This window comes from Leptodactylus fuscus, chromosome 6 (assembly GCF_031893055.1).
Source record: "Leptodactylus fuscus isolate aLepFus1 chromosome 6, aLepFus1.hap2, whole genome shotgun sequence".
NCBI classification, from domain to species: Eukaryota; Metazoa; Chordata; class Amphibia; order Anura; family Leptodactylidae; genus Leptodactylus; species Leptodactylus fuscus.
The window spans coordinates 164,440,592-164,562,289 of record NC_134270.1 but is presented as its reverse complement, the minus strand read 5'-3'; the positions used below and the strand labels follow the sequence as shown (position 1 = coordinate 164,562,289).

Below are 121,698 nucleotides of genomic sequence, written 5' to 3'. Positions count from 1 at the left end.
ACCAGTATACAGGACAAGAGAAGTGGTACTGTGCAGTGTCCATATATACAGGACAAGAGAAGTGGTACTGTGCAGTGTCCATATATACAGAATAAGAGCAGATACTGAGAATTACACCAGTATACAGGACAGGAGAAGTGGTACTGTGCAGTGTCCATATACACAGAATAAGAGCAGATACTGAGAATTACACCAGTATACAGGACAAGAGAAGTGGTACTGTGCAGTGTCCATATATACAGAATAAGAGCAGATACTGAGAATTACACCAGTATACAGGACAAGAGAAGTGGTACTGTGCAGTGTCCATATATACAGAATAAGAGCAGATACTGAGAATTACACCAGTATACAGGACAGGAGAAGTGGTACTGTGCAGTGTCCATATATACAGAATAAGAGCAGATACTGAGAATTACACCAGTATACAGGACAAGAGAAGTGGTACTGTGCAGTGTCCATATATACAGAATAAGAGCAGATACTGAGAATTACACCAGTATACAGGACAAGAGAAGTGGTACTGTGCAGTGTCCATATATACAGAATAAGAGCAGATACTGAGAATTACACCAGTATACAGGACAAGAGAAGTGGTACTGTGCAGTGTCCATATACACAGAATAAGAGCAGATACTGAGAATTACACCAGTATACAGGACAAGAGAAGTGGTACTGTGCAGTGTCCATATATACAGAATAAGAGCAGATACTGAGAATTACACCAGTATACAGGACAGGAGAAGTGGTACTGTGCAGTGTCCATATACACAGAATAAGAGCAGATACTGAGAATTACACCAGTATACAGGACAAGAGAAGTGGTACTGTGCAGTGTCCATATACACAGAATAAGAGCAGATACTGAGAATTACACCAGTATACAGGACAGGAGAAGTGGTACTGTGCAGTGTCCATACATACACAATAAGAGCAGACACTGAGAATTACACCCAGTATACAGAATAAGAGAAGTGGTACTGTGCAGTGTCCATATATACAGAATAAGAGCAGATACTGAGAATTACACCAGTATACAGGACAAGAGAAGTGGTACTGTGCAGTGTCCATATATACAGAATAAGAGCAGAAACTGAGAATTACACCAGTATACAGGACAAGAGAAGTGGTACTGTGCAGTGTCCATATATACAGGACAAGAGAAGTGGTACTGTGCAGTGTCCATATATACAGGACAAGAGAAGTGGTACTGTGCAGTGTCCATATATACAGAATAAGAGAAGTGGTACTGTGCAGTGTCCATATATACAGAATAAGAGAAGTGGTACTGTGCAGTGTCCATATATACAGAATAAGAGCAGATACTGAGAATTACACCAGTATACAGGACAAGAGAAGTGGTACTTTTTAGCATCCAGAATTAGAAAATCTGTCCCACACAGATGTCATTCTGCACATAGTAAATTCTGCAGTCGTGGCTCATGGCCTTGTAGTCACTGACTCCGACTCTGATTCTCTTTCATACTTTATACTGAAGCTCTACTTTTTCAGTTTGGCTGCTATACACAAGCTCACCATCATCTCACCTCAGCATAGCGTAAGGATACTGATTTAGCAGAGTGAGAGACTATAGACCAGGGTATGGGGACACTCGTCCACATTAGGGAGAGCGTGTGCCTACATAGGCAGTACGGAGACTTACAAGTCATTCCTGCTCCGCTAGGGATTATAGGTAAAAAATATGCAAATCTATTCTCCTATAGTCTCTCACTCTGCTAAATCAGTATCCCTACGCTATGCTGAGCATGGCCCAATAGGCCGAAACAGCGCTGTCCATAGCTGGGAATCTGTTCCTTTTGGGACAGAAATACTGATTTGGCAATTAAATCCACATTATGATTAAAAGACTTTATAACTGAGTCTTTCATGATGTTAAGGATGCTGCCCTCTATAGGGTGGTGCACAGAGTGCACTCTGCTCTCCTAATTACATCCTGGAGAATAGATTTGCATATTTTTTACCCATCATCTCACAAGGAAGTCTGTGGAGATTTAATGTTAGTTACAGCAACTAACTTCTAATAAAACCTGTCAAACACGTATTTAACCCTTTACTCCAAGTCCCCAGACACTAAACTTTAAGAACAAACATTAAGCTTTATTTATAATACAACACAAAGACGTAACAACCACCATGATGGAAGTGAGCCGGCTTCATGAAACAATCCGTTCTCAGCCGTAGTCAGAGTTGCTTGTACAAGGGGCAGTATAAGAAACGTTATGTGATCAATTTACATGCAAAAAAAAAAAGAAATTAAAAAAACCTAGAAAAAAAAAAAAAACGAAAATAACAAACACAAGTGAATCAAGCAACCCTTATAATAAAATGGCAGCCACAGGAGTCTGGAATGTTATCCGTACATAGCTAATGGACAATAATACTACAACATGGCATCACCCACTGAGCTAACTCCACGATGATGGAAGAACCAGTTATGAACTGCAATTCGCAGGCAATGAATGAGTCCCATTTACTTCATGGAGGTTTCATGACCCAAATCCCTTTGGTAATCCCCTTGGTGTCTTGTTGCTGCGATATCTGGATCCAGCGGCTCACATGGTAAAGTAATGATACATCGTCACAAACATGACCAGCATCTACGGAGAGATGAGGGCGGTTATAGGGCGGCAGATGGCCAGGGAAACGTACACGAATTTTCACAGAGAGGAGATTAACATGGGATTGAATTGCTAGGCCAAAGGCATCTGATACTACCATTAAAGAGCAAGTAACACTAATATTGGACGCCAAAAACTTCATAAAAAATACAATTTAAAGATATTATGAAATAAGCAAATCAAACGATGTATAAAAATTATTTGATAGAAGTTTACGACAGGCTGTAAAGCAAGTTTGCCAATTTAGAACGAGTATTTATCACGCTGACATCTAGTGGCCAATATAAAAATTGAAAGTCTAGGAGTTAAAAAAAATCCGTTTCCAGATCTTTAAATCATCCAAATTCCAATTCACAATTCAACTTACCGTCCACATAAGAATAGCAAATCCAAACCAGGAGATTCCCCACGTATAGCTGTCTATCGCGTGGCCGATGTGCTGGAAACACCCCTGAAATATTAAATGCACCACCATTACATAAAACCAAGCTCACTGAGACACATAAGTATATGGAGATCACATTTGATGGCCCAGTGACAAAAGGCATCAGACTTCTGTCGCATTCATAGTCCTGCCGTCCCGCTGTACTCGGTGAAGGACTTGGCCAACGTCTTAAGATGCATGATGTGGGTCATGTTGTGTACTGCAGTTTAGCTCTATTGAAGTGAATGGTTATCTGCCCATACCTCCCAAGCGTCCCAGATTCCGTGGGACATTCACGGATTCGGTGTCCTGTCCCGCGTTCCCAGTCGGGGTGAGGTACGTCCCGGTTTCAACTCATCTGTGTCTGGAGGATGCAGATGAGTTGAATACATACGCGAGTAAAGCAGGAGCTGTCACAGCTCAGCACCTGCTTTACCGCTGCGCTCCAGCTCCTTCATGTGTAGGCGCAATGTCATGATGTCATATCACGCCTACAACTCTGTGAGCGAGACTGCGGAGAGAGCGGCGGGGGAGCGTTGGAAGGTGAATATAAGTGGTTTTTTTGTGTTAAATATTGAGGTGGAACATAATATAGGGGGCCCATGAAACTGGGGGCAAAGATGGAGGGGGTCATAATTCACGAGTGACTGTAGGAGGGTTATACTGTGTGGGGGCAAATAAAATATTAATGAGAATGGGCGGAGTCAACATAAGTGGGTGGAGCTAAATGTGCCCTCTTTCTGTTCTTCAAAAGTTGGGAGATATGGCAATACCACATATAACCTGAGGAAAGCTGTGGCGCTGTTTTGAGAAACTAGAAACTTGCTAGAATCCCGTCCACGTGGTGTTTCAGCCTAAAAAAAAAGGACATCTAGGCCCTTTACAGTCCTGCAAACCCCCTGACCATTAACATTCGTTCATTACCTCAGTAAACACGTACGGCGAGAGTCCCACGCGGCAGCCGTCCACGTTCAGGATCTCAAAGTTGTCGTTCCTCGCACAGCACCAGAACGGCCATGGGGCTTCAGACTCCATGTGTGAGGTGCGAAAAGTAGAGGCATAGTTAACCCAGTCTTGGGGTCCGTCCACGCCGCAGCACTTCCTCTGCCAAACACAAAGGGAAGCAGAGTCATTTCAAGAATCTGGTTACGCTTGAATTCACACACAGTTTTTTCTTTGGGGTGGGGAAAAAAAAAAATACACAGGTGTTATTGAACGGCTTGTATCTGGTTTTACACCTTCGCTCCAGGATGAGATGCAATACCAACCATAGCCAGTAGACATGTGTGGCACTGTTTTTGACAGAAGGTTCACAAAAGGTTGTCTCTATTGGCCATAGTTCACATTGGGTCTCCTGCAAGCTTTCAATACGGGCAACTAAGTTAGATGGTTGATATCTTCAGGGAATATAAAGCAGAGGACCCCTTTAAGAAAGAACTGCTGAGCACTTACTTCCAACATGATCCTTTTCCAGAAGTTGGTGACCTCTATGCTTGTGGAGGAGGAGTTATCACTAAAACGGGTCAACATTTGTGCCTTGATGATATTGGTATTTACCATCTACGTAGAAGGGGAAAAAAAATACATCGGAAATTGAAGGCGAAAATTTTATATTCACTAGTACAAAAAATAAAGTCACAGCCCATGGGATTCCATCAACTTACATAATCACGATGTGTGAACGACGTGATACAAGAAGCGCATTCGAAAATGTAGACGATCATCATCAACACCAGGTACTGCGGGGGAAGGGTATAAGAACGGGTCAAGTCAATAGCATGCTGAGATGTAAGGGGCCTGTGACTACAACCAAAGCCTGAGGCTGCACTACTGAGACGTTCTGTGGTGCACGACTGTCATGGAAACAATAAGAGCCCTGAAGTTAGGGGCAACACGGTGGCCTAGTGTTTAGCCTTGCAGCGCTGGAGTCCCGAGTTCAAATCCCGCCAGGAACAACATCTGCAAGGAGTTTGTATGTTCTCCCCGTGTTTGCATGGATTTCCTCCCATTCTACAGACGGCCCCAAAATTCCTTTCCCATACTGTTACAATTTTTGGCCATGTAAAGTGTACAGATTAGGGTCAAAGTGTTTTCCCCTTGTGAATCTGAGTTTGTTTTTTTTTCAGTATGCAAATAATCTCTTTGGAGCAACGAGGGCGTCGTCATTGCTCCAAATAACTCATTTGCATATTGGCTACAGGCAACAATTCACAAGAGGAAAACACGGTTTGATTCAGGTGACCCTAACCTATCTGTGGGCTAATAAGGAGTTCAGGCGACAGACTCTCTTTAAAATGAACTCTATCCCTTTAAGTTTAAGTTCCCCTCCTGAGATGAAGATCATGGACTGCCCCCTTGTCGTATAATATCCCTTTGAGCCCCGTGGAATACGTGGCAGTTTTTCGTTCACGCTGGGTTTTGCGTAGTCGCGCGGCCCCGTGGTTGGTTGCACCCGACTTATGATAAGGCCGATCCTACAGCACAGCAGGGATCATCACCATACAGTGAACATCCGACTTGATGAATCCCAACCCCCTTCCCAAATGTCTTATGGCAGCATACAACAAAGTGGTCAACTTGAGAAGGTTTCTATATTTGTCTGGTTCTATTACTAAACAGGGTGCTAACTCCCGAATCCCCACATCTAGTATAGTATATATGTATATATTAGTCCTGCAGTCTGTTTCTTTTACTGTGGTTTGTACAACTAGCGCTCTGTATTCAATGGTATACTGCCATTCCAGCACACCTAGCAGCCTGGCTACCTCACTGTGCGCTCATGTTTCTTTAAATAGTCGTGTTTCCACCTGCTAAACATCCTCCCGCCAATGCCTGCATGCCCTTAATGTCTCCTGGTGAATGGAGTGCCAGTGGGCTGTACATTACAGTCCTAGCGTTATAGTCCACTTCTACTACTGCAATACGTGTAGCCTCTGGCTAAATACTGGCATATATGTCATGACATGTTACCCCTATTGTCCCTTACACACACAATAATGTGAATACAAGTTCCAGCCCCCTTAGCTGTCACAAGATGGAAAAATCTTTGGGCTAGGTGTTAGTATTTCCTACACTTAGGCACCTTGAAGACGAACATAGGCTGGCACCTGGCCATGGTAGAAGGCATGGATGGCACACGTATGTCATCTGCGTGCCAACCGTGCACCGGCCGTGCTTTCATGGCTCCATTCATTCAATGAATAGGACCTGCGGAAGCATGGCCGCAAAACCAGACAGGAATAGGACCTGTCCTGAGCTTTGCAGCAACAATGACCTAGTCCATGGTCGTCTGCAGGGGACCTTAGAGCCAGAGTGGTGGACAGGCTGAGGGAAGTGCAAGTGACTAGGCCTCAGGCCTAAAGTGAGGCCTGGTACAGCAAGTCCTGAGGTGAAGCCTGTTCCCAGCCACTCTCACGGGGCCCACAGCTCTGACTTGGGTTCAGCGCCTGTATGCCTACAAGGACTGAGCCAAAGTCAGAGCTGGGGCCTAGTGAGAGTGCCTGGGAATGCTGGGTACTGCCATATTAATAAGTTGTCACTGCCCCACCCCTTAACCAATACTAGAGGGTGCGGCGTGATGGACAAGAGTCACCTCTCCCCCTTCCAGTTTGTATTCCCTCCACTTCCATGGACCATCAGCTTACCACCATCAACATTGTCCGACTGCCCTTTATCGCAGCCACAATCCCATAAATTCCAAGAAGGAAGAAGGAGAATCCGCAGAATATTCCGATCCAGCCTCCAGCAAAGACGTCATCTTTTCCTGTCGCCCCCAAAACTGGGTAAACGTAGTAGGGATCAGTGACGGCCCAAATGGTTTCAGCAAATAAGGCCAAGCCACAGAGCTGCGTACAAAATACGAGACAAGGTCAAGATACACAAAGTGAGACAAAGACTGATTTATTCACTTATAGATACACTGTAGAAGTTGCTGGACTTCAATGGGGCAGCGATGGAGTAACGAAACACTACTGCTACAGATTGTACGGCGAGTGTGCAGTACGGCTTCTAGATTGTACAAAATACAGAGAACCGCAGTCTCAGTACAGCTGATCAGCGGAGGTCCCGGGTGTCAGACCGCCACAGATCAAATAGTATCATAAAGATAGAACATCAATAGTAGAAACTGTATAAAACCTTTAAAGCAAATGTCTGATCAGTATAGTAGTTATATTCTTGTACATTTGAGTAGTATTATAGGAGTTATATTCTTGTACATAGGTGCAGTATTATAGTAGTTATATTCTTGTACATAGGAGGCAGTATTATAGTAGTTATATTCTTGTACATAGGGGCAGTATTATAGTAGTTATATTCTTGTACATAGGAGGCAGTATTATAGTAGTTATATTCTTGTACATAGGGGCAGTATTATAGTAGTTAGTAGCTAGTTTCACTATGAGTAAGGGACGCCTCAATAGTCCCGAAACGCGTCAGTTTTCTAGCGGTTTTTAACTCACCATGTCCAGTGTCTACCTTGTCTACACTATGTTTTTTTGTGTTTAAATGTATACTTCAGCCTATGGTGGCAAACAGAAATTTTAAAAGGATGAAATAAAAAGAAAAGTTTTTACAAGCTGTGAGTCGCGGACCCTTATATCGAACCTTCGGTTTGACAAGATTATACTTCTAGTTATATTCTTGTACATAGGAGGTAGTATTATAGTAGTTATATTCTTGTACATAGGAGCAGTATTATAGTAGTTATATTCTTGTACATTGGTGCAGTATTATAGTAGTTATATTCTTGTACATTGGTGCAGTATTATAGTAGTTATATTCTTGTACATAGGGGCAGTATTATAGTAGTTATATTCTTGTACATAGGAGGCAGTATTATAGTAGTTATATTCTTGTACATAGGAGGTAGTATTATAGTAGTTATATTCTTGTACATAGGAGCAGTATTATAGTAGTTATATTCTTGTACATCTGAGTAGTATTATAGTAGTTATATTCTTGTACATAGGAGCAGTATTATAGTAGTTATATTCTTGTACATAGGAGCAGTATTATAGTAGTTATATTCTTGTACATCTGAGAAGTATTATAGTAGTTATATTCTTGTACATAGGTGCAGTATTATAGTAGTTATATTCTTGTACATAGGAGCAGTATTATAGTAGTTATATTCTTGTACATAGGAGCAGTATTATAGTAGTTATATGCTTGTACATAGGAGCAGTATTATAGTAGTTATATTCTTGTACATAGGAGCAGTATTATAGTAGTTATATTCTTGTACATCTGAGAAGTATTATAGTAGTTAGATTCTTGTACATAGGGGCAGTATTATAGTAGTTATATTCTTGTCCATAGGAGCAGTATTATAGTAGTTATATTCTTGTCCATAGGAGCAGTATTATAGTAGTTATATTCTTGTACATAGGAGTAGTATTATAGTAGTTATATTCTTGTACATAGGAGCAGTATTATAGTAGTTATATTCTTGTACATAGGTGCAGTATTATAGTAGTTATATTCTTGTACATAGGAGTAGTATTATAGTAGTTATATTCTTGTACATAGGAGCAGTATTATAGTAGTTATATGCTTGTACATAGGAGTAGTATTATAGTAGTTATATTCTTGTACATAGGAGTAGTATTATAGTAGTTATATTCTTGTACATAGGAGTAGTATTATAGTAGTTATATTCTTGTACATAGGAGCAGTATTATAGTAGTTATATTCTTTTACATAGGAGACAGTATTATAGTAGTTATATTCTAGTACATAGTGGCAGTATTATAGTAGCTATAATATGATATGCGGGTGATATACAGTAACAGGTGACATTTTAGCCATTTCCCATCTTATATACATTCCTGTCTGGCCGCTCCCCTGAATTTCCAGAATTTCTTCATGAGTTTTAACTGACCTGTAAGACAACATTCCTCACATCTTCCTGGGGCCACGGAATGAGGAGGGGGCTGGGTATTTGTAACAAGATAACAGATAGATATCTCATGTATAGATATCAAGGGAGGACACTGCCATAAGGGCCAAGTCTCTATAGCTGAACATAATGATCTTACAGTGTAGAGATGATCGCCCCCAACAGTCTTGTCTATAACGGTAGTAATGCTACTAGTGGGGTAGAATGACTGTCCCATATATACTCTATACACACGTCCTCTACTCACCAAAATCACGGCATTGCCAAATACAACCATTGCGATGAGGCCAGCGTTCCCTTTATCCGCCATCTTGGCACGTCACCTGTAATAGAGGTAACTAAATTAATTTGCGTTTTCTAGGGAAGGTTAGAGGTCACCTCCACACCCTGCTCAAACCCCCAGAACAGGAGATCTGCATACATGTGTTATAATAATGGCTCCTGCAGCCACCATTAAGGGGATCCTAGTACAGTAGGCAGTAAGCTCCAGAGCCCCCTCTAGTGGTGGTCGCAGGCAGGATTTTATCACTTTTGGTCTATATTGAGGATTTGAAGCTTTGTGGGTACAAGAAACCCCCATTGGTGGGGGGTGCCATAGGTCAGACCATTATTAACCCCTTCTGCAACTTTTTAAAAGTCTTCGTATTTCACTTGGTCACCAACAAGTGAAAGCGGATGAGATGACCTGTTACAGCTTCATAAAAATCGTAGCGAAACCTGGCATATGATCGCAACGTGTGAATATATTTGTGAATGTGGCTTAAAATATTTCTTACATATGTGACATTACCCTGCAAAAGGTGCAACAGGTACAATACCGGGACAGATACACACAAGCTGCACCCGGGTGTGGCCCCTGCTTATCAAGTGTACAAAACACGCTGCGGGATAAAACCAATATATCCCCATATAGGTACAAATGTAGCAGAGCTGAGCGCATCAGCAAGGACATCACCATCATGGTTACATAGGACTGCAGGTGACATCTACTACATTATCTGTACTCAGAGAGTTATCACTGTGTTATCTGTGCTGTTACATAGGACTGCAGGTGACATCTACTACATTATCTGTACTCAGAGAGTTATCACTGTGTTATCTGTAGTGTTACATAGGACTGCAGGTGACATCTACTACATTACCTGTACTCAGAGAGTTATCACTGTGTTATCTGTGGTGTTACATAGGACTGCCGGTGACATCTACTACATTATCTGTACTCAGAGAGTTATCACTGTGTTATCTGTGGTGTTACATAGGACTGCAGGTGACATCTACTACATTACCTGTACTCAGAGAGTTATCACTGTGTTATCTGTGCTGTTACATAGGACTGCAGGTGACATCTACTACATTATCTGTACTCAGAGAGTTATCACTGTGTTATCTGTGCTGTTACATAGGACTGCAGGTGACATCTACTACATTATCTGTACTCAGAGAGTTATCACGGTGTTACATAGGACTGCAGGTCATAGTATAATGCCACATTAGTGCCCCCTCACCAGTGATTACCATTGCCTCCTCCACTCTGCAGGACCACCAGGGAAGCGCGGACCCTTACAAGTAGATGAGTACCCCTGCTATAGGGCATTGGGGCCCAGGAACTACAACTTACACCTTTGTTTCCGACCACATCAGAACCTCATATAATAAACAGGGCTCTTGTGGACTACAACCCCCAGCATAACCTAACAATTTCATCCCACTATATGCTGAATCCACAAAGAGACAACCATTCAGATCCAACAGTAATCTCCTCATGTAAACGAGAGAGACGACTGACAAAACTGCGGCGAGCAATAAGAACAGAACATGGCTCCCTGGCAGTCTCCTTGTATCACTCGGCTTCTGCCGGACACAGATCATAAAAAATTCTAGGAAAACTGAGATAAATATTCTGATTACAGCAAATAAATAGTATCAGTTCTTATGGTTTTCAAGATCACTGCTGGAACCGCCATTGTTTACTTCCATGCTGGATATAGACACACGGCTGTAACCATACTGTACCGAACCATGCACCGGTGTGTCCATCACCACAACCACCATCATCTAATCATGCCATACACCAATATGCAAAACCATACCATGCCGTGCCAAAAAGCCTTACTTGTATCTGGTCTGCACCTGGCAGCACATGATGAGAGTTGCCGTTTTGCAACCATCCATGCTCCTCAGATCATCCATCGGGAGTTGTAGTCCAACCACAATGAAAATGGTAAGTTTTTTTTTTTTTTTAATTTGGTATTGTATATGTATTAGACCCCCTATGTGATGGGTGTGAGCAGCGCCATGCACCAGTACTCACCTGCAGCCACAGCCCAGTGTCAGGTGTGTGGAGGAGTTCAGCTCTGGAGTCCAGAAAGCTCTACCTACATTTGAGGTGGGGTTAACTCAGGTCCTGTATCTTATGGGGTGGAGAAGATTCTGGGAGGAGGAGACAGGACCTTCTGCTCCCCTCCCCATTACTCCGCTTTTGTACCAGTTCCCTGGGCTCGTTTGACTCTGTTGTTGGGGTCAGAGATGTTTACACCGAGGACGTGAAGTCAAACTGGTTTGTAGGAACAAAAGAGCCTTGTCAGGTCCTAAAATTCTGTTTAGATAAGGATGAAACTCAACCAGACTGGCAGGCGGTTTGCAAAATTATTCAATCCTTTGGAGACTAGGGCTGGACTGATTGGTTGGACCCCTTGCCCTTTCTGTCCATTGTAAATGGCGTTGTCCAGGAGTTGACCATTGGTGATGTGACTGGTACTAATTTTGAGATCCCGGGGTCTATTGATTAACATTAATGTTGGCGAACCCAGGGTCAGACCGGCCCTCCAGAGTACCAGAGGATCCTTCGGTGGGCCCAAGCTATAACACCATAGGTACTCAGGTCAGACCAGAAGATCCTCCGGTGGGCCCAGGTTCTAACACAATAAGGGTAAGTTCACACTGAGTTTTTTGGTCAGGATCAATGGGAACCGTTCAGGCGTTTTTTTCCGGGAGCCGGCTTGTTCTGGCTTCCAGAAACAGAGGCGACATGCTCATTCTTCAGGCGTTTCGCCTCGCAATTCGGCCTGCAGACACTCCCGACTAGGCCCATTCATTGGGCCTAATCCGTAGCGGAGTGTGCAAATGGATGTCGGTGCAGTGCACCAGCAATCAGTTTCGGCTACCCGTTTTTTGGACCGGAACCTGAGGCGGCCTCTGCCTCAGGTTCCGGTCCAAAAAAAACCCATGTAAATTTACCCTATTGGTCGTCACAGGTCCAGCAGAAGACAACCCAACTTGGAAACAATTAGGGTTTCCTTCCTAGAGGTAGACACCAGGCCCAAGGAACCCCAGTCCAGGACTGGCTGAACCCATCAATTTTGGTGGAATTGGTTGACAATCTAATGTGGATGGTGGCAATATTGGACTGGCCCACCAGTGACACCAGACTCAATAATGGTCCAGCAGGAGTTACCCAAATTCCAGGGGAATTGTGATTTATTTTCTGGGGGGTTTTGGTAAGTGATCCCCCATAATTATTTGATTGGGCCCTCCCAACTCTTCCTCCATGGCAAATTTTGGGGAAGGTAAGGATCAGGTTGACATGTATGTGACACCAGGGATGTCTGGCAAGGGATCAGTGCTGTGTCCCCATTCAGAAAACATGCATGCTGGCCCAATCCAAGGAGCACGAGGAACAGTAAGGAACATCAGCCTTGCCCCCCCTCTGCCATCTTCCAGGAGCTTTGCTTATATTTGAAGTATCAGCCATAGCACAGAGGAGGGCGCCCACCGCGCATCGCCCTGACTCATACCTTATAATTGGTCTTAGTCAGTGAGCGCCGGGGGTGGTTTCCCCTTCTGGTGATTTTTTGGGGGGCTGTCGCTTTACCGTCCAAATCTTTATGTTTCTGAATAAATCTACATAAAAAACATTCCTGTTCAGTCACGAAGATGAAATCAGTTAAAATATCGGCTGCACCCACCATAAAATGGAAGGGGGGCTTGTGTTTGAGAGACTGTCACTCCTATCAAAATCTCTGCTTGCTGTCAGTGGATGGATACGTTCATGTCCACATCCAGAGGCTGAACACTTTAGTTCTGCTCACAGCTTCCATTTGTTGCAGTGTATCAGTGCAGAAGATCTCGTCTTGTCTTAGACTAGATAACCCTTATAGTGCTGGAATGCATAATCCTTCCTTCCTCTGAGGTTCTTTTTCTTTGGAATCCCTGTTTGTTTTTTTTTGGACCGTTTCTTACTCAGGGTCACGTGATCAGAACCAACACCGGGCACTCAAATTGCTCCATTTCTTCCCTCCTCTCCCTAGCTCACTGGCATTCCCTGTACTATGGGGCAAGTTTACTATAGTGAAACTTTTATGGGATCCTCAGGGGACGGAGTCTACCTGATTTGACTCCACCCACTTCCTCATAAGTGGTATAAACTTGTCAAGGATTCCCCCTTTTTAGAGGGGTTATCAGGGGACTTTCTAAAACTTCCTTTCTTCAGGGTTCTTTCCCTTCAGAGCCCTCCGGTTCCCATGATGGTTCCAACTCAAGGTCACATGAGCGGAACCAGCACCTGACACTCGAGTCATTCCCCTCCATCCTCCTTTCCTGTGTTCACTAGCATTACTTGTACTATGGGGGCAATGATCCAGACTTCAAGCCCCATAATACACGAGTAAAACAGGAGCAAAGAGGAGACAGAGAAACTCAGGTGTCGAATCTGATCATGTGACCCTGAGTCGGAAGAAAAAGAACCCTGAAGGAAATTTTAGAAAGTCCCTTGATAACCCCTTCTAAAGAGGAGGGAGCCTGGGCGATTTGATGGCAAACATAAGGAACTGGGAGGAGTCAAATAAGTCCCACCCCCGAGGATTCAATCAAAGATAAAGGTGGTTTTTTGTGGTGGGAACACAATTATCCGTCACGGTGTGGTCCCCTTGATACATTTCTATATCATCTCTGTTACGGCCTCATCTCAAGAAAGTTTTCTAAAGGTTTACATGAGGCAATGCCCAGCACAGCAGGGGTTAACACATACTTCAACTTTACAGATGGAATCCCCTCCGACCGGTTGGACAGATTCTAGAAGGTTATCAGTGTGTTCTGCATGTTGCAGAATGATAACAATGTGGTTGGGTATCCGGCCTGACCTGGGGTGGAGGGTTCCGTGTGTCCTCCATACCCCCACCCCTCTGGTTCAGAGGTGCACCAGAGCTATAGGACATGGACAACTCCTAGAAGTGCAGTCACGAGTTACATTCTCATATATACAGCATTATAGGACATTCTCCAGTCCCTGTCATGCTAAGCGTCAATCAGAATCTATAACCTTGGGGTCTCACAGATGGCGCCATCTATGGGAGGCACCTATAAAGGAAATACAACACCACCAGACTGTGATACATTGTATCAGTGTGTTTTGATGAGGATTGTGGAGATCCTAGCTCACCCTCTTGTGTACAACCAGTCTCATATAAAAAAGCAAAATGCCTTGAGAAGCAGAAAAACTGGTTCAGTGTGAATACTGTCATACCGCACATATTTGCTACATACCAAAGAATGGCGAGGAATGGCCCCATAACTGGGTTTACTGGTACATGGGCCCCTGTTAGAATTGGGGGACACTGGAGGCATCATGTGTAGCTTTCTCCATGCTTGTCGTATCCAGGTAAGGTTATATACCACCATGGCCACCATTTGGGGTTTGCATCTGACAGTTCCCAGAAGTCCTTACATGACTTCGGTTTGGGCACTAAATTGATTCATGAATAGCATGCCAGCCATCAGTGAAGACCGACACACCAACAGATCTGCGAGGCAAGTAACTGCGCATTATAAAAGGTGATTTCTATGCCATTCAGGGTCTGTGAAAAAGTTGAGTGACACCTGGATCTCTTATTACCTGGTTGTAAATTACCAGAGGTAGCAAGAAGGTCATGACTGCAGCAGATACATGCAAAATATGTACTTTTTAGGCAAAAAGTCTGAATTTATGAAGAATGAGGTCAGGTGACATTCCAGGAGTGCCCGGAATGGGAGAACTGAAACTGGGGGAGGGAGCAGCAAGTAGCGGCCAGGGGGCGGTATACAATCCCACGTACTAATGTATAAGAGGACTGAGCGGGAACTACAAGCCCCATCGGATAACTCAAGAATCAAAATTGCTGTATTCCCCCCCCAAAAAAAAAAAATGTTTTGACCATTTTCACACAGCTTTTCCCATTCTGGATGACAACCCTTGACCACCCAGCTTTCCCGGAGACAGATGACAATAGACTTGTATTCTTTTCATAACACAGCTTTATTGAGTTGTACAAGGGACGAGTGTTATCACATCGCGTGTTAATCATTCCCCACATTACATCGGAATTATAAATATACCCTAAAAACAGCCCCTCCCCCACAATGAGCGGTTATTATGTACATATAAAATACAATATACAGTGCAGGTGACTCGGGGAGCGGAAGGCGCGTCCATAGTGGTCAGGAGGACATAGGCCTAAGTAGATCCCACCAAGAATCGGATAAGATGGCGACTGCTTATATGTATCTATCTCCTATGTTTAAAGAGCCATCAGGCGAGCTGGGTGACTACCAAAATGGACAGTTTTTGCTCATTCATTCCCACCTCTTATGTGGCCCCATATTCGTTGTCTCCCAAATTTTCCAGAAACGAATAAAACCAAGAAAGGCCTGAATAGAATTTTATATGACGGAGCAGAAGAGGGCGACTCATCTCTATATGTACTGGAAAGGGATGGGTTAATCTACTAAAAAAACATTGCATGTGTGAATTGAGGCATCTCCTCCATATAATGGATCAGTATAGGGTAACAGAGGTCACATCTTACGTCCCAGTGACATCATTATCATGCTAGGTTCACCATGATAGTTCCGCAGGGGCGGGGCTTGGTTACACTGTCACAAGATTATTTACATATATACAATGATGAGTGCTGGGTCCTTCTTTAAGGTCTGGGTGCCTGAGGCTACAACTCACAGTCATTGTAGATAAATTATCACCAAGAGGTGGTTATATAAATCTGTACAGTTCATACAACCAGTGAATGAATCCAGCCATGAGTCGGCTACATGTTTGCGTCAGCATGTACAAAACTCACAATAGGGCAGGCATCTCCCCCGACACTGAAAGTGAGCATAAAACACTAATAACCATATTATATGTCCCAATGAAAAAGTCTGAAATACAACTAGGCTCCTCCTTCCTAAGCCCCACCCATGACCACGCCCTGGAAGAGCCACTTTGCTTGGAGTGTGTACTGCCAATGAAATACTACGTAAATAAAATTGTGTAAGCGTGCAGAAGACAATGATGGCCATATTGTATGATCCAGCTCCTCTCCCCCCCATGATGGAGAGATCTTTTTGGGTACAGATAGAAGTAGGGCCACAGCACAGTTATACCGTAAATAGTTAATACCACTTGCAAAAATGTGCAAAAAATAATTATGTGAAATGTCATCCATGTCCATTCAGTGTTCAGACGCATTAAAGCCCCTACTTGTGTCTGTACGCTTTATGACATGCAGCAGGAGCCTCTCCCCCTTCAAAAAGATGTTCTTGGGGCAGTTACTGTATAGGGTATAAATGGCCGCTGATCGTCATAATACTGGACACTGGAGTGGGGAAGAATGAATATAAAATAGGATCAGAATAGATGGATTACATTTATTAAATTACAATTAAAAAATAATTTACTTTGATGATTATTTTAAAAAAAAAGTGCCAAGGTTTCAATATGCTAATAGTATAGCTTGGAGGTAAAATTTCTATACTCCAAAATAAAGTTTTCACTGACTGTCAAGATGAACAAAAAAAAAAAAAAAAAAGAAAAAAAGAAAAAAAATTACAAATGACAGCCAAAAAAATTCCAAAAATATTACAGCCACGTAACCAGTTAGAATCACAAAAACTTAGAAAAAAAAAAAAACACAAAAAGAAAAAAATAGAACCAATAAATTAAAAAATAAAAATTAGAACCACAAATTTTTTTTAAAAAAACCACAAAAAATTTCCCCAAATTTAAACCTACCAAATAAAAATAAAAAAATTTCTCAGGCCCATGCAGTGTGGTGTGCGGAGGATGCTGCAACTCGGCTTATTGTCTAGTATCTCATCTCCCTCCTCCCTCATTATTACATAGCCCATTAATCGCGGCTCACAGTATAAGCCAGTCACCTCTCCCTCATTAGAGAAGAGAACGGCGTTCCGCTGCCAGCAGAAGCAATTACACCAAATGTATTTATTCTGAGAGAAACTGTAATCACAGCAAAGAGTCAACAGAAAAGGAAGGCAAAGAAAAAACTTGCAACTTGATTTTGCAAACTTGATTTTATATACTGTATCAATGCAATGGCGCCCCTAATGGCTGAGATCAGGATCAATAATTCTGATCATACTGGAGCCAAAAACAACATTCAAAAAGAACTTCATATTCCCCTACCAGCAAACATATGGCAACCCAAAAATTCCACAGACGCCTGACCCGAACCTTGCGTGTATATCTGGCCATATCACCGCTATACAGCGTGTATAGGACCATCCATAGGACCATCCTGTGACACTGGACTGCCCATAGGTCCAGATTTCAAAAATGTTACCATTCATGTCAATAAAAGTGGCCATACTCCATAGACACACAAGCCAGGCAATGTTATTGGTAGTCGGGAGGAACAGCCATCGGCCCCTGCTAGCTCATGTATATGGGTGGCTTAAAGGCCTTAAATAAAGATGGCCGCTTTCTTTCCAACTCGTTGCCAGACCTGTCTTTTGGTTGTGTGCAGTATTGCAGTTCAGAGCCATTTCTTTCAATGGAGCCAAGCTGCAATACCACTCACAACCTACGGAGAGACATGGCGCTGTTTGTGGAAGAAAACTGAATTTTTTTAATTTTTTTTTTACGTTCTGGAAAATTAGTCACTTTTTTTATGTGGGACAAAATAACTAGAATTGTCACAAGGCAAAAGCAAGAACAAACTTGCTAACTGTCACTTAAGGGAGTAGCCCCACTGGGGAAATAAAATAAAATAAAATATAAAAAATTTAAACCTAGCAAATTTCTATTGTATAAAATACAAATTTAAAAAAATCTAATTTTGGTGCTTCCAGTTACCTTGCCACCTTTTGCACCATGATCTGTTGACATAGCACATGTGACCACTGAAGATTAGTCACTGGCTGCAGAGGGTCACTTCCGCGACCAGTGATTGGCTTCCTCGAACACAACCCCTTTTAACAAGACCAGGAGGCAAAACTGGAGTGGTGGGAGATCGGTGAGATGGCATTACACAGACAAATATTTGGAAAATAGGGCTATACTCATTGGTCTAGGGGTATGATTCTCGCTTAGGGTGCGAGAGTTCCTGGGTTCAAATCCCGGACGAGACCCCTTTTTTGGGGCAACACAGTGGCTCAGTGGTTAGCACTGTAGCCTTGCAGCATTGTAGCCCTGGGTTTGAATCTCGCCAGGAGTTTGTATGTTCTCCCCGTGTTTCTGTGGATTTCCTCCCATACTACAAAGACATACTGATAGGGAAAAATGTACATTGTGATCCCTATATGGGGCTCACAATCTACATTAAAAAAAAAAATTAAAAAAATTTGGAAATTTTGGAGGTTTTTTTTAAAAATCTCAATTTAATTTGTAATTTATTTAGACAAAGGTGTATTCATGCAAGTCCTTTATTCCATTAATAAAAAATTTTAAATTTTTGAAAAAAAAAAAGTTCTCTGAGCCATAAGAATTACATACAGCTTTGTTCACCCTGACTTACTACTAAACCGTGATGACGCTAAAAATCATAAGCTGTGCTACTTACTATCCAGGCAAAGCGTTGCGGTGCATTCTGGGAGAAGACAGGGGCCTTTTAGTGAGTCACCGAGATTGAGCAGAGCACTCTACAAGTAATGAGTTTCTACAGGAGGGTAATAGTCATTAACCTTCATTACCAGCCTCATAAGTGGATGCCTATTAGCTCTTCAGCTTTACATTACCGTTGGCCCAGACAAACATAGTCCACCGCCCACACTGATCAATGGCACTAAGCCCTGCACAAAGGCTCAAAAAAAAAAAAAAGATATATTTTAACCTAAAAAGTTGGTTATCCCAATCGGAGGTTACTTCATAAATCCCATTTTATAGGGGAATGGATAAAAAAAAAGTCAATGAGTTATTAAGTATTCTTAATAAAAAAAAAAAAAAAAAAAAAAAAAAAAAAAAAAGTGAGAAATCAAATTTTAACTATAAATATTATTTACGATTAATCGTCTTTTCAGTTTTTCCCAAAAAATAAATTAAAAGAACAAAAACAATTTTTAATAAAAGTAAGGATTAATCATCATTTTTATTCATCTGGATTATCGGCAAACAAAATGATAATGGAGACTCAGCGGCGAGAGGAATCAATGACAGTAGCGATTCGGTTTTTTATGAAGTTGTGAAATTTAAAAAAAAAAAAAAACAGCTTCACAAAGAGTTTTTGTCTTAAAAACAAAAAATTGCTGATATTTTTACGGTGTTAGGGATTTTTTTCGGTTCACACTTTTTTTACGCAAATTTTTTCTTACCATAAATAAAAAAAAATAAAAGCAAAACAAAAACAAAAAACACCATCCTTAGCATTTTGGTAAAAAAACCAAAAACAAAAAAAAATTTTGAAAAAAAAAATTAAACTAAAAAACCAAAACTGCGTGTGAAACTACCCTGTAATGGCCAATAATTCAGTTCTTCTGGATTTCCACGACACAGCAACTGCAAATGACTGATACCCCACCCACCTCAATGTTGCCTCAAATTTGTACCAAATTACAAAATTTACTTGCAAATTTCTGCTAATATTAGCCACCATGGGTAGGGCAGGTTTTAGCCGTATGCAGTTGCCACTTAATGGAAACGCAAACTTAGGGTAAGTTCACACGGGTTTTTTTGTACCGGAACCTGAGGCAGAAGACGCCTCAGGTTCGGGTCCAAAATAGGGTAGTGGCAACTGGATTTCAGTGCAGTGCAACGGCATCCAGTCGCGCACTCTGCTCCAGATTAGGTCCAAATGAATAGGCCTAGTCAGGAGGAGGGAGTGTCTTCAGGTGACTCCGCCTGAAAGAATCATCATGTCGCTTCTTTTTCCAGGAGCCGGAACAAACCGGCTCCCGAAAAAAAGAACTGACCGGTTCCCATTGATTTCAATGGAAGGGCCCACTCCCACAATGTAACGCACCATTCATTCTGACACGTAAACACGTGTCACAGTGAGCGTTTCAAAACAGATCCCATTGACTTCAATGGGTGCCGTCTTACACGCGCTACTCATTGAAATCAGTGGGAGACTTTTTAACCCATTGATTTCAATGTGTAGCGCACGTAAGACGGCCCCCATTGAAGTCAATGGGATCTGTTTTGAAGCGCTCACTCTGACACGTGTTTACGTTTCAGAATGAGTGGCGTGTTACATCGTGGGAACGGGCCCGAAGCCATCTTTTTGGTCAGGATTTTGAGGTGGATACGTGTGAACTAACCCTTAAACCTTCACCACTTGTATTTCTCTACTTTGGGGGGTCTCGCTCTCATTGAAGAGACAAAGTATTGTAGGGAGACTAATTTTTCGGGCAATGCTCCATGGGAAAAAAATATGCAAATTAACAAACTCAAACCAGAGACCCCCATCTACACACAGCGCTGCCTCAAGGTCTAAACATGGACGTCTCTGGATTGTTTGCCAATTTATAGTTCTTTCTGCTTGATTTGTTTTTTAGTAAAAATTTATAAAATAATTAAAATTTCAGAAATATTTCAGATTTTCTTTTCTCCAAAGTACCAACAACGTCCGGTGAAATCGGGAGAAAGCATAAACTAAAAATAAATTAAATATATTAGCTATCTCGCTCTAACGTTACCCTTTGTCTATGTTAAAAAGGGAAAATAAAATTTGACAAATTTTTTTTTTTTCATTTTTAAAATTTCCCCAAAAAATTTTTTGTAGGGATTTACGGCACGAGCCGATAGAGGAGACATGAAGAAAAAAAAAGTGCCAAGAAGTGCCCGTTCAAGTCAGGAGTAAATCTATAGGATGACATCATAACGCAACGATAATGACCTCTGCACTTAGCGCAGCCTCCTGCATGGCAGAAGGAAGAGCGAATGAAAAGCGAACGATCCCAACGTGTCTAAGTGCAATTCTTCATACTACCGAATGAAATAAATAATCACAGTCCAGAGAGGTGATTTAATACTGGGTACAATCCAAGTTTTTAATTTGCTTTTTTTGCCCACTTCCTGCCCATCTCATGCAACACTCGACGTAGTCGTGGACATGGATAATTGTAGGAGAAGCTGGAGGAGGTGGGGGAGGGCTGTCCACTGTGATCTTTTATCTTTAACCCGTGCATGGCAGTGCTTTGGACAAACCGAGTACAAGACTGTCTTCTAAGTGTTAAATTGGGGGGGGGGGATTAAATATTTTTACTATTTTTCTGTAAATTGACATGAAAGTTGTTCCCCACACAGAATTGTAACACACAACAGGGTAAGAGTTTCAGCACAATTGATTTTTTGTTTGGTTTCTGGCTCCTCGTGGGCGTGTCTTAAAAGTGGCCAAGTATTAATAGGTAAAATCTACAAGAACACAAGTTGTTCTAAGTTCCCATCTCAGCAGTAACTCCTCGTCTGCCCCTCTGTATGAACTGTCCAGGGCGAACCCATGAATCCTGCGGGGGTGGATGACCTATGTGGGGGTCCCCTTTGCTCCAGGTTTCCATACAGAGTCCCTCCCTCTGACAGTATACAGTGCGGAGGCGCGTAGCCCATTCTCTGGCCGCCTCCTCCTCCAGGATTTTCATAGGTTATAATTGGAGGTTCTCTACCCTCTTGGTATTTGGGTTGTGTGCCCCACATTGCGGTGTGAGGATGTGGAGGTGGACGAAAAAAGCTAAGAGACCCCTCCCTTCTTAATGGTTGAGGGTTGTGCTGTTTTGTCGGTGGAGGATCTCCAAAACTTTCATGCCTTCCAATACCAGGGGGTTGGCCAGGACGCTGTTTGTGTGGCAGGTCTGGTTTTGGATCGGCAGTGTCCCTATTGCCCTGAAAGTGACCCCCTAGATCTGATTTTGGGGGGAGATTGACATAAATTGGTTCCTCCCTTCTTCCTTGTTGGAGATGTCGGGAAGAAGGTTGGCCTCCTCCTTCAGCGGTCCCTATATACGAATATGGGACACTCCCCCCTACAATATATGGGCGCAAATGTGCAGCAGGCGTCCTGTCCCAACGCTGATAACTCAAAAGCTCTGGCTCAGGTGGAGGAGGTCGCCCATACCAGCCAGGAGGAGGAACAGAATGAGGGTGAGATGGGGGTGATGCCATGTAGGGCCAAGGTGTTTGGATTAATCCATATGAAGCATTAAGGGGTGCCATATGAGGAGGGTCTCCCAATATCTCATAATAGAGGCCCTCTGGTTCTGGCCAGGGAGGAGCAGAGCGGTGTGGAGGCATCCGAGGTCCTTCCTCTGGGAATCTGTATGGGGGTGGACGAGTGCGTGGAGGAAAAACACTTGGAGGAGCAGGAAGGCTACCAGACCTGGTGTGTAGACGAGGAGCTCGGGAAGGAGGGGCAGCTGATGGGGCCATTTTTCTGAGGTCTGCAGGGGTGGAGCTTTGTGCCTATAAAATCAAAGAAGCAAGGAGTGAAAATAAATAAATGCAAACTATTCTGCAACAATATACTGCACACAATGACCTCTACCACCATATACCGCCCATTGTTACTTCTCCCACCATATACTGCACACAATGACCTCTACCACCATATACTGCACATTGTTGCTTCTCCCACCATATACTGCACACGATGACCTCTACCACCATATTCTGCCCATTGTTGCTTCTCCCACCATATTCTGCACACGATGACCTCTACCACCATATACCGCCCATTGTTACTTCTCCCACCATATACTGCACACAATGACCTCTACCACCATATACTACACACAATGACCTCTACCACCATATACTGCACACAATGACCTCTCCCACCATATACTGCACACGATGACCTCTCCCACCATATACTGCACACGATGACCTCTCCCACCATATACTGCACATGATGACCTCTACCACCATATACTGCACATGATGACCTCTACCACCATATACTGCCCATTGTTGCTTCTCCCACCATATACAGCACACGATGACCTCTACCACCATATACTGCCCATTGTTGCTTCTCCCACCATATACTGCACACGATGACCTCTACCACCATATACTGCCCATGATTACTTCTGCCACCATATACTGTGTATGATAAGTTAGGTAGAGTCTTCATTACAGATCTGACCATGAAGTATAGTGGTATGTTATATGCAACAGAGTGACCCTTGGGGTCTAGGGCCCAGTAGCGACTGCTACCTCCGAATCCTCTATAGCTTTTCTCCAGCTGAAAACCTCTATTGCTCTATACTGTTCTTTAAAGATCCCGGACTCCATATACTGGTTTGTGAAAACCTCCTGTGTCATGTACCAGTCCATGAAGACCGCTGTCACCCTGAGACGGTCCCTGAAGACTGCTGTGGCCCCGTGATGGTCCGTGAAGACTGTTGTGGCCCCGTGACGGTCCCTGAAGACCGCTGTGGCCCAGTGACGGTCTGTGAAGATCTCTTCCACTTTATACCATTCTGCCCAGTTACTAATCTGTGTTATATAGGATGCTCGGCAATCCGCTCTTACCATTGTATTGTGCATCGGGGGTCTTAGTGGCCGATGCTGGGTGGCAGCTCTCTCATTGGGGCCGATGACAGATGGTCGCAGCTCAGAGTACAAGGGCCCCTCCTTTGGTGCTGAGCTCTCACTACACTCCATGGACAGGGAACGTCTGAAGACTGAGGTGGAGGGGTGCGGGGGCGCCGATCTCTGTGATATCTTTGCAGGGACAGTCCCGGTGGATATTGAAGACTGAAGGGCTCGCTGGGCACTCTCTGCCAATTTCAAAGCCATAAGCCGAGCAGGATCCTTTGGGGGTGGAGGAGGTGGGAGTTGTCGTATGACCGACATTGGTGGAGGATGGGAGGTTTGCTGTGGAGAGAGCGTCACTCCTGTGAGAAAGGGGTTAAAACAGGTGTTCAGTACTTTGCAGAGGCTTCTGGATTTACAATGTGTGGAGCTTAAACTGCAGCTACATCAAGTCTTATACTCCAGTTACAACCAGAGCTGCATTCAAATGGTACCAACTGTCTGCCAACATTCTAGATGCAGCTTTTGCAGTGAGTGGAGCACGAGACACAAAGTAGCCCTGCATGTCTGACACTTGACATCTGCACTGGGTAAATGGACACCGACAGAGCCCAGCGAGACCCCATGGACTATAATGGGGTTCACCAGGTGGGCGGGACCTGGCACACAAATGGAGTTATAGGGCAGGACAACATCTGTACTTTTAATGATTGAATGCGTTTCTCAACATTAATAGGTCAACATGGCTACTAACCCTTTGGAGGTTCTTCTTGGCTGGGGGCCGCAGCGACCTTCGCCTTCACCTCCTTCTGGCAGGTCTCATTAAGACGCAGTTGACAGGACTGAAGCAACAAATTCAACATCTGCGGAGGAGGAGACAGACTGCGGGGACCCTGGTTCTCCCCATCTGTGACCAGGCGCTCAGGAGGGCTGTGAGACGGGGACGGGGAACAGCCACCGGTCGGAGAAAGACTCAGCCGCCGCGGGAGTGAATGGCCTTGGCTGGTCACTTCTGCTCTGACGATCGTCGGAGACTTCACTTCTTCATGGTCAGAGAACGAGAGCCGGAAAGATAAGGGGTCAAAACCAAGACCGTCCATCTCCGGGAGCGGCGGCGAAAGGTCCAAATCTTCCTCAATCCAAGCCGACTGGGGGCGCCCCGATGTAGGAGGAGGAGATGGCACCCCGGGAGGAGAAGGGGACGACTGGGCCAGGCTTTCTGCAGAGCGGCAATGAGGCAACCGGGAGGTAAGACCGTCACTTGTTGAGCGTGGCCGACGGAGACGTGAGGTCCGGTGAAACCCTGTAACGGAATTAAAGTCATTGCAGTGATCGCAAACGTAGCCGGAAAATTGGCGTAGTTGTCCATATTAATCGAGTGTTGTACTAGCTCTTTTTCACCAATTTGTACATTTGGGAATCCTCGGACACCACTGGTCATTACCCTACTCATAGAACAAAAGAAATTTTCCACAGGTCATGAGCTCCCCCTGCTGGACTATCCAGGTATTGTTTCCTGACTGACATACCAGAGGGGTGCGATGGGTGAACCAGAAATATAGAGGGAGCCAAGATATCCTCCTGCCCAATAATGGTGGACAATGGATACCAGACAGAACGATAAGACTTACCGGTGCCGCTAGTGTGAGAGCACAGAGACTCCTCGCTCTTAGCCGACCGCAATGTCACCGTTTCCAAGACTGCAGGGAGCGAAGAGAGAGATGTAATGATACAGCCCGCAAAATGCACAACCGAAACGCAGAGAATATTATATGGTCACCTCTCTGGTGGGCTGCTGTGTCCCGGAGACCTCCAGATCGAGATTTCTTCTGCTGGGATGAATTTTTACCTATAGCAAAGAATGTTCTCCAACTACTACCACCGCCAGATTTCTTCCTGCCACGTGGACCTTTTCTGTAAAAGAAGGAAGTATTATAATAGTTATATTCTTGTACATAGGGGCAGTATTATAGTAGTTATATTCTTGTACATAGGGGCAGTATTATAATAGTTATATTCTTGTACATAGGGGCAGTATTATAGTAGTTACATTCTTGTACATAGGAGGTAGTATTACAGTAGTTATATTCTTGTACATAGGAGTAGTATTATAGTAGTTATATTCTTGTACATAGGAGGTAGTATTATAGTAGTTATATTCTTGTACATAGGAGCAGTATTATAGTAGTTATATTCTTGTACATAGGAGTAGTATTATAGTAGTTATATTCTTGTGTATAGGAGGTAGTATTATAGTAGTTATATTCTTGTGTATAGGAGGTAGTATTATAGTAGTTATATTCTTGTACATAGGAGCAGTATTATAGTAGTTATATTCTTGTACATAGGAGCAGTATTATAGTAGTTATATTCTTGTACATAGGAGCAGTATTATAGTAGTTATATTCTTGTACATAGGAGCAGTATTATAGTAGTTATATTCTTGTACATAGGAGCAGTATTATAGTAGTTATATTCTTGTACATAGGAGCAGTATTATAGTAGTTATATTCTTGTACATAGGAGCAGTATTATAGTAGTTATATTCAAGTACATAGGAGGTAGTATTATAGTAGTTATATTCTTGTACATAGGAGCAGTATTATAGTAGTTATATTCTTGTACATAGGAGGTAGTATTATAGTAGTTATATTCTTGTACATAGGAGTAGTATTATAGTAGTTATATTCTTGTACATAGGAGCAGTATTATAGTAGTTATATTCTTGTACATAGGAGTAGTATTATAGTAGTTATATTCTTGTACATAGGAGGTAGTATTATAGTAGTTATATTCTTGTACATAGGAGCTGTATTATAGTAGTTATATTCTTGTACATAGGAGCAGTATTATAGTAGTTATATTCTTGTACATAGGAGTAGTATTATAGTAGTTATATTCTTGTACATAGGAGCAGTATTATAGTAGTTATATTCTTGTACATAGGAGCTGTATTATAGTAGTTATATTCTTGTACATAGGAGCAGTATTATAGTAGTTATATTCTTGTACATAGGAGTAGTATTATAGTAGTTATATTCTTGTACATAGGAGCAGTATTATAGTAGTTATATTCTTGTACATAGGAGTAGTATTATAGTAGTTATATTCTTGTACATAGGAGCAGTATTATAGTAGTTATATTCTTGTACATAGGAGTAGTATTATAGTAGTTATATTCTTGTACATAGGAGCAGTATTATAGTAGTTATATTCTTGTACATAGGAGTAGTATTATAGTAGTTATATTCTTGTACATAGGAGCAGTATTATAGTAGTTATATTCTTGTACATAGCAGTAGTATTATAGTAGTTATATTCTTGTACATAGGAGCAGTATTATAGTAGTTATATTCTTGTACATAGTGGCAGTATTATAGTAGTTATATTCTTGTACATAGGAGCAGTATTATAGTAGTTATATTCTTGTACATAGGAGCAGTATTATAGTAGTTATATTCTTGTACATAGGAGCAGTATTATAGTAGTTATATTCTTGTACATAGGAGTAGTATTATAGTAGTTATATTCTTGTACATAGTAGCAGTATTATAGTAGTTCTATTCCAGTATATAGGGGGCATTATTATATCAGTTACATTCTTGCAGACAGGATGCAGTATTATGTTGGTACCTCACAGGAAATTACTCAGCAGGGGATGCAGTGAACACAGGAAAGTTTTCATAAGATGTTAATATAATATGTAATGTGTGCTGTATTCTCAGTCTGTGCACAGTAAGTTCTCAACTGCCCTTGGCATGGCCATGTAATACCTTTCTTCACTGCTCTCTAGCGCCCTCTCATGCTTGTTGGGTGACGTCTTGTCCGCTCCCAGTTTCTCCGCTGCCTCCCTTTGACTCTGACTTCGTGCCTGAGCCTCCTGAAGACTCACAAGTCGGCCTGATGGACAACCACCCATCAGAGAGCGGGGTCTTATTGGTCCGCAGCGACCTGCATGGACAGAAGAAAACGAACGATTATAAAGTTTACTGTTGCCCATTGGAAATCACCAGACAACGCTCTAAATAACAGACCAATAAAACCAATGAAGCTTTCCTTAGATGTCAGATATTTATAGAAGAGGTGGTTCAGGGATTCAGTGGCCCCTTACTTCATGACAAGTCATATTGGCTGGATTTCCCCTTTAGGGTATGAGTAATGAAGGTGCGGCCGATGCTCGAAGGAGGAACTTATATACAAAATTCTTCCGGCCACCTCGAATATCTTCCTGATGGCAACACATACACGTTGACAACCATGCATGACTACTACAGTGATGGGATGGGATTGATAGGAGTGCGAAATATTTGCATATAGAGGAATCCGTGCAAAAAACTAAATGTTACAAAACACAATATAATACAAGGAAGAAAGTTGCTGGTGGAAACATATTAAAATAATTTGTGACACATTCCCTTTTTATTCTATTTTATGATTGCAGATTTTTTTTTTAATTCTATTTTCAGTACGTTTATGGGGCGGCCATCTTGCCTGATCTATTCCTCTGCTCTATTAACAGCATTTAACGATCTGCTTTACAGCACAGTCACGTCCATAGGGAGCAATAGTCTGGAGCCGATGCATTGAGGTCAATGGGAGAGTTACCGAGACATGCTCTGCGCAAGGAGATAAGCTGTGACATCTATTGTCGGTAGTGACTGCAATGATGGGTCAGTGATCTTCTCTATAGAGGTAGTGGCGTAACTAACACCATAGTGGCTGCTATGTGGCCCGTGGCTGGGGAAACGTGGGCCCCTGCTGACTTTTTATAGGCCATTACTTGCTGTAGTAACCAGCAGGAAACGGGGCCCATTTACTTGCCGATCCTCGTTCCTGCTCACAACAGCCTCTTAATCCCCTTCTGCCCTCCAGGGAGCCCTGTGCTTTGTGACGTGATAGGTGATGCACGGGGCCCCCTGGAGGGCTGAAGGGGAAGCGGAGATAGCAGTGAGCAGAAACTAGGAGAAGTAAAGTAAGGCCACAGGAAGCTGAAATTATTATACCCAGGCATCTCTTAAGACTCCAGAGTATAATAATCGGAAGGTCCAGAGGAGGTGAGCGAACATAAAAACCACTGTTACTATCCTCTCCAGGGCCCCGACACTCCCAAGTGTCTTCGGCCTCGTTAGTGACGTCACAGATGTCCAGTGGGTCAGGCCGGGATCACGATGCATAATGACTAGAGATGAGCGAGTACTGTTCGGATCAGCCGATCCGAACAGCACGCACGCATTGAAATGAATGGACGTAGCCGGCACGCGAGGGGTTAAGCGGCCGGCCGGCGTCAAAGCGGAAGTACCAGGTGCTTCCATTCATTTCAATGCGTGCGTGCTGTTCGGATCGGCTGATCCGAACAGTACTCGCTCATCTCTAATAATGACACCAGGGTAACCCATGTCTGTGCCATCACTGAAAAGGAGTCGTGCCGAGCCCAAGAGCAGTGAGTAACACTGGCTTTTATATTTGTCATCTCCCCTGGGCCTTTGAGCATTTATACTCTGGGGTCTGAAAACACCCCAGAGTATAATAGCTTGAGGGTGGTGTACCCCAAAAATTTCAGGTTCTGCCAAATTAGAAATGTTTGCAATATCTGTAACGAACACCATGGGGGCCACTACGGGTCATTATACTGTGTGGAGGGCCACTATGGGGCATTATACTGTGTGAAGAGGCCACTATGGGACATTATACTGTATACAGGGACCGCTATGGGACATAATATTGTGTGCAGGAGCCACTATGGGGCATTATACTGTATACAGGGACCGCTATGGGACATTATACTGTGTGGAGGGGCCACTATGGGGCATATTACTGTGTGCAGGGGCCACTATGGGACATTATACTGTGTGGAGGGGCTGCTGTGGAACATTATAGTGGATGTAAATGGGACATTAAACTGCATGGAGGTTATAGAGGTTCTTTAAAATAACTTCAAAAATTCCTAAAAATATATGTTTAACATGAAAACTTGGTTTACAAAATAGATAATATTCTGGTGACACATTCCCTTTAAATAAGGAAACAATGTACAGGATATGATCACTCGTAAATCAAAAAACACATTTAATATGTTGTTGTGCCTGTCCGTCATTCACAAATACATGAAATATGGTAAAAACATCTGTGCCAGGGTTTTTCTGTTTAAAAAATAAATTAATTTGACATTTTTAATTACGGTTTATACCCCTATGTACATACTAGAAGCGACATTTATCTAATAAAAAAAAAAAAAAATTCCCAAAACTAGTTCTAGTAGGGAACAGCCAAAAACAGTCATTTCCAAAAAAAACAAAAACAAAAAACCACTGAGGCATCGGCCTCTGTCTTGCCAAAATAAAATCCATCCACGTCAGTTGTGAGTTCTACCACTAGGTGTCAGTCTCGAGCTCTCTAATTCCGTGTGGGGGTATCTCAGACGGGCCTGTCCTCTTCTTCGCCTGGCACCGGGCTTCAGGTAATGTTAACAGGTGAATCTTTACGGACATGCAAGAGGCTCGACGGAGGCCGCTCTGTTTCGCTGGTGGTAAGAAGGTGGTATAAAGAAAAAAAAAAAAAAAAAAAAGGGAATACAAAGTAGACAGAAATGGATTTAGGTACGAAACCTTGGAGGCCAAATCTAATTTTCTAAGTGAAGCGCTGCCAAGGCATAGAACGATGCAAGAAGACAAGATCAGCCCAAGGGCAATGCTGGCAAAAGCTGATGCTGCAGAAAAAGACATGGCAGCACATTCTCCTGTAGCAGCCGAAGCAAGAAGTGCAGAGGATTTCAGCCGGTGCCGTCCAAAAGAGGAAACTGAGTGTTTAAAAAAAAGGTCTCGGAAGAAAGGGTGCAGGTCACGGTTTCCTAAATCAACCTGGGGTATTACAGGGCAGGATAGGGGTGGTGTGCGTGCCCATTACGGTTCCCAATATTTTCTAGATCCTGTTACAACTAACCTATCCAGTAACACTAACAAGTGCTCAGTCACTAGATCCTGATCCACAAGCTGTCCTCACAGGGATAGAGAGGTAGCAGAGTCAGTAAACCACATGCAGGAGAAGAAGAGAGCAGCAGCTGAGGCACAGTGCGGGGGAAGAAGAGAGTAAAGTTCTTACCAATCGACGTAAATGTGTCACTAAAGAGAGTCTCTACATTACACAGCAGGAACTCCACCAGCACGGACTGCACCCGCACCTCCCGAAACGCGTCAGCTCCTGGTGTCCCTACAGACTCCATTTCACGTGACCTGAAGGGCAAGAGAAAAAATTGAGTCCTACTGAATGTAAGTGAAAGCTCATGTTCCGTTTCTGGAGGGCAAGTAGTCCACATGTAACATGTCCGATACTGACCAGCTGCAAAACAGCTTACAGATTGTGTATCTTAAGATACTGGGTGTGGTAGGCTGTATCTAAGCTTATCTTATGTGATAATGTCAGCTGTATCTAAGCTTCACAAGTGTCATACTGTCCACAGATCAGGCATTTCCAAGCCTGCCCACGGAGCGGAGAGGATGTATCTAATCCCATCACATGTAGTACTGTCTGCGGAGCTGATGTATCTAATCCCATTGTGTGTGATTATGTCTGCAGAGCTGAGGTGCTGAGATGGTGCTAATGAGATAGTGTATCTAAGCCAATTATGTGACACCGTACTCCATTCCCTATCACACCGTGTTACCATCTCCATGACTGTGCTGCTCACCGCAGAAGGTTAGGAGCCCAAATAATCGCCAGGTTCCGTGCGTGCATGCCGGTGCGGTCACTGTGTGCGCTTAGACGTGACAGATGCCTCATCAGGTATTCGAGGGTCCTGCGGGGGAAGTAAGGGGTTAAACGTGACATCTGTGCATCCAACAACATAACCACATTACACCCATAACCACATATCAGTAGCCCTATAGTTAACCCATTCCTTTCCGAGATGCTGGGATTACCTGTAGTGAGGAGGAGGAAGCTGCTGGATGAGGTCGTGGACACGAATAAGCTTCTCTTCTTCAGCAGGGGCGGACATGGCTTCCTAATGGAGGCAACACAGCAGAACGGGTCACCAATGATCAGTCCAATGTAGTCCCAAGGAGATCTCCACACACCTGGGGGCCCCCATAACTACTACACAATCTACTCACAGTGAAGGGGTGATAGAGCCGGTACGTCAGCAGGGGGTTAGGGAGCTCCCGAAAGTAAAGTTTACACAGAGAACTGACACAGTGCACGTCCTGGAGATATGTATCCCGAGATAAGTCCGGGATCCGCTCACTATCAAACTCATGTCTGCAAAGAGAAATAAAGTTACATCTTATTACTGTACATAGGTGGTAGTATTATAGTAGTTATATTCTTGTACATAGTAGCAGTATTATAGTAGTTATATTCTTGTACATAGTAGCAGTATTATAGTAGTTATATTCTTGTACATAGGTGGTAGTATTATAGTAGTTATATTCTTGTACATAGGAGCAGTATTATAGTAGTTATATTCTTGTACATAGGAGGTAGTATTACAGTAGTTATATTCTTGTACATAGGTGGTAGTATTATAGTAGTTATATTCTTGTACATAGGTGGTAGTATTATAGTAGTTATATTCTTGTACATAGGAGCAGTATTATAGTAGTTATATTCTTGTACATAGGAGGTAGTATTATAGTAGTTATATTCTTGTACATAGGAGGTAGTATTATAGTAGTTATATTCTTGTACATAGGAGCAGTATTATAGTAGTTATATTCTTGTGAATAGCAGTAGTATTATAGTAGTTATATTCTTGTACATAGGAGGTAGTATTATAGTAGTTATATTCTTGTACATAGGAGCAGTATTATAGTAGTTATATTCTTGTGAATAGCAGTAGTATTATAGTAGTTATATTCTTGTACATAGGAGCAGTATTATAGTAGTTATATTCTTGTACATAGGAGCAGTATTATAGTAGTTATATTCTTGTAAATAGGGGCAGTATTATAGTAGTTATATTCTTGTACATAGGAGTAGTATTATAGTAGTTAAATTCTTGTACATAGGAGTAGTATTATAGTAGTTATATTCTTGTACATAGGAGCAGTATTATAGTAGTTATATTCTTGTACATAGGAGTAGTATTATAGTAGTTATATTCTTGTACATATGGGGCAGTATTATAGTAGTTATATTCTTGTACATAGGAGTAGTATTATAGTAGTTATATTCTTGAAGCATATAGAAAAGGATAGTAGGATCCGCTCGACCAGGTAAGTTAAAAAATAACTTTTAATCCGACATGGTTAAAAAACACACAAAAGAAAATAGATGTGAAATGACAAAAAAGAAGAAAAATGGTGATTAAAACCACATTCTGATAGCTCTAGCTGACGCGTTTCAAGACACAAGGTCTCTTACTCATAGCTTTGCTTCTAGATACTGAGGTTGACACTTCCGTTTAAATGCTGAATAACTGGTATACCACACCTATTAACCACATGTTCTTAATTATATCTGTCAACAAAGGGAAAAACAGCACATTTCTATAATATGTAACAATTCACACTCCTATGATTACATTACAATGACGATAACAATCACAAACCCATTAGACTTAGGATACAAAAAGCTATCTTGCTTATAATCAAAAAACAACAAATAGTTGTGACTTTGCATCCCCACAACTGGTCAGTATGGTGTTTATTTAGTCGGCTGAACCAGCCTAATTGCGTCTGTGGGTATTAGCATAACAGTGTATGTCTCAAGGGTTAATGTATTTATGTGTCCTGTAAAGCTATTCATACATACGATCTAGTCTGCAAATACATGATAAAGGGAATTGTATTCACTCCTTTAGAACACACTCGATTTGCCTGCTATTAACCCTAGGTGTCACTTTATGCAAGATAAAACAAAGCACCGCAAACAACCCTCAGGCTCAATTCACAAGGTGGGTGTAACTGAGAACCGGATTAAAAATACCATCTTAATCTTAGGATACTGATGTTGGTTAGTAGTTATATTCTTGTACATAGGGGGCAGTATTATAGTAGTTATATTCTTGTACATAGGGGGCAGTATTATAGTAGTTATATTCTTGTACATAGGGGCAGTATTATAGTAGTTATATTCTTGTACATAGGAGTAGTATTATAGTAGTTATATTCTTGTACATAGGGGGCAGTATTATAGTAGTTATATTCTTGTACATAGAGACAGAATTATAGTAGTTATATTCTTGTACATAGGAGTAGTATTATAGTAGTTATATTCTTGTACATAGGAGGTAGTATTATAGTAGTTATATTCTTGTACATAGGAGCAGTATTATAGTAGTTATATTCTTGTACATAGGGGCAGTATTATAGTAGTTATATTCTTGTACATAGGAGCAGTATTATAGTAGTTATATTCTTGTGAATAGCAGCAGTATTATAGTAGTTATATTCTTGTACATAGGAGTAGTATTATAGTAGTTATATTCTTGTACATAGGAGGTAGTATTATAGTAGTTATATTCTTATACATAGGAGGTAGTATTATAGTAGTTATATTCTTGTACATAGGGGGCAGTATTATAGTAGTTATATTCTTGTACATAGGAGCAGTATTATAGTAGTTATATTCTTGTACATAGGAGTAGTATTATAGTAGTTATATTCTTGTACATAGGAGGTAGTATTATAGTAGTTATATTCTTGTACATAGGGGGCAGTATTATAGTAGTTATATTCTTGTACATAGGGGGCAGTATTATAGTAGTTATATTCTTGTACATAGGAGCAGTATTATAGTAGTTATATTCTTGTACATAGGAGTAGTATTATAGTAGTTATATTCTTGTACATAGGAGGTAGTATTATAGTAGTTATATTCTTGTACATAGGAGGTAGTATTATAGTAGTTATATTCTTGTACATAGGAGCAGTATTATAGTAGTTATATTCTTGTACATAGGGGCAGTATTATAGTAGTTATATTCTTGTACATAGGAGCAGTATTATAGTAGTTATATTCTTGTGAATAGCAGCAGTATTATAGTAGTTATATTCTTGTACATAGGAGTAGTATTATAGTAGTTATATTCTTGTACATAGGAGGTAGTATTATAGTAGTTATATTCTTATACATAGGAGGTAGTATTATAGTAGTTATATTCTTGTACATAGGGGGCAGTATTATAGTAGTTATATTCTTGTACATAGGAGCAGTATTATAGTAGTTATATTCTTGTACATAGGAGTAGTATTATAGTAGTTATATTCTTGTACATAGGAGGTAGTATTATAGTAGTTATATTCTTGTACATAGGGGGCAGTATTATAGTAGTTATATTCTTGTACATAGGGGCAGTATTATAGTAGTTATATTCTTGTACATAGGAGTAGTATTATAGTAGTTATATTCTTGTACATAGGGGGCAGTATTATAGTAGTTATATTCTTGTACATAGGAGTAGTATTATAGTAGTTATATTCTTGTACATAGGAGGTAGTATTATAGTAGTTATATTCTTGTACATAGGAGCAGTATTATAGTAGTTATATTCTTGTACATAGGAGTAGTATTATAGTAGTTATATTCTTGTGAATAGCAGCAGTATTATAGTAGTTATATTCTTGTACATAGGAGTAGTATTATAGTAGTTATATTCTTGTACATAGGAGCAGTATTATAGTAGTTATATTCTTGTACATAGGAGGTAGTATTATAGTAGTTATATTCTTGTACATAGGAGGTAGTATTATAGTAGTTATATTCTTGTACATAGGAGGTAGTATTATAGTAGTTATATTCTTGTACATAGGGGGCAGTATTATAGTAGTTATATTCTTGTACATAGGGGCAGTATTATAGTAGTTATATTCTTGTACATAGGAGTAGTATTATAGTAGTTATATTCTTGTACATAGGGGGCAGTATTATAGTAGTTATATTCTTGTACATAGGAGTAGTATTATAGTAGTTATATTCTTGTACATAGGAGCAGTATTATAGTAGTTATATTCTTGTACATAGGAGTAGTATTATAGTAGTTATATTCTTGTGAATAGCAGCAGTATTATAGTAGTTATATTCTTGTACATAGGAGTAGTATTATAGTAGTTATATTCTTGTACATAGGAGGTAGTATTATAGTAGTTATATTCTTATACATAGGAGGTAGTATTATAGTAGTTATATTCTTGTACATAGGGGGCAGTATTATAGTAGTTATATTCTTGTACATAGGAATAGTATTATAGTAGTTATATTCTTGTACATAGGAGGTAGTATTATAGTAGTTATATTCTTGTACATAGGGGGCAGTATTATAGTAGTTATATTCTTGTACATAGGAGTAGTATTATAGTAGTTATATTCTTGTACATAGGAGGTAGTATTATAGTAGTTATATTCTTGTACATAGGAGGTAGTATTATAGTAGTTATATTCTTGTACATAGGGGGCAGTATTATAGTAGTTATATTCTTGTACATAGGGGCAGTATTATAGTAGTTATATTCTTGTACATAGGAGCAGTATTATAGTAGTTATATTCTTGTGAATAGCAGCAGTATTATAGTAGTTATATTCTTGTACATAGGAAGTAGTATTATAGTAGTTATATACTTGTACATAGGAGGTAGTATTATAGTAGTTATATTCTTGTACATAGAGACAGAATTATAGTAGTTATATTCTTGTACATAGGAGTAGTATTATAGTAGTTATATTCTTGTACATAGGGGCAGTATTATAGTAGTTATATTCTTGTACATAGGAGCAGTATTATAGTAGTTATATTCTTGTGAATAGCAGCAGTATTATAGTAGTTATATTCTTGTACATAGGAGCAGTATTATAGTAGTTATATTCTTGTGAATAGCAGCAGTATTATAGTAGTTATATTCTTGTACATAGGAGGTAGTATTATAGTAGTTATATTCTTGTACATAGAGACAGAATTATAGTAGTTATATTCTTGTACATAGGAGTAGTATTATAGTAGTTATATTCTTGTGAATAGCAGCAGTATTATAGTAGTTATATTCTTGTACATAGGAGCAGTATTATAGTAGTTATATTCTTGTGAATAGCAGCAGTATTATAGTAGTTATATACTTGTACATAGGAGGTAGTATTATAGTAGTTATATTCTTGTACATAGAGACAGAATTATAGTAGTTATATTCTTGTACATAGGAGTAGTATTATAGTAGTTATATTCTTGTACATAGGAGGTAGTATTATAGTAGTTATATTCTTGTACATAGGAGCAGTATTATAGTAGTTATATTCTTGTACATAGGAGTAGTATTATAGTAGTTATATTCTTGTGAATAGCAGCAGTATTATAGTAGTTATATTCTTGTACATAGGAGTAGTATTATAGTAGTTATATTCTTGTACATAGGAGCAGTATTATAGTAGTTATATTCTTGTACATAGGAGGTAGTATTATAGTAGTTATATTCTTGTACATAGGAGGTAGTATTATAGTAGTTATATTCTTGTACATAGGAGGTAGTATTATAGTAGTTATATTCTTGTACATAGGGGGCAGTATTATAGTAGTTATATTCTTGTACATAGGGGCAGTATTATAGTAGTTATATTCTTGTACATAGGAGTAGTATTATAGTAGTTATATTCTTGTACATAGGGGGCAGTATTATAGTAGTTATATTCTTGTACATAGGAGTAGTATTATAGTAGTTATATTCTTGTACATAGGAGCAGTATTATAGTAGTTATATTCTTGTACATAGGAGTAGTATTATAGTAGTTATATTCTTGTGAATAGCAGCAGTATTATAGTAGTTATATTCTTGTACATAGGAGTAGTATTATAGTAGTTATATTCTTGTACATAGGAGGTAGTATTATAGTAGTTATATTCTTATACATAAGAGGTAGTATTATAGTAGTTATATTCTTGTACATAGGGGGCAGTATTATAGTAGTTATATTCTTGTACATAGGAATAGTATTATAGTAGTTATATTCTTGTACATAGGAGGTAGTATTATAGTAGTTATATTCTTGTACATAGGGGGCAGTATTATAGTAGTTATATTCTTGTACATAGGAGTAGTATTATAGTAGTTATATTCTTGTACATAGGAGGTAGTATTATAGTAGTTATATTCTTGTACATAGGAGGTAGTATTATAGTAGTTATATTCTTGTACATAGGGGGCAGTATTATAGTAGTTATATTCTTGTACATAGGGGCAGTATTATAGTAGTTATATTCTTGTACATAGGAGCAGTATTATAGTAGTTATATTCTTGTGAATAGCAGCAGTATTATAGTAGTTATATTCTTGTACATAGGAAGTAGTATTATAGTAGTTATATACTTGTACATAGGAGGTAGTATTATAGTAGTTATATTCTTGTACATAGAGACAGAATTATAGTAGTTATATTCTTGTACATAGGAGTAGTATTATAGTAGTTATATTCTTGTACATAGGGGCAGTATTATAGTAGTTATATTCTTGTACATAGGAGCAGTATTATAGTAGTTATATTCTTGTGAATAGCAGCAGTATTATAGTAGTTATATTCTTGTACATAGGAGCAGTATTATAGTAGTTATATTCTTGTGAATAGCAGCAGTATTATAGTAGTTATATTCTTGTACATAGGAGGTAGTATTATAGTAGTTATATTCTTGTACATAGAGACAGAATTATAGTAGTTATATTCTTGTACATAGGAGTAGTATTATAGTAGTTATATTCTTGTGAATAGCAGCAGTATTATAGTAGTTATATTCTTGTACATAGGAGCAGTATTATAGTAGTTATATTCTTGTGAATAGCAGCAGTATTATAGTAGTTATATACTTGTACATAGGAGGTAGTATTATAGTAGTTATATTCTTGTACATAGAGACAGAATTATAGTAGTTATATTCTTGTACATAGGAGTAGTATTATAGTAGTTATATTCTTGTACATAGGGGCAGTATTATAGTAGTTATATTCTTGTACATAGGAGTAGTATTATAGTAGTTATATTCTTGTACATAGGGGGCAGTATTATAGTAGTTATATTCTTGTACATAGGAGCAGTATTATAGTAGTTATATTCTTGTGAATAGCAGCAGTATTATAGTAGTTATATTCTTGTACATAGGAGTAGTATTATAGTAGTTATATTCTTGTGAATAGCAGCAGTATTATAGTAGTTATATTCTTGTACATAGGAAGTAGTATTATAGTAGTTATATACTTGTACATAGGAGGTAGTATTATAGTAGTTATATTCTTGTACATAGAGACAGAATTATAGTAGTTATATTCTTGTACATAGGAGTAGTAGTATAGTAGTTATATTCTTGTACATAGGAGTAGTATTATAGTAGTTATATTCTTGTACATAGGAGCAGTATTATAGTAGTTATATTCTTGTACATAGGAGTAGTATTATAGTAGTTATATTCTTATACATAGGAGCAGTATTATAGTAGTTATATTCTTGTACATAGGAGGTAGTATTATAGTAGTTATATTCTTGTACATAGAGACAGAATTATAGTAGTTATATTCTTGTACATAGGAGCAGTATTATAGTAGTTATATTCTTGTACATAGGAGTAGTATTATAGTAGTTATATTCTTGTACATAGGAGTAGTATTATAGTAGTTATATTCTTGTACATAGGAGTAGTATTATAGTAGTTATATTCTTGTACATAGGAGTAGTATTATAGTAGTTATATTCTTGTACATAGGAGCAGTATTATAGTAGTTATATTCCTGTACACAGGAGGTAGTATTATAGTAGTTATATTCTTGTACATAGGAGTAGTATTATAGTAGTTATATTCCTGTACACAGGAGGTAGTATTATAGTAGTTATATTCTTGTACATAGGAGCAGTATTATAGTAGTTACTGTATATTCAAGGAGAAGTAAAGATGTTCATTTGGGAGTTCACTACTCAGCAGGAAGTGACTCTGGTCAAGGATAAGTTGAGTAACTTTCCTCAGACAGCACACTTTCATACCAGCAGGGGGCAGTGAACACTATTCATTACTGTACACAGCAGCGATGTTCACCGCTGTTAATCTTCTTATGTAACACAGTAATGGTATCTATGTCTTGAACTTTCCTGCAGTCACATGACAGTGCTGGGGAAGGTCAGGAAGCTTCCGCTCATTACTATGTTACATAAGAGAAGACACAGTAGGGGGCAGCAGTGAATACTTCCCTCAATAGCTCTCATTATAAGCGCACCCCATGATGGCTCTCTGCAGGACATATGGAGCAATGTGCATGTCAGCGCTGCAATGTATGTACACAGCGGGGAAGACGTCCTGCAGCAGTCATGCTATATCAATAGTGAATGTCAGCTCTGTTGGCAAGCTGTCCCTGCAAGAATTAAAACTGAAAAAAAACTGGGACACATCTGGAGTCCTCTCAACCTATGTAATCTGAACAATCCTGATAATCCTGCAGCCTCTGAACGTCGACATCTGGAAAAATAGCTAACTTGAATTACAGACACCCAGAAGGAGGAAAGAAGACTCGGATGACATGTCAGACAGATCAGAACACCTCGAAGACTCACCGCAGTTTCTGGATGTTGGAGGAGACGCCTGACAGACGATATATACCATCCACTATGCCATATTTTTCGATGAATTGAGCACAGGAGACCAAGACTCTGGGAACTGCAAGACATAAGGAATGGGTAAGTAAACACTGGTTGAGTAGGTTTTCGTAATACTAGTAACAGGGCCTAGAATTTTAAAGGGTCCCTAAACTTTCTAACACTTTTGATTTTCTGGCAGCATTTGTGACATGAATAAATATCCATTGATAAGGTCTGTGTGCTTTCTGCGCAGTGTCCGCACAGAACATGTGGAGAAAAAAGAAGTTCACGATCTACTTTCCTGTCCACATGACTCGTGCGGAAAGCACATGGACCCCATTATATGTCTATGGAGTCCATGTGCTTTCACTGCACACCGCTTGCCAATGCGTTCGGTAGTCCGTTTGGGGATCTCCCCAAACGCACATGTGAACCGGGCCTTATATCGAGTTATATACAGAGAGAATTGTGATCTTGGTGTCAAATGAAAGCTGATAATCTCCTCTTTCATAGGGCACCAGGACCAATGTTCTAGGTTGTAGATTAATTGAAGTGACCAGTCCCTAATCTCTGCTCCCCTGCATTATATAGGAGCTCACCCATCCATAGGCTAGCGAGTAGTGATGACCAGATTGCTTTTGGCAATAGAGAAAGAAGAGTATTTCACAGAAATGAGAGAAAATAAAAAAAAGTTGTTCAAAAGTTTAGGTACACTTTAAGGCTTCCTATAGATGGCCGAATTTGGTCTGGAAGATCTAGTCTGTAAATTGGATGCCTTCCTGGTTCAATCCCCGTCTGGACACGAAAAACTTCAATCTTAACAATCTACTATGGTCCTAGGAGTCTCCTCCTCCGTGAAGGGTGACCGTCCCATATTGTATGCCATTAAAGGCGCCTTCATCCCATATGTAAATGTATCTATGATATAGCACTTGCCTGTACCTTCCGTCTATCTATAGAACGCGCCATTGTATAACCATCCATTATTCTTGTACTTCTCCCCATAACCTCCTTATATCTTTTCCCAGATCTCAGCTATTTACAGACACGGACATCTTCTCACTAAGTATGGCCAAACCAATAAGTCTTCATTTTGTCACCAGGACCTTCAATATGGAAGCCAAGGACCTGACTATGCCTCACCAGGACTATTCACACCACTTCTCACCTTCTTCCCCAGAGTCCAGCAGATGTTCCCCCAGGTCAGTCCCGAATACCCTCTCCCGGAGGATCCCACGCTGTCGTAGTCGTTGCTTACTTGGCCTAGAAGCCATAAAACTGCGCAGTAATCCCGCCAGCTTTCCATGGCGACGGCACACTGAAGAGCAGAAAGGAAGTCATAAGCAAAACCCAGCCGCTATGTCCAGAGAGCCGGAGGTAGGACGGATAGACGGGCGTATGGAATGTTCTCATAGACATGGGGTTCAGTATCTCACCTGGTCTGGGAAAGTTGGAGCCATGCGGAGATGTGATGGACAACTTTATATCACCTTCTGTGAACAGACAGACAGGTAACAAAAAGGTACAAGACAGTGAAGGCAAAGCCGTACACGAAAACTGCTGCGTACTAGAAGCGCACGGGAGAGACCTCACACAAACACACACACACACACACACGAGACCACTGTCATCAGTACGGGAACAGTCATGAGATTTCAAAGGGATTCCAGCATTAAAATCACATTTTTTCTCACTAACACGTAGGAATAGCCTTAAGACAGTCTATTCTTCTCCTACCTTTAGATGTCTTCTCCACACCGCCGTTCGGTAGAAATCACGGTTTTCGTCTGTATGCAAATAAGTTCTCTCGCAGCACTGGGGGCGTCCCCAATGCTGCGAGAGAAATCTGCAGGGCTGCCTCCATCTTCTTTTTGAACGCCCTCTCCCTGCGTCTTCTTCGGTTCTGGGTTTCAATCTCTTAGGCCTTGAGCAGAGCTGACTGCGCATGCCCGGGCCACAAGAAAATGGCTTCTTACGCAGTAAGCTGGTGCAAGCGGCCATTTTCATGTGGCCTTTGGGCGTGCGCAGTCAGCTCAGCCCGAGGCCTAGAAGTTTGAACCCAGCTCCGGAAGAAGATGTGCAGAGAGGCTTTTCCTGAAGAAGATGGAGGCGGCCCTTTAGATTTTTCTCGCAGCATTGAGGACGCCCCCAGTGCTGCGAGAGAACTTATTTGCATACAGACGAAAACCCGGATTTCTACCGAACGGCGGTGTGGAGAAGACATTTAAAGGTAGGAGAAGAATAGCCTGTCTTAAGGCTATTCCTATGTGATAGTGATTTTAATGGTAGAATCCCTTTAAGGGATCTTGTCTGTAGAACAGACCCCTTTCAATTGAACATATGCAAAAATGCCAAATGAAAGGGGCACACTATCTAGACTAGGACTTCTCCAAGTGTGAGATGCAGTATAAAGCAGGGACTGCAAAGCAGAAAATGCAAGAACTCTGCATTATCTGGGCAGAAGGTGTGAAGGACCTGCGTCAACATCATGATCACGTGACCATCAATGCACAGGTTGCCCGTGGCGCTGCTCTGGGTGGTCTAGTTTTCCTGAGTGGGAGACATTTGCAGTCCATGGAAGATTTTGTCTTCTTTACCCCCCTCCCATTTTCACATTATGAGGGCAAATGCAACCATTACTTTAAAAGGCACTCTAGAGGATGACCTAATTTAAAGGGAATGGTCCCTTAAAACTAATCACATGACGTGCCATTCAGCTCCTCATCATCAGGGATGGATATTACAGAGGTTGATATATAAAATACTTAGAGCGCCATGTAACTTATTGAACACCAGGCGCACAGAAAAGATACCGGCCTCCAGATACAGAACCCCAAACCAATGGGGCAGGGAGAAAATGGAACTTGATACTCCTTAGAACAGGCAAAAAATAATGCCACAGGCTCCATACGACTGGTTATGTAAGTTCTACAGCACAATATGTGGGGTCTTTAGGGTCTAACCCAGTCACATGATTCGGTCATTGGTTGGGTATAGAGATGAGCGAACAGTGTTCTATCGAACTCATGTTCGATCGGATATTAGGCTGTTCGGCATGTTCGAATCGAATCGAACACCGCGTGGTAAAGTGCGCCATTACTCGATTCCCCTCCCACCTTCCCTGGCGCCTTTTTTGCTCCAATAACAGCGCTGGGTAGGTGGGACAGGAACTACGACACCGGTGACGTTGAAAAAAGTAGGCAAAACCCATTGGCTGCCGAAAACATGTGACCTCTAATTTAAAAGAACAGCGACGCCCAGCTTTGCGTCATTCTGAGCTTGCAATTCACCGAGGACGGAGGTTTCCGTCCAGCTAGCTAGGGCTTAGATTCTGGGTAGGCAGGGACAGGCTAGGATAGGAAGGAGAAGACAACCAACAGCTCTTGTAAGAGCTAAATTCCAGGGAGAAGCTTGTCAGTGTAACGTGGCACTGACGGGCTCAATCGCCGCAACCCAGCTTTCCCAGGATCCTGAATGGAATACACTGTCAGTGTATTCCCGTATACCCGATATATACCCCGATACCCGTTCCAACGGTGTGCCCCCCCACCTTCACCCCAGAAATACCCTGCAAGTCCCCTAGCAATAGAATTGGGGCTATATACACCCACAATTTTTACTACTGGTATACAGTGCCATTGTCTGACTGGGAATTCAAAGAATATATTGGGAATACAAATACCCTCATTTCTTGCTACTGCCATATAGTGCCAGTTTCTGACTGGTAATTCAAAGAATATATTGGGGTTACGTGCACCCACAATTTTTACTACTGGTATACAGTGCCATTGTCTGACTGGGAATTCAAAGAATATATTGGGGTTATAAATACCCTCATTTCTTGCTACTGCCATATAGTGCCAGTTTCTGACTGGTAATTCAAAGAATATATTGGGGTTACGTGCACCCACAATTTTTACTACTGGTATACAGTGCCATTGTCTGACTGGGAATTCAAAGAGTATATTGGGAATACAAATACCCTCATTTCTTGCTACTGCCATATAGTGCCAGTGTCTGACTGGGAATTCAAAGAATATATTGGGGTTACGTGCACCCACAATTTTTACTACTGGTATACAGTGCCATTGTCTGACTGGGAATTCAAAGAATATATTGGGGTTATAAATACCCTCATTTCTTGCTACTGCCATATAGTGCCAGTTTCTGACTGGGAATTCAAAGAATATATTGGGGTTACGTGCACCCACAATTTTTACTACTGGTATACAGTGCCATTGTCTGACTGGGAATTCAAAGAATATATTGGGGTTATAAATACCCTCATTTCTTGCTACTGCCATATAGTGCCAGTTTCTGACTGGGAATTCAAAGAATATATTGGGGTTACGTGCACCCACAATTTTTACTACTGGTATACAGTGCCATTGTCTGACTGGGAATTCAAAGAATATATTGGGGTTATAAATACCCTCATTTCTTGCTACTGCCATATAGTGCCAGTTTCTGACTGGTAATTCAAAGAATATATTGGGGTTACGTGCACCCACAATTTTTACTACTGGTATACAGTGCCATTGTCTGACTGGGAATTCAAAGAATATATTGGGAATACAAATACCCTCATTTCTTGCTACTGCCATATAGTGCCAGTTTCTGACTGGTAATTCAAAGAATATATTGGGGTTACGTGCACCCACAATTTTTACTACTGGTATACAGTGCCATTGTCTGACTGGGAATTCAAAGAATATATTGGGAATACAAATACCCTCATTTCTTGCTACTGCCATATAGTGCCAGTGTCTGACTGGGAATTCAAAGAATATATTGGGGTTACGTGCACCCACAATTTTTACTACTGGTATACAGTGCCATTGTCTGACTGGGAATTCAAAGAGTATATTGGGAATACAAATACCCTCATTTCTTGCTACTGCCATATAGTGCCAGTTTCTGACTGGGAATTCAAAGAATATATTGGGGTTACGTGCACCCACAATTTTTACTACTGGTATACAGTGCCATTGTCTGACTGGGAATTCAAAGAATATATTGGGGTTATAAATACCCTCATTTCTTGCTACTGCCATATAGTGCCAGTTTCTGACTGGTAATTCAAAGAATATATTGGGGTTACGTGCACCCACAATTTTTACTACTGGTATACAGTGCCATTGTCTGACTGGGAATTCAAAGAGTATATTGGGAATACAAATACCCTCATTTCTTGCTACTGCCATATAGTGCCAGTGTCTGACTGGGAATTCAAAGAATATATTGGGGTTACGTGCACCCACAATTTTTACTACTGGTATACAGTGCCATTGTCTGACTGGGAATTCAAAGAGTATATTGGGAATACAAATACCCTCATTTCTTGCTACTGCCATATAGTGCCAGTTTCTGACTGGGAATTCAAAGAATATATTGGGGTTACGTGCACCCACAATTTTTACTACTGGTATACAGTGCCATTGTCTGACTGGGAATTCAAAGAATATATTGGGGTTATAAATACCCTCATTTCTTGCTACTGCCATATAGTGCCAGTTTCTGACTGGGAATTCAAAGAATATATTGGGGTTACGTGCACCCACAATTTTTACTACTGGTATACAGTGCCATTGTCTGACTGGGAATTCAAAGAATATATTGGGGTTATAAATACCCTCATTTCTTGCTACTGCCATATAGTGCCAGTTTCTGACTGGTAATTCAAAGAATATATTGGGGTTACGTGCACCCACAATTTTTACTACTGGTATACAGTGCCATTGTCTGACTGGGAATTCAAAGAATATATTGGGAATACAAATACCCTCATTTCTTGCTACTGCCATATAGTGCCAGTGTCTGACTGGGAATTCAAAGAATATATTGGGGTTACGTGCACCCACAATTTTTACTACTGGTATACAGTGCCATTGTCTGACTGGGAATTCAAAGAGTATATTGGGAATACAAATACCCTCATTTCTTGCTACTGCCATATAGTGCCAGTGTCTGACTGGGAATTCAAAGAATATATTGGGGTTACGTGCACCCACAATTTTTACTACTGGTATACAGTGCCATTGTCTGACTGGGAATTCAAAGAGTATATTGGGAATACAAATACCCTCATTTCTTGCTACTGCCATATAGTGCCAGTTTCTGACTGGGAATTCAAAGAATATATTGGGGTTACGTGCACCCACAATTTTTACTACTGGTATACAGTGCCATTGTCTGACTGGGAATTCAAAGAGTATATTGGGAATACAAATACCCTCATTTCTTGCTACTGCCATATAGTGCCAGTTTCTGACTGGGAATTCAAAGAATATATTGGGGTTACGTGCACCCACAATTTTTACTACTGGTATACAGTGCCATTGTCTGACTGGGAATTCAAAGAATATATTGGGGTTATAAATACCCTCATTTCTTGCTACTGCCATATAGTGCCAGTTTCTGACTGGGAATTCAAAGAATATATTGGGGTTACGTGCACCCACAATTTTTACTACTGGTATACAGTGCCATTGTCTGACTGGGAATTCAAAGAATATATTGGGAATACAAATACCCTCATTTCTTGCTACTGCCATATAGTGCCAGTGTCTGACTGGGAATTCAAAGAATATATTGGGGTTACGTGCACCCACAATTTTTACTACTGGTATACAGTGCCATTGTCTGACTGGGAATTCAAAGAATATATTGGGGTTATAAATACCCTCATTTCTTGCTACTGCCATATAGTGCCAGTTTCTGACTGGTAATTCAAAGAATATATTGGGGTTACGTGCACCCACAATTTTTACTACTGGTATACAGTGCCATTGTCTGACTGGGAATTCAAAGAGTATATTGGGAATACAAATACCCTCATTTCTTGCTACTGCCATATAGTGCCAGTTTCTGACTGGGAATTCAAAGAATATATTGGGGTTACGTGCACCCACAATTTTTACTACTGGTATACAGTGCCAATTTCTAACTAGGAATTCAAAATGCGCAAGGCTCCCGGAAAGGGACGTGGACGAGGCCGTGGGCGAGGTCGGGGGAATGGTTCTGGGGAGCAAGGTAGCAGTGAAGCCACAGGGCGTCCCGTGCCTACTCCTGTGGGGCAGCAAGCATTGCGCCACTCCACAGTGCCAGGGTTGCTTGCCACATTAACTAAACTGCAGGGTACAAACCTTAGTAGGCCCGAGAACCAGGAACAGGTCTTGCAATGGCTGTCAGAGAACGCTTACAGCACATTGTCCAGCAGCCAGTCAGACTCTGCCTCCTCTCCTCCTATTACCCAACAGTCTTGTCTTCCTTCCTCCCAAAATTCCGAAGCTTTACAGAACAATAACCCAAACTGTCCCTGCTCCCCAGAGCTGTTCTCCGCTCCTTTCATTGTCCCTCAACCTGCCTCTCCACGTCACGATTCCACGAACCTAACAGAGGAGCATCTGTATCCAGATGCTCAAACACTAGAGTCTCCTCCATCTCCGTTCGATTTGGTGGTGGATGACCAGCAACCCACCCTCATCGACGATGATGTGACGCAGTTGCCGTCAGGGCATCCAGTTGACCGGCGCATTGTGCGGGAGGAGGAGATGAGACAGGAGTTGGAAGAGGAAGTGGTGGATGATGAGGACACTGACCCGACCTGGACAGGGGGGATGTCAAGCGGGGAAAGTAGTGTGGATGTTGAGGCAGGTGCAGCACCAAAAAGGGTAGCTAGAGGCAGAGGCAGAGGTCAGCAGCTTAGGCGAAGCCAGGCCACACCCGGAATCTCCCAAGATGTTCCAGTTCGTACCCAGCCCCGAAAAACTCCCACCTCGAGGGCACGTTTCTCGAAGGTGTGGAGTTTTTTCAAGGAATGCGCCGAGGACAGATATAGTGTTGTCTGCACAATTTGCCTCTCGAAATTGATTAGGGGCTCTGAGAAGAGCAACCTGTCCACCACTTCAATGCGCCGTCATTTGGAATCCAAGCACTGGAATCAGTGGCAGGCAGCAACGGCAGGACAAAGGCCGACTGCCGTTCACGCCACTGCCACTGCCTCTGCCTCTGCCACTGCCACTGCTGACTGTGCTGGCGATGCACTCCAGAGGACGAGCCAGGACACCACTTCATCTGCCTCCGCCACTTTGTTGACTTCTACCTCATCCTCCCCTGGTCCTGTCTTATCTCCTTCTCCTGCACCATCAAAGGCACCATCAGGCGTTTCTTTACAACAACCCACCATCTCTCAGACATTGGAGCGGCGGCAGAAATACACTGCTAACCACCCACACGCGCAAGCCTTGAACGCCAACATCGCTAAACTGCTGGCCCAGGAGATGTTGGCGTTCCGGCTTGTTGAAACTCCCGCCTTCCTGGACCTGATGGCAACTGCGGCACCTCGCTATGCCGTCCCTAGCCGTCACTACTTCTCCCGGTGTGCCGTCCCCGCCTTGCACCAGCACGTGTCACTCAACATCAGGCGGGCCCTTAGTTCCGCGCTTTGCACAAAGGTCCACTTGACCACCGACGCGTGGACAAGTGCATGCGGACAGGGACGCTACATTTCACTGACGGCACACTGGGTGAATGTAGTTGAGGCTGGGACTGCTTCCCAAACTGGCCCGGTGTACCTCGTCTCCCCGCCTAACATTCCTGGCAGGGACACGAGAAGAACACCCCCCTCCTCCTCCTCTTCTACCGCCTCCTCCTCCGCCACCGCCTCCTCCTCCGCCACCGCCTCCTCCTCCGCTGTTAGATTGACCCCAGCTACGAGTTGGAAACGTTGCAGCACTGGCGTTGGTAGACGTCAGCAGGCTGTGCTGAAGCTGATCAGCTTGGGGGACAGACAGCACACTGCCTCCGAGGTGAGGGATGCCCTCCTCGATGAGACGGCAATATGGTTTGAGCCGCTGCACCTGGGCCCAGGCATGGTCATTTGTGATAACGGCCGGAACCTGGTAGCAGCTCTGGAGCTTGCCGGACTCCAACATGTTCCATGCCTGGCCCACGTCTTCAACCTAGTGGTGCAACGTTTCCTAAAGAGCTACCCCAATGTTCCAGAGCTACTGGTGAAAGTGCGGCGCATGTGCGCCCACTTTCGCAAGTCGACAGTAGCCGCTGCTAGCTTAAAATCTCTCCAGCAACGCCTGCATGTGCCACAACACCGGCTTTTGTGCGACGTCCCCACACGCTGGAACTCAACGTTTCAGATGTTGAATAGAGTGGTTGAGCAGCAGAGACCTTTGATGGAATACCAGCTACAAAACCCTAGGGTGCCACAAAGTCAGCTGCCTCAGTTTCACATCCATGAGTGGCCATGGATGAGAGACCTTTGTGACATCCTACGGGTCTTTGAGGAGTCCACAAGGAGGGTGAGCTCTGAGGATGCGATGGTGAGCCTTACAATCCCGCTCTTGTGTGTTCTGAGAGAATCCCTGATTGACATCAGGGATAACTCAGATCACACAGAGGAGTTAGGGATAGCATCCGATCCGTCACAGCTGGAGAGTAGGTCCACACATCTGTCCGCTTCACTGCGTTTAATGGAGGAGGAGGAGGAGGAGGAGGAGGAAGAAGAGTTGTCCGATGATGTGATGGTGATACAGGAGGCTTCCGGGCAACTTCGAATCGTCCCATTGTTGCAGCGCGGATGGGTAGACATGGAGGATGAGGAGGAAATGGAGATTGAACTTTCCGGTGGGGCCAGAGGAGTCATGCCAACTAACACTGTGGCAGACATGGCTGAGTTCATGTTGGGGTGCTTTACAACCGACAAGCGTATTGTCAAAATCATGGAGGACAACCAGTACTGGATCTTTGCTATCCTTGACCCCCGGTATAAAAACAACATCTCGTCTTTTATTCCGGTAGAGGGGAGGGCCAATCGCATCAATGCTTGCCACAGGCAATTGGTGCAGAATATGATGGAGATGTTTCCAGCATGTGACGTTGGCGGCAGGGAGGGCAGTTCCTCCAGTAGGCAACCAAGTTCTCACCGGTCCACACAAACGAGGGGCACACTGTCTAAGGTCTGGGACACCTTGATGGCACCCCCTCGCCAAAGTGCCGCCACGGAGGGTCCTAGTGTCACCAGGCGTGAGAAGTATAGGCGCATGTTGCGGGAATACCTTTCCGACCACAGCCCTGTCCTCTCCGACCCCTCTGCGCCCTACACGTATTGGGTGTCGAAGTTGGACCTGTGGCTTGAACTTGCCCTATATGCCTTGGAGGTGCTGTCCTGTCCTGCCGCCAGCGTCCTATCTGAGAGGGTGTTCAGTGCAGCCGGTGGCATCATCACTGACAAGCGCACCCGTCTGTCAGCTGAGAGTGCCGACCGGCTCACTTTGATAAAAATGAACCACCACTGGGTAGAGCCGTCATTTTTGTGCCCACCTGTGTAAAGCACCCCAACATGAAACTCCATGTCTGTACTCAACCTCTCCAATTCCTCCGCATCCTCATACTCATCCACCATAAGCGTTGCACAATTCTGCTAATACTAGGCTCCCTCCACCCTGATTTCCCCCAACTCTGCTGGTTAGAGGCTCCCTCCACCATGAATTTGCCCAAACTGGGCTGTTTAGAGGCTCCCTCCACCATGAATTGGTCCAAACTGGGGTGGTTAGAGGCTCCCTCCACCATGAATTGGTCCAAACTGGGGTGGTTAGAGGCTCCCTCCACCATTAATTGGTCCAAACTGGGCTGGTTAGAGGCTCCCTCCACAATTAATTGGTCCAAACTGGGCTAATTAGAGGCTCCCTCCACCATGAATTGGTCCAAACTGGGTTTTTTAGAGGCTCCCTCCACCATTAATTGGTCCAAACTGGGCTGGTTAGAGGCTCCCTCCACAATTAATTGGTCCAAACTGGGCTAATTAGAGGCTCCCTCCACCATGAATTGGTCCAAACTGGGTTTTTTAGAGGCTCCCTCCACCATGAATTTGCCCAAACTGGGCTGTTTAGAGGCTCCCTCCACCATGAATTGGTCCAAACTGGGCTGGTTAGAGGCTCCCTCCACCATGAATTTCCCAAAACTTGGCTGTTTAGAGGCTCCCTCCACCATTAATTGGTCCAAACTGGGCTGGTTAGAGGCTCCCTCCACCATTAATTGGTCCAAACTGGGCTGGTTAGAGGCTCCCTCCACCATTAATTGGTCCAAACTGGGCTGGTTAGAGGCTCCCTCCACCATGAATTTCCCAAAACTTGGCTGTTTAGAGGCTCCCTCCACCATTAATTGGTCCAAACTGGGCTGGTTAGAGGCTCCCTCCACCATGAATTTGCCCAAACTGGGCTGTTTAGAGGCTCCCTCCACCATGAATTGGTCCAAACTGGGCTGGTTAGAGGCTCCCTCCACCATGAATTTCCCAAAACTTGGCTGTTTAGAGGCTCCCTCCACCATTAATTGGTCCAAACTGGGCTGGTTAGAGGCTCCCTCCACCATGAATTTGCCCAAACTGGGCTGTTTAGAGGCTCCCTCCACCATGAATTGGTCCAAACTGGGCTGGTTAGAGGCTCCCTCCACCATGAATTTGCCCAAACTGGGGTGGTTAGAGGCTCCCTCCACCATTAATTGGTCCAAACTGGGCTGGTTAGAGGCTCCCTCCACAATTAATTGGTCCAAACTGGGCTAATTAGAGGCTCCCTCCACCATGAATTGGTCCAAACTGGGTTTTTTAGAGGCTCCCTCCACCATGAATTTCCCAAAACTTGGCTGTTTAGAGGCTCCCTCCACCATGAATTGGTCCAAACTGGGCTGGTTAGAGGCTCCCTCCACCATGAATTTCCCAAAACTTGGCTGTTTAGAGGCTCCCTCCACCATTAATTGGTCCAAACTGGGCTGGTTAGAGGCTCCCTCCACCATGAATTTGCCCAAACTGGGCTGTTTAGAGGCTCCCTCCACCATGAATTGGTCCAAACTGGGCTGGTTAGAGGCTCCCTCCACCATGAATTTCCCAAAACTTGGCTGTTTAGAGGCTCCCTCCACCATGAATTGGTCCAAACTGGGCTGGTTAGAGGCTCCCTCCACCATGAATTGGTCCAAACTGGGGTGGTTAGAGGCTCCCTCCACCATTAATTGGTCCAAACTGGGCTGGTTAGAGGCTCCCTCCACCATTAATTGGTCCAAACTGGGCTGGTTAGAGGCTCCCTCCACCATGAATTTGCCCAAACTGGGGTGGTTAGAGGCTCCCTCCACCATTAATTGGTCCAAACTGGGCTGGTTAGAGGCTCCCTCCACAATTAATTGGTCCAAACTGGGCTAATTAGAGGCTCCCTCCACCATGAATTGGTCCAAACTGGGTTTTTTAGAGGCTCCCTCCACCATGAATTTGCCCAAACTGGGCTGTTTAGAGGCTCCCTCCACCATGAATTGGTCCAAACTGGGCTGGTTAGAGGCTCCCTCCACCATGAATTTCCCAAAACTTGGCTGTTTAGAGGCTCCCTCCACCATTAATTGGTCCAAACTGGGCTGGTTAGAGGCTCCCTCCACCATTAATTGGTCCAAACTGGGCTGGTTAGAGGCTCCCTCCACCATTAATTGGTCCAAACTGGGCTGGTTAGAGGCTCCCTCCACCATTAATTGGTCCAAACTGGGCTGTTTAGAGGCTCCCTCCACCATTAATTGGTCCAAACTGGGCTGGTTAGAGGCTCCCTCCACCATGAATTTGCCCAAACTGGGCTGTTTAGAGGCTCCCTCCACCATGAATTGGTCCAAACTGGGCTGGTTAGAGGCTCCCTCCACCATGAATTTCCCAAAACTTGGCTGTTTAGAGGCTCCCTCCACCATTAATTGGTCCAAACTGGGCTGGTTAGAGGCTCCCTCCACCATGAATTGGTCCAAACTGGGGTTTTTAGAGGCTCCCTCCACCATGAATTGGTCCAAACTGGGGTTTTTAGAGTCTCCCTCCACCATGAATTGGTCCAAACTGGGGTTTTTAGAGTCTCCCTCCACCATGAATTGGTCCAAACTGGGGTTTTTAGAGGCTCCCTCCACCATGAATTTGCCCAAACTCTGCTGGTTAGAGGCTCAATCCACCCTGATTTTCAAAACAAATGTTGGTGCCAACCTCAACTTACTACAAGGGCCAAATTCACTGCTGGTGACAAGCTCTCCTCACTGCAAGTGCCAAATACACATGTTTCAAGGTGTTTTCCTACTGTCAGAGAGGTGGTATTGAGTGTGTAAAGTGTGTAGTTGTTAGGCTGTGATGTTGGGGTAATAGAGGGTCTTTGGTGTGTTAGATGCCCCCAGACATGCTTCCCCTGCTGTCCCAGTGTCATTCCAGAGGTGTTGGCATCATTTCCTGGGGTGTCATAGTGGACTTGGTGACCCTCCAGACACGGATTTGGGTTTCCCCCTTAACGAGTATCTGTTCCCCATAGACTATAATGGGGTTCGAAACCCGTTCGAACACACGAACATTGAGCGGCTGTTCGAATCGAATTTCGAACCTCGAACATTTTAGTGTTCGCTCATCTCTAGTTGGGTACCATCGATCTAAAGACAGGCAACTAACAACAAACAGAAGAGCTGCCGAGCTTGGCAAAGAAGAATCCGAGCCATGTTGTCTACAGAGACTGGAGATATAACTGAGCAGATACAACACTGAGCCACAAGGAGCCACAGGCCAAGATGGCCGCACAAACAGCTCTGCAAAAAGCCTGTGGGATATGAAGAAGCGACTACATCCATGGGCTTGGAACAGAGATACCCAAGATGCCCGCCAGTGAAAGTACCTGCAGCTGGAGACGGGTTCTTACTGTCTGTGATCAGCTGGACGCACTCGCTGGGGAAGAAGCCCACCTAATAAGAGATAAAAGTCATCGGGAGGTGTATGCTCAGCCTTGTACAATATATCAGATCTGGTTGCGTGATCAGATTGCACAGATCAGTCTGATGTCTCACCTGGAAGCTGTGTTTTCCTCTCCACCAACTAGTGTCCTCCCGCGGGGGCATGTCAATGACCGACACGATATCTCCAACCTGTCAGCAGAGGAAGATACATAGTCAGAGACCACAGGTATGCGCTACTTGTATACTGGTCATTTCATAGTATCAACGCACTTCTCTCCTTAAAGAGATTTTCTAAGGAGGTCATCAATTGTTTGAAGCCACTTCATAGACCATGGTACGTCTTCATAGACATGTCCACTGGTCACGTTCAAGTGAATGGCGTGGAGTTGCAATACCAGGAACAGCCACTATGCAATATAAGGTGGTGTGCTTGATAAGTAGTGAAGAGGCCGGAGCAGTCACATGAGCGTTGCAGGTTCTTCAGGCTGATTGTCCTGAGTCTTCCCATATGAAACATTCAATCTGTGACACATAACAGCGCTCGGTTTCTTACCTCAAAGGAAAGTTCGTCTGGAGCTTGAGCCGTGTAGCGTTTAATGACATGTGCGGCGGCAATAGCCGGAACGTTGATTGATGCCTCTTCATTCACGAGGAGCCTGTTACCGTGATTATCAATCTACAACATTAACATAACTTGATGTTATGCCTATGGAATTAATGGTAAAATTTATAGCAAACTAAAAATCCTGGAAGTAATGACTGATATAGTAAGGGCGGGTTCACATCTGCGCCCGGTCTCCGGTTTCGCTGCGAAGACCACAAACCGCTCACGGACGTTCAATTTGCAAACCCATTCAAATGAATGGGTTTGAAAAGTGAATCCCGGTTTCTGTTTCCTGTCCAATTTCTCGGGCAGAAGATGGAAACCTGAAAGCAGAGACTGGGGCGCAGAGGTGATCCCGCCCTAAGAGTATCAAGAGTCTAAAAACAGAAAATGGGCTCATAATGGTCCTCTCTGCTGGGTCACACCAGCATAGTCCTCCAAACTGGGACATGAGGGTCTCGCCCCTAGCACATTGGCTCAGGCCCCCATGCACACAGGGCAGTCTAGGCTGGAAAATCCATTCCATACATCAAATAGATTTCCCATTCCGAACCTAGTCGGGAGAGATCAAGGAGTCCAATGCAGCTGGGAGTCTGTGCCTGCAAGATGTCCGATCCCCTGACTACATTCAGACCAGGAAATCCAGAAAATCTGGTTGCATCATGTGCATGGGGCCTCAAAGTTGTCCCATACATGCGAAAATGGGGGGAATCTCCAGCATAGACTGCAAAAATTCCAATGTGGGTCCCTGGACTTACCTCCATCCAGTTGAGGATAGGGCCACAATTGATGTTACTGTCCACAATTCCAGAGAGAGCCTTCAAATATCGAGAAAGTAGTGGAGCCAAGAGCTGAGAACACAGTTGTAGTGGGAAAGGTCATGCATCAAAAAAATTACACAAAAAAAAAAAAATAGTATAGTATAGCCTCATGACATGACAATTCCACATGATACACACCTGGCCCTGAGATGGAAGTTCACGGCGAGGGGGTAGTTCAAGCAACTGAGAGAAACGTCGGTCAAAAATACAGCGGTGAAGGTTGGAGTCCAGGACCTGAAAATCTTCATAGCTCCGTAAAACAGACCAGGTGCGACCCTGAATATGGAGAATAAGGAAGAAATACAAAGTCACAGATATAGAGAGGTAAAGCTAAGATAGCATAAGAGCCAAGGAGAAAAACGTGATGTGTCTACAGTGTGGGACAAGATGAGATGATAGATTTATAAGAAAAGGGAAGGCTGAAGACACAAATGGAAATGGTGCCTTCGACACAAGGGATCAATCTGAGACAGTCGAAGGCTAAAGGTGCGGGCTGAGATTATACAAGTGGAGAACAATATGAGGGGTTAAGGACAAAGATGTAGGTAAAATGGAAGACCTAGAAGACAAAGATTTTGGCAAGATTGTAGACCTAGAAGGCCTACGTGTCAAAGATGGTAGACCGAGGGAACTAAGATGAGGGTGAGATGAGATACATAGAGAAAGAAGAGGAAAGTGCGATGGTAGACCAAGAGGAAAAAGATGTAGGTGAGATGGTAGACCTAGAAGTCAAAAGGAAGATAAGATGGAAGACAGAGATGAAGACGATATGGTAGACCTAGAAGACCAAGCCGAGAGTGAGAATGTAGGCCTATAAGACAATGGTGAAGGCAAGATGGACTTACAATAGAAGAAAAGATAAACGTGGTATGGTAGACCTAGAAACCTAAAGAAGCAAATGAAAGTGAGGCGGTAGACCTAGAGAACCAAGATGAGGGAAAGATAAGAGACCTAGAAGAAGACACGTAAACACTTGAACCGGAGAACAGATATGTAAGATGAGATGGAAGACCTAGAGGTCAAAACGCGGATAAGATGGTAGACCTAAATGACTAAGAAGGTGGACCCAAAGGACAATGAGCTGTATTGAGATGGTGGAGAGAGAACTGAATAGAAAGATTAAGAATTCCGACCTTGCAGAGACATTATAAGAACGTACCCAAGAGCAAACGAGGCACAAACAGATGATGCAGATTAAGGGACAGTGTGCATGGAGTCTTACGGACAAATTAAGATGTTGTGAACATAAATTCACTTGTTTGTGAAGTTCTAAGGAGCCTTCCGAGCCTCTAATTATACCTGATGTCCTATTTTCATATAACAATGTTTTAATTAAGAAAACCACTGAAGTAAATTGAAAGATACAGAAAGTCAGGCCACGGCAATTAATAGGAGAAGCGGAAGATAAGCAGTGGCCTCCGGGGGGAATAAATCTTGGTGGGTCACTGAATCCAGGTTTAATTGGATGTACGGGCACAGTGCAATGCATCATTACAGCTATAAGGGCCGAAACGCGTAGTAATACAAATTATATAGAGGTCGGCTATGTGGGATGATCTCGGAGTATTATTTTTAGGGGGAATCAAATAGTGTCCTTCCTTGTACAGATGGAGAAGACTATATTGGGTGATCCATGCATCGGGGGGGAATATACACATACTATTGTAGTCCATGACCCAATCCTATAGATATGAATTCTAATGAAGTCATTTTCATTATGACTTGCACCCACCTGACACGTGACTTGCACAATGTAAACAGCCTCCGATTCGCTGCCGTTGGAATCCTCCGGACGAGAGTCGGATAGAGAAAGCTGGAAGACACGATGGGGACCAAGCATTACACAGTGGTCATGGTGTAAGGGGACAGACATCTTGATTCCTTGTGAACATTGTGTCTCAGTCTATAAATGTCCTTACATCTACTGCTCTACCAGGGGGATTCACCGACATAGGGTATGGGGTCCCTTACCTGGATAGGGCCATAGTTGACATTCTCATAGTGATAGTGAGCACAGTCCGCCAGCTTTACAAAGGGGCCACGTGTTACCCTAAATATCAAAGAAAACAGGGTTACTGAAGAATCCAGATAGTCTCCACTCTTCTATAACTCAGTGATGCTCATGCGTGAAATGGACTCAATGGATTAAATTTTTGACTATTTCCACCCCCCCCCCCCCACCCCAAATTCTCCGATTTACCTCTTGCTAGGTCTCCCCTTCACACTGGTGGGAGCTGCAGAGGAAATGAGTCGTCCGGAGCCCTCCGTGCCTGAATCCAGTGTGTCCGAACCCCGAGCCTGCAGCGCAAAGCAGATTTATAGATGTGTGCAAAGCAAATGGCCTCCGAGCATTCAAAATTTATGTCAGTAACATCCTAAACCACTTTATACCAGTAACAACCAGCGGCCACATCACTGCAAATCACATCCCGCATGGCTGACGGCAGAGGAGGAAGACACCTAGTGTACACTAACTCTAACCCCAAACAAGTCCAGGGACAGTATTATAGTAGTTATATTCTTGTACATAGGAGCAGTATTATAGTAGTTATATTCTTGTACATAGGAGGTAGTATTATAGTAGTTATATTCTTGTACATAGCGGCAGTATTATAGTAGTTACATTCTTGTACATAGGAGCAGTATTATAGTAGTTATATTCTTGTACATAGGACCAGTATTATAGTAGTTATATTCTTGTACATAGGAGTAGTATTATAGTAGTTATATTCTTGTACATAGGAGCAGTATTATAGTAGTTATATTCTTGTACATAGGAGGTAGTATTATAGTAGTTATATTCTTGTACATAGGAGTAGTATTATAGTAGTTATATTCTTGTACATAAGAGCAGTATTGTAGTAGTTATATTCTAGTACATAGGAGGCAGTATTATAGTAGTTATATTCTTGTACATAGGAGCAGTATTATAGTAGTTATATTCTAGTACATAGGAGCAGTATTATAGTAGTTATATTCTTGTACATAGGAGCAGTATTATAGTAGTTATATTCTAGTACATAGGAGGCAGTATTATAGTAGTTATATTCTTGTACATAGGAGGCAGTATTATAGTAGTTATATTCTAGTACATAGGAGCAGTATTATAGTAGTTATATTCTTGTACATAGGAGCAGTATTATAGTAGTTATATTTTTGTACATAGAAGGTAGTATTATAGTAGTTATATTCTTGTATATAGGAGGTACTATTATAGTAGTTATATTCTTGTACATATAGGGCAATATTATAGTAGTTATATTCTTGTACATAGGAGCAGTATTATAGTAGTTATATTCTTGTACATAGGAGCAGTATTATAGTAGTTATATTCTTGTACATAGGAGCAGTATTATAGTAGTTATATTTTTGTACATAGGAGGTAGTATTATAGTAGTTATATTCTTGTACATAGGAGGTAGTATTATAGTAGTTATATTCTTGTACATAGGAGGTAGTATTATAGTAGTTATATTCTTGTACATAGGAGGTAGTATTATAGTAGTTATATTCTTGTACATAGGAGTAGTATTATAGTAGTTATATTCTTGTACATAGGAGCAGTATTATAGTAGTTATATTCTTGTACATAGGAGTAGTATTATAGTAGTTATATTCTTGTACATAGGAGGTAGTATTATAGTAGTTATATTCTTGTACATAGGAGCAGTATTATAGTAGTTATATTCTTGTACATAGGAGTAGTATTATAGTAGTTATATTCTTGTACATAGGAGTAGTATTATAGTAGTTATATTCTTGTACATAGGAGGTAGTATTATAGTAGTTATATTCTTGTACATAGGAGCAGTATTATAGTAGTTATATTCTTGTACATAGGGGTAGTATTATAGTAGTTATATTCTTGTACATAGGAGGTAGTATTATAGTAGTTATATTCTTGTACATAGGGGTAGTATTATAGTAGTTATATTCTTGTACATAAGGACGGTATATACTGGTTTTGAATAATAAAGATCTTTATTGCTGCGCAAACATATTCTAGTGCACCTTACAAGTCAGTGGATACTTACACAGTATAACATATTAATACACTAATTAATCAGTCACACAATAGTAGGGAGGGCTGTGATCACACAAGTTTATAATCTATCAGGAAACAGATGACACAAAAACTAATAAATGCTCATTTTGTACAATGGTTCAGCCATAGACCAATAAACATAAAGGCACCAGGCAAAGGATACACAGAAGAAAATAACGCTATTTAATGAAAACTATTGAGTGCATGACGTCTTTTATTGATGTGGGAAGATTCCTAGATCTCTAACGAGAATATCTTTGGTGAGAGGATCATTGTGTAAAAGGATATGCCCATCTTGGCATATTTGGCTATATCCATAGCGAGCAGTCTTGCAGACCTTCCATATAAGTGGCCCTTCCTCAATGACTTGTGGCCTCCAATGCTCTCCAGACTTATACGGGTCCCAGAGGTCGGACTCGCATCGATCAGGTATTTATGACATATCCATAAATGCCATATGTCTATAGCCATAAATATCAAGATGGGAATACCCCTTTAAGTTGTATTCTCCGCTGCGGTATCGTTTAGAGCGCACATTAGACAAAAACTATTTTTAAATACACTTTTTGTGCGTTTCTATAGAAACTGAAGACATTGCCGGTTTACAGATCTAATCCCACTTAAGACTGAACAAACTATGAGCAATTACGTTTCAAGCACGCAGCCGCGCTAAAAGCGGGCGACGATTGCCTCAACGCCGTGTGTAGACGGATTATTGTATCAGACGGGTGCGAACTCTACAGGGGGTTGGCAATGACCACCAGGTAGACGCCCGGTAAGACCCGTTATATAATGGAACAGTTGCCCAATCTGTACATTTTAGCAACATTTACATTTCCCTTTTGTTCTCCATCTAGCCCAGACCACCATGACAACTTCTTCACACCATGTCTGTGCACACAATCTTCCCATCATTTCCAACCTCTGTTGGTTACCCCCCATGTTTTGTGCCATAGAATCCCTCCACAACTATTTGTTGCTGCCCAACTAATATTTTTGAATGATAGGGTTAACTCTATGCTTTCTGACAGTGGAAGGCCAAGTACAAGGACATAGCTATAGGCATACCTCCCAACTTTTGAAGAACTGAAAGAGGGACAAAATGTGCTGCAAATTTAGCTCCACCCACGTTTATGTTGACTCCGCCCATTCTCATTCATTTTTCATGTGCCCCTACACAGTATAATCCTCCTACAGTCACCCGTAAATTATATGTCCCCCCTCTATCTCTCCCCCAGTTTCATGTCCCCCTCCATCTCTGTCCCAGATTCATGTCCCCTCCATCTCTTCCCCCAGATTCATGTCCCCCCCATCTCTACCCCAGATTCATGTCCCTCCATCTCTGCCCCAGATTCATGTCCCCCCATCTCTGCCCCCAGATTCATGTCCCCCCATCTCTGCCCCCAGATTCATGTCCCCCATCTCTGCCCCCAGATTCATGTCCCCCTCCATCTCTGTCCCAGATTCATGTCCCCTCCATCTCTTCCCCCAGATTCATGTCCCCCCCATCTCTACCCCAGATTCATGTCCCTCCATCTCTGCCCCCAGATTCATGTCCCCCCATCTCTGCCCCCAGATTCATGTCCCCTCCATCTCTGCCCCCAGATTCATGTCCCCCCATCTCTGCCCCCAGATTCATGTCCCCCCATCTCTGCCCCCAGATTCATGTCCCCCCATCTCTGCCCCAGATTCATGTCCCCCATCTCTGCCCCAGATTCATGTCCCCCATCTCTGCCCCCAGATTCATGTCCCCCATCTCTGCCCCCAGATTCATGTCCCCCCATCTCTGCCCCAGATTCATGTCCCCACATCTCTGCCCCCAGATTCATGTCCCCACATCTCTGCCCCCAGATTCATGTCCCCTCCATCTCTGCCCCAGATTCATGTCCCCCCATCTCTGCCCCCAGATTCATGTCCCCCCATCTCTGCCCCCAGATTCATGTCCCCCCATCTCTGCCCCCAGATTCATGTCCCCACATCTCTGCCTCCAGTGTCATGCCGTCCTCTCCTTCATCTGCCCCCAGTTTCATGTTCCACCTCAATGTCTACACACAGAAGCCACTTATACTCACCTTTTCCTCGCTCCCCCGCCGCTCTCTCCGCAGTCTCGCTAACACAGTTGTAGGTGTGATGTGACGTCATCACATCGCGCCTACACAGCCACTAGCCTGAGTGCAGCGGCAAAGCAAGGAGCTGATCTGTGACAGCTCCTTGCTTTAGTCGCATATGTATTCAACTCAGATCTGGATCCTCCAGATGCAGTTCTGAGTTGAAATCGGGACATAATTCCCTCCAACCGGGACCGCGGGACACGACACCGAAATCGTGAATGTCCCACGGAAATCGGGACGGTTGGGAGGTATGCTATAGGGGGTGCAGCTGTAGCAGTCGCTACCAGGCCCAAAGGTCCCTCTGGCACATAAAATATATCACTATTTTAAATACCACAAGATAGGTAGTAACTCATTTACTGATTTAGCATTACAGCCCATGACCTTCAAGTTACGCCTCTGGCCGGGTATCATAAATCTTCTCAGTCCAGTGCACCAGAGTACAGGGGAAATAATTTGACTATGTACAATCTAAGAGCCATTAGAGGGAATCGGAAAACGTTTATCCAGCCCTAGGGTATTGAGAGTGACGACTGGGCCCCCTTGGCCTCTGGGCCTGGTCACAGCTACAACCACTACAAGCCCGATAGTCACCCCAGTGCCAACCAATCATAAGACAGTTTCCAATATTCAAAAGGCAACTGACAGATAAGAGCCGGAATCTGATTGGTCACTATGGCTTTCTACACCACTTTTATGCTAGTTTTCATAAGAATAGGCTACATGGTGACTTTGGCCATGACCAAAGAACTCCATGTCACCCTGCAACTCCTTCAGTGACTGGAGTCACAATGTGACGCTGAGGGTGGTGCGACTCCGACCAGTCACCGTTTAGTCCTATCCATAATCTCCACCAATGTTTGCTGGCATTGCACCAAGAATAAGGAAACGATCACCTTCCGATTGAATGTTTTCCGTAGCCGCCAGTCAGAGATCAGCTTTCATTGTGGAAACTGCCCTGACGGGATGAAACAAGGGCTCTGATTGGCTGCTATAGGCAGAAAGAACAATCTGGTAGGGGCAACACGTTGGCTCAGTGGTTATCACTGCAGCCTTGTAGCTCTGGTTGCGAACAGCATAGGAGCCATATTTATTTCACCGAGATGGCGATATTACTTAATATGGGTGTGGTTTAATTAACTTATGGCTATTGTTTATACAATGTGGGTGTGGCCAAATATATAACGATTTTGGCCGCACAACTAAAGATCACCCTTTGACTCCTTCACTAATGTTAGTCAATGGAATTGCAGTCGTGGCACCCTAGGGGCGGCGATACAACTTCTAGTTGCAAAAAGATTACACATTGCGGTCACGACCTACTAGGGGTCACAATATGACCCCATTTATTAACATTAGTGAAGGAGTCGCAAGGTGACCTGCCCAAAAGTCGCCATATAGCCCTAGCCTAACGCATCCACCGCAACCAAACAGCGGCAGCGGCCATTTTGTCAACTGCAAGCTTTATTGAAATCAGTCAGTAAAAAACAGAATTTTTGTAGACCAGGCTGTAGGCAACACAGCCAACTTTATCGCTCCGCAACGCTCTGCCCTATACCTCAAGCGAAAGCCGCTACTCACCGAATCTATAGAAGCCGGATGCAATACAGTTCTTATGGCAACCGTAAAATCTTTACAAGAGAATACGTGACATGTAAATGCGGCATTGATCGCCCCCACACCGCGGATTTCTCTCGAAACATGTGAACTTCATTAAGCCGTTAGTGCATTCAGACTTTTTTCACTCCAGTTAACTTCACGTCGGCCCCGGGACGCTGATCCTGCCATTTTCGTAGCCTACTTTTTGAAGCTATTTAAAGCCTGAAGTGCATTAGACGAGGCCGATTTATTTATTTAAAAGAAAAGAAAAAAAAAAGTGGCGCGCTTCATACATAATATATGACAGATGAGAGACAAGGCGGCGTGGAAATTATTCTTGGCAATCCCATAAAACTCCATTTCATGATAAATTAAGCCACTAGGTGGCAGCGCTCCATGAATCCCTATTAACTATTTCTGTTTAACTCTTTCTAATATTTCTCCTGGTCATGGATTTCTCATGACGACATTTTTCTACTCCATTCACTCATAAAGCTAAGGGTATGTCCACACTACTGTTATCAGATGACAGCAAAGGACATGAACGGTGATAAAGTAACGGACACAGACAGAGTCTTATTCACACGACGGTTAAAAGCAGAGGAGTTTTTCCCCTGCATTGCCTCCGTTTTACCTCTGCTACCATTTTTAGACTTCTAAAAACGGATCCATCGATTTCTAAATGGGTCGGACAAAACGGTCAAAGATGGAGCATGTCTATTTTTTTAACGTACCGTTTTTTCTATCCATCAAAAAAGTGGACGTGTCAATACATTTATTCACCCTCATGACATGGTCATTCCTCCCAAGTTTTCAAGAACTGAAAGAGGGGGAAATTGTGCGGTGCGGCAAATTTAGCCCCGCCCACTTTTATGTTGACTCCTCCCATTCTCATTCATTTTTCATGTGCCCCCACACAGTAGAATCCTCCTACAGTCACCCGAAAATTATATGTCCCCCCCTCCATCTCTAACCCAGTTTCATGTCCCCTCCATCTCCGCCCCCAGATTCATGTCCCCCCATCTCTGCCCCCAGATTCATGTCCCCCCATCTCTGCCCACAGATTCATGTCCCTCCATCTCTGCCCCCAGATTCATGTCCCTCCATCTCTGCCCACAGATTCATGTCCCTCCATCTCTGCCCACAGATTCATGTCCCTCCATCTCTGCCCCCAGATTCATGTCCCTCCATCTCTGCCCCCAGATTCATGTCCCCTCCATCTCTGCCCCCAGATTCATGTCCCCCCATTTCTGCCCCCAGTTTCATGTCCCCCCATTTCTGCCCCGTTTCATGTCCCCTCCATCTCTTCCCCCATATTCATGTCCCCTCCATCTCTGCCCCCATATTCATGTCCCCTCCATCTCTGCCCCCATATTCATGTCCCCTCCATCTCTGCCCCCATATTCATGTCCCCTCCATCTCTGCCCCCATATTCATGTCCCCTCCATCTCTGCCCCCATATTCATGTCCCCTCCATCTCTGCCCCCATATTCATGTCCCCTCCATCTCTGCCCCATATTCATGTCCCCTCCATCTCTGCCCCCATATTCATGTCCCCTCCATCTCTGCCCCCATATTCATGTCCCCTCCATCTCTGCCCCCATATTCATGTCCCCTCCATCTCTGCCCCCATATTCATGTCCCCTCCATCTCTGCCCCCATATTCATGTCCCCTCCATCTCTGCCCCCATATTCATGTCCCCTCCATCTCTGCCCCCATATTCATGTCCCCTCCATCTCTGCCCCCATATTCATGTCCCCTCCATCTCTGCCCCCATATTCATGTCCCCTCCATCTCTGCCCCCATATTCATGTCCCCTCCATCTCTGCTCCCAGATTCATGTCCCCTCCATCTCTGCCCCCAGATTCATGTCCCCTCCATCTCTGCCCCCAGATTCATGTCCCTCCATCTCTGCCCCCAGATTCATGTCCCTCCATCTCTGCCCTCAGATTCATGTCCCCTCCATCTCTGCCCTCAGATTCATGTCCCTCCATCTCTGCCCCCAGATTCATGTCTCCCCCATCTCTGCCCCCAGATTCATGTCTTCCCCACCACTGCCCCCAGATTCATGCCATTTCCCCCCCTTCATCTGCCCCCAGTTTCATGCCATTTCCCCCCCTTCATCTGCCCCCAGTTTCACGGACCCCCTTCATTATGTTCCACCTCAATGTTTAACACAAAAACACTTATACTCACCTTTTCCTCGCCCCCCCCCTCCCCTCTCTCCGCAGTTTTACTCACAGAGTTGTAAGCGCGATGTGACGTTATCCACTTCTCCATTTTCTGCTGCCAAATTTGGCTGTGGTATGGCTGAGCATCAGCGTTCATTGCGACTTTCCTGTGGTGATTAGGTCCAGATGAATGGAGCCATATGCGGCAAGATTGAGCAGGACGCTGATTTTTTTTCCCGCATCCTGCTGCGATCTCTGCCTCCCATTGAAAGCAATGGGAGGCAGAATCGTGACAGAATCTGCCACATATTCAGAGGCGGAATCTTCTTCCAAATCTGTGCAAATTCCTCTGTGTGAACCTAGCCTTATTTCGCCCCCGAATCACCAGTAGATTCTGTCCTCAAAAATACCTTCCATTGTTCTCAATGGGAGGCAGTGATGACAGCATGACATTGAGAAAATAAGCGTTCTGCTCGATCTTGCTGTGGAATCCGCGACGTGAGACTCCCTGCTGGTTAGGTACATTAATCTGGGTCTATTCAGCGGTGGAAAGCTGGGTATACCCCCTTGATTTGATAGGGGCATTATGCCAGTTTTCAACGTACTGAGCATGGGGTGTGGGAGTTGCACTACATTTATTACCATGTATGCCAGTTTAGGCCTGCTTATACTTGGCATAGATTTCAGTGCACAGTCTGGTGGAGGGTGCACCTAATTTAGGGTATGTACCTCCTTAGATGCGTATTTTACGGTCCATTTTACCACCACTAAAAAGTAGGCCATCCCATTACTGTCCACGTTACATGGATCCCTAATACACTCCATCAATGGGGATCTGTCGAAATGGATGCCCTGCACATGCAAAATGGGCATGAAAAAAAAATGGCTGTTTTTATCCACGATCATGTGAGCATAGCCTTACACTATATTCACACAGAGGACCCGAAAAATGGGTCCATGGGAGGAAAAAGTCCCCTGTGCAGGATGTTTCCCTCCACCGATTTTCGGCAGCACAGATGTGAACATAGTCTGTACGATCGGACCTAAGCAGGGCTGCTTTAACTATAGGCCCAACGGTGCACTTGCATCGGACATTATGGTTGTGGGGGACCCCTTTAGACAGCGGGGCAGTCCTGTATTTGCTGTCCAACTGTCCAGAGCAGCAGGTCCGGGTTGCCCCAACTCAGCGGCGAGTTGTAGACAGTGATGACGTCCGCTCCCTGCTTCACTACCCAGCCACTGTCCTTGTGCTCAGGAGGCGCAATGTAGTTACGTCACTTACATTGGGGGGGGGGGGGGGGGGGTTCGACATGAGGGGAACGTGAAACTGTGGGGGCCACCATGGCGTTGGCGTGGGATGGAGGATATGACACTGTGGGGCCAACTTGGGAAAGGGGGGGGGGGGACATGACAGTGTGGGGGCAACCTGGGGGAGGGCTAGACATGACACCATACCTCCCAACTTTTGAAGAACCGAAAGAGGGGTAAAAAGTGTGGTGCGCTAAGCGTGCCGCGGCAAATTTAGCCCCGCCCACTTGTGTTGACTCCGCCCACTCATTAATTTTTCATGTGCCCGCACACAGTATAATCCTCCTACAGTCACCCGTAAATTATATGTCCCCCCTCCATCTCTGCCCCCAGATTCATGTCCCCCCTCCATCTCTGCCCCCAGATTCATGTCCCCCCTCCATCTCTGCCCCCAGATTCATGTCCCCCCTCCATCTCTGCCCCCAGATTCATGTCCCCCCTCCATCTCTGCCCCCAGATTCATGTCCCCCCTCCATCTCTGCCCCCAGATTCATGTCCCCCCTCCATCTCTGCCCCCAGATTCATGTCCCCCCTCCATCTCTGCCCCCAGATTCATGTCCCCCCTCCATCTCTGCCCCCAGATTCATGTCCCCCCTCCATCTCTGCCCCCAGATTCATGTCCCCCCTCCATCTCTGCCCCCAGATTCATGTCCCCCACATCTCTGCCCCCAGTGTCATGCCATCCCCTCCTTCATCTGCCCCTAGTGTCATGTCGTCCTCTCCTTCATCTGCCCCCAGTTTCACGTTCCACCTCCACATTAAACTTACCTTCTCCTCCGCTCCCTCGCCGCTGCCCGCCTCTCTCGCTGACACATATGCGGCTGAAGCGAGGAGCTGACCTGTGTCAGCTCCTTGCTTCAGCCGCATATGTGTTCAACTCAGATCTGCGCAGACCTCCCTCCAACCGGGACATGTCACCCAAATCGTGACTGTCCCGCGGAAATCGGGACGGTTGGGAGGTATGTGACACTGTATGGGCAACCATGGGGCTGGGGGGAGGGGATATGAATCCGTGGGGGAAACCAGGAAGGGGTCATTATGAGGGGCATTATACTGTGGGAGAGCCACTAAGGGGCATTATACTATGTGGGGGTCATCGGGGGCGCATTAGAATTTGTGCAGGTCAGGGCACTTATGAAACCTTTGCATAGGGCCCTGGACCTAAGCCATGACCTCGCATGACAGAGTAGGGTGGAGCCAAACTAAAGCATTTCCAAGGGCAATAATAATGGCGGCCGGTTCCGTTTGTTACCCTTGGAAACAGACAGCAGTTTAGCTCCTGTTGTCATACATGTGACGTTAAACGTTCCGCTTTGTGTATCTGTCATGTGATCTCCCAGGGACATCTAAATTTAGCTTCGGGACCTCATATAACCCCGTATCAGCAAAAGATAAGGGCGTCTTTACTTTTTGCTCCTCGGATGTTGGATGGTTGCTTTGGCAATGTTACAGACATCTCTCCGTTCCAGATGTAAGATCATCCAGAAGAACAAAAATAAAGTGACACGTCGATGTAAGAAAAAATGTGAATGTTGATTTGGATGTGACTAGAGTATAAAAAAAAAGTGACGGCCAATTTGGATGTGACTGGTGAACAAAACACGATGGAACAGGAAACGAAAATGTGAATGCTGCTTTGGATGTGACTAGAGTGCAAACCAAAAGGCCCAGATAAGTAAAGTGAAGGATTTACCGGGCTACCCTAAATTATATAGGAGACCTTCATGACTGGATCCCGAATACAAGATCTGAACAAATTTAGGGAGCGCCGTAACCACCAATCGTGTCGCTGCTGCAGTCGGCTTCATTTTCACCAGACCGGTCACAGTCAATACTTGCTGCAGGACATTCTCCTTGGAAAAATAAGAAGCCATTTACTCTCCCCCAGACTACGACACTATATTATGTGGCTTCCTGGTGACCTGCGGCAGGTGTGAGAGAATATCCTAGAATTACTGTAATACTGCGCAAAAACCCCTGTAATACTGAGCAGATGTCACACATCAGCTCTATGAGTTACCCTATAGGACTGCTATTATTTTACTTATTTATATAGCGAATACATATTCTGCAGCGCTGTACAGAGATTATCATCACCGACATCAGACTCTATGTGTGTATTATCCTGTACTGTGACATCACTGTGTGTATTATCTCTGTACTGTGACATCACTGTGTGTATTATCTCTGTACTGTGACATCACTGTGTGTATTATCTCTGTACTGTGACATCACTGTGTGTATTATATCTGTACTGTGACATCACTGTGTGTATTATCCTGTACTGTGACATCACTGTGTGTATTATCTCTGTAGTGTGACATCACTGTGTGTATTATCTCTGTACTGTGACATCACTGTGTGTATTATCCCTGTACTGTGACATCACTGTGTGTATTATCCTGTACTGTGACATCACTGTGTGTATTATCTCTGTAGTGTGACATCACTGTGTGTATTATCTCTGTACTGTGACATCACTGTGTGTATTATCTCTGTACTGTGACATCACTGTGTGTATTATCCCTGTACTGTGACATCACTGTGTGTATTATCTCTGTACTGTGACATCACTGTGTGTATTATCCCTGTACTGTGACATCACTGTGTGTATTATCCTGTACTGTGACATCACTGTGTGTATTATCCTGTACTGTGACATCACTGTGTGTATTATCTCTGTACTGTGACATCACTGTGTGTATTATCTCTGTACTGTGACATCACTGTGTGTATTATCTCTGTACTGTGACATCACTGTGTGTATTATCCCTGTACTGTGACATCACTGTGTGTATTATCCTGTACTGTGACATCACTGTGTGTATTATCTCTGTACTGTGACATCACTGTGTGTATTATCCTGTACTGTGACATCACTGTGTGTATTGTCTCTGTACTGTGACATCACTGTGTGTATTATCTCTGTACTGTGACATCACTGTGTGTATTATCCTGTACTGTGACATCACTGTGTGTATTATCTCTGTACTGTGACATCACTGTGTGTATTATCTCTGTACTGTGACATCACTGTGTGTATTATCCCTGTACTGTGACATCACTGTGTGTATTATCCTGTACTGTGACATCACTGTGTGTATTATCCTGTACTGTGACATCACTGTGTGTATTATCTTTGTACTGTGACATCACTGTGTGTATTATCCTGTACTGTGACATCACTGTGTGTATTATCCTGTACTGTGACATCACTGTGTGTATTATCCTGTACTGTGACATCACTGTGTGTATTATCCCTGTACTGTGACATCACTGTGTGTATTATCTTTGTACTGTGACATCACTGTGTGTATTACTCCTAGGCCAGAATGAATCCCATATAAAGTATCCTTAGGATACTATCTGTGGGTAGGACCAAAAAAACGTTAGATAAAAAATCCCACGCCAGACAAAAGCTACAACAGGTCAGGTATATATGAGCACGCCCAAAGGCAAAAGTCACATTTGTCAGGTCCACTGCAGGAGATTAATCACCAACACAAACCTGCCCATGACAAAAAGCAGCTGAAATTGTCTGGTTTTCACTCCCACGGCCGGGCCGCTTTTCAACCTTTGCAATTCAGTAAGAACGACACTTTACGCCACAGCAGGGTGTATATGGGATTTGTTTAAATCTCATGCACTACACTGGTACTATATATTGCAGCAGTACGCCAAACGCTGGCACATCTGCCCACAGTAACCCGCTATAACTATACCACATGTGGCCCCGGCCTAAGACGGCTTTGCTATGGGGGAATCACAAAGTTGATCGACAGGTGGCACCCGGAGCGGAGGCATGGCTATAGGGGGTGCAGAGGTACCAGGTCAGTACCAGGCCATGGCTATAGGGGGTGCAGAGGTACCAGGCCGTGGCTATAGGGGGTGCAGCGGTACCAGGTCAGTACCAGGCCGTGGCTATAGGGGGTGCAGAGGTAGCAGGTCAGTACCAGGCCGTGGCTATAGGGGGTGCAGAGGTAGCAGTCAGTACCAGGCCGTGGCTATAGGGGGTGCAGTGATACCAGGTCAGTACCAGGCCGTGGCTATAGGGGGTGCAGAGGTACCAGGTCAGTACCAGGCCGTGGCTATAGGGGGTGCAGTGATACCAGGTCAGTACCAGGCCGTGGCTATAGGGGGTGCAGAGGTACCAGGTCAGTACCAGGCCGTGGCTATAGGGGGTGCAGCGGTACCAGGCCAGTACCAGGCCGTGGCTATAGGGGGTGCAGCGGTACCAGGTCAGTACCAGGCCGTGGCTATAGGGGGTGCAGAGGTACCAGGTCAGTACCAGGCCGTGGCTATAGGGGATGCAGCGGTACCAGGTCAGTACCAGGCCGTGGCTATAGGGGGTGCAGAGGTAGCAGGTCAGTACCAGGCCGTGGCTATAGGGGGTGCAGATGTACCAGGTCAGTACCAGGCCGTGGCTATAGGGGGTGCAGAGGTACCAGGTCAGTACCAGGCCGTGGCTATAGGGGGTGCAGCGGTACCAGGTCAGTACCAGGCCGTGGCTATAGGGGGTGCAGCGGTACCAGGTCAGTACCAGGCCGTGGCTATAGGGGGTGCAGAGGTAGCAGTCAGTACCAGGCCGTGGCTATAGGGGGTGCAGAGGTAGCAGTCAGTACCAGGCCGTGGCTATAGGGGGTGCAGAGCTACCGGGTCAGTACCAGGCCGTGGCTATAGGGGGTGCAGAGGTACCGGGTCAGTACCAGGCCGTGGCTATAGGGGGTGCAGAGGTAGCAGTCAGTACCAGGCCGTGGCTATAGGGGGTGCAGAGGTAGCAGTCAGTACCAGGCCGTGGCTATAGGGGGTGCAGAGGTACCAGGTCAGTACCAGGCCGTGGCTATAGGGGGTGCAGAGGTAGCAGTCAGTACCAGGCCGTGGCTATAGGGGGTGCAGAGGTACCAGGTCAGTACCAGGCCGTGGCTATAGGGGGTGCAGAGGTAGCAGTCAGTACCAGGCCGTGGCTATAGGGGGTGCAGAGGTAGCAGTCAGTACCAGGCCGTGGCTATAGGGGGTGCAGAGGTACCAGGTCAGTACCAGGCCATGGCTATAGGGGGTGCAGAGGTAGCAGTCAGTACCAGGCCCTGGTGCCTAATGGGGCCCAAACACTTCTCTACAACATAAGAAGAGATCAGTATTATACATAGCCCATGCTAAGTGGGGCCCCATTAAAGATATTGCATTGGGGCCGAGGAGCTTCCAGGTTATGCCTCTGGTGGATCCCTCATACTGGAGGCTATGTGGAGAACAACAAGCCCTCTGTAGAAACAGATATTAAGGTGGTCAACGCCCTACTCCCCTGTGTCACTGGATCTCACAGTGGTCGTCCTATATACGTGAGACCTTCTACTCCGTATACAGCTCATGACTACATATGATATAGATATACTCAAGCTGTAGTCACTCAGGAATCCTGTCCGCAAGCAATTTGTAGGATACACAGGAAGGATAGAGATCTTCCAACGATATACAACACCAATGACACTAAGCATTTGATGACAAGTTGGTAATTAAAGGGGAACTCCAACTAAAAAATTTCTCTACAGCCAAACCTAACCCAGTTATAGTCAATGAGGTCCATCAGATTCCACGGAGAGGCAACGCTAATGTGAACTATATTGATATATTTGGCTGATTTTTACTTCAAGACCGACCAGATGAAGCACGGCTCCATTGTCAGATATGAGACAATGCGTCCGAACTGAATTGCTGGATTGATAAGAGACGTCTGATGAATAAACGCAAAGAATTCATTACGTTTTGGGGCATACCTAAGGGCTCCTTCACCTGAGGCAAGAGGGGGCGGATTCTGACGCCGAATTCACCTCAGAATAGAGGTCTATGTAGACCGCTAGCTTCCTATTTCCATGAGCGGTATGTTCCAGCTCACGGTAAAAAGAAGCGAGTTGTCCTTTCTTCAGGCGGATTGCGCGGCTGATTCAGCCATGGCGTCCGCCTCGCGACAGCACCCTCCGGACTAGGCCCATTCATTTGAGCCTATTCCGGAGCGGGAAGCCGCGACTGTCGGAAGCCGTGACAGTCGCATTTCGGTCCTATTCTGACGCAGCCTCCCGCATCAGAATCAGGACCAAAATACGCAGTCCCGTGCCCCGTGTGAAGGAGGCCTAAGGGATAAGTCGGCACTGGGGCCACCACTTCTGCTCACCCCATACTTATGGGAACTTCAGAACTAGGAACCCACTGAAACAAGGGAAACAATCAGCCTGAAATTGCTGCAAACAAAGCAATAACTTGCATTTAAAGGGGTTTTCCAGTTTCTAATATGATCCTTAGATTTGTGGGGGTCAGCACCCGGCTGTACCAGGGTAGCGCGGCACCCAATAATGTTTACGTGCCAGAAGCCACGATGATCTCAATCTCCGTACAAAGCTTAGGTACTGCAGCAATGCCCATAGACTTCAAAGCCTATCCCCAAAATGGTTGATAACAGAGGACAATAGCATGCCACCTGTCCTACCATCATCCTCTACGCAGCGGGAAATTGCTGCAAACAAGTGTCCTACAACCAGCTCAACCTGAAACGGCTGATAACAGAGAACAACGAGGCCCATTCATGGACAAAGGGCCTACATCGCGCAGGACGCAGCCTTGACATTTAGGAGGCGGCAGATAAAATCTACAATAAAGAATCCACTAGCGGTCCTGTTACCAGCTGGCTGCCTGTCTATAGCAAAGGCCATCACTCTCTCTATTGTCACCCCCCAATGCTTCGCGCGGGAACAGCCGTGACCATGGGAACCTGCACCACCATAGCCATGGCCATGAAACTCAGGGTGGGAATTCAGAGCAGGCCGAGGGGCTGGGAACGAGGAGGGGGGAGTCCCGGCTTTTGTTATGTTAATGGTAGGGACACAGTAATCCCAGTGTAATGCTCACCGCGCTCCCTTCAATACTAATCACTCCCAGGACAGGGATTTTTGGGGCCTGGTCGCCTCCTGCAGCACAAGCCTGTCAGTGCCAGCGTCTGTCCTATGGGAAACCATCCTATATGGGACTGACGTGTATTTATTGACAGATCGTGTACAACACCACTGATATGACGGCGCCATATACACAGCAATCATCGGTACAGGCCCCTGAAACAAAGAGCTTACACTCTGCACACCTGAGTACACTGAAACAGAACACAAGAGCTCACGCTCCATCATGACAACCTAGACCGGAAATAGAGAACGTACCGCGCCACACAGATGACGGCGCCATATACTCGGTAACCACAGTCAGTGTTAGATTGGCCCAATAGAGGACCCTCCGGGGGGAGCTCAGGCTCGAAATCCAATAACGGTCCAGGAGAAGACGCCCAAATTTAAAGGAATTTATAAGGGCTCCTGGGAATTCAGAATTACTTTTCCCGGCAGGCCCAAGGACCCCCAGTTCAACATTGAACAAAGAGAAGGTTTCTTGGAACAGAGAGCTTACACTCTATTTACGCAGATACCGATATAGAAGTGCACAAGAGCTCACACTCCACCGTAATAACCAGGACCTTATATAGATAACGTACCGCGCCACACAGATGACGGTGCCATATACACAGAAACTTTTTAAAGGGCTTATTGACACGGCCCCCTGAGCTTACACTCTATTCAGAAACACCCGCACATACTGATATAGAAGCGCACAAGAGCTCACACTCCACCGTACAGCGCCACACAGATGACGGTGCCATATACTCAAAAACTATAGAAAGGGCTTATTGACACAGCCCCTGAGCTTACACTCTATTCAGAAACAACGGCAGATACTGATATAGAAGTGCACAAGAGCTCACACTCCATCATAATAATGGGGACTTGAAATAGATAGCGTACAGTGCCACACCGATGACGGCGCCATATATACGTTAATCAGACTGGCCCATGTTCTAAATTCAATAGTGGTCCAGCAGCAGGTACCCAAATTTATAGGGTCTATATCCTAGGGGTAGTTTATCGGATCCGACAATGATCATAGAGAAGGCACGACCACTGGAACAAAGAGCTTACACTCTATTCTAAAACACCTGCATATAGTGAAGCAGCGGAACACAAGAGCTCACACTCCATCATAATAATGGGGACTTGAAATAGATAGCGTACAGTGCCACACCGATGACGGCGCCATATATACGTTAATCAGACTGGCCCATGTTCTAAATTCAATAGTGGTCCAGCAGCAGGTACCCAAATTTATAGGGTCTATATCCTAGGGGTAGTTTATCGGGTCCGACAATGATCATAGAGAAGGCACGACCACTGGAACAAAGAGCTTACACTCTATTCTAAAACACCTGCATATAGTGAAGCAGCGGAACACAAGAGCTCACACTCCATCATAATAACTGGGATTACGAGAACATACAGTGCCACACAGATGACAGCACCATAGAGGAGTTTTCGGTGCAGCCCCCTGGAACAAAGAGCTTACACTCTATTCAGAAACTCCTGCACAAAGTGAAGCCGTCGAACACAAGAGCTCACGCTCCATCATAATAACTGGGACCTGAAACAGATTATGATGCCATATATACGATAATCATAGCGAGGGGCTATCGGTGCGGCCCCCTGGAACAAAGAGCTTACACTCCATTCAGAATCACCTGCACACAGTGATACAGAGGAACACAGGGGCTCATAATAACCAGAACCTGAAAAGTCGCCCGTCTGACTCACTTCATGCCCAATAGGCCATTTTATCGACGAGCGTCGACATCCAACGTGCCGTAAATGACCATCCCAGCGCCTGTTAATTGTCGTAGCGCCTCCACAAGGCCACCACATGCCCATTAATCTTGACGCAGAGCATCGCTCCAATCTATAGATGTCACTTAATAGAACGTCTCCCACTGCCCACTCTTCCTGCAGAGCATCAGCCCAGCTGCAGGGCATTGCTCACGTAGACTTGACACTTGATCCCTTACTGCACCTGCTGCGACCTCCGAGGCCTGGCACTAAAGGGGTTAAGCATCGCCCTAACGAGAAACATCAGTAATGGCATTTTTTGGCTTTTTAATACACGAGCGGGTGTATCTATGGCCCAGCATGCAGCACCGAGGCGCCAACAGCGCCGTCACCACCACCCACAACAAAGGCAGGTGCCTATTACCATCACATAGCACAGCATGCACAGGCATACTCGGCCATGCCCCCTGGTACTCACCACCATCTTGCTGCCAGGCGCTCAGAGGGGTATATCGGGGCTCCCTCGCTCAGCCCTCTCCATATTGCATGGCTGTCTTTTTTTTTTTTTTTTTTTTTTTATTGTCGATATAGATTGTAATTCCAGAATCCGTCAAGGTGCCCGGCGGGCTCTGTGCAGCCTTTGTTCCCTCAGTCGGCCCCCGTCCCTTTGGATTTGATGTGTTGGGGTCTCTCGCTGAGCCTCCTTTCCATAGTATCTATCCCCAAGCAGCAGCAGACTCTCTCAGTATGTCTCTATCGCTGACAGTCTGTCTCATTACATTGTCCCAGTTCAGACCGTGGGCAGTGGGATGTGAGCGCCATAGAGGGGGGAACTGGGAGAATCCACAGAGATTGCCGCCCTGATGGGATTCAGATCCCCCCCTATATCGGTGCTCAGTATCCAGCTCCATATATCTCCACTACATGGTCAGCCACCACCACCCTCCTGTCTTCTGGATTCATATACAATGTCATTTCTCTGCCGCCCTCCCCCCCCAGCTGGAGAATGGACTAATCCATTCAGGTGCAAAGACAATGGTCGAATGTGAGATGGAGAGTGGCCAATGAGCACTGGCAGTCCCATGCAATCCCTATGTACACATGGAAGGTGGAGCACTGACCCTCACAGGGACGCGGCATTGTGAGCGGGCTCAGCCAGGGGGCACTTACTTTTAGTAGAAAATGTCTAGTGGAACAGCTTTTGTTTTATCTGTGCACCCGGATCAGTAGAAAGATCCACAGAATGTACTAATGAGGGCGAAGGCTGGCAGAAAGCGTCAGTAAATATTTACTGGCAGGACAGAGACTGTTACAATGTAACAGGGGTGTAATAATAATACTACAGTGTACACGGCAGTGCTATAATGTATCAGGGGTGTAATAATAATACTACAGTGTACACGGCAGTGCTATAATGTATCAGCAGGTGTAATAATAATACTACAGTGTACACGGCAGTGCTATAATGTATCAGGAGGTGTAATAATAATACTACAGTGTACACGGCAGTGCTATAATGTATCAGGGGTGTAATAATAATACTACAGTGTACACGGCAGTGCTATAATGTATCAGGGGTGTAATAATAATACTACAGTGTACACGGCAGTGCTATAATGTATCAGCAGGTGTAATAATAATACTACAGTGTACACGGCAGTGCTATAATGTATCAGGAGGTGTAATAATAATACTACAGTGTACACGGCAGTGCTATAATGTATCAGGGGTGTAATAATAATACTACAGTGTACACGGCAGTGCTATAATGTAACAGGGGTGTAATAATAATACTACAGTGTACACGGCAGTGCTATAATGTATCAGCAGGTGTAATAATAATACTACAGTGTACACGGCAGTGCTATAATGTATCAGGGGTGTAATAATAATACTACAGTGTACACGGCAGTGCTATAATGTATCAGCAGGTGTAATAATAATACTACAGTGTACACGGCAGTGCTATAATGTATCAGCAGGTGTAATAATAATACTACAGTGTACACGGCAGTGCTATAATATATCAGGGGTGTAATAATAATACTACAGTGTACACGGCAGTGCTATAATGTATCAGCAGGTGTAATAATAATACTACAGTGTACACGGCAGTGCTATAATGTATCAGGGGTGTAATAATAATACTACAGTGTACACGGCAGTGCTATAATGTATCAGCAGGTGTAATAATAATACTACAGTGTACACGGCAGTGCTATAATATATCAGGGGTGTAATAATAATACTACAGTGTACACGGCAATGTTATAATGTATCAGCAGGTGTAATAATAATACTACAGTGTACACGGCAATGTTATAATGTATCAGCAGGTGTAATAATAATACTACAGTGTACACGGCAGTGCTATAATGTATCAGCAGGTGTAATAATAATACTACAGTGTACACGGCAATGTTATAATGTATCAGCAGGTGTAATAATAATACTACGGTGCACACGGCAGTGCTATAATGTATCAGGGGTGTAATAATAATAAGCAAAAGACAAAAATTGTGTGTAAGGAAAGCTCACCCTTCCAGAGAATATTCGTTAAGTCCATAAAACGTTACCCAGGTGCACGACCACTCCTCCCGACTCCACGGAGCAAAGTACCAGGTAACAATCCAAAAAGAAATGCAGGTCCGCAGCACTGAGGTACGTATAAAATGTCTTTCTTTATTCCATCAGTTTAAAAATAGGCCAAAGAGACCATCCAGACAAAGGTGCAGATCACATTTAACACAAAAAACAAGAAAAAATAAAACTCAACATAATGCCGCAAGTCTGACGCGTTTCGGGGTTTTTATGCCCCTTAGTCATAGCACCTGCTGCCTGGTGCTATGACTAAGGGGCATAAAAACCCCGAAACGCGTCAGACTTGCGGCATTATGTTGCTTTTTATTTTTTCTTGTTTTTTGTGTTAAATGTGATCTGCACCTTTGTCTGGACCTGCATTTCTTTTTGGATTGTTACCGTGTAATAATAATACTACAGTGTACACGGCAGTGCTGTAATATAACAGGGGTGTAATAATAATACTACAGTGTACATAGCAGTGCTATAAAATATCAGCGGGTGTAATAATAATACTAAACTGTACATAGCAGTGCTACAATGTATCAGGGGTGTAATAATAATACTACGGTGCACACGGCAGTGCTATAATGTATCAGGGGTGTAATAATAATACTACAGTGTACACGGCAATGTTATAATATATAAGCGGGTGTAATAATAATACTACAGTGTACACGGCAGTGCTATAATGTAACAGGAGTGTAATAATAATAATACTACAGTGTACACGGCAGTGCTATAATGTATCGGGGGTGTAATAATAATACTACAGTGTACACAGCAATGTTGTAATATATCAGGGGTGTAATAATAATACTACAGTGTACACGGCAGTGCTATAATGTATCAGCGGGTGTAATAATAATACTACAATGTACACGGCAGTGCTATAATATATCAGGGGTGTAATAATAATACTACAGTGTACACGGCAATGTTATAATGTATCAGGGGTGTAATAATAATACTACAGTGTACACGGCAGTGCTATAATGTAACAGGGGTGTAATAATAATACTACAGTGTACACAGCAATGTTATAATGTCTGAGGGCTGTAACAATAATATAACAATGTACACAGCAATGTTGTAATATACAAGTGGGTGTAATAATAATACTACAGTGTACATGGCAGTGCTATAATGTCTCAGGGGTGTAATAATAATATTACAGTGTACACGGCAGTGCTACAGTCCTATGAAAAAGTTTGGGCACCCCTATTAATCTTAATCATTTTTAGTTCTAAATATTTTGGTATTTGCAACAGCCATTTCAGTTTGATATATCTAATAACTGATGGACACAGTAATATTTCAGGATTGAAATGAGGTTTATTGTACTAACAGAAAATGTGCAATATGCATTAAACCAAAATTTGACCGGTGCAAAAGTATGGGCACCTCAACAGAAAAGTGACATTAATATTTAGTACATCCTCCTTTTGCAAAGATAACAGCCTCTAGTCACTTCCTGTAGCTTTTAATCAGTTCCTGGATCCTGGATGAAGGTATTTTGGACAAACAATACAAGTTCAGTTAAGTTAGATGGTCGCCGAGCATGGACAGCCCGCTTCCAATCATCCCACAGATGTTCAATGATATTCAGGTCTGGGGACTGGGATGGCCATTCCAGAACATTGTAATTGTTCCTCTGCATGAATGCCTGAGGATTTGGAGCGGTGTTTTGGATCATTGTCTTGCTGAAATATCCATCCCCGGCGTAACTTCAACTTCGTCACTGATTCTTGAACATTATTCTCAAGAATCTGCTGATACTGAGTGGAATCCATGCGACCCTCAACTTTAACAAGATTCCCGATGCCGGCATTGGCCACACAGCCCCAAAGCATGATGGAACCTCCACCAAATTTTACAGTGGGTAGCATGTGTTTTTCTTGGAATGCTGTTTCTTTTTGGACGCCATGCATAACGCCTTTTTTTATAACCAAACAACTCAATTTTTGTTTCCAAAATGAAGCTGCCTTGTCCAAATGTGCTTTTTCATACCTCAGGCAACTCTATTTGTGGCGTACGTGCAGAAACGGCTTCTTTCTCATCACTCTCCCATACAGCTTCTATTTGTGCAAAGTGCGCTGTATAGTTGACCGATGCACAGTGACACCATCTGCAGCAAGATGATGCTGCAGCTCTTTGGAGGTGGTCTGTGGATTGTCCTTGACTGTTCTCACCATTCTTCTTCTCTGCCTTTCTGATATTTTTCTTGGCCTGCCACTTCTGGGCTTAACAAGAACTGTCCCTGTGGTCTTCCATCTCCTTACTATGTTCCTCACAGTGGAAACTGACAGGTTAAATCTCTGAGACAACTTTTTGTATCCTTCCGCTGAACAACTATGTTGAACAATCTTTGTTTTCAGATCATTTGAGAGTTGTTTTGAGTAGCCCATGATGCCACTCTTCAGAGGAGATTCAAATAGGAGATCAACTTGCAATTGGCCACCTTAAATACCTTTTCTTATGATTGGATACATCTGGCTATGAAGTTCAAAGCTCACTGAGGTTACAAAACCAATTTTGTGCTTCAGTAAGTCAGTAAAAAGTAGTTAGGGGAATTCAAATCAATAAAATGATAAGGGTGCCCATACTTTTGCACTGGTCAAATTTTGGTTTAATGCATATTGCACATTTTCTGTTAGTACAATAAACCTCATTTCAATCCTGAAATATTACTGTGCCCATCAGTTATTAGATATATCAAACTGAAATGGCTGCTGCAAACACCAAAATATTTAGAACAAAAAATGATTAAGATTAATAGGGGTGCCCAAACTTTTTCATAGGACTGTATAATATATCAGGGGTGTATTAATAATATTACAGTGTACACAGCAATGTTATAATGTAGCAGGGGCATAATAATACTACAGTGTATAAGGCAGTTATAAAATGTATCAGGGGTGTAATAATAATACTACAGTGCTCATAGCAGTGCTACAATGTATCAGGGGTGTAATATTAATTTTACAGTGTACAAGGCATTGATTAAGTGTATCAGCAGGTGTAATAATAATACTACAGTGTACATAGTGGGCTATAACATATCAGCGGGTGTAATAATAATTCTACAGTGTACAACAGTGCTATAATGTATCAGCTAGTGTAATAGCAATACTATAGTGTATACAGCAGTGTTATAATGTATAATGTATCAATGGTGTAATAATATTACATTACAACACTACTGTGTACACTGTAGTATTAGTATTACACTCCCTGATACATTATAATTTTTTTGTGTACACTGTAGTAGTATTATTGCACCCTATGATACATTACAACACTGCTGGATGCACTGTAGTATTATTAATACACCCCCTGATACATTATAACATTGTTGTGTACACTGTAGTAGAATTATTACACCCCTGATATATTATAACACTTCCATGTACACCATAATATTATTATTATTATTCCCCTGATATAATACTGCTATGTATTGTATAGTATTATTATTACACCCCTGATGCATATCAACATTGCCATGTACACTGTAGTATTATTATTACACCCCCGATACATTATAGCACTGCTGTGTACACTGCAGTATTATTATTACACCCCTGATACATTATAACATTGCTATGTACACTGCAGTATTATTATTACACCCCTGATACATTATAACATTGCTGTGTACACTGTAGTATTATTATTACACCCCTGATACATTATAACATTGCTGTGTACAGTGTAGTATTATTATTACACCCCTGATACATTATAACATTGCTGTGTACACTGCAGTATTATTATTACACCCCTGATACATTATAGCACTGCTGTGTACACTGCAGTATTATTATTACACCCCTGATACATTATAACATTGCTGTGTACACTGTAGTATTATTATTTCACCCCTGATACATTATAACTTTGTTGTGTACACTGTAGTATTATTATTACACCCCTGATACATTATAACATTGCTGTGTACACTGTAGTATTATTATTTCACCCCTGATACATTATAACTTTGTTGTGTACACTGTAGTATTATTATTACACCCCTGATACATTATAACATTGCTGTGTACACTGTAGTATTATTATTACACCCCTGATACATTATAACATTGCTGTGTACACTGCAGTATTATTATTACACCCCTGATACATTATAGCACTGCTGTGTACACTGCAGTATTATTATTACACCCCTGATACATTATAACATTGCTGTGTACACTGTAGTATTATTATTTCACCCCTGATACATTATAACTTTGTTGTGTACACTGTAGTATTATTATTACACCCCTGATACATTATAACATTGCTGTGTACACTGTAGTATTATTATTTCACCCGATACATTATAACTTTGTTGTGTACACTGTAGTATTATTATTACACCCCTGATACATTATAACATTGCTGTGTACACTGTAGTATTATTATTTCACCCCTGATACATTATAACTTTGTTGTGTACACTGTAGCATCAGGGTGTGTAATAATAACACTATAGTGTACATACAGAGCAGTGTTATTATACTCTGATATATTACACTACTAGAATGCAGCTCTTCTGTACCTGAGCTTGAGGTTCCGGCGTTTCTTCTTTAGGTGTCTGCTCGGGGTTCGGGGTGACGTCCATTTCACATCTGGGGAAACAATAAATAAATCAATCATCTATATATCATTAGGCAGCGATAACCCTCCAGAAAACTAGAGCCCCTCCAGGATCCCAAATCATGGGCACAAATCAGATGCTGCCATTGGGCAGTATCACACTACAGCCAATAGATCGGCACCCCCAGTGGCCATACAATGGAAATACAGAAATGTATAATTCTGTATTTCCAAGAGCCTCCACCTCAGGGGGAGGGAGGGGGGGCTCTTTCCGGTCATGTGACCCTTCTCCACCTTCCTGAATGGCTGAGAAGGATCATAGGGGGAGGAGCTCCTTGCAATTTCCCAGCCTCCTATTGGCCAATGAATAAGTGTAAATATTGGCCCCTAATTTATTAGGGCACCTTACAGATATAACAGTGGCTAGGGACCCGTCATGGTGACACTTTATGTTAAATGGCCATACCCCTTTAAGGTTTGGGTGGCTGCTCAGGTGGGTCGGGGGGGGGGGGGGGGTTCAACTTTATATATTGAGTATAGCAATGGGTGCAATTTGGGGATCTCCAAAGCTTCTGAGAACATGGGGAATTTCCAACAATATTGCAAAAGCTTCTCTAGGAGAGTTGGGTGACCGCTCCAAATACATTGTCATCCAGCTTTCCCAGGTACAGATATAACGGGTTAAAACCAACTGATGGTAACTCTGGGGGGGGGGGTTTGGACTTTGGTTGGAAATAGGGCAGAGTTTGTAGTATTTGTAGTACCCCCAAGGCAGTTTTGCCCCCCAACCCCCATCCATGTCCAGCAATGTCCGGCTTTACCTTGTTTGGCGATTTAACTAAGCAAAGGTCACAATGTGCAAAGCAGGAACTGACAATGAAGACGACACGGACCCCAGACCACAACACGAAACCAACAGGCGTCGACGGTGTGCACAGAATGAGCTGAGGAAACGCTCACAGCTGGATATATAACCACATAGCGCTCCGCACTGACTACATACAACCGCCATACTGCGGGGGATGTACAATGAAAAGGTCTGCAGATCTCTACTACACCCCGTGCGGGGCAGCTCCGCACCATTTGCAAGATCTCTGCTTGCAGTCGGTAAATGGGGGCATTAATATTTCGAGAAAACCCATGTAGACATAGCACTTGTCACGACTGAGGGTTTGTTACAACGTATCAAATTAAAAAAAAAGATTGAAATTTGCTCTATGAGGATTGTCTAGGCTGATACATCGTAGCAAAACCTCAGCTGTGAGCAGTTTTAGGTTCGGATGAGTTTCCAGTCTCTACATTTGCTGACAGCAAGCAGAGATATTGTATGTAGCAGAGAAGTGGAACAGAAGGATAGCATTGTATTTTTTGGCTGGGGGGGGGGGTGAGTCAGTGATATGCAGATTTGAAGGGGAACTGGCCCTAAAAATTAGACTTTTTTTTTTCAGGGCAATGGTAATGATTTGGTGCAGGATCTTCACTGCCGGGGGGTGGTCCAGCACCAAATGAAGTCCTATGAGGGTAGATACTACTGGGGTAGATATGGAGACCTCCTTCAGAGGAGGGGATATGATCTGGTGCAGGACCTGCACTGTCAGGGGTGGTCCAGCACCAAAGCAGGGCCCATGCCAGTCACCGATGTGTAGCGGTTTTGTAGTCTGGATATGGAGACCCCCTTCAGAGGAGGGGATATGATTTGGTGCAGGACCTGCACTGTCAGGGGGGTGGTCCAGCACTGAATGAAGGCGTATGAGGGTAGATACTTGGAGCAGATGTGTGGGGTAGATATGGAGACCCCCTTCAGAGGAGGGGATATGATCTGGTGCAGGACCTGCACTGTCAGGGGTGGTCCAGCACCAAAGCAGGGCCCATGCCAGTCACCGATGTGTAGCGGTTTTGTAGTGTGGTTATGGAGACCCCCTTTAGAGAAGGAGACTTGATTTGGTGCAGGACGTTTGCAGCAACAAACCAGGGCCCATGAGAGTAGAATCTCTGCTGTAGCAGAACTGTGGTCTGGATATAGAGAACCCCCTCACATGAAGGGGCATTATTTGGTGCTGGACCTTCACTATCAGGGTTGGTCCAGCAATAAATCAGGACCCATGACAGTTACACCCTTGTATACAGGAATTGTAACAGATCTGTAGCATGGATATGGAGACCCCCGCCCCCTTCCTGGGAAGGGGACATGATTTGGTGCTGGACCTTCACTCTCAGGGGTGGTCCAGCACTATATCAGGGTCCAGAATAGATTTGTGGGTCATGGATGACTCCTGATCACCAGCTGTAGACCGTGTGACAACTATAGTAAGTCACCTGTAGGGGGCTTGGGGTGGGAGAGGGGCGGTATAGCAGGACTCACCTGTCGGCCAGGTAGCTGTCTGGGCTCCGCTGTGTTTGTATGCAAAGTGCAAGTGTCTTTGTTTCTGCAAACGTGGAACTTAAGTCAGAGAGCGTCAAGAGGAAGCCTGTCCAGCAGCTTAAACGGGAAGCCGCTGGTTAACCCCTTTCCTGCCACACTGTGTCTATAGTAGCAGATCCGATCAGGGGTGGCAGCAGATAATTTTGGCTACGCACCTCACCTCAGCCAGCATAATCACAGGTTTACTGCCCTGTGGCAAAATACCTACTAACAACAGAGCCCTACACGCCATGTCCTGCAGCACCTGTCCAAGGTGACAGATGAGAAACAACCACCCCCCCATAAAAATGAATTGGAATGATCCAGCCTACATTACCCATAGCGGGTTCGGTCGTATTTCTAAATCCACATAATTCCGGGCTGTTACCTCCATCCTATCCTCCCTTTACAACTGCTTGTGTGTCAGTGTTCACCGAATGGCTGGCATTCTATTCATGAACTACAAAGCTTTATGTTACAGATCTTGGCGGTTTCTAGATGCTTGGTGATAACCACTAATGTCAGCTATTACACAGAATAGTACATTAGGCTATGCAGCTTATTATCTGAGCAAGTGTCAGTCTCCACTGTCATTCTGGTGTTCTATTCTAGAAAATGTCTGACATCCTGGAGATACAGAAAGCCAAACTGACCTAATAGATTTTCAACCTATAGGTGACGATGGCAGGATTCATGGACAGCTTAACCCTTTCCTACCCAGACAGGGATACCCGGGCGTCTATGGACAGCTGTAATAAATATAGCGCAAAAGTAAAATAAATCAGAACCCGAAATGGCAGACGCAATGCTAAAAATAAAGGAGGAAGTGTTTCTGGTCAGCAGAATAAAGTGTTGTGGTATAAGGAAGTGTTCACATGTGGCAGAATTGTGACAGAGACACAGCAGCAGCTTTGGGTGTGTTTGGAGAGCTGCAGGTTTTGGGACAGTTGCAGGCCAGGCTTTAATCTTCTGTATGATAGTGAGATCAGTCATGGATGAGCACAGACACCATCGGAGCCGAGATAATTGAGGAAGGAAGTCAAGATTTTTATTTCCCCCTACGCCCAACAGCAGCACAACTGGGGTATTCCTGCCCCTATGAGCTGTTAGGACAGGTGGAATTTTTAATTACCTAACAGCTTTTGACCTCTATAAGAGGCCGGAAGACCTGCTCCTCCCTTGTGTTTTTTTCTGTCCTGTGGGACAGGACAGGTGGTCAAGGGGGGAGCAGATGTTCTGACCTCCTATAGGGGTCCACTACTCTCCCCCACCGGTACCTGACAGCAGATCTTTTTCTGGACATCCTCTTTTTTCAGCAGAGGTCCCCTTCTCCCGGCGGGGACCCTGCCGGCTCGTGCACGCTCCTGTCCGACTGGGGCGCCGGGTCGGGGCTTTCCACTAGGAACGCTAGACCTAGGAACCTTTCTCAGGTTCCTCCGGTCCGCCGTCTAACAGGGTCCGCCGCACATGCGCAGTGCGCGGGACGGGAAGAGAACAACCCCTAGACACGAGCATTGCACGGTAGTTCGGGAGGGGGGTCCCCCGGTCCTGGGGACCATACCTGGGTCAGATCCCCCTCCCCCTGTCTTCTCCCCTCCCCTTTTTTTTTTCATGAGATTCTGGCTCCGTTGTAGCCCCTACCCCTTGGGCGGGGCTCCGGGCAAAACCCCGCCCCCTGGCCTATTTAAGTCCCCTTGGGGGGGGGGGAGGTGGAGAGTTGCATCTCTGAGTGCAGTAAGTAGTTAGTGTATCCTTTTTCTTCCTCCTCAGAATGTCTTCTTCTTCCTCCACTGTTCCGCCTAGAAGGAAGGCTACTTCCGAAAGGAAGCATCTGGCGTGCACTTCTTGTAGAGTGCCGCTGCCTGATGACTCCCAATATCGCTTCTGTCAGGGGTGCAGGGCCCCCTCAGTTGAAACAACTCCCATGCGAGAGATGGTGTCCTGGGTGAAGGGGTACGTCCAGGACTCCATGAAAAGAATGGAAGCCGTCTCCCTGGCCAAGAGGCCACGGCTGGATTGCGAATTGTCCCTGCCGCCTCTGGAAAAGCTGCGCCTCAGGGATGTGGAGTCGTCTTCTAGTACGGAGGAGGAGAAGGAGATTTTTCCCCTGGACAAAATGTCCAGAGTATTCAAGACCCTAAGAATCAGAGACCGGGAAGACGGGGAAGGCTCAAGCCGTAGGTCTCGTACCTTCAGGCCCTCTTCGGAGATGCTCCGCCTGATGGAGGGCGAATGGAGGCACCCGGAGAGATCCTTTGCGCCATCCACACGCTTCAAGGCACTTTTTCCCGTCTCTGAGAGTCAACTAAAGGCGTGGGGTCCCCCGCAAAGGTGGACGTCGCCGTGGCCAAGTTATCAAGGCGCTCCATCCTTCCATCAGAGGACGGCTCGGGCCTCAGGGACCCCATGGATCGCCGAGTCGAAGGATCTTTGAGGCGTGTATATTCGTCCGCCTCTGCCCAGGCCTCTTTGGGCATGGTCGCGAATGAGGTAGCAACTGGCTTACGCGCAGAACTGTCATCCCTGGCCAAGGACATCGATTCCGGCGTGGATCGTGATGATCTCCTCGCGGCAGTGTCCGACATCACGCTGTTGGTGGATCACCTGACAGAAGCTACCCATTTTCAGACCCGTCTGGCGGCTAGATCCATGGCACTGGCTACTGTGGCTCGCCGACCCCTATGGCTGAAGCCCTGGAAGGCTGACCTTACTTCCAAAAATAGCCTCTGTGGTCTCCCCTTTGAGCCCGGACGGCTGTTCGGAAGGGAGCTCGACCACATCATGGAAGGCTGGGCCGACTCTAAGAGCAAGAACCTGCCACAGCCCCTTGAAGGTCGGAGTACCTCCTTTCGAGGAAGAGGCACTCGAAGAGGCACCAGAGGCCAGCGGCGATCCGGGAAAGGAAGAGGTCGGGGCTCATCTGGTGGCCGTAAGAATGCCCCCTTCTAATTCCCTCTCAGTACACACCCCCATTCCTACTCCCCCCCCTCCCCTGGGGTGGGCGGTCATCTTTCCCACTATGTGGAGGCCTGGCGGCAGAATATTCGGGACCCCTGGGTCATCCAGATGATCCAGGAAGGTTATAAAATTAATTTTGTTTCCCAGCCGCCAGAGAAGATGGTAAGAACCCGCCCTCTTCAGGGCCCCAAACAACTTCATCTGGAGAGATTGATTCAGCAGTACGTGGACAAGGCCGCACTAGAGATGGTTCCTCGCGCAGAACAAGGCACAGGCGTCTACTCTCCAGTCTTCTTGGTCCCCAAGCCATCAGGCGAGTGGCGTATGATCATCGATCTCAGGTATCTGAATCACTTCATCCGCAGGCTGCGGTTTCGCATGGAAACCATAAGGTCAGTACTACCTTTCATGCACCCTGGAGATCACTTCGTCACTCTGGACCTGAAGGACGCCTACCTCCATGTACCCATCTTTCTGGCACACCGAAAGTTCCTAAGGATTGCCGTAGACATACAGGGGAAAGATGCGCACTTCCAGTTCGCAGCCCTCCCGTTCGGCATATCCTCCGCCCCCCACACCTTCACAAAGGTCATAGCTCCGGTCGCTGCCGCCCTGCGCCTTCAAGGCATATTCATAGTCCCGTACCTGGACGACTGGCTTCTGAAGGCTCATTCAAAGGAGGTTCTTACCACGCAGGTGCAGACCGTCGTAGCTCTACTAGACAAGCTGGGGTGGCTGGTAAACTGGCAGAAGTCAGTGATGGTGCCATCAACACAAGTTCAGTTCCTGGGACTTATTCTAGACTCTCTCAACATGATGGTCTCTCTACCCTCTCCTCGCAAAAGGAAAATTGCTCGGGCGGCACATCATTTGTCTTCCACACGGAAGGTCACCATCAGGACGGCGATGAAGGTCCTCGGATTGATGTCCGCTGCCCTAGATGCAGTTCCTTGGGCCCTATGGCATATGCGCCCTCTACAGAACGAGATCTTGAGAGTCTGGAATCACAGTCCTTCAGGTTTACAGAAGCCAATCCAGTTAACCATCAGCACCCGGCAAACCTTGCCCTGGTGGACCCATCTGCGAGATGGGAAGTCCTCGGTCCAGCCCGCCTGGACCCTGTTGACTACAGATGCCTCCCTCACAGGCTGGGGAGCTCATCTGGGGGAGACCCCGGTTCAAGGTACATGGAATCAGCGGGAGAGGACGCACTCATCCAACTGGCGCGAGCTTACCGCAGTTCATCGAGCCCTTCTGTCATTTGCACCACTTCTACGAGGGAAAGCGGTCAAAGTAAGATCAGACAATCTGACGACAGTCCACTATATCAACAAGCAGGGAGGAACCAGGTCCCCCTCGCTCATGCAAGTCACCAACCTGATCTTCTCCTGGGCAGAACGAAACCTCTCCCAGCTGGCCGCGGTACATATCCAGGGCCGCCTGAACGTCCTAGCGGATCAACTCAGCAGAGGCCGGCCGACCGCAGGCGAATGGTCCCTGAACCAGGACATCTTCCACTACCTGACCAGGAGGTGGGGTCTCCCCGAGGTGGATCTGATGGCCACCCAACACAATGCCAAAGTAGAAAGGTTTTGCTCCCTGTACTGGGAAGACAACCCTTTGGCTGTGGATGCCCTGTCAATACCATGGAGGTTCGAACTGGCATACGTGTTCCCTCCCATCCCGATGATACCGAAGGTATTGGCGAAACTCAGGCAGGACCAGACTTCGGCAATAGTGATCATGCCGTTCTGGCCAAAAAGGGCATGGTTCACCGACCTTATCCTTATGAGTCGGGGGAACTACTGGAGGCTTCCACCAGTCAGGAACCTGGTGTCACTGAACAGTCGGCCGTGCCTGGGCCTAGACAAATTCAACCTTACTGCCTGGAGGCTAACCGCGCCATACGCGCAGACAGAGGATTGTCCCAGGGAGTGCTAAGTACCTTAGCCCATTCAAGAGCAGAGGCAACCAATCAGAGCTACCAAAGGATCGCCCGGATATTCCGAGATTGGTGTACAGGCAGCCACCGCGATCCAGACAGAGATGCAGTCCTAGAGTTCTTACAGAACGGCTTGGAGAGAGGACTAGCACCTGCCACCCTCAAGGTTCAAGTGTCAGCTCTATCTGCTCTCCTGGAGACACGGTTATCACAAGATCCTCTTGTCAAACAGTTCCTTAGGGGGGCTGCCAGGCTCCGCCCCCAGGTACGGCCCCCTGTCCCCAGGTGGGACCTGGCCGTGGTTCTACAAGGGCTATGTGCGCCCCCCTTCGAACCATTATCTGAAGTGGACTGGAAGTACCTGTCATTTAAAGTGACCTTTCTGTTGGCAATAACCTCCGCCAAGAGGGTTGGCGAATTGCAGGCTCTAGCAGCCTCCGAACCTTTCATAACCTTCTTCCCTGACAGGGTACAGCTAAGGTTCGTTCCAGGATTCTTGCCGAAGGTACCCACACTTCAGAACACCAATCAAGTGATCACCCTACCGGGCTTCTTTCCCTCCCCTGCCACTGAGCAGGAGGAGAAGCTACACACACTGGATCTGGTAAGAGCACTACGTATCTACCTGGATCGTACAGCATCGTTCCGAAGATCAGAGAATCTTCTGGTTAATGTGTTTGGCCACAATAGAGGCGCTAAAGCATCAAAGGTAACCCTGTCTAGATGGATCAGAGAAGCTATCAGCTGTTCCCTACGGGCTCAGAATCTTCCTGTTCCAGATTTCCTACGAGCCCATGCCACCCGATCAGTGGCGACATCATGGGCAGAGACACGGTTCCTCTCTCTAGAGCAGATATGTGCTGCAGCCTCTTGGAGCTCACAGCTGACTTTTGCCAAACACTACAGATTGGACTGGCGTACGGCCGATGCTACAGCATTTGGGCACTCCATCTTGGCATCAGCCTGCCAGGAGGTCCCGCCCTAAGGGAAAGCGATACTTGCTAAATCCCCAGTTGTGCTGCTGTTGGGCGTAGGGGGAAAGAAAGATTATGAATGATAATCTGTTTTCCCTTAGCCCAAACAGCAGCACAAGGCTGCCTCCCTAAGAGGTGCTATTGTACAGATTTTGTGTATGTGTGTGTAGCTCTTGGCATAGATTGCTCTGTATATCATACTTGTTACTAACACAAGGGAGGAGCAGGTCTTCCGGCCTCTTATAGAGGTCAAAAGCTGTTAGGACAGGTGGAATTTTTAATTACCTAACAGCTCATAGGGGCAGGAATACCCCAGTTGTGCTGCTGTTTGGGCTAAGGGAAAACAGATTATCATTCATAATCTTTCTTTTTTTTTTTATACCACAGAAATTAAAAGTCTTAGGCTAGTTGCACACGACTGTGAATTAAAGGGACGGGGACACGTAGACGTCATTTGGGTGCCGCCCATGTGTCCGTGGTCACTTTTATTAAACGAATAGGAGCCAGGGATGCATGGCGCACAATCGGACCTGTTCTGTATTTCCAACTCACACACGTGAGGGCGGGTCCACACCAGCGCCTGGTCTCCGGTTTTAAGCAATCTGGCGGGTTTTCGAGAAACTGGATCGGAGACGGAAACCCGGCGGTCAGTTTTCACTTGAATGGGTTTGCAAAGTGACCACCCGTGTGCATCTTCTGCCTCGGTTTCGCTGCAGAGAGGGAGAAGGCGCTCACGGGCGGTCACTTTGTAAACCCATTCAAGTGAAAACTGACCGCCGGGTTTCCTTCTCCTGTCCCGTTTCTCGAGGCAGAAGACAGAAACCTGAAAGCGTAGACCGGGCGCAGCTGTGAACCCGTACCTTCATGGTAATGTGTACAGGCCCGGAGAAAACCACAGATAGCCGGATCTTGGCCACGGTCGTTTGCAGGAAGACTTAAAGGGATACTTCAGAGATTCAAGAGCCTTATACAGCTTTGTTTAGAACCAGGTTTTGTTAAATTTTGTAACACTTATTGTTCCAATGCACTTACAATTAAAAAACAAAAAACTTTTCAGATCATCATTTTATGTCCACGGCTGTTGCAAAAAATAAAATAAAATAAAATATAAAAATAATATAGTATAGATTATAGACATTCAACCCACTATTTTATTAGAAAACATCAATCACTTCTCACTGACATGAAATAGTAAATTTTCTATGTACATAATAAATATTACTGGGGCAGACGGTTACTGGTTTTGCTCTCGTTTCTCCAGTTCGGCCAGTCTGGAATCCACAGCCCTGGGAAGATGATAAGAGATACAGAGTGTTAGCCCGCACCGTGACACGTGCACAAAATAAACAGCACACCCTACTGCCCGCACCACACTGCACCGCGTATACCTTTGTAGATACACTGAGTCTGGAGTTATACTCTAGTCACAGTCAGAGCTGCATGGAATCTTACACCTAAGTGACTGGACCACTGGGCTCTATTTATATATAGGCTGCCACGGGAGGTGGTGGGCGCTCCATCAATGGAAATCTTCAAGCGGAATCTGGATAAACATATAGCTGGGATGATTTAGGAAAACCTGCACTCGCAGGGGGTTGGACCTGATGGCCCTTGAGGTCCCTTCCAACTCTACCAAAAAAAAATAAAAAAAATTATATAGGATAGTACTGATGGATAGGGGATAAAGGTACAATCACTGGGACCAGGGTGCTAAAACCAGGGGTCCCCGGTCCTGTGTGACTGGAGCAGTAGCTTGCATGTATGACCATTGCTCAAGTCTCATAGAAGTGAATGGAGCTATGGTTAAACATGGGGGCGACCACCACATTGATATAGTGACCCCCCATCTGGTAAGGGTGGGCAGATCTCCAGGGATCATACATCCACCTGCAAACGGATCCCGCCAATGAAAAAAACCCCCACATGCCTGTTTTTTTCAATGAATTTTATCTCTGCAATTGATTTACAGCCTTTTGAATTGCAAAAAAACTGAAAACCGTTGCGATGGACTTGTTACGACTTTTTTCAGTAGTGTAAATGGGATTTGTTGCATTGTGATCCACTACACTGACACGGTGTATCACAGCGGGCTACCTACGGGCAGTACACCTGGCCATTAGCCCTGGCCTCACAGTAGACATGCAGCCTTACCAGAGTCTGGAGCGTAAGGCGGCTCGCTGGTCACGTAACACCTGAAGTAACGGGTCATCAGCGAATTCTGTGCCGTCAGACTCTGGAATAATAAAATATAGGAAGGGTCAGATTCAATCTTTAACCCCTTAATGACTGACAATACGTATTTTTACAGTGCTGAATTTGTCCTGCGTCAGGGTCCAATTTCGCCCCTCAGCAGGGATGAGAGGAACCTCCAAGCCTGCTAGTTTAACCGTTTGATTGCTGCAATCAAGAGTAAAAGGTTTCCCCATGACGCTCTTAGGGTTTGAGCATCCCCTGTGCAGGTAGTGCACACCCGATTTGAGCAACGGGTGTGCACTACCTGCTTGTCCGCCGTTTTTGAAAAGTGCAGGCTCACCGCAGCTCTATTCTCTCCTGAGACCGCCACAAGGTCAAGCACAGCACTGAACTATATCTGACAGTCCCTAAGAAGTTAAAGGGATTTTACAGGCCATCAATTTCATATCATATCACAAGAAAATGGCCGCTTACACCAGCTTACAGTGTAAGCGGCCATTTTCTTGTGGCCCGGGCACACACATTTGGCTCTGCACGAGGCCTAGAAGATTGAAACCCAGGACGGAAGAAGACGCAGGGAGAGGCTGCTCCTGAAGAAGATGGAGGCGTTGGTGGAGAGTTCTCTCGCAGCATTGGAGATGCCTCCAGTACTGTTTGAGTGCTAAGGACCGCCCCCAGTGCTGTGAAAGAACTCATTTGCATACTGAAGAAAACCCGAATTTCCACCGAACGGCAGTGCGGAGAAGACTAGGAGGTAGGAGAAGAATAGCCTTTCTTAAGGCTATTCCTACGTGGTAGGGAGAAAGAAAAAAAAAAAAAAGGGGGTATCCAATGATAGGATCCCTTTAATCACATGACTTGTTCACAGCTCAGTCTCATCCAAGTGAATGGGCTGAGCTGCAATACCAAGCCACTATACGTTGTATGACGCTGTGACTCAAATGCTGCAGTCAAACAGCTGATCGGCAGGGAACTTGGGTATCAGACCCCCACTGATCCTCAAATGTTAGCCTACCTAAGGATAGGTTAATTATGAAGCCTGAAAAACACAGTTAGGGCCCCTTTACACGGAGTTTACGCTCCGCTCATTCACACACGTATACACGAGCGCTTCAAAACACATTCCATTCACTTCAATGGGAGCGCGCGTAAAGCCGGCTTTACGCGCGCTCCCATTGAATTGAATGGGATGTGTTTTGAAGCGCTCGTGTATACGTGTGTGAATGAGCAGAGCGTAAACTCTGTGTGAAGGGGCCCTTAATGGAGCGGCATTGTCAGTAGGAGTCCTAGTGGTCAGGCCCCGACAAATCTACAACTTATTCCCCATCCTCTTTAAGGGGTTGAGATGATTGGTCCAAAGACCTGTCCACTTGTGCAGGGGTCTCCAGCCCTCAATCCCACTTTACTTTCCCTTTTCTGTGCTCCTGCATATACCGGTGGGAACGCAACCGACTGACTGACTAGAGAACAGCCCGGGGTGAGACCATTACCTTCTGCGTCCTCTAGAAGATGAGCAGCGATCTCTACTGGCTGCAGATCAGCGTCATCCTCTGTGGAGGGGGTTGAAGGTCTTCGCTCCCTTTTCTCAGATTTGGATTTTGGTGATGGGAGAGGAGAGAAGAGGCGCTCTGAGATCACCTGTCATGTAAAGAGGAAAAGTGAGACAGAAAGTGGGAAGTGAAGGTCTCGTACAGATGGCGGAGGATGGAAGCCACAGGTCATCTATAGAAAGGAAGACATGAGTCACTGCAGATGTCAGGCATAGGAACCGCGCTCTGTGATGGTGAAATCTTATAGAAGACATGACTCTCCCCGCACAGCCCTGCAGTACAGACGGCCCACTGTTTATAGTGTGTAATGCTTCATTTCTCCTATGGAGGCGCTGCAGGGGTATCGAACACTTCCGACAACAACGACTTGCCAGCAGCACAACACTCCCCTGTCAGATCATCATTGGGGTGGAACCTTATAGCAAAATAAGAAGGAGTTTTGGGGGGGTTATTTTTGAACAATTACCTGCTCCATTGCTTGGTGAACTGGCGATTCCGGGACTGGACCCGCCATGGTTCTTGCCGGAACTTTCTCACCCGGTTCTGTCTTGTCTCTTTTTCTCCTGCTTCTGTTGTCTTTAGATTTCACCTTCTTTTCTTCTACGTGATGAGCCTTGCTCTGACGTTCAGGAGGCTGCTGCGGAGGAAGAAGGGGTCCTCGATGGACCGTGCCATCTTGGCTGGGCCTAGTTGATGGATTAACCTCCTCCTTGTGCTTTACATGGGGTACACTTGGCACCCTGGTGTGGCGTGGCTGCTGTGGTGGGTCTCCTACGTGTGCCATGCCATCTTCACGTTGGGGTACACTTGGCACACTGGTGTGGTGTGGCTGCTGTGGTGGGTCTCCTACGTGTGCCATGCCATCTCCACCATTAACCTCCTCCCTCTTCTTTCCTTGGGGTGCACTTGGCGCGTTCTGGTTACGGACACAAGGTAGGACGTCGCACAGAAGGTGCAGATGAGGAGGGACATTACTTGTTGGGGTCACGCTTGGACTGGCCAGAGGAACATGGCTGAGGCAGGTGATGGGAATATGTGGCTGTGCAGAAACACACGAGCTCTGTACTGCCCCTTGTGGCAATACCTGGTAAACTTGATCAGTAGAGGCTTCTGAGTGAACATCCTATAGATAAAAGTGAGACATAACATGAATGGGAAATAACCAGCATCAAAAGAACTTACTCAGAGGAGCAGGAAGGGGGCGCCATCCCCAGTAACACTTTGTGCCTCATGTACCTGTCTGGGAATCCGGACTGGTGGAGAAGGGCTGCGTTTTCGGGTGGTGACAGGCAGTGCCCCTTCTCGTGCCTGCTCCATCTTTCTACGCAATCGCCACTGATACAAAATGTCGTCCTCAGGGGCCGGTGTTGGGTGGGCTCTGACGGATGGGAGATTAGGTCGTGGAACAGGCATAACGGGGGCTAAAAAGAAACACAAGGGTTAAATTTGTCAAGCAAATGAAGTCGGCCATGTGGGAACCAGACCTTTTATTACCTGTGTCCAGCAGGGGTGGTCTTGTCCTCCTGGGGCGGTCAGACTCTGAGCTGGAGGCATTGGACGCTGGAGAAGACCCCAGACCCTCTGAGCTCACGGGGTCCACACTGCTTAGGGACGACTCGCTGCCAAAGGACACAAATACCAGGGCAATGGTTAAAGGGGTTTTCAGGCTTTATCAATGGATGACCTATCCTCAGCGGAGTCTGACACCTGGCACCCCCACAGATCAGCTCATCGCTTGCACTTCACAAGTCATGTGATATCAGGTTCATCAGTCAGATGGCTTGTTCACAGTTCAGTCCCATTCCAGTGAATGGAGCAGAGCTGTGATATCAAGCTAGGTCACTTTCATTGATTTTCTATGAAGAGGTCGCAGTGACCACCTGAATTCGATGGTCTCCACACAGTGACCTGGGACCCCTGCTGATCTGCAATGGAGGGTCTAGCCTAAGGATAGGTCATCGATTGATAAGCCTGAAAACCCCCTTAAACAGTGCCTTACAATTCTGAGTAGGACTGAGTTACAGACCAGACTGAGAGGTCATCCCTTTATTTAGGTGTCGGACACTGGGCTGGTTATTCGGGAAGTTTGCACATCATTATTGTATCCCATTTTTGACTTCTGGCCTCACCTCCGCAGTATAAGTTTTCCCGCTCGGAGTTGGAGTCCTGCAATATCCACATCCTCCGGACAAAGCCGGGAGTCATTCAGAGAACTGTCCTGAGAAAGGGGATGTGAGAAAACACCTTAATAAAGCGCTTCATAAACCCCCTTCCCATTTAAGACCATGACTTATCCAGACTAGATTTCCTGATGCAGATTTTCAGTTCCTTCATCTCCCTATCTTATAAAAATGAATTCTTGTCTGTCTGTCCGTCTGTCTGTCTGTTCTCTAATGCGAACCAAACGACTGTACCGATCTTCACCAAATTTGGTACAGAGATACTTCAGGTATCCGGGAAGGTTTAAGACGAGACTCCAACTCGCTCGGACGTACCGTTGCTGAGATACAGCATTCCAAACACAATGCCCCCCCCCTTAGCCAATACAAACCTGCAAGTCTTTCACTCATATTCCAACTGCAATACACATGGCCACTCCACATACACAACCCAACACTGATATCCAAACTGAGATACACGCATCAGAGGATTAGATACACAGATCAGCACACAGTATCACACGCCACAGGATTAGATACACGGGTCTGCACACAGTCCCACACACCAGAGGATTAAATACGCATTTCTGCACACAGTTCCACACACTGAAGGATTTGATACGTGTGTCTGCACACAGTTCCACATGCCGAAGGATTAGATACACGCGTCTACACACAGTTCCACACTCCAGAGGATTAGATATGCGCATCTACACATAGTTCCACACGCCAAAGGATTAGATACGCGCCTCTTCACACAATACCACACAAGGGAGGATTAGATACGTGTGTGTGCACACAGTACCACACTTTGGAGGATTAGATACATGCCTCTGCACACAGTACCACAAGCCAGAGAATTAGATATGCGTCTCAGCACACAGTATCACACGGGGGAGGATTAGATATGCACGTCTGCACACAGTACCACATGCCATAGGATTAGATACGCGCCTCTTCACACAATACCATACAGGGGAGGATTAGATACACGTGTCTTCACACAGTACCACATGCCATAGGATTAGATACACGTGTCTGCACACAGTACCACATGCCATAGGATTAGATACACGCGTCTGCACACAGTACCACATGCCATAGGATTAGATACGCGCGTCTACACACAGTACCACATGCCGAAGGATTAGATACAGGCGTCTACACACAGTTCCACACTCCAGAGGATTAGATACACAGATCAGCACACAGTATCACACGCCAGAGGATTAGATACACGGGTCTCCACAGTCCCACACACCAGAGGATTAAATACGCATTTCTGCACACAGTTCCACACACTGAAGGATTTGATACGTGCGTCTACACACAGTTCCACACTCCAGAGGATTAGATACGTGCGTTTGCACACATTTGTACACGCCATAGGATTAGATACACGCGTCTGCACAGAGTACCACATGCCGTAGGATTAGATTCACGCGTCTACACACAGTTCCACATTCCAGAGGATTAGATACGCGCGTCTGCACACAGTTGTACACGCCATAGGATTAGATACACGCGTCTGCACACAGTACCACATGCAGGAGGATTAGATATGCGCGACTACACATAGTTCCACACGCCAAAGGATTAGATACGCGCCTCTTCACACAATACCACACAGGGGAGGATTAGATACATGCCTCTGCACACAGTACCACAAGCCAGAGAATTAGATACGCGTCTCAGCACAGAGTATCACACGGGGGAGGATTAGATACGCGTGTTTGCACACAGTACCACACGGGGGAGGATTAGCTACGCGTGTCTACACACAGTACCACATGCCATAGGATTAGATACGCGCATCTGCACACAGTACCACATGCCGGGGGATTGGATACACGCGTCTACACACAGTTCCACACGCCGTAGGTTTAGATACGCGCCTCTTCACACAATACCACACAGGGGAGGATTAGATACACGTGTCTTCACACAGTTGTACACGCCATAGGATTAGATACACGCGTCTGCACACAGTACCACATGCCGTAGGATTAGATACGCGCATCTACACACAGTACCACATGCCGTAGGATTAGATACACGCGTCTGCACACATTACCACATGCCGTAGGATTAGATACGCGCGTCTACACACAGTACCACATGCCGTAGGATTAGATACACGTGTCTGCACACCATACCACATGCCGTAGGATTAGATACGTGCCTCTTCACACAATACCACACAGGGGAGGATTAAATACGTGCGTCTGCACACAGTACCACACGCCAGAGGATTAGATAAGTCTGTCTGCACACAGTACCAAATTCCGTAGGATTAGATACGCACATCTGCACACAGTACCACATGCCGTAGGATTAGATACCCACGTCTACACACAGTTCCACATGCCGTAGGATTAGATACGCACCTCTTCACACAATACCGCATAGGGGAGGATTAGATACGTGCATCTGCACACAGTACCACACGCCAGATTATTAGATACGCGCATCTGCACACAGTACCGCAAGCCAGAGTCATTAGATATGCGCGTCTGCACACAGTTTCACTTACTGGAGGATTAGATACGCGCCTCTTCACACAATACCACACGGGGAGGATTACATATGTGCATCTGCACAAAGTACCACACCAACAAGGATTGGATACTTGCATCTAAACACAGTACTACACGGGGAAGGATTAGATACAGTTTTACTCCAGGTATCCATAACAACTGATCACAGGTTTTTCACTGACATCCAAAATGAGATACACATAATCACATGACGCTTATGGACATACACACAAACCACATACAAAATACACCAGTGCAAAATTGGACAATTCTTATGGGGCCACTACACAAACATAAAATGTAATATACCCGTGCGAAGCCGGGTCCTCCCTCTAGTACATTATACATAGCGGCCATTAGGAAGCAGCCCACTCCCTAGGAGACCACTCTTCAGTGTAATTATGGGTGGTGGTCTCAAAGTTCTCACTGTAAATTACCAGATAGCTTAGCAGGCGTTACTCACCTCTAGGGTCGGCGTCCTCTCCAGGTGGTGAGGAGAAGACTCCAGAGGAGCTGAGGTTCCTGCAACATGAAATAGGTAAAGGTGAGAAACAATCCCTACAGATCCACGGCCATTAAAGGGATCCTATCACTCAGACATGATTTTTTCTAAGTACTACGTCAGAATAGCCTTAAGAAAGGCTATTCGTCTCCTACCTTTAGTCGTTTCCTCCGTGCAACCGTTCGCCTACAATCCCAGTTCTTGTATGCTAATGAGCTCAGCGCTCAGACAGCTTTGGCGCTGCGAGAGAGCTCTCTCCTGCGCCGCCTCCTCTTCTTCAGCAGCGTCATGTTCCTACTCTTCTTCCGGTGGTGGCTTGTAACTTCGAAGGCCTCGGGCGGAGCAGTCTGCGCATGCCCACAGGCCACGAGAAAATGGCCGCTTCCAATACTGTGCAAGTATCTGAGTGATAGGATCCCTATAACCTTTGATCTAAACAGTCTCTGGAGAATGACTAGTATTTAGCATCAAATACATCTTCTTGCAGCCACATGTATTACAGGAGCCTTGGTCAGATGGCTAATGGTTACACATGTGTCTGTGTATAGTCAACCTAACACTGCAGCTTCTGTATACAGGAAGAGATTATATACCACCAATAACCTAGCCTTAGCATATAGGTGTTCTCATCTCTCCCCTATCCCCTGCCAGTGTGGGGCACGCACCTGAGCCTGGTCGAAATCTCTGCACTTCTGGGCTATCAGGAGACTCCTGCAGCCACCAAAAGTCTTTCATTCCAGAATGTGGAGGAGACCGCTCCCTGCGACTGGTGGGACGTCCACTGCGAAATCTCTCTATGTACCTGTACATCACAAACTGGTTAAAACGTAACCTCCCAATATGACAAAATGGTGATAATGGAAAGTATTCTGTGTTTTACTCCAGAGGAGCTGCGCTCACTATTCTGCTGGTACAGTCACTGTGTACATACATTACATTACTTATCCTGTACTGATCCTGAGTTACATCCTGTATTATACTCCAGAGCTGCACTCACTATTCTGCTGGTACAGTCACTGTGTACATACATTACATTACTTCTCCTGTACTGATCCTGAGTTACATCCTGTATTATACTCCAGAGCTGCGCTCACTATTCTGCTGGTGCAGTCACTGTGTACATACATTACATTACTTATCCTGTACTGATCCTGAGTTACATCTTGTATTATACTGCAGAGCTGCACTCACTATTCTGCTGGTGCAGTCACTGTGTACATACATTACATTACTTATCCTGTACTGATCCTGAGTTACATCTTGTATTATACTCCAGAGCTGCGCTCACTATTCTGCTGGTATAGTCACTGTGTACATACATTACATTACTTATCCTGTACTGATCCTGAGTTACATTCTGTATGATACTCCAGAGCTGCGCTCACTATTCTGCTGGTGCAGTCACTGTGTACATACATTACATTACTTATCCTGTACTGATCCTGAGTTACATCTTGTATTATACTCCAGAGCTGCGCTCACTATTCTGCTGGTGCAGTCACTGTGTACATACATTACATATCCTGTACTGATCCTGAGTTACATCCTGTATTATACTCCAGAGCTGCACTCACTATTCTGCTGGTATAGTCACTGTGTACATACATTACATTACTTATCCTGTACTGATCCTGAGTTACATCTTGTATTATACTCCAGAGCTGCGCTCACTATTCTGCTGGTACAGTCACTGTGTACATACATTACATTACTTATCCTGTACTGATCCTGAGTTACATTCTGTATTATACTCCAGAGCTGCGCTCACTATTCTGCTGGTGCAGTCACTGTGTACATACATTACATTACTTATCCTGTACTGATCCTGAGTTACATCTTGTATTATACTCCAGAGCTGCGCTCACTATTCTGCTGGTGCAGTCACTGTGTACATACATTACATTACTTATCCTGTACTGATCCTGAGTTACATCCTGTATTATACTCCAGAGCTGCGCTCACTATTCTGCTGGTGCAGTCACTGTGTACATACATTACATTACTTATCCTGTATTATACTCCAGAGCTGTGCTCACTATTCTGCTGGTACAGTCACTGTGTACATACATTACATTACTTATCCTGTACTGATCCTGAGTTACATCCTGTATTATACTCCAGAGCTGCGCTCACTATTCTGCTGGTACAGTCACTGTGTACATACATTACATTACTTATCCTGTACTGATCCTGAGTTACATCCTGTATTATACTCCAGAGCTGCGCTCACTATTCTGCTGGTGCAGTCACTGTGTACATACATTACATTACTTATCCTGTACTGATCCTGAGTTACATCCTGTATTATACTCCAGAGCTGCGCTCACTATTCTGCTGGTGCAGTCACTGTGTACATACATTACATTACTTATCCTGTATTATACTCCAGAGCTGCGCTCACTATTCTGCTGGTGCAGTCACTGTGTACATACATTACATTACTTATCCTGTACTGATCCTGAGTTACATTCTGTATTATACTCCAGAGCTGCGCTCACTATTCTGCTGGTGCAGTCACTGTGTACATATATTACATTACTTATCCTGTACTGATCCTGAGTTACATCCTGTATTATACCCCAGAGCTGCGCTCACTATTCTGCTGGTACAGTCACTGTGTACATACATTACATTACTTATCCTGTACTGATCCTGAGTTACATCCTGTATTATACTCCAGAGCTGCGCTCACAAGAATTATAAATGCAGCTCTGGCATATAATACAATGTACTGCTGCATGTCTAGTTTACATACAATTGATCCCACTGTTAGTGTTATTTATCACCTCGCTAAGACTGAGTCTTCAGCCCCTGGGCCTCTCTGTTTATCAGCGGTCGCTCTATTGGAGTCAGGGGTCCTCTCATCCCGCTCCGGAGTCTTACTGCTGTCCTCAGTAGAAGGCCACGATTCATCAAAAGGCTCAGAAGAGTCAGACTCTGGAAGACCAGGAACCAGTCGCTGGGATCCTACAAGGAAGCTAAGATCAGGGGGGCTGAGCGAATCGGAGAGATGGGGAGGAAGGGAGCGCAGCCGATCTGGACTGAGAACCTGGAACAAGAGGCGCAGGATCAGGCGTCAGTTTGAACAGAGATGAAACCGAGTAAATGTCAAAGTGAAGCAAACTGTGCAATCCATGAATGTGATATAATCCAGTAGATATAATATAACGTATTATTCAGTATGTCGTCAGAAGGTAGAGGGCCATTTGCTGCACTTACGGTATGTTTCTGCGCCTCCGTCACCTTCTTGGGCGAGGACGGGTGATAATGAGTCCTAGGTCTGGTCTGGGTTGGGAAAGGATCTCCCTGGTTGGAAAACACAGCGACACTGCAAAAAAACATGACAGCCGCTTATAGCTCAGCTATATATATATATATATATATATATATATATATATATATATATATATATATATATATATATATATATATATTACAGTAGCTCAGGTACTGGACCAGGACGGCTAGCCGTCACTATCTACACATTGCCCTGCTGTCAGTTCACTGGCCGCCCATCCTTCATACCAGGAACACGCCATTTGGGAGACACTCTGACCCACTACTCACTATCTTGTCTCAGTCGCTCACTTGCCCATTTTTGTTGCCTCCCACACATCAACCTCAAGACCCGACTGTTCACTTGCGGCCTAATACATCCCACCCCTGAAAGGCGCCATGGTCACCTGACAGCCCATGGTTTTAATGTTATGGCTGGTGGATATATATTCATTATAACTATATACAGTGTCAGTAGACACGTGAAGGGCGCTGTCTCCGGATCATTAACGAACTTGAATAAAAGCAGGCAGCCTGGAAAATGTAGTATCAGTGACAGCGGGGCGCGGGGCTGATGTATTATTAAAGCTGCGGATCAGCTTCCAGCCAGCGGCACGGACAATACAAGAGATGAAAGAGGCGGGCACAGGAACGAAACCTGGACGGCGGCGCCTGGCAACATTACCTTTAAATGGTACAACTTGTTTGTGTCGAGTTGATGCATAAATAGCAACGCATTAACTCTTGTGCCCCCTACCTGCAGCTACGTGGTACTGCTCCCCCCTAAAATAGGACATATGGCAGTGATGGCAGGAAACGTCGAAATTTTTGTTGGAGCTCAGGTAGATGCTAAACCTGAACATTTAGACATGAATAGAGGTGAAGTACACGGAGCCGAAAAACAGGAAGGGGAGAGGAGACAGGAGAAACCCTGAGATGGGAATCACCGACAGTGAGGGGACCATGGATCCCTGACAGCAAGACATTTGAGGAGGTGGGGCTCCCTGACAATAAGGGTCTCGTGGAAGGGGAGGTCCCTTACAAGCTGATTGTGGGGGTCTGTAAGATTACAATATAACCATTGCTTATGGTTAATGCCCAATATCACTCTGGGGGTCTCTGCTGTTCCTGCAGTGATGACATCACACATATCAGTCACGTGAGCCCTGCAGTCAATCGCTAATCCCCACAGTGAGGTTTACATGAGACCACCCTCCAAAAACTCTTACAATATAGGCCATCCTATCCTAAAAATGTTAGGATCTGTTATTAGATCAGTTATGGGATGAGCCTGGACCCACTGGAGAATTATCTGGTGCTACAGTGGTCCAATCCAACACAGGCTGGGGCATCAGTCATGTGAATGATATGCATGATGTCATGGCTGCAGGACTGGCGGCAGGGAGGTGACACGAGTGCTTTTAGGTAAATTGCAGAAAGTCCCAGACAATCCCTTTAAAGAGAACCTTTCATGTCCTTGGGCACAGGCAGTTCTATATACTGAATTCAGCGCACTGTCAGCTTTCACGATCTGTGCCCCGGGTGAAGAGTTATCAGTGCTGTTACCAATAGCTCTTAACTGTCACAAGGGCGTTCCTGACAGTCTAGCTGGGAACGCTCCTCCTAACAGTAGTGTGTAGCACTATACTGTCTGCGGGGTTATTCCTTACCACCCAGCCATGACACTGAGGAACACCCTGTCCTCCTGACTGTACTCATCCATAGACTAGTACTGCTCATGGCTCAGCGTCATCACTGGGCGGTAAGGAATCAGTATAGCACTACACACAGTACTGTCAGGAGGAGCGTTCCCAATTAGACTGTCAGGCCCGCCCTCCTGACAGTATAGAGCTATTGGTAAAACCAATATCTCTTGCTCCGGGGCACATAATGGGAAAGTCGACAGTAAACTGAATTCAGCGCTCTATTAGCTTTCTAGCGGTATATAAAACCGCCTGTGCCCGAGGACATGAAAGGTCTTCTTTAAGATAACGCAGAGGCGGAGCTTCATCATGTGACCGGTCACACACCTGCTCTTCATGGCCGCCGATTCATGCTGTGTCCTCCTCCTCGTCACCTCTCTGCAATAGGAAAATAACATTCAGCAAGTGGTCACTGATACAAAGCACCAACCCCCCCCCCCTATAAACAATAACCCCATCCCGCCCTCCGCTGTCTAATTCAATTCCCAATACAGACGACATTACGGCTTCTAAAAGGGACCTGAACATAAATCTGACTCTGTGATACATGGAACACGACGCTACAGAGTTACTGTCAGGAGTCTGGGAAAGCTGGGTGACGCCCCCCCCTGTTACAGCACTCATTGGAGTCAGGTTAGTGGTCACCCAGCTTTCCCAGACACAGATCGAGGGAGATAGGATAAGATAGGATAAGATAATCCTTTAATAGTCCCACAGTGGTGACATTTCTACTACTGCCTCCTATACATACCACCAGGAGCACGGCCTCTCTATAACATACCTGTATACAGGCAGACAGTGACGTAGCCTCACACAGACACATCCGCCATTGCTCATTACCTCTCCTGGACTCGAACCTCCCGCCGTTTCCGGCCGCCCGTCTCCTAGCAACTGTCATCCTGCCGTAAAGGATTCTGGGATGTAACGTCCTTCCCAACCGCGGTCTGAACTACATTTCCCGTCATGCCTTTAGAGTAAAATCTGCGTCTCCCTTACGTCATTACGCATATATGAAAGGCGTATCCCCATTGAACGCTTTTGATTGGCTGGACTGCTGTGATCCACAGGAGAGCGAACCAATGGGATTATGTCTGGGAAGAAGCGTTAACCAATGGATAGACGGGAGGCGGGGCTAGGAGAGGAGCGGGTTTTAAGGTGAGTTGAGCCGGTAACGGAGCCCGGGAGAGTCGGGGGGGGAGGCGGGATCGGGCCGGTAACGTGAGAGCTGGAGGACGTGATATTATACTTTTAGTGTCCGGTTCTTACACTCTCCAGTCACTGACTATAAATAACAACAACCTCAGCCGTAGTGACGGACCGGTCACTGCCCTGCAACCTGCATAGAGGAAACGGCTCCTAATAAACGTGTGCGCATGTGCCCTGCGATATTTACCGTCTTATCAGTGAATTATACACTTGTCTTAGAGAGGTGATGACGTCACTGCTGGGCAAAATAGTCCTTAGTATGAGAGTAGTGACGTCACTGTGTTATTTGTAGAATGATGATGTCACTGATGTAAAATATAAGACGTTGGCTGGCACTGATGTGCTCCATACACATACATTTTGCAGCGGTGACCTCATGGCTTTGGTGATGATGTCACTGTGACTGATGACATCACTAACCCGGTATATTTTGCTGAGTTGATGTTATCCGGTATCTTATTTCAAGGGACGATGCTGCCAAAATGTTCAATGTTGGTGACGTGATGATAGTGGTAGACTTTGGCTGTGAGTCAGAGAAAAACTGCTGTTGTGATGTCATCCAGATACACCCGGTGATGTCATAGTCGTACAGTATAACTTGTATGCCGCAGTGATGTCACTGCTATAGAGTATCCTGTACAGGAGCTGACTGGTCTACAATACAACATGGGACAGTGATGTCATCCTTGTGAGATGTGTGATGTCACAGTTGTACGGTATAATTTATAGGAGCAGTGATGTCACAGTTCTACGGTATAACTTGTATGCTGCAGTGATGTCACTACTGTGCAGTATTACGTCTACGGAACAGTGATGTCATCCCAGTGGCGCTGTTGTACAGTATAACTTTTGTGAACTATTGATGTCATCCCTGTAAGTTGTGATGTCACACTATATCTTATATACCGTGTTTCCCCGAAAATAGGATGTACCCCAAAAGTAAGGCATGGCAGACATTTTGCTGCCGTGCCTAATATAAGGCGCTCCCCCGAAAGTAAGGCGTAGTGAATAGAAATGAATGGAAGTAGCCGGCAAGCGGGGGGTTAATAGGCATGCCAGGCGCTTCCATTCATTTCTATGGGAGCGTGTGTGGGCACCGACCGGAGGCATTAGCGCTGGATGTCTGCTGACACCAGCAGACACCAGGCGGCCACCTGACTCCCGGGTGGCCGACATAGTTAAACACCTGGGAGTCGGCCGGTCGCCATAGCCGCCTGGTGTCAGCAGACATCCATCGCTAATGCCTCCGGTCGCTGCCCACACCGACCGTGGGCATTAACCCTTCTGGCGTCGGTGATCGCCGGCACCTGGAGCATGCTCCAAGGCCGACGTCACGTTGGCATGACAGCCGAAGCCTTGTAAACTCTCCCTGGCCTGTCTGCAGTGCTTTTCTTTTGCAGGCTGCTCTATGCAGCCTGCAAAAGAAATGACGATTTTTTTGCAATGCAATTGCAAAGGTCTGATCACTAATGCAATGCATTGCATTAGTGATCAGACCATTGCATTGCAAAAAATCGTCATTTCTTTTGAAGGCAGGTTGCCTGTCTGTAATGTATTACAGGGGGTTAATAAATTCAAAAAAATTAAAAAAAAAAAAAAATATATATATATATATATATGTATTAAAAATTCCCATTTCCCTAGAACACATATAAAAGTATGTAAATACTGTGAAACACATACCGTACATGTTAGGTATCCCTGTGTCCAAAATCGTCTGCTCTACAAATCTATAAAAATATTTTTATACTGTACAGTATTTAATAAATGTTAATTTTAATATTTAGCAATATATGTGAGTTCTTCTTTGAAAAAAATTAGACACCCCCTGAAAATAAGACATGGCGCGTCTTTGGGAGCAAAAATTAATATGACACCGTCTTATTTTCGGGGAAACAGGGTAGAGTAGTGATTGCGTTCCGGTAAGATGTGTGATGTCATAGTTATACAATATAACTTACGTAAACCATTTTTGTCATCCATGTAAAGTGTGATGTCACTGTGACCAGTGATGTCACTAGTGGACTGAGGTAACCTCTTACGCCATCATTGTGTCTCCATTATAGGATATTACATTACTGAGGACAATCCCTTCTTGGGACAGCTGCTGCTGACAGCCATGTCGCTTGCCAAAGTGAAGGTGGAGAAGACAGGTGAGGACTTGGGCTCTGTTCAGACTTTGCGTTGCTTCTATTCATTCTCCTCTGCAGTAAATGATGACTTCTCATGCAAGGACACTGTTGTGTGATGAAACATCATCACTTTTTATGCCAGTGTGGCAGAAGTGGTGCCCAATGCTGTTACAGTCTACAGTTCTTAAAGGGGATGTACACCATGTGTGAGATGATCATGTGACAGGTTGAGCCCCTCCCCTCAGGAGCATTTTGGGATTTCACACCGCTCTTTGCTGTTTAAAGGGATTCTACCACTAAAACCTTTTTTTTTGTGGATAAGACGTCAAAATAACCTTTAGAAAGGCTATTCATCTCTTACCTTTAGACCTGGTCTCCGCTGCGCCGTTCCTTAGAAATACTGTTTTTTACCGGTATGCAAATGAGTTCTCTCACAGCGATGGGGGCGGGCCTCAGCGCTCAAACAGCAATGAGGGCGTCCCCACCGCTGCCAGAGAAGCGTCTGCAGCGTCATTTTCAATGTCTTCTTCCGGCGCAGGCTTGTAACCTCTAGGCGTCGGGCCTTGAGCAAAGCAGACTGCACAGACCACGGGAAAATGGCCGCTTGCACAGTATTGTTAGCGGCCATTTTCCCGTGACCTGTGCGCCTGCGCAGTCTGCTCTGCTCAAAGCCCGATGCCTAGAAGTTACGAGCCTGCACCGGAAGAAGACATTGAAGATGACGCTGCGGACCAAGAAGGAGGCGGCGCTTGGAGACACTTCTCTAACAGCGATGGGGACGCCCCCATCGCTGTTTGAGCGCTGGGGCCCGCCCCCATCGCTGCGAGAGAACTCATTTGCATACTGTTAAAAAACGGTATTTCTAAGGAACGGCGCAGCGGAGACCACGTCTAAAGGTAAGAGACGAATAGCCTTTCTAAAGGCTACTCCGACGTCTTATCCACAGAAAAAAAAGGTTTTAATGGTAGAATCCCTTTAATAAGAGCAACTTATAAATAATCAGTAAAGGTGACAGATTGTTTGTCTTCTTCTCCTGTCAGATCTGGAGTCGGCGAGTGCGCGTAATCGTCTGGATGCCGTCTTAAAGGGGCTGTTGGACAGGAGCGAAGTGGACAGGTGAGGGGCCGCATCAAAATGTAAATGATATTATAGGATTCTATTGTATAGTGGGTATTTAAAGGGGAACTCTGAGTATAATCTGATGATGGCTTCGCTTCCTATGTGGAGCAGTGATGTCATCCTGATAAGATTTGTGATGTTGCTGTTGTATATGCAGACCAATGACTTCATCCAAATTACATCCAAAAGCCCTAGCACCTTGTAAAGCAGAAGGGAGCTCTCCTCCCTAAGGCACAGCGACACCATGCAGACTATCAGGAAAGCTGAGTTGCCACGTCCCTATACTCAGAGACCAAATCACAGGGGCTGTTTAAGGTTGTGGACACGCTGACTGTATTGGTCAATCCCCGCCCCCTTGACTTTATAAAAGTAATTAGCATAACTGGAACATAAATAGAGGATCACCCTGACACTGCAGCTGCTGTATAAGGTACCGGGGCTGGTTTGGAGTATTAATTCCTGCTGACAGCCTTTATAGGGAGTCTACTACCAGATTTGTGCATGTACCCCTATTAGCAGGGGTGAGTAGGGGGACAGCAGGTGGCTCGGGGCCCCTTCATTTGCATAAAGAATCAGAATGTTATATGTGCAAGCTGACATATCGCAAAAAAATTAAAAAAAGTCATCCCAATAAGATGGGTGATGTCACTGTTGTACAGTATGTACGGAGCAGTGATGTCATCCCAGTAAGACTTATGATGTCACTGTTGTATTATATTATGTACATTGAGTAGTGATGTCAGCGTAGTAAGGGATGTGATGTCAGTGTTGTACAGTATAACTAATTGGGAACAGTGATGTCATCCCAGTAAGATGTGTGATGTCACTGTTGTACAAAGCGAAAACTGAAATATGAGGAATCTTTTTTTTGTCTTACATGATGGTTTTTCTGACCTACAGGGAGCAGATGGAGGATGAAAGTGGAAAAGCATCGACAGACTCCCATTGCAAGTAAGGAAGAAGCGATGTCGGGTTAACACTGTGGTGCAGTATTACTAAACCGGACACACTGTAGCAAACCCTCACCTGTGAGAATTATTAGGATTGTAGGGAATCCTCTGTCAGATAGATATAGCCGCAGCCGGATTCCTGTACTGCGCTGGTTGTTTGCTACAATGTATCAGTGCAGCTCAAAGTGATTAGTCTACACGTGCTACAGCGCCATGCCGGTGCAGAGGTTGCCTATGGTATTGCAGCTGTATTCGATTCCCTTCAGAGATTCAAGTATCTTGACCCTGTCTCCCCTCCCCCCGCCTCCAGTGAGTCGCACCCAGGACACTTCTGCTTTCTCCAGCCCCCGAGTCAGCAGCACGAGCCGCTCCCTGATCTGTCTTGCGTTTTAATATGAAGATCGTGTCCTAAACCATTTCCTCTTTGTCTTCCAGAGACTCTTCTCCGTCTTCTGCCGGAAAGCGGTAATTCTTGTTTCTTACATTTATACAGTCTTCAGAACTAGAATTTAGGGATCTGTCCCTGTGAGCTGCACCCAACTGAAAAGGATCGGGCATGGGCGGAGCCTGTTAGCAGGTCTTGGCCAATCAGCATCACCGGGAGCGTTCTCTACAATGTGGTTCTACTCTCCGTGCTGCTTCATGTCCCTCGCCCACTGGTTTAAAGTGTGACTCCAGCTTTAAACAGCATCTTACCTTTAGGACCCATTTAATCTCCTAATTTTTTATTGGGGTCAAAGCTTGTTTATTTCTGATACAAAGCACCAAAACCTCAGCTTTTATTTTTTTTTAACACTTCTATCACTTTACATTGTGCTCCCTGTGGCCACCACTAGAGGGAGCTTATTGTGCATGTGTTATATACAGTAGTTTACACTGTTCTGTCTTCACTAATCTCTTGAGCTCCCCCTTGTGGCAGCTAATTGACCAATGGTCAGTTGTAAAGTTGTGACAAGACCAGGCGTGTGTGGTATTTGTTAACCCTTTAATTACCAGAGTGTATTAGTCACCAAAGACTCCGCCACCCCCGCAAAATATGATGTTACCGTCCTGTATTAGTCCCTCATATTGTATGGCCTCACTCATTAACACTTTTTTTTCGTTTCTGGTCTTTAATAGGCCGTCAGTGCGCCCCTCTCACCATCGCCGTAAGAAAAGGAAAGAGGAGGACGGATTACCTGAGCCGACGCTGCCCAAAACCAGTAAGCCAGGATCCTGGAAATACCTTTGTAAAGACCATAGTCGTTTGTTACCTTACTAAGGGGTTAAACACTGTTAGTTTGTTCGTTTAGGTCAATAAAGTTTTGAGACTTTGTTAAAAAAAAAAACAACAAAAAACTTCTCTTTTTTCAGACACTTTCGTCATCCGCCTCTTTGATCGGAGCGTGGACTTGGCGCAGTTTTCAGAAGAGACTCCCCTGTACCCCGTCTGCCGAGCCTGGCTCCGTAATTCTCCAGGATCCAGAGCCCCCGAGCCCCCGCCAACACCACCGCCATCAGAAGAGGTCAGTAGGGGCCTCTCATCAGCATTGCTACCATTGAGCTGATGCACAACTATCACTCTCAGGATTCCTGTGGTTGTCAGGACATGCCGGGGGTTATAATTGTCAGCCGGTGACCACAAGATCCTTCTTGTATCTTCAGGGCGACGTAGTGAATGGCAGCTCTCAGAACATCTATCACCTGCCTCCCCCATCCCCCTGCCCAGTAACAGAAGCGGGAGAGCCGGTCAACCTGAGGATCCCTTCACCCCTTCCCCGAGAGGAGGAGCCCCTCAATATCAACATGGTGAGCGCTGCCATAAAGGCACATCGGTTGTAATACCACGGCCCTAATGATGGCAGCGGACAGGAAATTTATATCCCCGTTACTGCTGCTATTCCTAAAAGGGCTTTGTATATTGATGACCTATTCTTAGAAGAGGTCATCAGTATGTGATTGGTGGTGGTCCAACGGCTGGAACCCCCACCGATCAGCTGGTTGAAGAGGCTGCAGTGTTCAGGCGAGGGATGCGGCCTCTTCACTGAATACCAAGCACAGCGCCATACATGGTATAGTGGCTGAGCTTGGTATTGCAGCTCGGCCTCTGCATTGAATACCAAACACAGCGCTGTACATGGTATAGTGGCTGAGCTTGGTATTGCAGCTCAGCCCTTCACTTTAAAGGGGCTCTATCAGCAAAATCATGCTGATAGAGCCCCACATATGCGTGAATAGCCTTTAAAAAGGCTATTCAGGCACCGTAAAAGTTATATTAAACTACCCCCCAGTTTTAAAATAATACTCTAAAAAAGAATGTGCTCTACTTACGAATCGTGCACGCTGGGCGGGCATTCAGGGTGTGTCTTCATCTTCATCCACGCCTCTTCTTCCTCCGATGTCTTCGGGTCCCGTCCTCCTCCGGCGCTCGCTCGCAGACACTGATAAAAAAAAAAAATAGCCTGGGCGCATGCGCAGTAGCCGTAGTAGAAGCCGCATGCTACTGCGCATGCGCCCAAGCTATTTTTTTTTTATCAGTGTCCGCGAGCGAGCGCCGGAGGAGGACGGGACCCGAAGACATCGGAGGAGGAAGAGGCGTGGATGAAGATGAAGACACACCCTGAATGCCCGCCCACCGTGCACGATCCGTAAGTAGAGCACATTCTTTTTTAGGTTATTATTTTAAAACTGAGAGGTAGTTTAATATAACATTTACGGTGCCTGAATAGCCTTTATAAAGGCTATGCACGCATATGTGGGGCTCTATCAGCATGATTTTATGATGATAACCCTTTAAATTCTATACTCACTGCAGTATACTGTAGAACAAACTCATGTACAGTGAGCTCCCCCTAGTGGTGGCGGCAGGAAACCTCACTTTTAGCATTAAAACGCAGCTTCAATCAAGACTAAGAATCACTAGCTGCAATTTTTTTAATTGCAATAATCTGACAACTTTTTTGATGACTTTTGTGTCATTTCATGGTTCAGTCTACAGAGATGACCCCCAGCATGTCCACGCTCATCTATCAAAATATGACCCGGTGGAAGAAGATCCGGCAGAGGTAAGAGCGGACAGAACTGTGCACCCCCCACCACCTTCACGAATGCTGTGGGGGAGGAGGGTTTAAAAAAAAAACACAACTTTATTTGTTTGTGACAGGTGGAAGGACTCCTCTTATCGGAACCAGCAGCGTTACGCCCAGAGCATGAAGATACTGAAGGAGATGTACGAGCGGCAGTGAGGCGGCGTCCAGCCCAGGCTCTGATTGCGGCTCCGGGGCTTCTTGGTCACATGTTTTTTTTCCCGCTTCGTTTAGAGGTTTTTGCATCCTAATGGGATCCTGTAGGAAAACCGATAACTCAGTACATGCGCCGTGTTCTGGGGTACATAGTGGTTGTTTAATCCCCCAGCTTTACCAGACTAGACAGATACCATTCAGGAGTGTGGAAAAGCTGGGTGACAACCCTGTTGACTTATAATGGGTGATGGTCACCTAGTTATGGAGACGGTTGGAATAACAGCGCCATGTCTGTCTATAGATTGTATGTGGTACTGTAGCTCCACTCCATTCAACTGATCGGGACTGAGCTGCAATACCTCATACGGCCTGTGCAGGGGGGTGGTGCTGTTTTTAGAAGATTCTTTTTAAATCCTATTCAGCCTCCATATATACATAATACCATTGAACACAGAGAGGAGGAGGATGCCGGGTGTTGGTCCCGAGCATGTGATTTTGTGACCGAACCAGCCCAGACCTGACATTCAACACTTAAAGAACCCGGTTGGGCAGGAAGTAAAAAAAAAAGATTCCCTGGGAAACCCCTTTAGCCCCCGCTGTAACCCCCAGGGCGGTCGGTGTTGTTTTTCCTGCCAATTTCCTGCTGTTTTTTAACCCTTTTTACGCTTTGTTTTAATTGTGGTGTTATTATCGGGGACAGGTTTTAGGCACCAGCACATAATCCGGGATTTTGAACATATTGGCGCACGTCAGACCGTCAGACTCGGCGCGTTTCTTCTTTTTTTTTTTTTTTAATGGACATTTAGTATTTCATGAAGCCCGGATGCCTTTTATGGATTTTCATTGTCTGTAGCGTTTATGATAAAACATTGAATACAACCGTCCCGGAGTGCGCTGATCATTGCGTCTATCTGAGCAGTAGTGAGTAGAGATGAGCGAGTATTGTTCGGATCAGCCGATCCAAACAGCACGCACACATTGAAATGAATGGACGTAGCCGGCACGCAGGGGGTTAAGCGGCCGGCCAGCGTCAAAGCGGAAGTACCAGGTGCATCCATTCATTTCAAAGCGTGCGTGCTGTTCGGATCGGCTGATCCGAACAGTACTCGCTCATCTCTAGTAGTGAGGAAGCAAGAGGAGACGTGTCCTACGTTGTGGAGTACAAACAGATTCTTGCTTAGGTCTGATCAATTTAAAGGGATTTTACAGGCTTGTAATATTGAAGACCTGTCTCTGGAATAGGGATCGTGAACCTGTGATCAGGGGCGGTCTGAGACCTGGGGCCTTCACCAAGGACTGCGGCTTCTTCACTGAATACCAAGCACAGCGCCGTACATTGTGTAGTGGTTGTGTTTGGTATTGCAGCACAGCCCATCCACTTTAATGGGACTAAACTGCTGCTGTGACGTCATTGACCTGTGAAGGCGCCGCCACTTACGGCTGTCTGTGATATTGTGCCCCATATTAATGATCTATCCTAAGGATAGGGGATCTGTATCTAACTCCTGAGAACCCAATTACAGGGGCTCTGTCTATTGAATATCTGCAGGGTTGCCCACACCAAGCAGATATGTGTGAATGGGACATAGATGTGATTCTTATCAGACCTCATGTACTATTAAAGGGGTGTTCCCAGACTTGACATTAAAGGGCTTGTACTACTAATTAAAGGGGCTGGCCATGATGTGACAGTACGGGGCCACTTATGATGCCTGTACTATACACAGCATGGACCAGGACGTTGTATGCCCCATATATCTCATAGACTTCATTGGGAGTCGAGCTACAGTCCTGGCATGGGGTGACTATACACGGACCCATTCGCTTCTGACTCTATGCTGTATATATTACAGGGGACTGGACGTTCCCCTTTAACAGGTGCCACCTTTTAATCCCCACAGATCAGTTATTTATCCTGACTGATCCCTTTAAATGTATGCTATATCTACAATTTATACGTATTGGATCACAGTGACCCCCACCAATAACAAGAATGGGGGGCTCTGAGTTCTCCCGGTTGAATGGAGTGATGGTCAAGCATGTCTACTGCCGCTCCCTTCCATGTTGACTATTTCGGCCGGTCCCATAGACTCTGAATGGAGCAGCCCCGCATTTGCTTGTCCCTCATGCTATTCAGAAGGGGTACTCCCCCCATTTCTGTGATTGGTGGGGGTCCGCAGTGATCAGACACTTCTCTCCTATGGACAGGTGATGTGAGGACTTTGTATATTTCAGGATAATAATCTCCCTCTTACATGTAGTGATGGGCACCAGCCAGCAGGGGCGCTGTCCTATTTGGGGTAAGGCTGAGGCGGTGACCACCATAGCAGTAAATGGAGTCTGGAGTGATGAACCTTTTATTATTTCTCACGTTACTCCTCCTTATACACAGAGATGCCTGCGGACAGCCCGGTAAGTGACAAGGTTTTCCACACCAGAAGAATTGGGGCAAATCTGCGACAAACCATCAAGCCAAGAGAATACAAAGCATGCTGGGATTTATAGTCCCAAAATGGCCACGTATAAATGTACCCTTAAAGCCACAGAGGTGGGTGCAGGCATCTCTTATATGGGTGAAGGCGCACTGAGCAGTTTTCGCCAGTAGAGGGCTCCCTTGCACTGTCAAGGGTGCGGCCTCTCGCTTGGCTTCAGCTTCTACTTGTCTTTTCGGGCGATGGGTATGCTCCTCTCCTCGGTCTTGGTGTCCTCTTTGACGGGAGCTTCGATGGAGAGCAGGCCTTCCGCAGAGAGGGCAGAATTTAGTGCAGCTGGGTTTACCGTTGGGGGGAGTTTGTAGCGGCGGTGGAACTCTCTGGAGATGAAGCCGTGTTCATCCTGTGTGAGAGAGGGGTCACAGTGTTTGGTATACAGCGGGGGTCCTGGCATTACTGCTACTGGAACTAGCATCAATGGGCTAAAGTCAGCAATGACAACTACAAGAGTGAGGGGGAGGGGGACCACAAGGATGGGGAGTGGGGGGGGGGAACACAAGGGGATGGGGAGACCTAAGGATGTGTAGTGGGAGAAATAGGGGGCCCACAAGGATATGGGGAGGGGTGAGACAAGGATCTGTAGCGGTAGTAATAGGGGGCCCACAAGGATATGGGGAGGGGGGGGAGACATAAGGATGTCTCAAACTTTTTGGCAAGGCACATCAGCTCTATGTTCACAGATGGTAAAATGAAGCCTATCCTGAAAAGAACACTGTTCTTACTGTGACACCTGGACAAGGCTCTGTTATGTTCTGGGGCTGCTTTGCTGCATCTGACTCAGGGTGTCTTGAATCTGTGCAGGGTCCAATGAAATCTCAAGACTATCAAGGGATTCTAGAGAGAAATGTGCTGCCCGGTGTCAGAAATCTTGGTCTCAGTCGAAGGTCATGGGTCTTGTAACAGGACAATGACCCAAAACACACGACTAAAAGCACCCACGGGTGGCTAAGAGGAAAACATTGGACTATCCTGAAGTGGCCTTCTATGAGCCCGCACCTAAATCTTATAGAGCACCTTTGGAAGGAGCTGAAACATGGCGTCTGGAAAAGGCCCCTTCACGCCCCAGACAACTGGAGCAGTTTGCTCATGAGGAGGGGCCAAAATCCCTGATGAGAGGGGCAGAAGTCTCATTGACAGTTACAGGAATCGTCTGATCGCAGCGATTGCCTCAAAAGGTTCTGCAACAAAATATTAAGGCAGCCATCATATCTGTCCAGGCCGGGTTTTTCTTTTATTAAACGAGGGGTACCAACAATTTTGTCCACATGTGTATACGCTATGACCCCCGTCCTGACTGGTTGGGGTCCCCACACTTGTGCCCGCACAGTCTGCAGTCATAGGGTTCATCTTACCTGGCGCTCCTCGTGCTTGGCGTGAACCTCCACGTAATCTCCGACCACTTTGACTGTCAGCTCCTCGGGGGCAAAGTGTTTGACGTCCAGGAGAACGGAGAACTGATTTTTGTCCAACTTTACCTGGCGAAGGGAAGAATGGGAGTTGTAGTAGACGGAGCAGCATAGATACTCGGGAACATAGAAGAGGATACATAGAGCTGGAGGGGGCGCTCTACCACCACCAAAATCTCTTCTTAACCCCTGACATGCTGTTCTAGAGAAGATTAGTTGCAATCTTGCTACCAAGGAAGTCAACTTTTAACACCTTTCCGATAGAGACAATTTTTTATTTCCAATTTTCCCTCCCCGCCCTCCACGAGCCATAACTTTGACATTTTTCCGTTCTCAGTGATCTGAGGGATTGTATTTCCTAATAACGCCGCGTAATTTTCCATACAGTGTACTGGGGAGCCCCTGAAGACGCCTCCGCTGCGCCATTTTCTTAGGGTTTTGTTCCTACTGCGCCCTCCATGTGATCACTTATGGCCGGTTATCTGTACTCTGCAGGTCATGTATAACACTTATGTAGATCTTGGGATATTTCGATATCTAATTTCTTTGCATGGTCATATTCTGAGCCACATAATTTTTTCTCTATTTCTGTCCACTCAGCCATGTATGGGGCGGGTGAGCTCTCCGGTTTATTGACACCATTATGGGGGACATATAACTTTTTATTCAATTTATTTTGGGGGGAGAAGTGACCCATAACAGCAATCTGAGCCTATTGATTGATATTTTCAATATTTACAATGTAGTATAATAATTCTGTACAGTGTATATATGCCGTACTCTTATTACATGCTACTCTGCTATGATGTTTGAGGGGGTAGCCATTCATTTCAAAACTGGTGTACCTGGAACATGACCTTCAGATCCCCCATAACAGTGTCATCTACAGATCCCCCATAACAGTGTCATCTACAGATCCCCCATAACAGTGTCATCTACAGATCCCCCATAACAGTGTCATCTACAGATCCCCCATAACAGTGTCATCTACAGATCCCCCATAACAGTGTCATCTACAGATCCCCCATAACAGTGTCATCTACAGACTCCCCCATAACAGTGTCATCTACAGACCCCCCATAACAGTGTCATCTACAGATCCCCCATAACAGTGTCATCTACAGACTCCCCCATAACAGTGTCATCTACAGATCCCCCATAACAGTGTCCTCTACAGATCCCCCATAACAGTGTCATCTACAGATCCCCCATAACAGTGTCATCTACAGATCCCCCATAAGTGTCATCTACAGATCTCCCGTAACAGTGTCATCTACAGATCTCCCGTAACAGTGTCATCTACAGATCCCCCATAACCGTGTCATCTACAGATCCCCCATTACAGTGTCCTCTACAGATCCCCCATAACAGTGTCATCTACAGATCTCCCATAACAGTGTCATCTACAGATCCCCCATAACAGTGTCATCTACAGATCCCCCATAACAGTGTCCTCTACAGATCCCCCATAACAGTGTCCTCTACAGATCCCCCATAACAGTGTCCTCTACAGATCCCCCATAACAGTGTCATCTACAGATCTCCCATAACAGTGTCCTCTACAGATCCCCATAACAGTGTCATCTACAGCTCCCCCATAACAGTGTCCTCTACAGATCCCCCATAAGTGTCATCTACAGATCTCCCATAACAGTGTCATCTACAGATCTCCCATAACAGTGTCATCTACAGATCCCCCATAACAGTGTCATCTACAGATTCCCCCATAACAGTGTCATCTACAGATCCCCCATAACAGTGTCCTCTACAGATCCCCCATAACAGTGTCCTCTACAGATCCCCCATAACAGTGTCATCTACAGATCTCCCATAACAGTGTCATCTACAGATCCCCCATAACAGTGTCATCTACAGATCCCCCATAACAGTGTCATCTACAGATCCCCCATAACAGTGTCATCTACAGATCCCCCATAACAGTGTCCTCTACAGATCCCCCATAACAGTGTCCTCTACAGATCCCCCATAACAGTGTCCTCTACAGATCCCCCATAACAGTGTCCTCTACAGATCCCCCATAACAGTGTCCTCTACAGATCTCCCATAACAGTGTCATCTACAGATCTCCCATAACAGTGTCATCTACAGATCTCCCATAACAGTGTCATCTACAGATCCCCCATAACAGTGTCATCTACAGATCCCCCATAACAGTGTCATCTACAGATCTCCCATAACAGTGTCCTCTACAGATCCCCCATAACAGTGTCCTCTACAGATCCCCCATAACAGTGTCCTCTACAGATCCCCCATAACAGTGTCCTCTACAGATCTCCCATAACAGTGTCATCTACAGATCTCCCATAACAGTGTCATCTACAGATCCCCCATAACAGTGTCATCTACAGATCCCCCATAACAGTGTCATCTACAGATCCCCCATAACAGTGTCCTCTACAGATCCCCCATAACAGTGTCCTCTACAGATCCCCCATAACAGTGTCCTCTACAGATCCCCCATAACAGTGTCCTCTACAGATCCCCCATAACAGTGTCCTCTACAGATCTCCCATAACAGTGTCATCTACAGATCTCCCATAACAGTGTCATCTACAGATCCCCCATAACAGTGTCATCTACAGACTCCCCCATAACAGTGTCATCTACAGATCCCCCATAACAATGTCATCTACAGACTCCCCCATAACAGTGTCATCTACAGATCCCCCATAAGTGTCCTCTACAGATCCCCCATAACAGTGTCATCTACAGATCTCCCATAACAGTGTCATCTACAGATCCCCCATAACAGTGTCATCTACAGATCCCCCATAACAGTGTCATCTACAGATCCCCCATAACAGTGTCCTCTACAGATCCCCCATAACAGTGTCCTCTACAGATCTCCCATAACAGTGTCCTCTACAGATCCCCCATAACAGTGTCCTCTACAGATCCCCCATAACAGTGTCCTCTACAGATCCCCCATAACAGTGTCATCTACAGATCCCCCATAACAGTGTCCTCTACAGATCCCCCATAACAGTGTCATCTACAGATCCCCCATAACAGTGTCCTCTACAGATCCCCATAACAGTGCCACCTACAGATCCCCCATAACAGTGTCCTCTACAGATCCCCCATAACAGTGTCCTCTACAGATCCCCCATAACAGTGTCCTCTACAGATCCCCCATAACAGTGTCATCTACAGATCCCCCATAACAGTGTCATCTACAGATCCCCCATAACAGTGTCATCTACAGATCCCCCATAAGTGTCCTCTACAGATCCCCCATAACAGTGTCATCTACAGATCCCCCATAACAGTGTCATCTACAGATCCCCCATAACAGTGTCCTCTACAGATCCCCATAACAGTGCCACCTACAGATCCCCCATAACAGTGTCCTCTACAGATCCCCCATAACAGTGTCCTCTACAGATCCCCCATAACAGTGTCCTCTACAGATCCCCCATAACAGTGCCACCTACAGATCCCCCATAACAGTGTCATCTACAGATCCCCATAAGTGTCTTATCCACAGATCCCCCATAATAGTGTCTAATCTACAGATCCTCCATCAGAAATGTTTCCACCTTGAGGAGTTAGTAGAGATCTTGGACATTACCACCATATGGACCCCGTACAGACAGTGACCCCACACAAGCCTCTGCTGACCTCGGACAGTCCGGCCTCTTGCTGGGGGATGCTGGGTGACCGCATGTAATAGGGGCTGAGCATGTTTGCAAACAGCTCTGACTCCAGGATCCCTTCTCCAAATCTCTGTCCCAGGATGCGGCTGGGGAAGAGCGGAGCAGCCATGACTGGCCGGCGCATCCAGGGGTGATGTATTGTAATATCCATGACTGCTGTCTACAAACTGAGCCCTGCAGAGCCAGGCAGGAGGCTTTATATAAGTATGTGACCCCCTGATGTATCCGGCCCCTCCAAGACAGAAAGCTCTAGAACTGTCTGGAACATCACTGACACTACCAGAGAATGTGGAAAGTATCCAGATCCACCAAGGGGATGGGGGGCGAGCAAAAAATAGACACAGACACCGTGACTGAGCAATTTATGTATCTGTGAGTCATATCCAGACTGGGGTAAGGAGTACACTGCTCTCTGTTATCAGCCACTGCAGGCCGGGGAACGGCTGAGTGTAAGCATAGAAAGCCACCTGCTGCGTATACACTGGAATAGTGAGCACAGCTCTGAAGTATAATACAGGTTGTAACTCAGGCTCAGTACAGGATAAGTAATGTAATGTACAGTATGTACACAGTGACTGCACCAGCAGAATAGTGAGCGCAGCTCTGGAGTATAATACAGGATAAGTAATGTAATGTACGTACACAGTGACTGTACCAGCAGAATAGTGAGCGCAGCTCTGGAGTATAATACAGGATGTAACTCAGGATCAGTACAGGATAAGTAATGTAATGTATGTACACAGTGACTGTACCAGCAGAATAGTGAGCGCAGCTCTGGAGTATAATACAGGATGTAACTCAGGATCAGTACAGGATA

At 45.0% G+C, this 121,698-nt stretch overlaps 5 protein-coding genes across 7 annotated transcripts; 1 reads left to right on the top strand and 4 right to left on the bottom strand.

The window, feature by feature from the left end:
* Positions 1-2,340: 2,340 nt before the first annotated feature.
* UPK1A (uroplakin 1A) lies at positions 2,341-11,326 on the bottom strand. Its single transcript, XM_075278860.1, has 8 exons — positions 11,274-11,326; positions 9,210-9,285; positions 6,708-6,908; positions 4,728-4,802; positions 4,516-4,623; positions 3,988-4,167; positions 3,007-3,090; positions 2,341-2,618 (listed from the first exon to the last, which is right to left on the bottom strand). The coding sequence occupies exons 2-8, from the start codon at positions 9,270-9,272 to the stop codon at positions 2,574-2,576; spliced, it is 756 nt and encodes a 251-aa protein (XP_075134961.1). The 5' UTR covers positions 9,273-9,285; positions 11,274-11,326; the 3' UTR covers positions 2,341-2,573.
* A 9,622-nt stretch (positions 11,327-20,948) lies between these two features.
* ARHGAP33 (Rho GTPase activating protein 33) lies at positions 20,949-84,906 on the bottom strand. 2 transcript variants are annotated; one of them, XM_075277910.1, is made up of 23 exons: positions 84,846-84,906; positions 82,446-82,515; positions 57,589-57,686; positions 57,360-57,438; positions 57,121-57,201; positions 55,527-55,664; positions 55,326-55,418; positions 54,517-54,639; positions 54,075-54,152; positions 53,906-53,972; positions 41,663-41,719; positions 41,395-41,544; positions 40,203-40,305; positions 31,805-31,949; positions 31,613-31,695; positions 31,381-31,488; positions 30,795-30,925; positions 27,470-27,647; positions 25,477-25,610; positions 25,328-25,396; positions 24,451-24,999; positions 23,694-24,058; positions 20,949-22,619 (listed from the first exon to the last, which is right to left on the bottom strand). In XM_075277910.1, exons 2-23 carry the CDS (start codon positions 82,506-82,508, stop codon positions 21,612-21,614), a joined length of 3,900 nt encoding a protein of 1,299 aa, XP_075134011.1. In that variant the 5' UTR covers positions 82,509-82,515; positions 84,846-84,906; the 3' UTR covers positions 20,949-21,611. The 2 variants fall into 2 exon arrangements, with proteins under 2 accessions (XP_075134011.1, XP_075134012.1); XM_075277911.1 differs by lacking the exons at positions 82,446-82,515; positions 84,846-84,906 and adding an exon at positions 75,783-76,168.
* Positions 84,907-91,957: 7,051 nt separating this feature from the next.
* Positions 91,958-105,555, bottom strand: PROSER3 (proline and serine rich 3). Of its 2 annotated transcripts, none has more exons than XM_075278859.1 (13): positions 105,519-105,555; positions 105,006-105,056; positions 102,919-103,027; positions 102,486-102,748; positions 100,365-100,501; positions 99,661-99,719; positions 96,631-96,719; positions 95,996-96,120; positions 95,738-95,922; positions 94,968-95,624; positions 94,442-94,589; positions 92,910-92,991; positions 91,958-92,044 (listed from the first exon to the last, which is right to left on the bottom strand). In XM_075278859.1, exons 2-13 carry the CDS (start codon positions 105,014-105,016, stop codon positions 91,993-91,995), a joined length of 1,917 nt encoding a protein of 638 aa, XP_075134960.1. In that variant the 5' UTR covers positions 105,017-105,056; positions 105,519-105,555; the 3' UTR covers positions 91,958-91,992. The 2 variants fall into 2 exon arrangements, with proteins under 2 accessions (XP_075134960.1, XP_075134959.1); XM_075278858.1 differs by having other exon boundaries at positions 105,460-105,535.
* Positions 105,556-105,804: 249 nt separating this feature from the next.
* Positions 105,805-114,181, top strand: LIN37 (lin-37 DREAM MuvB core complex component). Its single transcript, XM_075278857.1, has 10 exons — positions 105,805-105,833; positions 107,951-108,037; positions 109,057-109,132; positions 110,036-110,086; positions 110,521-110,550; positions 111,205-111,287; positions 111,439-111,590; positions 111,730-111,873; positions 113,056-113,129; positions 113,228-114,181. The coding sequence occupies exons 2-10, from the start codon at positions 108,004-108,006 to the stop codon at positions 113,307-113,309; spliced, it is 726 nt and encodes a 241-aa protein (XP_075134958.1). The 5' UTR covers positions 105,805-105,833; positions 107,951-108,003; the 3' UTR covers positions 113,310-114,181.
* A 1,466-nt stretch (positions 114,182-115,647) lies between these two features.
* Positions 115,648-121,128, bottom strand: HSPB6 (heat shock protein family B (small) member 6). The gene is made up of 3 exons (XM_075277908.1): positions 120,847-121,128; positions 117,151-117,273; positions 115,648-116,141 (listed from the first exon to the last, which is right to left on the bottom strand). Exons 1-3 carry the CDS (start codon positions 121,030-121,032, stop codon positions 115,962-115,964), a joined length of 489 nt encoding a protein of 162 aa, XP_075134009.1. The 5' UTR covers positions 121,033-121,128; the 3' UTR covers positions 115,648-115,961.
* Between the last annotated feature and the right edge of the window lie 570 nt (positions 121,129-121,698).

Excerpts from the sequence above, each read along its gene's own strand:
- PROSER3 (XM_075278858.1), bottom strand. The coding sequence starts at position 105,515 with ATGAGCAATGGCGGATGTGTCTGTGTGAGGCTACGTCACTGTCTGCCT. Across the intron at positions 95,625-95,737 it reads CAGTCCGGATTCCCAGACAG|GATGTTCACTCAGAAGCCTC; the intron begins GTACATGAGGCA and ends TTTTATCTATAG. Across the intron at positions 94,590-94,967 it reads TTCACCAAGCAATGGAGCAG|GTGATCTCAGAGCGCCTCTT; the intron begins GTAATTGTTCAA and ends TTTACATGACAG.
- LIN37 (XM_075278857.1), top strand. The coding sequence starts at position 108,004 with ATGTCGCTTGCCAAAGTGAAGGTGGAGAAGACAG. Across the intron at positions 109,133-110,035 it reads GACAGGAGCGAAGTGGACAG|GGAGCAGATGGAGGATGAAA; the intron begins GTGAGGGGCCGC and ends TCTGACCTACAG. Across the intron at positions 111,874-113,055 it reads AGCCCCTCAATATCAACATG|TCTACAGAGATGACCCCCAG; the intron begins GTGAGCGCTGCC and ends TTCATGGTTCAG.
- ARHGAP33 (XM_075277910.1), bottom strand. The coding sequence starts at position 82,508 with ATGGACGTCACCCCGAACCCCGAGCAGACACCTAAAGAAGAAACGCCG. Across the intron at positions 54,153-54,516 it reads CAGACGAACTTTCCTTTGAG|GTTGGAGATATCGTGTCGGT; the intron begins GTAAGAAACCGA and ends CTCTGCTGACAG. Across the intron at positions 30,926-31,380 it reads TGGGCTCCTAACCTTCTGCG|GTCACGTGAAATGGAGTCTG; the intron begins GTGAGCAGCACA and ends CTTGCCCTTCAG.
- HSPB6 (XM_075277908.1), bottom strand. The coding sequence starts at position 121,032 with ATGGATATTACAATACATCACCCCTGGATGCGCCGGCCAGTCATGGCT. Across the intron at positions 117,274-120,846 it reads AAGAGGCCGGACTGTCCGAG|GTAAAGTTGGACAAAAATCA; the intron begins GTCAGCAGAGGC and ends TCCCTTCGCCAG. Across the intron at positions 116,142-117,150 it reads CCAAGCACGAGGAGCGCCAG|GATGAACACGGCTTCATCTC; the intron begins GTAAGATGAACC and ends TCTCTCACACAG.
- UPK1A (XM_075278860.1), bottom strand. The coding sequence starts at position 9,272 with ATGGCGGATAAAGGGAACGCTGGCCTCATCGCAATGGTTGTATTTGGC. Across the intron at positions 6,909-9,209 it reads TTGGCAATGCCGTGATTTTG|CTCTGTGGCTTGGCCTTATT; the intron begins GTGAGTAGAGGA and ends TTTTGTACGCAG. Across the intron at positions 4,803-6,707 it reads GTCGGACAATGTTGATGGTG|TACCTGGTGTTGATGATGAT; the intron begins GTAAGCTGATGG and ends CTTCCCCCGCAG.